The 138,955-nt window shown below is 40.2% G+C and overlaps 3 protein-coding genes across 4 annotated transcripts; 1 reads left to right on the top strand and 2 right to left on the bottom strand.

Annotated features, from left to right (window-relative positions):
• Nucleotides 1–14,775: 14,775 nt before the first annotated feature.
• FZD3 (frizzled class receptor 3) lies at nt 14,776–32,756 on the bottom strand. Of its 2 annotated transcripts, none has more exons than XM_070947137.1 (6): nt 32,568–32,756; nt 25,826–26,022; nt 22,956–23,973; nt 18,545–18,693; nt 17,315–17,548; nt 14,776–14,989 (listed from the first exon to the last, which is right to left on the bottom strand). In XM_070947137.1, exons 1-6 carry the CDS (start codon nt 32,754–32,756, stop codon nt 14,776–14,778), a joined length of 2,001 nt encoding a protein of 666 aa, XP_070803238.1. The 2 variants fall into 2 exon arrangements, with proteins under 2 accessions (XP_070803238.1, XP_070803247.1); XM_070947146.1 differs by having other exon boundaries at nt 22,956–23,206; nt 25,890–26,022.
• A 19,181-nt stretch (nt 32,757–51,937) lies between these two features.
• FBXO16 (F-box protein 16) lies at nt 51,938–71,661 on the top strand. Its single transcript, XM_070947126.1, has 9 exons — nt 51,938–52,033; nt 59,336–59,371; nt 60,666–60,872; nt 62,182–62,346; nt 63,100–63,332; nt 64,818–64,923; nt 67,175–67,219; nt 70,429–70,654; nt 71,293–71,661. Exons 1-9 carry the CDS (start codon nt 51,938–51,940, stop codon nt 71,400–71,402), a joined length of 1,224 nt encoding a protein of 407 aa, XP_070803227.1. The 3' UTR covers nt 71,403–71,661.
• Nucleotides 71,662–76,830: 5,169 nt separating this feature from the next.
• On the bottom strand, nt 76,831–116,010 carry LOC139319303 (L-gulonolactone oxidase-like). Its single transcript, XM_070947114.1, has 12 exons — nt 115,965–116,010; nt 114,641–114,742; nt 113,087–113,212; nt 112,379–112,473; nt 109,996–110,086; nt 96,571–96,756; nt 90,323–90,430; nt 89,293–89,369; nt 87,465–87,614; nt 83,771–83,935; nt 81,181–81,271; nt 76,831–77,063 (listed from the first exon to the last, which is right to left on the bottom strand). Exons 1-12 carry the CDS (start codon nt 115,965–115,967, stop codon nt 76,935–76,937), a joined length of 1,323 nt encoding a protein of 440 aa, XP_070803215.1. The 5' UTR covers nt 115,968–116,010; the 3' UTR covers nt 76,831–76,934.
• Between the last annotated feature and the right edge of the window lie 22,945 nt (nt 116,011–138,955).

The following is a 138,955-nucleotide window of genomic DNA, read 5'->3' as shown; positions in this document are numbered from 1 at the left end:
TGGGCCCCCAGATACATTAATTCTACTCAGAAAGATGATCTTTTGGAGTACTAATGGTATGCCATGACCAGATTAAGTCTGGTTCTCTAGTTGCTGATGTGACCGTGCAGGAAAAAAAATAATTCAAAACTACAAGATTGAATTACAGTGGGAACATGGAACAAAGAAGCATGAACAAAGGAAAGCTAAACAGGGTGAGACATGGAATGCATGAACTATACATTGACATTTTGGGCATTACCAAATTGACATAAACTGAAATTGGACACTTTCAGTCAGCCATACTGACTGTTTACTGCTCAGGATCCAAAACCAAAGAAGAAAAAATTGCTTTCTTTCAGTAATCAAAGCATATAGCAAGGGCATTACTTGGGTCCAATGAAGTCAATGGCTGAGTAACAACAATTAGCTTTGCAGACAATCTGTATCAGTGGTGAAATCTAAAATTTGTTACTAGCAGTTCTGTGGGCGTGGCTTGGGGAGGTAATGTGACTGGGTGGGCATAGCTAATTTTTTTTTTTTTTACTTTTAAAACCATTTTTTCTACAACCTCTTCGGCGAAGAGGTTGTAAAAAAATGTTTTCAAAAGGCTCTGATGATCCCAGCTGAGTTGCCTGATCAGCAGAGGCTTTTTAAAAAACTCAGCTTGGATCGTCAGAGGCATTTAAAAGAAAAAAAGGGTTTTTTTCTTTTAAAAGCCTTTGGCGATCCCAGCTGAGCCGCACAATCATCAGAGGCTTTTTTTTTTTACTTTTAAAAGCATTTTTTCGGCCGAAGAGGTTGTAGAAAAAATGCTTTTAAAAGTAAAAAAAAGCCTCTGATGATTGTGCGGCTCAGCTGGGCATGGGGGGGGGGCAGGGATTTTTTCTACCAGTTCTCTGAACCACCCGCCTCCATCGCTACCAGATCGGGCGATCCGGTCCGAACCGGGAGCATTTTACCCCTGATCTATATATATAAAAGTGAAAACCACTCACGCATTAATCACGAAATCTCCAGAACCGTAAAGCCTACAAACTTGAAATTTGCCACGTATGTTCCTCTTGGCTTCTAGGTGCTCACTAGAAAAGGATTTTTCGAACTGACCATCAGAGCATTAGTATTTCCTATATTATTATAACACGCTCTGATGCTAATTAGTTAGATGTTCTACTCCCCCTCCCAACTTGAAAATAACTCTGGAGAGAATGGGATAGCATAGAACAGGCTTCTGTGGGGCAAGCCTTATGGAGAGAAGGGGAGAGGAGAGGAGAGGATCTATGGGACCAGCCTGAAGGACAGAAGGGGAGAGGAGAGGATCTATGGGGCCAGTCTGAGGGAGAGAAGGGGGTAGGATAAGAGAGGCTTCTGTGGAGTCAGCCTGAGGGAGAGGAGAGGCTTTTGTGGGGCCAGCCTGAGGAAGAGAAGGGGAGAGGAGAGGCTTCTGTGGGGCTAGCCTGAGGGAGAGAAGGGGAGAGGAGAGGCCAATCATAACTACTCATTAATTTTCAAACTCTAAGTGTCAATTTATCAAGCCCGATCACATAGTTTTGTAGCGGAGCACGGGTATTTAGCTAGTCCTTTAATAAGACAATCTAAGTTTATGCTTCAACCACTGATGCAAAAGATAAGGTTGAACACACAAGCAAGATGTGATACTTATGGTTGGAGACTAATGCCAAAGTTGGAGTTAGACTGAATGGCCTATGAAACAGAAATGAAATGAATCAGGATATCATCCTATCAGTTTGTCAATCTGTTGATTTCTTCATTGCTAACCTAGTTTTCCAGCAATCAAAGCAACAGATATACATGCACATAATCTATATACATAGATGTCACAGACAAATCAAATCAACTATATTATTGGTACAGAGAGATAGAATAGCAAGGTTGTGGCTAACTGCTGATTATGGAATAGATCAGGAGTGTCAAACTCAATTTCATTGAGGATCACATCAGGGTTGTGTTTGACATCAGCGGCTGGGTGGGCATGGCCAGCTCGACGTTACTCGTGTCGGGTGGATGTGGTGACATCGAGCACTTTGCCAATGAAATGGAGTCCTGAGCTCCATTTTTGCTGTCAGAAGTTTGCAGGAGACCATTGCAGCCAAAAATGGTGGCCCTCCTGAGCTCCATTTTCGCTGGCAGAGTTACCGCGGGCAGGTCCTTCGCTGTTTCCAGGGCGGCCTCATGGGCCAAATCTAAGCACCCCACGGGCCGGATCCGGCCCACGGGCCTTGAGTTTGATACCCCTGGAATAGATCATGAACCACTGATGTGCAAGCTCCAAGTCCAGTTAATGCAGATTCAGTGTCTCTGATATGAATTTGGGCATATACCTTTAATTTTCAGAAAATGCTATTAAGTCACAAAGACGCAAAAAACAGCAGTTTTGTGTTTTTAACTGTTAATTGTATAAATATTATAAGTCACCCAGGGTCTTCTGCAGTGAGCAGACATAATAAATATACATACAGGCAGTCTGAAGAGATGGAAAGCAGGACTAGCTGGGAATTTCAATACTCAACTTACAACCACAGTTGGGAGACAGAATTTCCATTGCTAAACAAAGCAGTTGTTGAATAAGTGGCATCCAATTATATGACTTTTTTTGCCACTGTTGCTAAGTGAATTACTGCAGTTAAATGAATCAGTCACTAAGCGAATCTGACAGCCCTTACTGATTTGGTTGTTGAAAGCCAGTTTGGAAGGGTCGCAAATGGCAATCACATGATCCCAGGATGCTGCAACCATTATAAATACATGCCGGTTGCCAAATGCCTGAATACGATCTGGTTGTAGCCAGAGACAGATCAGGTGAAAAACTTCAGTTGCATGATCTACCGCTCAGTGACTGAGAATGCTGAATAGATGATTTGTTGGTCGAACCAGATTCTTCTTCTGTAAGTCTGCAAGATCTTCAAAATCCTGTTCATCATTTATTACAGGTGAATTTGACAAGATCACCAAAAAAGGCCTTTTTAATGGTTGCTCCAATTCTGGAAGTTGCTGTTTAAGATTGCCCATCTAAGCCTCTATGCCAGAGGTGTCAAACTCGCATTGTTATGTGACGTATTGCGACTTTGTTCCCCTTTGCTAAACCAGGCGTGGGTGTGGCCAGCATGTGGTGCATCTGGCCTGTGGGCCAGGAGTTTGACAGCCCTGTTCTATGCAATAACCTTCATATGGGGTATATACCCAGGGATTTTGCCTGTTAGCTGATTGCTTTTTCTGCCTGCTGGGGATAGTGGATGATTTGAAAGCCACCTGCTACTAATTTTAAATTGCTTTCTTTATTGGTGAACTTCATTGTGGACTTCTTATGGTAAGTATGGAATAAAAATGCAAATGAGCAAGTTTTATTCCCAATTAAGTGGGCAGAGAATTACAGCCATAGAACATAATCTTATCTGCTCTTCAGAATCTCTTTTCCTTTCTTCCACCCTTTGACTTTATCCCTGCTCCATCCCTTCCTGCCTTCTGTTTATTTTGTCATCTTGCCATAATTCATTCTTCCCTCTGCCTTTCTCCATCTTTTCCTCATTTTGTTTCTCCATCTTTCATTTCTGATCTCCCTCCTTCTCTTCCCATCTCTGATTATTTTAATCTTTAGTGCCCTTGCCTCTTCCTCTTATTTTTTCCTTTCCTTCCATCTTCATTTCTTCCCCTCTCCCTCCCCGCCTCTCTCCTCCCTTTCTCTGCCAGTCTTTTTCTCCTTCCTCTCCCTTTTCATTGTGTGCACAATATGGATCATTTATTTGTACGCTCTGCTGGAAAACTCCAGAATTTTCAGAATACTTCAGAGAGTATTGGATATTAAAATATATGAAAATTCTTGCAGCAATGAAGGAAACACTAAAATGAAAGGGAATGTGAGGCCAAGCACAAATTATAGTACTCTAAATTGCAAAATGAAAATGGAGATTCAGTATGACTACAAAATCAAGATAAATCTGTTATTCAGAAAATCAATAGTCCTTTATTTTGGATTTATAGAATAGCTATTACTAAATATCTCTGCACAATAAATCAGAGGAGATAGGGCAGAGAGAAAACATATTTCACTATCTCCTTAATTGTGTTCAATTTTAAATAGCTGTTTTAGTAGTTTATGGTAAAAAGCCATGTCATCATGCTTAAAACTTATTGCTGATTCTGTCTTAGTTTTGATAAAGTGGTACTGATCCTTGGCAGAAAAGTACCACCGCTCCCTCTAATTTTTACTTATTTATTAATACAATTTAGTAGGACTGAATATGCAATTGTTGAAAGAGGACAGCAAAACAGCACAATGGCTAAGCCACAATTAGCCTATCAATGTAATAAGGCTCCTAGGTTGGATAATTAGAAAGTTTAAACTGAGCTGAGTGATCCTGCAAGCAGAACTCAGATCCCAGAACAGGTTAAAAGTAAAATGAAAGGAGACATTTTTTCAAAGATGTCATGGTACTGTTTACTGTACCTGCTTTTCCCACAGACCAATGAAAAGCACTTCAGATATTACACGGTAAATATATTTTACATTTCTGAAGCCCTCTAAAGCTGCTTGTTGTAACTAGAAATAATGGTGGATAAAAATAGTATACTGCTCATATATTGCAGTAACACCTTCAGGTGTAAACTATTACCTGTCTTTTGCCCTCCTTTTCAATATATTATGAAATGATTCGCAAATGATATATTACAAAAAGATTATACATTTGTAGTATATACAAATGCATGCAGGTAGAGAAATATCTAGAGTCCAAAAGTGAAAATGATTCTATAGAAGCTGCATAATTATTTCTCTGCTCTGGATTGAGCTCCCATATTCTCCAACCAGTTGTCTAGGTCAAAATGGGACTACTTAGATTATGGGAATTAATCAGACACTTTGATATAACACATCAGGTGTGGGTAGACCTTTACAAGGTAAAACAGCAACAGAAAGTTACAGTAGGTGTCGTCTAAAGAACCACATATTTATTATAGCACAAGCTTTTATGAACCTTCCAGAAACTCTTGTAATGTCAGATTTTTTGCTTTGGATCCAATTTATGTTAAGCCTGCTTGATGTAGAGTTGAGCAATATTTGCATAAAAATGACTTATACAAAGGACTTTTCATTTTTCAGTTGGGATAATAGCTGTCCAAAGCTTGCTCCCATTCACTATTTTGGGCTAGGAATTAGCTGTGTCTGAACACTGATAGCTAGTAACACAACTGGATTTTTACCTGTTTTTAAAGAAAAGCAGTAGTATGATAACCATTCCCCTTTAGTTTTGCAATGTTTTGTCACATAAAGAATTCACCAGTTAAAGTACTCCAAAAGGATAGTTATCAATGGAATTCACGTATTGTTCAGACTTGTTAGTTTTGGCAGCTTTCAGGTGGAATTTGTAGCTGGATTATCCTGCAATTTCATGCTTCAAGGTATTTGGTAGAAACTCATGAGCAAAGCCAAAGGAGAGAAAGGCATGCCTACAAGAAGTCATACAAACGTAGCAGAGGAATAAATCAATTTATTCTGTATAATTTCAAACAGCTGACTAACCGGCCTACCTCGATGACGGGCTCTGGAGTCCCGAGAGGTGGCATGCCGCAAAGAGGGGGCTGCGGGGTTTTTTAAAATTGTCCTTGTTTAAACTTTTAAGGGGTTCTGGGAGGGGGGAGGGGGGGTGGGATTGAAATTAGGGTTGTGGGTTTGGGGGATAACCCACTAGGGGGAGAGTCGGGCTTGGCCAGGACGTTCGGCGGGGGGATCCGGAGGGGGTCGAGCTGGTCCAGACTGCGTTTCTACCATCGGTACTGTGTGTGGGAGAGGTAGATATGGCGGGAGCAGGGGGCCATATCATGTTAAGGGAGCACGCACCCGCTGTCTTCAAGCGGTAGAGTGCTCCGGCCCCCAAGGCTCCACCCGTTCTCCAGGTAGTACAGACCTTCAGGGCCCGGGCCTTCGCCTGATGTTGTGCAACGCCAGGTCTGTAGTAAATAAAGCCCCCCTCATCTGTGATCTTGTTTACGAGGGGGGAGCGGACCTGGCGGGTATTACGGAGACCTGGTTGGGCCCAGAGGGAGGGGTCCCTCTGGTAGAAATGTGCCCACCAGGTTTCCACGCATTCCATCAGCCAAGGTCGCAGGGGAGGGGCGGGGGAGTAGCGGTTATTATTAGAGAAGGCCTTAGGCCGAGGGAGACCACTGTACCTCAGACAGGTTGTGAGTCCCTCCTTGTGAAGTGGGGCCACGGGGTTCAGATGGGCTTGCTGATCACGTACCTGGCTCCCTGCCACGTGGCGGCAGCCCTGCCCGAGCTACTCAACGTTATTGCCGCGGTGGCGGTTGATACCCCCAGACTTATGGTCATGGGGGATTTCAACCTGCCATCCGTGGGTGAGGCGTCTGAGGTGGCTCGGGAGTTCATGGCTTCCATGACGGCCATGGACCTGACCCAACTAATTCATGGCCCTACGCACACTGGGGGAAACACACTGGACTTGGTTTTTGTCTCTGGACAGTGGTTGAGTGATCTCGAGATAGGGGATATAGTCATTGAGCCCTTGTCATGGTCAGATCACTCGCTCCTTCGCCTTGACCTTCGAACCGCAGCACCCCGCTGCAGGGAGGCGGAACCGGTAAGATGGTACTGCCCCAGGCGCCTGATGGAACCTGATAGGTTCCAGATGGAGCTTGGGCCAATCCCGGAGGTTCTGGCTCACGCCTCATCTGGGGACCTAGTGGCCGCCTGGGATAGGGCGGCTGCTGGAGCCCTGGATCGAGTCGTGCCTTTGCGGCCTCTGACCCGGCGCCGATCTCGCCTGGTTCCTTGGTTCACCGAGGAGCTGAGGGAGATGAAGCGCCGGAAAAGACGCCTAGAGAGCTGTTGGAGGGCTAGTCTTTCTGAATCTGACCGAACACTGGTAAGATCTCATATTAGGAATTACCTAGTGGCGATAAAAGCAGCAAAATGTTCTCATTTTACTGCTCTTATTGCGTCATCAGATAATCGCCCGGCCACCCTGTTTAGGGTGACCCGCTCCCTGCTCCACCAGGAAGCGCGGGAGGACCCCTTGGAGGGAAGAGCCGAGGATTTTGTTCAGTATCTGTATGACAAAATCACTCAGATTCGGGCAGGTCTGGACTCTGACAGGATAGATCCAGAGAGGGTGACGGGGACAGGTCTTGAGACTGTTATCTGGGATGAGTTTGATCCTGTGACCCCAGATGACATGGACAGGATTCTGGGTAGATTGAACGTGACCACATGTTTGTTGGACCCGTGTCCCTCCTGGTTAGTGCTGGCTTCCCGGGAGGTGACGCGAGGCTGGCTCCAGGAGATTATAAATGCTTCGTTGGGTGAGGGTGTCTTTCCCGCCGCCCTGAAAGAGGCGGTGGTAAGGCCTCTCCTCAAGAAGCCTTCCCTGGACCCGGCAGTATTGGCTAATTATCGTCCAGTCTCCAACCTTTGCTTCGTTGCGAAGGTTGTTGAGAGTGTGGTTGCGCGACAGCTACCCCAGTACCTGGATGAAGCGTCGTATCTAGATCCGTTCCAGTCGGGCTTCAGACCTGGGTACAGCACGGAAACGGCATTGGTCGCGTTGGTTGATGATCTCTGGAGGGCTCGGGACAGGGGTTGTTCCTCTGTCCTGGTCCTGTTAGACCTCTCAGCGGCTTTTGATACCATCGACCATGGTATCATGCTGCACCGGCTGGAAGGGTTGGGGGTGGGAGGCACCGTTTTACGGTGGTTCTCCTCCTTTCTCTCTGACCGGTCGCAGTCTGTGTTGACAGGGGGGCAGAGATCGACCCCGAGGCCCCTTATATGTGGGGTGCCGCAGGGATCGGTTCTCTCGCCCCTTCTGTTCAACATTTATGTAAAGCCGCTGGGCGAGATCATCCGTGGTTTCGGGGTGAAGTACCATCTGTACGCTGATGACACCCAGCTGTACATCTCCACCCCGGATCACCCCAACGATGCCCTTGAAGTGATGTCCCAGTGCCTGGAGGCCGTACGGATCTGGATGGGGAGAAACGGGCTCAGGCTCAACCCATCCAAGACCGAGTGGCTGTGGTTTCCGACGTCCCGATATAGTCAGCTGGCGCCATCGCTGGCTATTGGGGGCGAATCATTGGCCCCCACGGAAAGGGTTCGTAACTTGGGCGTCCTCCTGGACTCACGGCTGTCTTTAGAAGAGCACTTGACGGCCGTGACCGGGAGGATTTTTCATCAGGTTCGCCTGATTCGCCAGTTACGTCCCTTTCTAGATCAGGACTCGTTACGCACAGTCACTCATGCCCTCGTCACCTCTCGCCTGGACTATTGTAATGCTCTCTACATGGGGCTCCCCTTGAGGTGCACCCGGAGGCTCCAACTGGCGCAGAGTGTGGCCGCGCGGGTGGTTATGGGAGCAACATGGAGCTCCCATGTAACACCTCTCCTGCGCGAGCTGCACTGGCTCCCGGTGGTCTTCTGGGTGCGCTTCAAGGTTCTGGTTACCACCTTTAAAGCGCTCCATGGCTTAGGACCTGGTTATTTACAGGACCGCCTACTACCACCAACAGCCTCCCTCCGACCAGTACGCTCCCACAGAGAGGGGCTCCTCCAGGTGCCGTCGGCCAAACAATGTCGGCTGTCGGCCCCTAGGGGGAGAGCCTTCTCTGTGGGGGCACCGACGATCTGGAATGAGCTCCCCCCAGAGATACGGAGGATTCCGGATCTGCGCACCTTCCGCCGCGAGTTGAAGACGCTTTTATTTCATCAAGCGGGCCTCGCCTAAATCTTCTCCCTTTTAAGTGTAAATTTTAAATTTTTTAATGTATTTTAAAATTATGGGTATTTTAAACTATGGGTATTAATTCAGCCAAATTTATTTAATTCATTTTATTTGATTTTAAATTTTGTATATCTATGTGTTTTATTTTATGGCTGTACACCGCCCTGAGTCCTTCGGGAGTAGGGCGGTATAGAAATTCAATAAATAATAATAATAATAATAAAGTAATAACTCTCTTAGGTCTCTACTACACATTTTATGAAAATTGTAGCAAATTTCCAAAACATCCGTGTGTACTTTTAATGCCGTGAGTCAAATTGATTTTCCTAAGTGCAGACCACAATTTTGAGAACTAAAACTGCAATAGGGATCAATTTCTATTGAGGGAGCTTGTTATGGCTGTAGTAACCAAAAGCAATCGAAGCTTACCTGAAACCATTTACTTTAGTGCAGGGACTTGTAGATGTATAGACCACAAATATGATTATTAGTCCAATACCAAGACTATTCTAAGGAGATACAACTTGGTATGAACACTACTAGGCATTCCAGAGTCCACATGTTGCCCCAGATCATGTAAAGATGGAAGCACTGAAATTTGGCAGCAAACAACTTAATATTCACGGATATTTCTTTTTTTTGTTCCCAAAGATAAAAAGTGTGTGTTAAACTGAGGTGTAGCAGATCTATTTTTCCCCTTCTCTCAAAAGCGGAACATTTTCAATTGTCTCTCCAGACATACTCCCTGTGTCCTTCCGGAAATAAATTTTTGGAAAAAAGAAAATGATAATATCATCTGCAGTCTCAAAAAGATTGTCTGCTTCTGTGTCAAGTTTGCTTTGTAGATTTGAATAATGTTGATTATTCAAAAAAACCATGCCCGAATACACTAACTGCTTAGTATAGTGTGTGAATGTGAATAATCAGCTTGCAGTGAAAAACCTGGTATGGTGGTTTTTATTGCCAATATTCAGCAGATATTAAAACTCCTAGCAGATTTAAATAAACAACCAAAAAAATCCCCCCAGGTTTCATGGATAAGATTGATACTGCAATTCTTACTTGGAATAAAAAGGGATTTGGTTTCTGGTGCATTACTTTAAAGCTTTATTGGGTCATGGAATTATGTCAAGCAACTAATGATATTAGTGGGAAACCGATTTACAAGCCAAGGAAGCCTGTATTTTCAGTTTTAGAACTGAATCTGCCATGAAATAAAGCAAGTCTTGATGTGTCTCCTGGGATATGGCAGAATTCTGCACTCCCCCTAAAAGCCTGCAGTTTACAAAGTTTATTCTTCTCCTTAAATGTTTAAAGAAGCAACAAACACTTCAAAGCTTTCATTTTAGTCTTTTTATTAAAAATTCTAAATAGTCTTTAAAAAACAAAAACAAAATGCTTAATCAATGCTATGGTAACAGTTTGTACATGCACAGTTAAGGTGCTAAAAACAAAATAAAACTGAGTAGGACACTGGTTTATTGTACATGAGGAATCAAATCTACAAGGAGTTTAGTGCAAGTTAAATTGTTATCATTGGAGATCAGGTACCATGCTGGTGTATTCAAATCTATCTCTTATTCTCAAATCTCAATTTCAGATAAAGGTAATAAAACTGATTTTTAAAAAAGAAACATTAACAACCCCCCTCTACGCAATAACAGCATGGATTGGAAGTACTAGAATTTGCAAAGAATTTTCCTGACAGAAATTATATAAAAAAGCTAACCCTTCCCCTGTTTGAAAACAGAGGAAGTAAACAATCTTTTCTTTAATCTGCTACTTCATTTTGGTTTTCTGCACTGGCAAAAAGTAGCTTATACCCATCAAGTCATTTTATACAAATTACAACATTAAATACAGGTGTTTTGTGCTAAGGTTGAACTATTTTTTTTCTAGAACAAAGACTTATCTTCTCTGCCTAACTACGCGAGATCTGACAGAAACTGGCTTAATTACTAAATTGTTCAATATTCTATATTTGTTATAGTTGCAACATTACCTGCAACAGTGACATAATCAAATCAAAATTGGGGAATGGGCAAATGATGCTTCTCAGCAAGGGGAACAAATGGGAGCCCAGATGCCATTCTACTAAAACTAGTTCATGTGTCATTTTAAGTCAGTTTTCTTTATATATAAAGAGCCACAAGAGTGATCTGCATAACTTATATTCAAAATTGGACATAGATTTTACATAACACCATTCCAAGGATGCATGTCCCAGTCAGTTAAAAGAAAAACTCCAAGTAACAAGCTAATGTTAAATATAGCCTAATTTTTTTGCTTGGTGTCATTTTGCAAAAGAGAAAAACAAATTCTTTGTAAAAACCAAAGATTAAGTCTATTGCAATTACAAAAAATAAAATAAAATAAAAAGCCTCCTGCTGATAATAAACCCTCAAACTGTTTGGTTTATGGTGACAGCATTGCTAACAGAGGACATTATTTATTGTACATGAGAAAGTAAACTGAAGAATAGATTATATTATAAATAAATCTATTTCCACAGCTCCTGAATGGGGAGGAAAAAATAGATGCTTTGGGTCTAGCAGTTTCAGGTATGCAAGATGGAGCCCAAAGTGGCAGAAATGCCTTGGAGTTTCTAGAACCACTTGGATTGTGTTTTATTAATATTTTTTAAAAGTACTTGAGATTGCAAATTAATTTTTATTTGTTGATATAAACATACTGTATTAAGGCCAGAATTTTCTATTTTGGCCACATCAGTCCCAATGAAAAACATTCTAGTTTTGAGAAGTTGTACAGGTCGACTGCATGATCACAATATATGATTTTCTGCGCACTGTCCAAGTATAGCATTTTATAAAACCGCCGTGTAAATGTTTTATCCAGCACTACTTAAATATGGTTAACTGAAGAAAAATAGGGGGGTCAGGCAAGCTGCCTGAGGAGGTAGGCAGCATGATGCAAAGAGAATGATTTTGAAAAGTGCCTGCTTCATTGAGCAATGAAGGTGGAAAGATATTCGTTTACAGGCATTTGCCTCAATTTCAACAGTTGAGAAGTGGAGATACCCCAATAGAGTTTTTTTTTTAAGAAGCAGCACTGGTTGGCATATAAATCTCAGATTTAAAAGGTAGGTATCTTAACAGACGATTAGTGGAAAAAAAGAATGTGGCAGTTGTTTTGTCTGCTGCTTTCCTGCAAGCAGCTTTGACATATAGCTACGGGAAGTCTCTTGGCTCCATTCTGCCTTACATTAATAGAAAAAGGCAGTTGACATGTAAGCTTTGACTAGAATGTAGAAGCAAACTATGTTGCTATTTTCTAGGACAATTTTTTTTCTGAGTGAGTTAAATCTATGGGAATCCATGCTGACTCAAATTGTAAAGACATTAAGAAAAAATATTTTATTAGATCTTTTAAAATTTCTTAAAATTCTACAGATATTTTCCCCTACCAGAGATTTTTATTTTTGCCTATTTTGAATTACGTAGTTTGGGGACTGCTGTATGCCAAGAACAAAGAAAAAAAAAACGTTGCTGGATATTTAATAATTGTGTTGCCTTATAGTTAAATCAGATGTTTGTTGCACTGATTGAATTATGTATAGTGTATGTGTGTGTATGTATGTGTATATATATATGTGTGTGTATATATATATATATATATATATATATATATATAAATTATATTTTTTAAAAAGCAGGAATTGTGCAAAAACCCAAGCAGATTCTAGACTGGAGGTTTAACTTATCTTTCCCCAGTTCTGATCGAACAGTCCCACTTCTCTGAAGTTGGTACAGGTGACCTTTGTTATCTACAATCCATTAGTTATAGTTGGTAAATACAGATCACATTTTATTATTTGCAAAAGGATTGGATAGCTTTGATCTTTGATACATTATTCTATTTGGAAGATTTCTAGAGTATTTTTTAATGGAGGGAGGTATTTAAGCGTGCACAAAATAATGGCGGCCTTTGCTCATGAATAAAGTACACTTCTTCAAAGTCTTGTTCAGCACAATTTTGTTATCAATGGCTATTAGACTGGAATAGAACCACCACAAATAACAAGGGCTACCTGCATTATATTTACATTTTATGGAAAACTCCCTTGATATTAATATTTCTCTTGAAATGAAAATATTTCAAATTTTGCTAGAACAAGAACAGGAAAAAAAATCCTTGCTTACCATGGTTTGGATGCTGTTCAGGCTTCCTCATAATTATATTCTCATAATTAACATTATCTTGATCCCAATTGATTTAAAGCTCCTAATCAAGTTACAAAGTGGCTGATCTGGCACTTCACAATTTATAAATTAGAATTTAAAATAATACTAAGCCTAATTCTTGTAGCTCCAAAGTATTTCAGCACCGGTTACTTTTCTTGATGAACCAAGAATGAAATGGTTTGTCATTAAATTCAGATACCTAGCATATGTTCTCCACTGTATATATAAAAAGTTGATATAAGGGAGGGTGCATATTAAGAAAAAGAAGCAGAATAATAATTTTCCAGCAGTAGTATTAGAGCAATAGATGAGGTAGATTTAAACACACACAAGTGCTTCCTTAACTCATGCCAATAGCTGCCTTAGAAAAATCAAGTTCACTGTCCAAGACAAGCATGGGCAATGTTTTAATTAAGAACTGTAGGTTTGCATATTTAAATTGCTCATGTGCATATCATTCATAAGTGTGAATGAATACAAAACTATAGCTGGTTACACTGCAGTTAAGAACTCATTGCTTGTACTTTTAACTTGGAGGTAAAACCCATTCTATTTAATTGGTCTTACATTGTCTTGTACAATAAATTTTGAGTTGCATCTTCAAATGAGAAAAATCCCTATTCTGGAATTATAGTCTCACTGCTGTTAATCTTGAATTGGTCCCTAAATATCAAAGAACTTTGAAATAATAAGCTGAAAACTAGTGCTTCGCAATTGGGCAGTTGAATTCAAAAAGCTGCTTACAATAGTAGACTGAAGGGTTTGGCTGCATTTGTTCTTCTGGTTTCCATATGCATATCTTGAGTTTGGAACTGAAAATGATCGAATTCAACATTTTCTCCTCAATGACTATCTGCAGGGCTCAGCAAATATTCTTCATAAACAGGATAACAGATTATTCTAAGTACTTATTATTTTATGGATCCTCTTGCCCTTCATTTCTCAAAAAATTATCTCAGATTCTTTGAAAGAGGCAATTAACTCTTTCCTCCCAAAATGTCCTAGAATAGATATAGGAAGAACTGTTCAAGGCACTGATGCTGAAAGAATTGAAGCATGGGGGAATTTTTGTAATATTCCTAAAGGCTACAATAGTTGCTATATTAAAAAATCAATTTCTCTCCTATTCAATAAGAATTTTGAAGGTGTTGAATTCCGTTTGATAATTAAGAACCAACTCCACTTTGTTTTTCTTTGAAAACTAGTAGTAAATTGGAATATTTTCTATCAAAACACAAACAAGAAACTTTACACTAAATGTTGATAAACTTCCTCCCTCTCCATCAAGACCAGAATTTAACTTAAGAGCCAACAATATTAAGACTTTTGCTATTTTTTTTCTTTTGTTGTATTTCCAATGCATTCACTAATAATCTCTGATGTCCTCTATATAGTTTTTAATATGCAGCCTACATTCTGTGCCTCAGGAGAACAACTAACTAGTTTATTATTTTATTAAAATGGAAAAAAGCAAAACAGATATCTCCCTCTCCCTCCACAAAAAAGCAAACCCAGTCTTCTACTTTGGGAAACTTTTCACAGAGCCTTCGTAGTATGACACTTAGAGATGCATAGGGATTTTTAGAAACGATGGGGAAAACATCAACAAATAAATATAGTAGCCAATCTTAAATGCATCCACAATTAACTTGTAGAATTGATCAACAACAGACTTGCTTAGAGGCAGTCTTTCTAAGAAATATTGAGCTACAGGAAAAAGGTACTGACCGAACTGGGTGCCATTCTGGCTGAAAAGAGGAGTAAAAGCTGATATATTATTTTGATAAGAAATGGATGCCGTTCATTTAAAAATAAGTGTGAGATGGGAAAAGAAGTGCAGATCAAGCGCTGGTCCCATCTTCTTCAATAACGCGGTTCATGCTGGTGCCATGAGTTATGTGAGTTACTGGATTTCCACTGAGGTCTCTGGTGCTACTGTGACGTGACTGATCATTGAGCCGATGGGAACTGCTATGCCTGGAGTGGTCAGTCAATCGGGACATACTGCCATGAGGTAGTCGATCTTCAATTCCACGGTAACTGCAGGGGGTATATCTAATTCATAAAGACTTATCTGTTTTAGTAATACAGACACATATACATTGAAAATATTCCAATTATCTCCCAAATATATAAATTAGATAAACAAAACTTAGAGTTTAATCCAAACATTTTCATTTGTAGGACTATCATTTTTCAGTAAAAATACTTTTAACATATTTTATTACTTTTTTGTAATATTGGTTCCACTTTTAAGCATACTTATTTTATATTCACAGAGGGACAAGTTAACCATGGATAATCTCACAATAAGAAACTTGCTGGATGGGGCCAAATACTTATTTAGCTCACTGTTCTGCATTTTACAATCATCTATCAGATGTGTCATATAAGCCTATAATAAGAATATAAGGGCAGCAGTTTTTCCTCACTTCTGCTTTCTAACAAACAAATTTTAACCTTACTCTGAATATAGCATAGCCATGAGAACTGATGATCACTGATATTTTCCATGAATTCTTTTTCTTTTAAAACCATTCCAATTATTCTTTCCTGTTATTTTATTTATTCATTCATTCAAATACCTTAATATTGCCCAGCTCAATCATGACAGTTTACATAAGATAAAACGGCATGAGTAATACAAATACAAGCAAAAATGAAAATAACAATAGCTCCCATGTATATTGATTATTCAAATAAATCTGAATGCCTGCTCAAAGAACTCCTTTCTCTTCTAGAAAACTGGGAGAATGCATGTCAGGGAAACCTCGACAAAATGTTCCAAAGCATGAGTGTCATAACAGAAAATAAGGGTCTGGATTCTCATGGGAACATAACTGACATCTTTCCCCTGCATGCATGCATGAACAAGGAAAATGCTATTTGGAGGAGATAGTCCCTAAGGTGCTCTGGAGCCAAATCATATGGAGCTTTAACAGTCAAACCAGTACTTTGAATTAGATCAGAATCATATTGGCAGCTGTAACCCCAAGAAACTAGTATAAAACCAAGACAGTAGCACTTACCTGCTAGCAGCCTGGTCACTGTATTTTGTACCAATTAAAGCTTTGGAATCATTTTCAAAGATTGCCTCGTATAAAGCATGTTATAATAATCTAATTATATGGTGACTAGCACATGACTCTCTTGTCAGAACAGTTTGATCCAAATAAGGCAGAAATTGGTGCACCATTTTCAGCTGAGTGAATATCTTTCTGTTCATGCATTCCACCTATGATAGCCAGCTCCTTTAGAAGGGCTACCACCACCCATATTTGGAGATGGAACCATCATGAAAACATTTCTGGACAAGTATCAACTCTATCTTTGTTCCTATCTTTCCAAAGATAGGGTTAAAATTATTACTACGTCTCCAATTCATTCTGGGGTACAATGTAAAGTTGAGAATCATCCGGATATTGAGAAACTAACAGGTGACCTCTTCCAGCAACTTCTTATAGATGTTAAAAAGAAGAGTAGGGAGAGAAGGGCCATATAGTAACCTACGCTACAGCACATATCAGATCAACAGCTCATTCCCCAGCAATACTGACTGGAGCTACCTACTGTAATATAAATGAATCTTCAACCCTCAATCATTATAGACAGTCCAATAAGATACCATGACCAGTCTAACAGAACTAAGAGAGCCTCCTTTAAGGTTCCAACACAGGTTTTTCACCAGAGTAAGTAAGCAATGCTCTCTGTTATTTAGGTCTGGGTCTGAGCCTAACTGAAAAGGATCTAAATATCCATTTCCTCTAGGCCCTTTGCAGCAACCAAAGGAAGAAGTTAGAGACAGGATGATAGTTCACAATATGGTTAGATTGAGAAATGCCTTTTTCGAAATGCATTACTGACAGCCATTTAATTAACAGACCATTCCATCTTCTCTCTACCTGGCTGCCCTCTGGAATGGTTATAAAATGCTCTAGACCTGATTGCTTTCATTAATTAGTTATATATCACGGAATATATTACAGAATGGAATTGCTAAGAATTAGAGCATTTGACTTCCTAATTTGTACTGAATTTCTCTAATGTGGAGATCTTGTAACAGAAGCTCAACCAAAAACTGACTTCCCCAAATGATGTCCTCTAAATATGTTTCAAACATTCACAATGAACTTACATTACATTAGGAATATATCAAGTTAGGGAAAGATAGCTTAAGCCATAAAAAACAACTTGCTAAATTTTATTTCAAATTAGCATACAGTAGGTTAGAAAGAAGAATAACTGTATACAATGTTATCATGAGGAACCTTGACTCAATCATTTCCCTTGAATTCATATTGCCCGGGCTTTAATAAGAATTTTTTACACTTTTTTACACTCTGCTTATGTATTTACAGGATAATATTTTAATTTCCTCACCTGCCATCTCGTGACCTATGCAAGCTACCATGATAGCTACTGACTTTGCTATGCACACTGCCTGCTTTGCTTCGCTGGTCATCCATCATAGCCAATTGTGTAGAGGAGGCATGAGTGGAAGTTCCTTGGGTGGAAGTCCCTCTGGATTTGCGAATTATGGGTGTATTTGGATCTCTCAAGAGAGACTGAGCAAAGTCGGGTTCCTGAAGTACTTGCCGGCTCTCATTAACAACCCTGGTAAATATAAATCACCAAAAGACAAATGGAAGCAGCAGCATGTAGAAGAAGCTAGGCAACAAAAAGCTCTGGCTATACTGCATGAATTCAGAAGTGCATATTTCTGTTATATCTGTATCACTCAAAATTAAGACAATGCATGACAGACAGGTTGAAAGTGTTTAAAAATGACCACTACAATTACAGCAGTTGCATTGTATCATTCCCAGAATATTGCAACCACCAAACAAATATAAGCTATTATGTCTTTGGGCACAATTTGGTCATTCCACATGGCTGCTGTAGACTAGCTGCCATCTAACCAATATAACAAGTTTTGGGGAGGCATGGTATTATGGGGCCTTTAATTGTACCTGACAAATTGGTCCTGGGAATAATGGAGACACTTAATAACAACATTATTACAGAGCCAGCATACTGCCCCCAACAATTTGGGTCCTCATTTTACTAACATTGGAAGGATGGGAAGCTGAGTCAGCCTCAAGCACATTAGGATCGTGCTCCAGATCGTGGACAGAGTTAGCCTGCAATATTGCATTCAGTACTGCAATACTGCGCCACCATGGTTTTATTGTCCATGCTATTAACATTTATAGTTCATAAAATTGCCAAGGAAAGTCACCTTCAGTTTTGGAATGCAATGACATCAGTATATGGCAACCTAACCTTTTTCTTTTTTTACCCATAAATCCAAAACAGAAGATTTTGGAACTGAGGAGGAGAAACAAACTGAAAACTCAGGAACTAAAATCAATGGAAAATGTATTTCCTGGGCAGAAGAATTCAAGTAATGGGGTTGCATACCTCCTAAAATCAAGTTTATAGTTAGAAGGTGTTTCTGGATTCATTTTTAATTCTGAAAGCACAAGTATTGGAAGTAGGCAGGTATGACATTTATGGACTTTGGCTTAACATATCAACTAGAAAAGGCAGATTTGGCTTCTCATATATTTCAACCTTCCCCATCTTCCAAGTATATGGACTTCAACTCACTCTTTTTTCCTGCGCCCATGAAAAAAGCTGGCCCATTCAAAGCAAGTCTTTTTACTTCCAACCCAAAAGACTGATGGGATTCCCACTATGAGGGCCATCAGATATTTCATAAGGAAGAGGATCAAGTCGGGTCGGCTCATTTGGGTAACCTGTAAAAAAGAGGCAAGTGTAACAAGCAGACAAAGGGCTGCACAGATACAATCTCAGGTATTAAGTCATTTAAAAATAATTATTATAGACCCAAGTGTATCCCAACTTTTTCCTTTATTATCCAAAACTGCTTATCGGTTAAAGGTTTTTCCTTTTTATTCAAATGTAGATAAATCACCTTAAGTCAATTTAAATGTCCCTGTCGTGATTTGGTAATAGGTTCATGTGTCACTACCCAAAGAAAATCCTTGACAATAGCTCCATATACAACTTCATCCCTAAAACCCTTGCATGAGACATGTAAAAAAAAAGTTGTTTTCTTGAAATAGCATTCCCAAAACCTTCATTTTTAATTTGTACAATTAATTTAGCAATCATTGCTGGATTGAGAATGGTATTAAATTAGTGAGGAAAAGGCAGTTGTTCATATGGTTCTACAAAAAGGTCTACATGGATACCTTATTTTCAAGCTTCTCATTTATATTAATTATTTTTGTGCTTGAGCAATATTTGGTAAATATCATTCCTCTTCTTGAAATAAAGGGAGTTGGACTGCCTGCACGTAGAAATCTGGACGTTTTTTCAAACTTTCAGCTTTGTCAACGCTGCCTGAATCTCTTATGGTTCCAGGACAATGTGGTATTGAAGATATTAGAGAAGGGCATCAAGAAATAGTTAGTCAGTGAAGTGACTATTGAACCTTGTGAATAAAAACTCATCTAAAAATGCAGTGCTATAGTTTGACCTCTATTTCTGCAATTGGTATTGTACAGTGTGTAAGAGACAAACATTCTGTGTAGCCATTAAAAGCTAGAGGTGTTTGTTGGATTTTTGATTTCTCAAATTTCAAATTGCAGCTGCTTCCTTTACCCCCTTATCAATAATTTAAATGACATAATAGAACAGACCAGATGGTGAGAGAACGTGAACAACTATATTCTGAGATCCTTTAAATATTTATCCCTGAAGAATAACTTTACATATAAAAAAAGAATGTATTTGGAGTCAAATAGTCCCTAAATTAGATTATGATGCTCCATATCAAGAGAAAAATAATCTGCTAGACTAGGAAGCTTAATTCTCAATATAAAAAGTAAAGTGCAGGATAAAAATTTACATGAAGTCATCAGGGTAGATTTTATTTAAATCACGATTTAAATCACTAGTAAAAAGGCTTGATTTAAATCAACTCGATTTAAATAATAGTTTTTAAACAGCAACTGTCATCTCTGTCCCGCAACAGCTGCTCCTCTGACCCACTGTTGACTCACCGACAGTCCCAATATTGCAGAATATACAGCCTCATGCTACATAACTAAGCTCCATTTCATGCTGAATAAACTAAATTATTAATGTATCTTAAATAGAAAACTATCTTTAGATATATTTTTTACTCCAAAAGCATTTTATTAAAATAAATTTGATAAAAATAAAAAAAAATCTGATTTAAATTTAAAAATTCTGATTTTTTTTTTTAAAAAAATCATTTATTTTTATCCACCCTGGAAGCCATGGATGAGATCATCCACCACCATGGAGAGAGGTATCATCTGCATGTATACCTTTTTGCCCTGGTGACTTAAAAGGCACTGTTGATGTTCTATTCCAATGACTGGAGGCTGTGGGGATGAGGAACAACAGATTTCAGCTAAACTCTGGCAAGATTGAGTGGCCCTTTGTATTTGTACCCTCTAGCTCAGGGATTATTATGCCTCTTTGGACTTTATAGGATTGCACTTGTCAGGCTCATTCCAAGAATGACAGAACAATCCAGTCAAAGTTCAGTTCCTTATTTCTTTGTACTCAATAGATGGAATTTAGCCAGATTAAACCTTACCACAACGGACATACCCTGGCAGATTCTAGGGAGTGGCTATCCTAATTCTCTTCCTCTGTCTCCTATCAAGCTCAATGGTTGTATGGCCTCTTGTCTCATCCCTCTCCTTGGAATGTGCCACACCTCCTTCCTGAGAAATTGCTATTTCACTATAGTCCATCACAACACTATCCCCCCGTAGGCACCTTTCTTCTCAGCACTGTCCCAAACAGACCTGGTATGCAATTTGGGGCAAGAAGGGCTTCTGCAAGCTTCATGTTGTTTGCCAATTGTGTCTATTGCTGGACCAGTAGGCTCTGCTTACAGTCATTTATCAGCCCCCAAGTAGACTACTAGAATCTCCTCTACATGGAGCTGCCGGTAGATAGCATCCAGAAGATTCAGCTGATGCAGAATGCAGTGTCACAGGCAGTTATGTCTGTTCCTTAGAACAGCATGTTACATTCCTGCTCTTTGAGTGGCATTGATTGCCAGTTTACTTCTGGGTTCAATTCAAGGTGATGTTTTTGACCTTTAAAGACTTTCATGGCATGGGGCTGGGTTGAGGGATCACTTTCTCCCACTTATATCTGCCCATTTCATCAGGTCCGCAGAACAGATATGCTGTGGAAGCCATCTGTGAAAGAGTTTCATCTGGCAGGACCCAAGAGACATGCCTTTTTTTGCCATGGTATCCACCCAGCGGTGAAATCCCCCTGCTTCTATCTGGCTCAATGAACCGGTAGCGCTGGTGGTGGAAGGCTCCGCCCACCCACCGGGACGTCATTATGTCCCTTTTTTTACCATCTGAGCATGTGCAGAAGAGGCGCATGCACATAGCGTGCTTCCGTTCCCAAACCGGTAGTGAAGGCAAGTGGATTTCACCACTGTATCCATCCTGTAAAATATCATCCCCCATAAGGTGGGACTGGCTCCATTATCTTGTTTATTTTTTCATTTATTTATTAATTAAATTTATATACCACCCTACTCCCGAAGGACTCGGCGGTGAACAGCCAAAAGATAAAATACACAAAGTACAAACGTTAAAAAACCATTTAAAAATACATTAAATACTTTTGCCCAAAACAAATTTAAAACGCCCCAATTTATAAAACAAATTTAAAAGCAATTAAAAGGGAGGTTATTGTTAATAATGCTGTTGCCATCTTTTAATGGCAGTTTTTTTTAAATTTTTATTATTGTTTTTATTGAAAGCTGCCGATTGTCACTTCATTGTGAGATGGATTATTATATAAATGTCATAAATTTAAAAAATTCTCAGGATCGTCATTTACTTATGTGCTATTCCGCATAGTTAAAAGGAAGAACCACCCCAGATCTAGTGATGGGAAACATAAAATAGGCCAATACAATCTACATTTCAAACAAGACAGATACTGAGCACTAAGCACTATCTAAGCCATAGTGTGATTTGTTTGGTTTTGGCTGAGTTTTAGTCCCACCTTAGGCATGAAAGCTAGTTGGGTGGTTTTGGGCCAACCACTCTCTTTCAGCCCAACACACCTCACAGGGTTGTTGTTGTGGGGAAAATATGAGGAGAAAGAAGGAGCTGTCTTGAGTTATTTATAATAATAAAGGAGGAATATTAGATAGATGATAGATAGATAGATAGATAGATAGATAGATAGATAGATAGATAGATAGATCATTAAGTTGCCATTAAGTTGTTTCCAACTACTAGCAACCACATAGATTACTATTGCTTGAATATAATTTTTGGATAGTATCAAAAGTGTTTTTGACATATTTTTTTCTCCAATTTCAGCCACAAAAAATGCCCCCAAAAAGGGGCATTTAATAGCAAAGCAATTGCATTCATTCCTTCTGAATAAGCTCTATTCAAGATACTATAATAAAGATTGCTTCTGTTCAGTAAACCATCCTCCCCATTTCATGCTGGTGTGTATTTCCCCCAACTACCTAACAGTCATTTGGCATGTTCAGTGTATACTTCCAATCATTTTTCATGTTTGGCAAGTGCTCAGATGTCTATCTTTATACTGTAAACCTACAGAAAAGTACTGTGTGCAATTCTATATGGACATGCTTAGTGCCTAGTGTATTTAAATTGTTTTAATATCTCCATTTCTTAACTGAAAAACTTTTTATTTCAGGGCATTTAAAGTAATATATTTTTTTTTAAAAAAAAACCCAAATTATTCTATTTTCTCTGAAGATCATACCTTCTTATATATTCACATTCATGTTCACATTCTCAATTTCAGTTTTCAGTTTTTAAAACTGGATTTGTTCTGAGTCATATTTCTAGCCAGCTAATTATGCCAGGTAGTATGTTTTACTTGATAAATATATTGCAGGAGACTGGTACCAAAGTTGTAGAAAAAACAGCATGCTTTCTGCCTTGAGGGACACAAAAAGAATTAACCATAAGGAAACGATTTAAGAGATAGACTCACTTACCTGATAAGGGCAGGGTATGTGATATTCTTTGCACCTTTCTTGAATCCATGTTGTCTCCCACACACTTCGGTAAGCTTGTTCATAGAAATAGCAGCCAATGACAACCAAGAGTGGCACAAGATACAGTACACTGAAGACGCCAATCCGAATCATAAATTTCACCAACTTGTCCTGGTTTTCCTTCTCTAAGGGAATTTCAATACGAACCCGATTTAAAGAAATGATGCCAGCAAGTAGCAAAGAAACTCCAACCACCACATACAGGCAGAGAGGAGCAAGGACAAAGTATCTCAAGGCATCTACATCATAAAGGCCAACAAAACATACGCCACTGATGTTATCACCTTCTATTTTATTCATAGCTAGGAGAATGATGGTAAGGGTTCCAGGGATGCCCCATGCACTAGCATGGAAGAGGAGGGCTTTCTTCTCAATAGCTTCACTACCCCATTTTGGGACAGCTGCCAAAAACCAAGTGATGGTAAGAATCACCCACCAAACGCTCCCAGCCATGGTAAAGAAATACAGTACCATGAAAAGCATGGTGCATGCTTTATTGTGAGAGCCCTGTGTCACTGTGGAAGCCTTGTAAGTGGCAGGGCCGGAGGCATTGCAGGCAACCCGGTCCTCTAACAAAAAGCCAATGAAGAAAATGAGGGACACCATCATGTAACAAACAGCATAGAAGATTATGGGTCTTTCTGGATAGCGAAATCTTGTGACATCAATCAGGAAAGTCAAGAAAGTGAACAAGGTAGCGGAAAGGCAGACAATGGAGATCACACCAATGAAGTATCGTGCAAAAGAAAGTTCTTCTTGTCTAAAGTACATATTTGGACAAGGAGGGGAGCAGTCCCGTACCCGCAGGAATGTGTAGCCCAGATCGGGGTCTATTTTCAGTTCACGAGGGCACCAAAAACCATAGTCTCTTTGCACTTCCACTGTTGTTTTTTCTGTTGGTTCCCCAACTACATTGAGGTCAATGGGGCGAGGGTAAGGCTCATCACAGTCTGGGAACCTAGAACAGCAAGACCAAAGGACTTGTAATAATGTTTAAATATAAGCAAGCATTTCTGCACGTTCTAGTTCTTTAAAAAAGAATTGATTTAAAGGAATATTCTAAGAAGAAATAAAATAAAATTATAGGATTCTATGGATAGAGATCAAATTCTTATACAAATTTTAGATTAATAATTTCATATATCCAACTATCAGTACCAGCTTCTTTTCAGAGGCTTATAGCTGAAGATTTGCCTGATTTCATTTTAAATATGATATTTAGTCAACTGCCTTTATCCTGTAAATAATCTAAGAGATTTTTGTAGCTAACCAAGAAAAACAATCAATCAAATCAATCAATCAATCAACCAACCAACCATCTTAAAACATTTAAATGAATAATAGAAAAAGGCTACTGCTTTGTGTGTATATTTTTGTGGCCAGGTAAGGCTTTGGAATTTGCCATGTCCATTGCAGTTTTCACTGTCTCCAATCAATTTTAGAGTACAAATGCTTCAAAAGCAAATCTGGAATGCCTGTGATGCACAATCTGCATCACAGGGTTCTTTAGCCAAAAGAGGCATTGGTCTTACCTGATACGCTTCTTCTTGTTGAGTGGATTAAAAGTCAGCATAATGTATAAAATATCTGAAATACTAATATATCACTGCTTATCCAATTATATCTAACCAAGATATACTTTTCCTGATTAAGCATATAAATAACACAGACGTATTCCTATACTTCTGCTCCTGTATTTTTCATTAATTTATTGTGTTAGGGTGTGTGTAAAAAGTATTTGTTGCTTGTGCAACGAGCAGAGCAGAAACACACAGGGAAGGAGATAAATGTGCGGCTCGTGTGAGAAAAATACTTTATATACAAGATAATAAGCAATCTCGGTGTAGGTAAAACAGTCCAAGGTCATAAACAGTAATATCAGTCCAGTAAGTATCTTCTCTTACCAAAGCAAACAGACTTTAGTAACTCTCGGTATACAGTACCATATAACAATTCAGTCTAACACCAATCAGCGGAAAGACGCAGGAAGCAACAGGAACAGGATCAATCAAGAACAAAGAACGCTTCTCTGCGCTGCTTATTTATGCACTGTAGCCTAATTACAGGGTTCAGCAAACCCTGATTACGTGGCTCAGTTGTTTCTTAAAGAAACAGATATATTGCCTGACCAACAGGTTAGGAGTAAGCTACAAGCTGAACCTAACATATTGCATTCTTTTTTCAGTTTTGTCTTAGTACTTATAGAACATCTTTCAATTCTACTAAATATTCTACCCCATATTTTTCAGACTTTAATTCTGATCTAACAACTGGACTGCAATAGTCTGTGGGCATGATTTTCCTCAGTGATTTGTACTGTGGAAGTTACGTATTTCTTTTCATTGAAATAAAGGCCAATGTAATTGGTTTCAAGTTTATACTTGACTTCTATCTGTCACTTACAAAAGCCAGAAGAGGCTTCTATACAAGTGGTATCCCTATGTAGAAGCTGCTTTCAGTTTTGACAAAGGCAGGCTAGTAGTGTCTTCCAAAAGCATTCACCAGAGCTTGCAATAAGTTCTCTAAAGAAACTGTGCTTAGGATGGGCTGGAAAACATGGCAAAGCCATTTTTCTAACTCCATGATTGATTAAAAACTAATGTAAAACTTTTCAAGTATGAAAATATAGATTTGAATATATATGAGAGCAGGGAGCTCAGGACTGGTTTCATCCCCAAGAAAATATCACAGGCGTATGACATGTTGTCTGAAAATACATCTTGAAAAAACATTGCATAGTAGGTGATTTTAATGTAATAGTAATTTTAAGTAGTAATTTTAATAAACACAAATCCTGAGGATTCACTCACCTGTTGCATTCCATGTCTTCAGGCCAAGACACACCAAACATCTCCATGAGCTTTGAACATTCATTATATGCTCGTTGACAAATTCTGCGACATGGGAGGGTGACTCTACCATATTCCATGCAAACAGGAGCATAGAGAGCACATAGGAATGGTCGAAAGTCTCGGGAACAATCAAGGTTTACCATAGGATGAAATGGCTATAAAAAAGAAGTAAAAGTAAGAGGCTCTGGGCCAATATTTCAACAACCAAATTCTATATTGTGTACTGTGATTTCTCAGAATCCTTACCAGGTTTGAGAAAACAGATAAAATAATATATATGTCAGACAAAAAAGTTCTAAAAAAGAGTTCAATAACATTAACTATTTTTTACTGTGCCATTTCTGACTAATATAACCCTACGTAATTTGTGATATAAAGCTGAATGCTGCCCATCTGCCAAGAGCATGACACACCCTCTCCCAATCAGTTATACAATAAATTATAGTTGTACAATAAGATTTATAAATTAATCAATTCCATGATGTCTACTGTATATTACAGCATATTATATCTTCATCGTAATATGTCAGTAATATAATAGGCTTTTATGAAATATATTGATGAAGCACACCAGCCAGACAAGAAAATGCTATATACTTAGACGCAAACCTCCTTTTGTTGGTATATGTGTTTGTATGTGAACTTCTTACATTTTGGGCAGTACTGGATTTATACTCCCAACTATTCAATGCTGTATATTCAGTCCAAATTAACTCAAATGTTACATCTAAAATAATGGACAATTAAAATATCAGCTTACTCTAGATAGAAAATAACTTTAACATAAGTATGAAGGATTCTACCCTTCTTTGGCAATATAATATATGTATTAAACCAGAATTCACGTTCAGGTTAAGAATTCTTTAGAAAACAGATACAAATATTAAATGTTTAGATAGTGTATTCAGCCCAGTATCATTTTTTACATTGAGAACTTAGAGAAAAGAGATGGGAAAAAGTAAAAGAAAATCAAGGCAATAATACTCAGTTGAATATTGCTTGAAAAACAAATATGATACAACTGCAGACATAGATGAATAAAATATTGTACTGATAATGGGTTAGAATATTGACTGAAATGATTAACAAAAAAAAAACATTTGGTGGTGCTTGAACAAATAATTCCCTCTTAGTTTGGTCGTTTCAAATTTTTGAGGATGTAGTAACATGTATGGTATCTAGAATTATTTGGAGGAAAGGTACAAATCAGATGTAGGCAGTATCTCAATTTCATATCCCAATATTATTATACAATGTCTAGACATAAGAAACACTGGAAGACAAGCTGTCAGCACTCCCAATGACAGCCAATATTCCCAGTGAATGCATATTATTAGACTAATGCAAATTCTGAATAAGCAACTACCTATATGCAAAAAGTAATTTTATCAGTCTCTTACTCCTTCAATACTTTAAATGCAGGATTTAGGAAAAGGATTAACTCAATGACCAGATTTTAACTTGAAGCAAAAGCAAAATATTATGAACTAAATTTTCAGAAATTATTACAGTATAGAATCCTTACAAAAACAGCATGGGCAGACAAGTTTATTGGGGGAGAGGATCAACAATATGAAATACTAGAAGATAAGGGAGAGAAAGAGAAGGAATGTTTTAATAATAAATGTTTTAAAGCTTATATATATATATATATAATGCGAAGAATATATATAAGAGCAGTTAGCAGCAAACGGCTGCTTCTATAAGAGGGCAAAGGGAGCTTTATTCAAATAGTTTTTCTCTTTAAATTTTTAATTAGTATGCTCCATTATAATCAGTGTCAAGATAGAGTTTATGTATCTCTTCTGCTTTTTTAATAAAAATGAATTGCATTTTAATAGGATTCTTGCCTATGCTTATATTTATTTTAAACAGATTAGAGGGAATATTCATATTCTGAATCCAGTAGCATGATATTCTACTTCCTTTACCCTTCCTCTAAGAGAGAAAATGTCAAAATATAGTTCAAAAAATACAACCTCCCACATTTCTTTAACTCACAATTATATAATGTACAAAATATAAATTATTTCAATTTTTTTTGAATTTTTCAAATTTTCTTGAATGCATGGCAACTGCTCATGCCTAGGCAAGCAAAATTTATCTCCTCCCTCCTTTCAACTTGCATGTATTCTGAATTTCAGTTGGAAGCGTCTTTGCAAAATAAGAAACTAAGCAGAAACTCAGTTTAACACTTGTTTTACTGTTAATCACAGCCTTTGACATGAAAAAATTAATTTAATCCAAGCCAAGAAACAGAAAACATAAAGAAGTTTATAACCTGGAAAAAGTTCTTTTCTACCAATTACTGAACCTTAAAACCTTAAAGTCTTCCTCCTTTATTTACATTCAAATTAATAAGGTTTGCATGTTCTATTTACAATCTGCCCCCTCCTTTCAGTGTGCCATGCCTATTACCATGGGAACATTGCATTATAAGATTTCAAGCCTACCACAGGCCAAGCCTAGTCTGAAGTGTGAAAGGGGTAGAGTCAAAGGGTATAATTTGGCTCATGAGAATCAGAACACTAACCTTTGTCACGCCACAAAAGGCTGGTAACCATAGGAACAGTTATCAAAGAAAAAGGGTCTTGCTAATATACCCAGAGATACCGAATACAGGAGAGGCAAAAATACCATGAAATATGCAATCATGGCAATTTTTTTTAAAAAATTTGATTTATATGCCGCCCTTCTCCGGAGACTCAGGGCGGCTTACAATGCATTAAGCAATAAACAGATATACACATACAAATCATGTTTACTCTGATTTATCGGGGAGTTATGCTGGAATAATAATAATTTGAAAACCCTGCATCTTCACTGAACAGATCTGCATGCTATGAAATAGCAAAGCTGCCCCTGAAATCTATGAAAACACTTAACAGTTAAGTCCGGATATAACTACTTTTTTTTCTGCCATTCCAATAACTCATATGTTGGAGCTTTAAAGAGATTAATAACTAAGGAAAAATGTAGACAGGAATTTTATCATAATATTAAAGATTTTCATTGTAGTTCCAGATAATTTAAAAGTCCTTCGCTGAAACTCCCCCATTTTCACATTTCCATTGTAACAGGGAAAGTTTTGAGATTTAGGGACATTCTGGATGCATGTGTAAAGCTTAAAAGAAAAGCAGTAGGAAAAGTATATCTCCATTTCTTAATAGTTTGCTGTTGAAATTCAGCTGTTAGTTAACTACACAGCGAACTTGAATTGGAAAAATTTTGGGGGGATGTTTGTGGAGGAATCTACTGGGTTACTTAAAATTGCAGTGCACATTTCTCATGATTTTCAATAAAATAATTATATTCTTATTCAGTTCTCCTACATTTTGAATTGGGCATCTGGAAAGCTGGCAGCCCAGGTTCAAGATCCAAGCACCACGTGATGGGCTGAGCTTCCATCCTCGCTCCAGCTTCTGCCAACCTAGCAGTCTGAAAGCATGCAAATGTGAGTAGATAAATAGGTACCACTTCAGTGCTCCATGACATTATGCTGGCCACCTGACCATGAAAATGTCTTTGGACTGCACAGGCTCAATGGCCTTGACACACTGCCCCCTAGAGTCTGCAATGACTAGAGGAATACAATCCGAAGGGACTTTTTTTTTTTAAAAAAAAACACCATTTTGAATTAATTCTAATACTAAGAAATTTAATTCATTGATTTTAAAACAAAGCCAACATTTAAATATAAAATTGCTTCAAAATATAAGTATTATGGAAATAAAATCTTCATATTTTATTTACCATCTTCCATTCAGCTTGCTGAGGGAGATGGAAGGTGGAATAACAAGATAGCTCAAGGGCATTGAGTTCAGGAAACTGATAATAGCATAAAACAAGCAAAAACCATGAGAAATGATTGAGGAAGGAACCAACTGTTCCAGAAATAATAAAAATACCACAAAACCCAAGCAGCAACAGAAGCAAAGCAACTGTATAACTGATTAACACACATTCCTAATAAAGGCAATATGCTTAGATCAGACCTGGGCATTTTATGGCCCACGGGCCACATCCGGCCATCCTTGTCTGGTTCATGGCAGCGGCAGCAGGGGGTAGGGCAGTGGCAGGCAGAGGGGCAATGTAGTGGCAGTGGCTTTCCACACAGTTCCAGTTTTTTTATGTGGTCCCTTGAGAAAATTAATTGTACTTACGTGTATCTTTTTGGGGGGGGGATTTAAATTAACAGTTCACAGTACTAACTGCAGATGGACAGCTCCTAGCCTGCTTATACAAACTGGATAGCTGAAAAGGACTAATACAAATGCAGCTCTAATGTTTTATATAAAGAAGTCACAAAGTACCTTATCTTTCAAAAAGCAACGAGGTGCTTTTTACAGTCTCAATCATTAAAACTTAAGGGACACAAAGCTACCAAAATGGGCAAGATGGAAAATAGCCTGTAACCCTTTCAATAGATGTAAATGTTTATCAGTCAAAGCTTAAGGAGTTTGATTTAAAAAGTTATAAATCAATCTGAACCTTTGGGGGAAAAAAAATCTGTCTAAATTGCAAGATATAACAATCAAATTTCAATCTGTACTGGAATAATATATAATGTGGATTACTTTGGATTCAATATATACATTTAATTAATACTTTAATAAAAAATAAAAAAGCTGCTTCAGAATAAATAAGGGTATACATGCGATACCTATCAGTACCTCTTTAGCGGGGCTGCATCTTTTTTCTGAGCCTGCAGAAAATACAAGCTCAGGGGAAAAATACAGAAGAATTAAAGGGATCTGATATGGTGTAGACAAAGTGCTTTAGAGGGAGTGTGGATACTACAATTTTAACATCAATCAATACTAACTGGTTGATATGAAATGACAATATTATTGTGCCAAATCCTAGTATTTACCTCTTGTAAAATCTCAAATTTCATAATGGCATTGGATGTTTTACAAAGAAGAGACTAAGCATGGAAGGAAAATACATATTCTTCAGGCACATTTTTTCCACTAAGTTTCTATGCTGCAAAGTCAATTTTTTCCCCCATATCTTAGAAGAGTAGATGATAATATATTCTTTCAGAATGTTTATTTTTACTCCTTATATATTGTGAATTTTGGGGGCATTTTTATAGTGGCTAGCAGATGAGGACAACCCATTCCTGGATGCTGCCTCCACTACAAGGGAGAAATGCCATTTATAATTTTATATAATCTATATCTAAGCATCTCATTTTGATTGAATGTAATAATTCTCATGGTACCAAGTACCATGCATCAGATAATATGTAGGCCTGTATCCTTTAAAGATGAGGGCAAACAAGCTAAGTACAATCATCAGCCTTCTACAGGCAAAGTACCAAAAAGTCTTTAAACAGATTCCAGTATTTTTCCACCTGGAAACAATTTCAGGTTAATTGAACGTTCTTAAATTCTACTTCAGAGGATCTTTTGAACTTCCAGAATTGATTCTGAGAGTACACAGGAAAAAGAGCAAAAGAAAATAGCACTGGAGGGCAGACATCATTTTACTAAAGTTAAATTATATCAGGATTCATGCCTAGAGCCAGAAGTAAATCACAGATCTCCAGACTTGAAATTTTTAATTCAGCTCCTGTCTAGACTTGGCAGAAGATGCCCAAGCGGTACTTGGAAATACTGCTAACAGTAAAGCCTTGAACATTACATTGGCTATTGCAAGTCAAAGGAATGAGAGACTTTATGCATTTATGCTGCAGAATTTAAAATCTAGGCTTCTTCCAGCCATTTTTATAAATTAATATATATTTGGCAGATATTTGATAGCTTTGGGAAGTGGATGAGTTATGTTTACATAATCATTTTCTTTAGCTCAGAAACAGGTAGTTCTTGCCTTAACTCTTACAGATTACACCATTCATTTTGTGTAGAAAAAGTGCTTATGGAATTGGTCTACATTATAACAGCTATAGAAGGATATTAGAAAAAAATAATAGATTCCTTCATTTCTCCTTCCTTCTTGGAAAGAGTGGAGATCTGATTAATGAACTAGAAAAAGGGTATGAGGCACTAGATATATCTTCATTTTCCATTTGGTGTAGCTCAATACGTTTTATTTTGTCTCTCTCAACATGTATAATGCATCCCCTACATTTTTCCCCATCAGCAATTTCATCATCTAAGTTAACATGTCCAGAAGAATCTTTGCAGCCTCAATTACAACCCCACCATGAAAATTTCAAAAAGCTTCATTCTAGTTGCAAATATATTCTTGAGAAGAATATTTGTTTTGTAAAGATTACCAATAAATTATTAATTGCATGTGATCTACCAAGGCATAGAATATATTTATTTAACTCTATAATTAGAAATTAGGTATAGAAATCAAATCAAATAAATAAATAAATAAATAAAAAATTTCTCAAGATCAAAAACTGCTCATGAGCAGTTTACCGAAAGTAAATAAAGTTGATTCAAGATCCACTGTTACTGCACTAATCTATAACAGCCACTTTTATTCACGTTATATATTTTTATTTTAAAGAATTCTCATCACTCATAGGGTAATATAAAAAGCAAATTTATATATTAATAAAACCCTCTGGATCCAGAGAACACATAATCACATGTGGTGACCCTTCATGAAGATTTCATGCTTTGTAAATACCCCCAAATAGCAAAAAGTAGTACATTTAATTGTTTTTTGTTAATAATTCTGAACAACTGTAGTAATTTATATTTTGAATGTAAATACTTACTTCCATTGCTAGAGCTGCTGTTTGTTGATCATAATGATTCAAAAGGTTAGGCATAAATGTGGTATTGTACGGAAGATCTTGGCACATCCTCAGGATTATGGGTTCACAAGAGAATAGGCTGTGGCCACCACTGCATCTTGCTAGAACTGCCAAAAGCCAAAGATAATGGATCATCCAAATTACAGCCATTCTTCTGCAACAGTCATAAGGGTCTCCAAATTATTTATCAGACATTGCTGGATATTTCAACTTTTTATCTTAAAGTTCTTCAGAGACTGAATAACTGTTCACACTAATAGGTTTTAGCATAGTCCAGTAGAATACTTTTATTTCCAAAACACTAATAAGATACTTTGTCTTGTTTTTTTCTTCCATACTACCATGCAAGTTGTACTGTATCATCATAATTTATTGACTAACCGCATTCCCAAACAGACTTCATGTTGACGGCCTTTTTTCTTCTATCAATAATCTAAGGATAAGAACATAAATACTTTATTAAAGTTCAAACTAGTACTGGACATAGATTAAAAAGACATAGGCTCAAGTTCTGACCATGGAGCACGAAGAATGGCTTTGGAGCAATCATTCTTTTGTAGCTCAATCTACTCATAGGGTTGTCATAGGTATATAATTAATATAAAGGTGAAAGATTTATACAATCTGAGGAGAAACTTTATAATTGATATAAAAGAGCCAGTTGAGTGCCTGTTTAAGACACCAGGTTAGAAGTAAGTGACTGTGAGTTCAACTTCTGCCTTAGCCACGAAAGCCAGATGAATGACCTTGGGTCTGTCTCTATCTTTCAACCTAACCCAGCTCACAGGCTTGTTGTGGGGAAAATAGGATATGTTTGCCACATTGAGTTATTTGTAAAAAATAATAAAGTTGGGATACAAATAAATAAAGAGAGGTTCCTGTGTACACTGCCATCAATTTCTAAATAAATAGGAGATAGAAATGCAATAAATAAAATACTTAATTGCTTATTAGATGTATACCAAATATATGAAAGAAGCATTATTTGCAATCATGCAATAATATCTCTAACACTATCAAACATTTGTCTACTCCAAGTCTTTGGGAAGCATTCAATAAAAATACCAAATCCAGCCTAAACATTGGGTTGTCTATGTGACCAATCATAAATAAAAGTCCCCTCCAAAGGAATAGTATTTCATCATAGTGGAAGGGCTTGGGTTCTTTAGTGATGTCAAGGGCTATGCTGAACAGGTGCAACCATATCAATTGAAGAATCAGACTAAATCTGTTCCAAAAACCCCATTCAATGCCGTGAGAATACATAATCTGAATTTCATGCTGGATCAACTGTTGCCCAGATTAACAAAAGTCACATTGTATGCTATGGCTCCTAGGTATTCATTGACAAATGTGCTATAAGGCTCAATTCCCTCTGCTAGGCAATTAAGTGTGGGGTTGACAGGAAGGCAATCAAAAACAAAGAATTTGATCAAAGGAAGAAAATTAGTCAATTATGGAATGTTTCTACCAATCAGAACCATTGAAATACAGATTTCAAAAGTGAATGTACCAGCTTTGGAAAAAAAAAAACGTTTTCATTTAATAATTAATAATTTATGGACCAAAAGGGTGTAATTCTGAAACACAAATTTTTATCAATACTGAACTGGAAACAATTGAAAAATAAATTCAGATTTATTCAGAACTATGAATAATACCAATTTGCAGAGTGAGCGACATACAGTAGAAAGTAAAGAAACTATTGATTTCAATGATGAACAAGGAGAAAAAACTGCTAAAGAACTGCAAATACTATTAGCTAATCAAGACCTAGTTGGGAGTTCAAAGACTAAATGAAAGAAGCCAAAAGAATATGTTTGGCAAAATTGAATCAAATTAACAAGAAGACTGTGGCTATAACACTAAAAATATTAATGAAGCTGTTTAAACTGTGACCCAAATGATCCAGCTGATGTATGTTATATCTGATGTAATCATAGAAGAATTGGGGCTTAAAATAGGAAGCAATAAAGTCATTATGGAATGGCTAAATGGAAAATGCACTTGGATCTGGATAAAGAAAATGTGCATAGATTTGAGCAATTTGAAGAATTTGAGACAAGGAAGCTAGAAAACAGCTAGTCTTTGACTTACAATGGATCACTTACCCTAAGGGATATTTACGACCTGGATTCAAAGTTCTGATGGTCATTTCCGTCCACCCCCATGGTTACGTGACTGTAAATTAGGATGCTCAGCAATTGGACACAATTTTTTTTTATTTATTTTTTTTATTTTGATTTATATGCCGCCCTTCTCCAGAGACTCAGGGCGGCTTACACAGCGTTAAGCAATAGCCTTCATACTTTTGTATATTTTATACAAAGTCAGCTTATTGCCCCCACAAACCGGGTCCTCATTTTACCTACCTTAGAAAGGATGGAAGGCTGAGTCAACCTTGAGCCTGGTGAGAACTGAACTCGCAGTAATTGCAAGCACCTGGAAGCTAAATACTACCTTTAACAGTAGCATTAGTCTCTGCGCCACTCTTACATCCTTACATCCATCCCTGTAGCATCCTTTCAGCCCTTTGTAGCATCCCATGGTCATGTGACCAAGTTTTATTATGATTTTGCCCAAAACCAACATTTACTTCTGCATTTGGCAAACCACATCCACAACAAACCATTGGTTTGCTTAACTACTGTATCATTCACCTAACAACTACAACATTGCTTAACAAGTGCCTTGGTAGTACAGTGGTCTAAAGCACCCTGTTATTAAGACCAGCTGCCTGCAATTACTGCAGGTTTGAATCTCGCCAGGCTCAAGGTTGACTCAGCCTTCCATCCTTTCTAAGGTAGGTAAATTGAGGACCCAGTTGTGGGGGCAATAAGCTGACTTTGTATAAATATACAAAAGGATGAAGGCTATTGCTTAGCACATTGTAAGCCGCCCTGAGTCTCCGGAGAAGGGCGGCATATAAATCAAATTTAAAAAAAAAAAAAAAGTGCCACAGAAAAAGCTCATAAAATTGGATTGCTCATATGACTGACCTGCTTTATGGCCATCAAAAGTTATGACAGTGGTGGGCAAGCTCCATTATGGTTATAACTCAACTCTTTGTAATAAGAAAATCAAAACTACTCTGTGTGTGAAATACAACCTGGAGAGCAAAGGAATTGCAGAGGCTATAGAACAGGGGTATCAAACTCCCGTCGTCACATTGTCATCACATGACATATCGTGACTTTTTCCCTTTCACTAAAATGAGGTGGTGTGGCCAGCACGTGACACATCTGGCCACAGGCCACGAGTTTGACACGCTTGGTATAGAACAACTGAAATAGAGCCATGGCTATTGCAGAGGAGATCAAGCAATATGCCAATTGAATAATTCAATTCCAGAAGAATTTGTAGGTTAGAACAAATCAGCATGAGTTCTACAAAACATGACCGAGATAGGATAGCTTTATATAACCAAAAACCACATTCTCATCATTTATTTATGTTTGTTTCTCCAGTCTGTAGATTAATCTGTAGATTACCCACACATAATATTAATTTCCTCCTTTGAAAGCAAATCTAAAAGTGGAAGAAACACAATGAAAGTACTAAACATAGAATTTTGAAGATGGGGGAAACATGAAACATAATTAAATGATAAGAATATAGTATTTGTTTATATGAAACTATCTCTATCATATGACATTAAATTCCATAATTTAATATGTGATACAATGCTTACCTGACCTGAATCCCTCATAATTCAGCTTTATTATAGGAATCCTAATACAGGGAGAGAATAAAAATTCTATCTACTTTCTGCAAATTCTGAACTATTGGATATATAATATGAGATTTCAAATGAAAAACTGCTTAAGAAGCAAAGGATACTTTTCTTCCCAAGCCTCGCTGCATTTTCAAAAACTATCTAGTAAGTCACTACAGGAAACCAGATACCAGATTAAATGTTAGTTCTTATATTTGCATTTTTCTTACATAACTTTGGAGATAGAATCATGTTCTTCTGAAATTTAGTCCTCAATATTAAATAGTCCCTTCACTATAAATATTACATGTACTAGGGCAGTGATGGCTAACTTTTTCCAGACTGAGTGCCCAAAGCACCCAAATGCAATGCACGCACACACACCCGCATGTGCCCCGCCCCGCATGCTTGCGCCCCTGTGCACACACCCCATCTGCTTCCTGCTTTCCGTGTACGTGCCCCCCGTGGCAGAGACCCAAAGACCAGCTGGCCAGCAGGAGGCATGCGCACATGCATGGCGGAGCTGAACTGGGGCCACGGCTTGCGTGCCCATAGAGAGGGCGCTGTGTGCCACTTCTGGCACGTGTGCCACAGGTTCGCCATCACGATATTAGGGTAATTTTGTTTGTCATGCTTAATAGTGATTTTTTAAATAAAATGTTATGGCAAAAATATAATTATAGTTAATCCAGGAAAATTTGGATTTGAGTGTAAGGTGTGCAGTACCTCAATAAATAAATAAATAAATAAATAAATAAACAAACAAACAAACAAACAAACAAACAAACAAACAAAAAATAAATGTTTTCCACTAATAATTTACCATTAAAGCAAGAAGTTTATTTCAGATTTACTGAAATAAGAGAATCTTCTCTCTTTAATATATTTTGGTAGTAAACTAGGACATCTTTTTTTCAGAGAAATATATTGGCCCTTGCACATGATTAGAATTAGTGATCATTCAAAAGAATAAACTGTAACAATAAAAAAACCAACGACGATTTTCAGGTGAGGTTCATGTTCAAACATAATTAGTACTGTTTAAACAGAAAACTAGTATTTATATATACTAGTAAAGGTATATATGATGAAGGATTCTTGCACCAGTTTAGAATTTATTTTAGGAATCCTTATATCTAAGCTGACTTGTATTGGACTGCTCTTTAAACAGAGGCACTGTTACATAAAGGAATTATCTGTAAAGAACAACACATGCTTTTACTAATACAATTATAAAAATTTAAGAATGACAAATATCCTCTCATAATGGTTTTAGTATTTTTCAGACTGCAGATAAGGAATGGAATCTGATTAGAACCTCATTTCCTATAGTCAGCCTGATATGGTAATATAAGAATTCTCATATGATGCAAAAAGGGATTATCTAATCTACTATCCTATGATTCAGAGAATCCAAGAATGTTCTTACTTCTAACATTTCTTCACGGAAAGTGGTATTTAAGAGCAAAATCTGGAATAGCAGGTAATATTTACCATTATGGCTAGTAGCCTTTAATAACAAGCATAATATAAAGTTCTCTATATAGGTGAAAACCAGGGGTGAAATGCTCCCGGTTCAGACCGGCTCGGGCGAGTAGGTAGCGATGGCGGCGGGCAGTTCGGAGAACCGGTAGCAAAAATCCCTTCCCCCGCCACCCATGCCCAGCTGAGCCGCGCGATCATCAGAGCCTTTTTTTCCTTTTAAATGGCTGTGACGATCCAAGCTCTGACGATCCCAGCTGAGTTGCCTGCTAATCAGGCAACTCAGCTTGGATTGTCAGACCCATTTAAAAGAAAAAAAGTTTCTCCCCCCCCCCAGCCCCTTGCTTACCTTAGCTGCTGGTCACAATGCCTGCCTTGCTTCGCTTGCTGTAATACCTGCAATCCATTGCATCAACAAGCAACTGAATCTCCCTGCCTGCAATCAAGCTCATCGGTGAGCAGCTCTATCTGCAACTTTAAGACTTGTGGACTTCAACTCCCAACAAAGCTGGCTGAGGAATTCTGGGAGTTGAAGTCCACAAGTCTTAAAGTTGCCAAGGTTGGAGACCCCTGTTCTATTGGGTAAGTTTTTTTTCCCTTTGGGAGCTTTAAAAAAAATAGTTAATTGGGTTTTTTTTTAGTTGTTCTTTTTTTAGACCTAGCCATTTAAAGTTTAGGAAATTTTAAATTTAGCTGCTTTTATATAAAAATAAAAATAAATAAAAATAATATTTGTGCAGCTTTCTGAGATTTAGTATATTTCTGTAGTGTTTCACTCTAACTACACAAACACAAAATCTCACAAAGCTGTATGTGGAATTTTGTGTGTGTAAAGTGTGAAAGTTGGTTTTTTGGGCTTTTTGTGGCCATTTTGGGTCTAGCACAGCTGCTTTTACATTGTGGGTGAGCCAGTTGTGTTGTGTTTTGTAGGTTAAAAAAGGGCAAAGAAGTGACATTGACTTGGCCACGCCCACCCAGTCACCTTACCACCAAGCCCCACCCACTAATTAAGCCCCACCCACAGAACCAGTAGGAAAAAATTTTAGATTTCACCCCTGGTGAAAACCGATGTATTACTTATTGTGAATTTATTCAAGATAATGTACCAATCTGCCTTCTACTAATTACAGAAACATCCAAGAAATCATAGTTAACAAAAGAGGAAGGTAACTTTAGTCTTCACTTTCTAGTTGCATTTAATTTTACCATCCCTTTCAAAACTCAGTTTTACTTATGAAGGTTCTTTCCTCCAAAGGAAATAATTTCTGCCTAGAAAACAAATCTGGCTTAAAAAGATGGCAGTTGGCACATTCAAACAGATTGGCTGGCAAATCTATATCAACTGTATAACAGTATGCTGAGTCTCAATCTCAATAAATAAAAGGGGCAGATGCAAATTTTAATCTGCTATTAAAACTTCATTATTTTCTAAACATATTTAATACAACTTGAGGTTTTTAGGCCACAAATGTTAGAATAAAATTTCTGTAATTTACTATTATTTATATTCATGTTTCTGTAACAAAACTGCTTTTGTTATGTAGGGCCATTACATTTGGTTTTAAGATTATATCTTGCGAATCAATATACAGACTTCCATAAGGACAAGTAAGTGGGAACAAATGATGAAATGTGTCACATCATCATGATGCAATTCAATTGAAATACTTCTTTACTCAGGTCCTATACCATGACAAGTACACAGCATCAGGGTTTGTATCCTGAACATAGTTCATCACTCCAGATATCTATGACTACAGGATCACAGGATCAAGGATCTTGGATCAAGATAAAAATATAAGGTATTTTTTTCTATTAAAACAGAATTAATATAATTATTTCCAGACCATTTAATAATGTTCATTTTTGTAATATTAAACATTTTGGTGATATTTCCTACAGGGTCTCTGGCAATTAAATTAAGTTTTCAGGCTTTACTGAGAGATTCAGCATTTATGATCTTCAAAAATATACAACTAAGAAACTTTCATTTATGTATTTACATAACTTAGAGTGTTCTCATCTCCAAACAACTTTGTTTACACTTCAAAAGTAAATAAATAAATAAATAAATGAAATTAATAAATAGGTGATAATAGTAAAAAACCAGATGCCCAAATCTTATAGGTAACAACCACCCTGCCCAATACATTATATGAACTGATAGCTAAAATAAAACATTCCTACTTCAATTCCAACAGCACTATTAGTTTTTTAATTTCATCACAATTATTTAAACTGTGCTGCCACTCACATTTTACTCCATATACAACAATCATGCACATAAACAACTCAGACTATATATTACAGTACAGATCATGAAACTACTCAGGAAAAAACATCAATATTTCTATATATTACTGAGATCATTCATATAATCACTAGAGACAATATTGAAAATGTTATTTCTGGAACTTAGATGAAGACGCATTCTATCAGTTGTAAGTGGTACAAATTTTAATATTTCAACAGTAAACTGCCAGTTTTGAAAATTATTTCAGTTGCAATTTAAGTGTGAAAGAACAATCAGTGACATAAGTAGGAAAGAGAAATCAGGTTCCTTAATTGTCACACTAATCTATCCTAGGCTGCATGAACAAGAGGGATAGAATCAGGGACACATGAAATGTTAGTACTGCTTTAAAATGCTTTGGTAAGACCATACTTGGAATATTGTGTCCAGTTTTTATCACCATAGTACCAAAAAGATATTCACTCTAGAAACAGTGCAGAGAAGAACAACAAAAATGATTCAGGAACTGGAGATTAAAACATATGAAGAACAGTTGCAGGAACTGGGCATGTCTAGTAAGAGGTTGCCACAAAAAAGGATGTCAACCCATTCTCCAAAGCACCTGAAGGCAGGACAACAATGGATGGAAACCTATCAAGGAGAGATCCAACCTAGAACTAATGAGAAATTTCTCAAGGTTGAGAACAGTTAATCAGGGGAACAGTGTTCCTCCAGAAGTTGTGAGTGCTCTACCTTTGGAGGTTTTTAAGAAGACATTGGTAGCCATTTGTCTGATACAGTGTAGTATTTCTTGCTTGAGCAGAGGGTTGGACTAGAAGACCTCCAAGGTCCCTTCAATTCTGTTATTCAGGTTTGTTCTATTCTTGTAGCTACTGTCTTGTTTCTAAAAGAAAGCAGAAGTACAAAATAGAGCATAATCTCTTAAAGCATTAAAAAAAATAGTTCAATGATTCCCATATCGTGGTCTTGTCAAATAATCAGTGGTTTGCAGAAGTCTACCAGATTGTCAACTACAGCTTCCCACCATCCTCAGTGCTAGTGAGGAGCCTAAACCAAAGTCTGCTAACCATCTCAGTGCCAACCTCCTACGGTAGATTCTCTGCAAGTTCAGCTAGTTCATGAAAATGAATCAGTGGATAAAAAAAGGTTCACTGAAGCATACAGGTGATAAAAGTAGCAATACAAACCCCACAATTCATAAAACCAACAGTAGCAAATAGACTCACTACAAGACAATAAGTCTGTAAGTGGATGCTAACTGCAATTGTGATCTCATGTAAGTAATTCAAAAAGAAATATACAAATAGGAATACATATATGAGTATCTTAAACAAAGAGTGGAGATCAATTTAAGAAATAGAACAGAGATCAATTTGCCCATCATCTTAGTACTCAGATATTTCTACAGAAGATCATTCCATTATGTTTGTGCTAAAAATAATAATATTGCATTGGATATACAAAATAATCTAAGAGTGAAAAGGTATACTAAATTTGGGGATTTTTTGATTGAAAATTTAGCTTAAAATAGCTAATAGGAGGATAGGGAAGCATACACAAATGTAACTATAATCATGATCTTATTCATCGAAAAATTGGTCTTCATTTTGCAGATGAAAATAGAGAAAGAAGGAATTTGTTTAACTGGGTATCTATTATTTCCAAATATTTATTTAGGAGTCCACAACTGCCAAAAGTTTACAAAGTAGTGATTTGGGAATCTTTCATTGCATCATCAAATAAAAATAATAATTCACATTAAATAATCTTTGCTTAGAGTCTTCCCCTATAATATCTTCTAAAGAATTATCTCATAAACTAAAAAAGAAAACTCACTCTCCATGCTATCATCTACTGAAATGGAAATTCACTCTCTATGCTATCATCTGCTGAAATGGAAAACTTTCCCATACATGTTCCTTAGTACTCAATCAATGCCTTGTATGGCAGTCAATAAAATTTAACTAGTAATTTTCTCCTTCTGCATTAAAACACTAATCTATCTCATTTTCTTTGCATATTTAATATTTTAGTTTTCCTGTGAAGCACGCACTTCATTCCAGGGGAAAAATTAAAGCAGGACAAAAGTGGTTATGTAAAATATATTTGCTGCTAGAATTATGGTATGGACAATGAAGGAAGCATCTCTGCAGTATTAAGATATCATAAAAATAGGAAAATTGTTTTGTGTGATCAGAGGATTTGCTCTACAATTTCTTTTCCAGCACCAGTAAAACTGAAAGGCAATCCACAGAAAGGGTTTCCCCTGTCTTTCTTCTAGAGAAAGAGTAAGAAGCAAAGGGATTATTGCATTTGTCTTCACAACTCATTGTTTTTCTTTGTGCACTATTGATAATTTGGAATATCAATTTCTCAATGGAGATTGAGAATTTTCAGATTCTCCATCTGAAAAGGTTATTCTAAATCAACTCCGACCCAGGATTACTTCTAGCTCCTGCAAAACACATCCTTGGTGAAAATAATTCAGTAGACATTCCTCCTTATTTCAGTGCCTACATATGCGAGGCATGACAGTAAATCAAAAAGAAGATTGTGTTTTCTTTAATTGCTCCCCCCTCCCCCAGAATGAGGTTCTCTACAGGCAAGCTCAGTTACATTAAAATATTTGACCTTTAATTAAATATCACTTTAAAAATCTTTTTTTTTTTTTTTTGACAGCCACTTTGGAGGCCTAGGTTCAGACAAATATAAAAAGCTTCAGAAAAAATTATTGGTTACAATAATAAACAATAACTATTATTTCACGATGTAGGTAACTGCACCCTCATATCCTCTACTGGGGGCGTGGGGGACACACGAAAAATGACTGGGGAAAAACAAAGACGGAAAGCCTCCTCCATTAATCCACCCCCTTTCTTTCCCCATCTACAAAGATATAGCATAATCAGGTATGTAATGTACTCCATTTGTCTCGTCTTCCAAGTGCCAAGCCCACTTTGACCCGAAGATATGGGAGAATACGGGAGAGCCAGAGAAGGGGCCAAGAAAACGGGAGCGCGGCAGAGAAAGAAAGAGAGAGAGATACCTGCAGCCCTTTTAACTCCAACCTCCTCGGTCGCGCAAGGAGAGGCTGAGATCACGTTTTTTATTGTCCTAAAGGAGCGAGCAAGAGAAGGCAACCCGCCCTTGGTTGCCGAGACTGAGGATGTTAGGCACTGTAGTCCAACACAAACGGCCTGGCTGAGGGGGGGGGAGAAGAGGGGGGCGGACAGCTACTATGGGGCGAGAGAAACCGGTCTCCACACAAAAGAAAAAGAAAGCGGAGCGTTCACACTTCTTTTTGGGAGAAAATTAAGGACTCTTCCTTTTTTTAAGGTGGCTGAGGAACGAGGAGGAGGAGGAGGAGGATAAAAGACCCCCTCATCCTTTTTCTCCGCCGCCGTTTACTGTACCTGCCTCCGGCTCCTTTTCCTCCTCCTTCAGGTGCCTCCGACACTCCAGGTCCATCGAGTACAATATGCCGGCGAACAACTTCCTCAACGGCCGCCGCCGCCGCGCCTTTTTCTCCTCACACTCTGCCCCGCCCCCTCACGAGTCTTGAATGCGGTGGGGTGGGGGGGAGAGTGAGTGAGTGAGAGCGAGAGAGAGACGAAGAAAGAAGAGGAAAAAAAAAGTAGCCAATGAAATACCGATCCCCGCCGCCACTCTCTCTTGGTTACTAGGTAGAACAAAAGAAGGGGGGGGAGGAGGACACTGCGCTTCGGATGGGCCTCTGCAACTAGGCAACGGTTTCCATGGCGAGGAGAATCAACTCGCAGGCGGCGGCGGTGGAGGAAGGAGTGCTGTACAAGAGACTAGGCCGTTGTGTGGAGTGTGAATGGTGGGGGAGTTGTGGAAGAAGACAACCACGTCCTTAATGGCCCTCTCGCCTTCGCCATCGTTAATGGCGTTGCTGAAGCGTTAAAGATTCAAACAGAACAGGTGAGAGCTTGTGTGGTGGCAAGCCATCTATCCAAATTGTGGTGCTGTTAGAAGTGAATATTTCTAGCTCAGAGTTGAGCCTTGGGTCCTTATGGGATAAGTCATGTTGCCTACTTTGGTAATGAAATGTCTGCAAGAAAACAAACTTACCAGAGCACCAAGGATCCCACAGATACACAGTTCCCTCTACACACTTTGACATATATGATAACCATTTTTAATTCAATGCTGCTATGTTGTTGTTGTTGTTGTTTTTTGCTTTGCTTGAAATTATACCCTAGGTTTAAAAGGTGATTATTACAATGCCTGTTTTTATGTTGTGAAAATAAGTATAAGAAATTATTTATATTATTACTTTTTTTTTTCTTTGCAAGCTGCTTTGGATATGCTGCAAAGAAATATGAGATATCGAATACAAAGAAGTAATTAGATTAGGACCTTGGGTTCAAGAGTTGTGATCTTGGAAGGCCTCTGTCTTACATCTTTATTTGACAGTGTCAGTGGGCAGGTGGATTGAAATCTGCTGCTCTGAGTTCCTCAAAAAAAAAAAAAAAGACGGAATAGAAAATGGAGAGTGGGATAATTACTTCTGAAACACATTTATAATATTTATATAGATAGGTGTCAGGGTAGTCACTATTTAAAATAAATCTTCATTATTAGTATTAGCAATATCGGGTTATTTTAAATAGTAGACTTATCCATATATCACTAACATTGAGAAAAGAGTCTGTACACTACAGTATCTCCTCCATTTTTTAGTGTAAAACAAAATTGGGGAGGAATTTTATATATACAAACTCATATATGAGAACAATCTAACTCTTCCTCAAATTTAAATTCAGTACGATACGCATTAAGTAACAAAAGATTGTAAGCATAGAATTTTAATTATTTTCTTTTATTACATCTTCCAATTAGTAAAGAACACAAATAATATTTTAGAGCGTTTTCTTTATTTGGAAGTAATCTAAATGTATTAGATGTCATCTAGAAAATGTTTTCCACCTTTTATTTGAGGAATTATGTTTCTAATCTATAGTAGTGTAACTGCTTGTATAACAATGCTATTTTTACTATTGTTAATTATGCTAGCATATCATTGCTGACTTCGAGTGTATGATTGCAATGAGATGCAGACCTCATTTTTTTCTTTGTTGGAATCCCTACGGGGGGGGGGAAGGGGATAGTACAAATACAGATAACAACTTCAACAAATAATGACAATATATCCAAATTAATAGATCTTTTAAAACTTGTTTTTACTTGTTTTCAGAGGCCTGACATAGGAGGTCAGAAAACCCAGGGCCAGAACATCTCTGTTGTCAACTTTCAAGGTCACTTTTATTGTCAATAGAAAACTGACATCAGGTAGGCCTCATGTAGTACTGCATGAATTGGGCACGAGCCCAATCTTCAGTTTCAAAGCCAAAATCATAACCTCTCAAAAGAGAGAACTTTTGTCTAGATAAAGAGATGTTTAATACTTTGGATACTCCATAAGAGAGAGCATATTTGTCTGTGACATCTACCAGTGGAATGGATTTCTCTCAAACATGCTTCAGACTGCTTTGCTGGGTTGAGGAACCTGTTGGAGGAGATTTGAAGGGACAGGGAAGGGTTCTGCTTCATATATTCCAGGAGAATATTCCATCGTTGACTATAGGGGGTGAGGTGTTGCCCCCTGTAGAATGGGCACGCAATCTAGGCGTCCTCCTGGACTCACGGTTGACTCTGGACGACCATGTTACAACCGTGACCAGGGGGGCATTTGCTCAGATTCGTCTGGTGCGCCAGTTGCGCTCCTACCTGGACCGTGATGACCTGCGCACTGTCACTCATGCGCTTGTCACCTCCCAGATTGACTACTGCAATGCTCTCTACATGGGGTTGCCCTTGAAGACCACCCAGAGGCTTCAGTTGGTGCAGAATGCGGCCGCGCAGGTAGTGATGGGAGTGTCCCGACACTCTCATGTTACACCCCTCCTGTGGGACCTGCATTGGCTACCAGTTGCCCTCCGGGTGAGATTCAAGGTGCTGGTAATTACCTATAAAGCCCTACATGGCTTAGGCCTGCAGGTACCGCAGATGGTACCTGGCGGACGATGTGCGGCCAGCGACAGCTCCCCATCGCCTGGTGCGCTCCCACAGGGAGGGCCTCCTTGGGGTCCCGTCGGATAGACAGTGTCGGCTGGCGACTCCCAAGGAGCGGGCCTTCTCTGTGGGCCCGCCTGCTCTGTGGAATCAGCTCCCCCTGGAGCTCCGGATGGCCCCTGACCTTCGCTCTTTCCGCCATGACCTCAAAACATGGCTCTTTGGCCTGGCCGGATTGGACTGAAGGGGTTTTTAAAGGGGATTGTATTGGTTTTTATATTTGAATACTGAATTTTATGTGTTTTTTATCGTTGTGAGTTGCCCTGAGTCCTTTGGGGGAGAGGGCGGCATACATGTTTAATAAAATAAAATAAATAAATATATTCATGTTAATATTAGATTATTAGATATAGCCATCTTTAGCTTTCCCACATTAGGTTCTGAAAGCTTAGATAACATAATAGCAATAGCACTTACACTTAAATTCACAGTGCTTTACAGCCCTCTCTAAGTGTTTTACAGGCCAACTTATTGCCCCCAACAATCTGGGTCCCCATAACCTTATTGTTTCAAATAATCTCATTAAGAAAAATCAGCAGTACAAAAAAACCCTAATAGTTATATTAATGCAGGGGTATCAAGCTCGATTTCATTGAGGGCTGCATCAGGGTTGTGTTTGATCTTGAGGGGCTGGAGTAGGCGTGGCCAGGATAGACATGGCCAGCTTGGCGTCACTTGTGTCGGGACCGCACACAATCTTCCCAAGCTCTGTTTTTGCTGGCAGATGCACTGTGGGCTGGTCCTTTGCTGCTTCTAGGACGGCCCCGCAGGCCAGATGCAAGTACCCAGCGGGTTGGATCTGGCCCCCGGGCCTTGAGTTTGATACCCCTGTATTAATTGATGCTCAAAAAACAAATTGATCAGGTGTTTCAAGATTCTCTCTCAATATATATTTTCCATTAATGAAGGAATCAGTACCTTTCTTTCCATATATATTCTGCAATATATACGGGAAAATTAAGTGCTGCTTTAAAAAAAGGTCCTCATATTTGCTTAGATTTCCACAATGAAATAATTCTGAAGTTAAGCCCAGAAGTGAATTGAATTTAAGCTATTTCTTTCCAGAAAGAAAATTTTCTTTAACTTTCTATAAAGTTACTGATTTTTATAAAGAAGCAAAGTTCCACTCTTCCACTGGAAATGTGAAAGATTAAACCCCACATTTCCTTATACAGTAAATCATAACATTTTTTGTAATTAAATTCTTAATTTCTGGATCAGGAAAAAATCATTGAATAGTGTACAAGGTTTCATGAAATGACATGAAGATTGAAAGAGTAGAGTAATCCCTTAAAATATAGAATTAACAGTTGTATTTATTATGCGAGAGACTTTTGGTGTAGTGGTTAAGATACCAGGCTAGAAACTGGGAAACTGGGAGTTATAGTTCCTCCTTAAGCAAAAAGCCAGCACTGGGCCAGTGTCTGGCATTCAACCTTAGAAAGGAGGAAATGGCAAACAAATTCTGAAAAACCTTGTCAAGAAAACTGCAAGGAATTGTGCAGGTAGTCTCTGAGAATTGAACACGACTGAACATAAGGAAAAAATATATGGACCAAATTTAGAAGGAAAGTCTGTTTAAATCATGCTTTATGTACAGTATATACAAGGTGGGATAAATTTGAATTAACTATATTTGAAAATTCTTTAGGGACATATTCTAGATACTACCACCCCTTCCAAGCCTTTATTACTTTATTAATATTGTTAGAACTCAGTGGCATTCAATCTAAACTGTTTCTTGTATAAAAGCCCTAAATTTATATATTAAAGAACTTAGAGACTTAAATTTCAAAAGTATGAATAATACATAAAATAACATCTGGCTATAAAATCAGCCTTGTCTAAACTAATGTCTTGAACATATATAGATATTCCTAATAGCATAAGGGAGCCCTAAATAACATAATTTTAATAGGAATTGAGAATGACTTGTTTATTTATCATGTTAATATGTTTAGTTTGAGGCAGCTTAGAATGTTGCATGAGCTCAGTCTATGGGGTTTATTCAGAAAGTCACAGTAAAGAAAATAAGATCATTCACTATGAATGTTAAATAATAATTAAGGGACACATATACTTATCCAAGTTTCAAAACTTCAAAGTATTTCTGAAAATATTGAGTAATCCCAAGTATATCAAAACCCTTTCCTGTGTACAAAGAAATAATTGCAAGTAGATTGTACTCATTTAAAGATAAAACTGCTATATCAATTAGAAGTGAAATACAAACACTGAGGCTAAAATAACAGGGTATGAACTATAAATCAAATCACAAAATTGTTGTTTTGGGGAGAATGTTTGCTAGAAGATACTACAATAGGCTGATTTCTCTACTTTCCTAATTCAGAACTAGTTTACAAATCTTTGATGCGACATTTTTGTTTCTTCTGTTTTATATAAGTTTCAATATTTCTTGATTTCACCTGATGTATGCTCTCCAGTTAACATTAAAATATAGCTTACAATAAACTCCAGTTTCTCCCAGCTAGAAAGTTCATACTTAAGTACTGTTTTTCCTTTCTTAATAGATTTTTTGGAGAAAACAAAAGATTTAATTGTTTAAAGTTTATGGCTACCCGCTAATGGAAGGAATGAGGAAATTGAAAAAGGTTGCAATAGAAGACAATATCCTGTATATTACACATAAAATTATATTAACGGGTCGAAGTCATTGCTGAAGAAAACCTTCTCTTGAAGCCATTCTGCCCTCCCTCTTTTCTTAGTTCCAATATTTATATACCCCTGTTTCCCCAAAAATGAGACCTATCCTGAAAATAAGCCCTAGCATGTTTTTACACTTGCGCCTAATATAAGCCTTACCCCCAAAATAAGCCCTACTTAAGAGCCTTCACAGCTGGCTGCCCACCCATTCCGTCTAGTTGCTTGTGGTGCCATGGCCACAAAGGCAGTGGGGTAGTGGAGCTGTCCCACGCACCCACACCAGCTTACCTCAGGGCCCCCATAGTCAGGCCATCCATGCCCTGACACTTGCCTCATCGTGGCAGCAGCAGCTGCCATGTGCAGCAGGAACCCACATGGCTGTCGGCCCATTTCTTCTGCTTGCTCGCGGTAGCAATGGAGCAGGAGGTGGAGCAGTGTGTTGGTGCCACAGCCACAAGGCGAGGCAGGTGTTGGGGTGTGAGTGGCCTGGCTGCGGGGACCCTGAGGTAAGCTGGTCTGGGCCACGTGAAGCATCTCCACCCTCCTGCCTCGCAGTGGCGGCACTGGCGTGCCACATGGCCTCTGTGAGCAAGCAGAAGTGGGCCTCCCGTACCGGGGGGGGGGGAGAATAAAACACATCCAAAAATAATCTCTAGTGCTTATTTTGGGGCCCAAAAGAAAATAAAACCAAATCTTATTTTCGGGGAAACATGGGTAGGTAAAATTGCTTTACTCACATGCAAGGGCATTTCCCCTGTTTTAGTTTACATACTGTGATGGCAAACCTATGGCACGGGTGCCACAGGTGGCACACGGAGCCATATCTGAGGGCATACGAGTGTTGCCCTAGCTCAGCTCCAGCACACATGTGCCCGCCAGCCAGCTGATTTTTGGGCCTTCCGGGCCCACCGGAAGTCGGGAAATGGGCTGTTTCCGGCCTCCGGAGGGCCTCCAGGGGGGTTGAGGAAGGCTGTTTTTGCCCTCCCCAGGCTCCTAGAAAGCCTCTGGAGCCTGGGGAGAGTGAAAAATGGGCCCACTATGCCATCATGTGGCAAAAGCAGGGGGAGCTCAGGGGGAGCATGCGCACATGCGCGGGAGGGTGGGGCACCGGTGGGCATTGAATTATGGGTGTGGGCACGCACATGCATGAACCCCCCCGCTCTCCCCCCCGCTTTTGGCACGCGACAGCAAAAAGGTTGGCCATCAACATAATCCTATATTTTTTCTTATGATTTTTTTCTTCCCTCTATTTTGAAATCATAGTCTAATAAAAAACAATATGTATGAAAACAAAAATGGAATCAATCCCATGATTACATATTAACTGATGAATTTTACCGCCTTAAATTAAATACACCTGATTTATTCAACCATTTAAAATACAGACTCTTACTTGTAAAGCCTGTGTGTCTTGGAAGCCCCAGTTTAGCATTTCTGCTGAGTTAAACCGGGATTAGCACAATGCAAAAAAAAATTCAGTCTAATGACTTTAGTTAATATGATACAAGCATTATAGTAATTAATCTTTCTTAAATATAATTAAATTATGTCTGTGAACAGCTTACCTTGGCTTCTTGCCTTTCTGTGAGGTTTATTGGGACTTCAGATTCCAGTCTTTTGGTATTGTAAAGCGACATAGCTAAAAATACTGTAGATATCTTCTTGTTCCATTCCCTAATTGCTAATCCTTCAAAACAGATACGTCACAATAGATAGAAGTACAATTTTGAATTGTTAAAACAGCCTTACATAGAGGCATCTGCAAACTGCTTATGAAGCAGCCATACTAGCCAGGAGAAAAATGTGGCTGCTTTCATAATTTGAAAAAAAGTATGTGCTGCAATTTACCTCTTTCTAAGATTTTGCACAACCTTACTATTCATGAGTAGAACACAAGCATATATCAAGGCTATCTTACAAAAACTGTAGCATTCCAGGTCAATTATAACTAATTTTGATTGCAATTTGCAATCTGGATATTTTTATGTTTCTAGGAATTGCCATCCAATTCTGTTACGTTTTTGATGTTGTAATAAATATCATTGATTTCTTGCATTTCCGAAAAATGTGCTTTAGAGTAATGTAACAGAAATATTTGTAGGTGGGAATGACCTGAGGAGAACAAGCAGAATGATAAGGTCCTGTAAGAAAAAACTTAGGAGAAATAGTTGGGATATGTTTATCCAGGAGAAGACAAGCCCCCCCCCTCCCCAAATCTGCTGGGGTTCTAGCCGGCTTCTTTGTGCAATTGGTTGCTTTCTGTGAGAACAGACTGCTGGACTAGATGAGCCAAGGGTCTTATCCAGTAGCTTATGTTATGTGCCAAATATGAGCTTTGGTTTTCTTGGATAATTTGGGTCATTTAAACAAATATTTATGTCACACATAATGATTAGTATACTTAAAATATCCTTACTTTCACTAGTGGTTTATGGTCCATAGGCTGAAACCCATTGCAGTAAACCATCAGGAACTACAGAGTCTGTTATTTTGGATTGGATCCAGGCTAAATTATATACATATAACATACCAGTTACTTAAATTGCCAAAGAAAACAACTGGTAACCTGTGAAGGTTTTTCACCATGAGCCATTAACGTTAATAGCATGATGTATTTGAGACTAACGGAACATTACATCAGATTAGACCTACATTAAGTTCATTGCAACAGTAGAATTGTGATATAATTAAGATACAGATCACTGTTGCACATCTTTTGGCTCAACCTTGCCCAATTTATCATCTTTTAGATATGTTGCACTTGTGATTGCAACTTCCAGAATTCCCAACCAACATGCTAACTTAGAATTCTGCCAACTATAATGCCAACATCTAAGGAGTACCAGATTAAGGGATGTTCATTTATAATCATTGAGCTACAAAGTAACTTAGAGATCATCTAGTCTTATTCCTTATCCAGTGGGAATAAGGAATTCTATACTACAGCATCAGCCTGTGACTAAACACCTCCAACAAATAAGTGTCTATCATCTCCCACTTTGAACAGCTTTTATCATTATGAAATTTATGATGCCCAACTGAAATCTACATTCGCCAAATACTTCAAATATTGTTATTGCCATTTTTAATTATTTTGGCTCCTTTTCTATGTAAAAAGAGATGGCATTTGCACCTCCCAAAAACCTGAATGGGCCCAAGATGCAAACAAAGATGAGCACCTGGACACCACTAAATCATCAGCTCATGAATGTTAAGGTAAGTTTTAGGAACTTTATAAATTATGAATAATTTGTGTCCTTGCCCACTTTCTTAACAAGTATGCAGTCCTCCAGCATGTTATGCAGCAATAGTATCAAGATCATTCTTGTGTGATTCTAATAAGCCCATATTCTCCATCGCGCAGCTTGGAGAATCCAAAGCTTCGGGTTGTTCAGTAGTTGATAGCCTACACTGAGTGTGTTCCTTTAAGAGATTTCTCTTCAGACACGCCCACTTGCTCAACAGAGTCCCAGTTTAGTTCACTCAGTTGAGCCTGTGACACTGTCTGAAAATTTCTCTGGTTAACAACTAGGAACTATTCCTGAAGCTTTGGATTCTTCAACCTTGCCCTTTGTAATTGACTGGGGGGTGAGTCTTCCTGCGGATTCAGGCACGCTGCCAGTGACTTCTGCTCGAATTGAAGCCTGGCTTCCTTGCCTGCCCTTTGACAGCCGCGTGCGTGTGTGGTAGGCTTCCCACATTACGCTCTGACTAACTGGACTGCCTTTAAATTAGCGGCTCGAGATTGACGCCCTGCGCCCAGCGGCGTCTCTCTCTCTCTCCCTCTGCCTAAATTGGTGGTTCCTGGCGTCAGGATCACTTGTGAGTGATCGCACGCTGCCGCCCTAGCAGAGATCGTGATTCAGCCTCCCCCCACGGCCATTATCATCGCCGAAGCCTCTCCGGGCGCCGGAGCGCCTCTCGTCACGAAGCGCTCTCCTTAAATTCAGCAGCTGGGGAAGCGCTTCTGAGCCTTCGATTGCCCCCCCTGCATTCTAGCCTGCTCGGAGCTCAAGGCGGTGGCGCTTGGACGGCTTTGCAAAGTGCGCGCCCTTTTTAGCCGCCTCACAGCTGGGAGCTGCGCTCAGCGGCAGCTCGCGCTCCTCGCCCTTTCTGACGTGGTTCTGTTCTCCTGCCTGGCCGGATTCACTGCCTGCTCGTGGTCAGTGAGGAGAAAGGAGACAGCAGCCTGCCTGGCCTCCACTATCCGCCTGGGCCTGCTGCCCTGTTTTTCGGCGCCTTTTCTTTGCCCAGTGTAAAGTCTCCAACGGCTGTCAATCTCTGCCCAGCAACAGGCTCCACGCATGCGCAGTGGGTCCCTAGAGGCAATCCTCCTTTCTAATACATTGAGTTCATCGGCTGTCATTTTCTACCCGGCAACAGCCTCCACGCCTGCGCAGTTGCTTCCTGGAGGCAAAACCTCATATTCTGCTGCATTAAGTGCATAGTTTTTTTCGTTTAAAAGTTTCCTTTTTTTCCTTCTGTTTTCCAACACCTCTCCGCCTCCTCCTCTGCTCCGGGACTTACCTGCCACCCTCTCCTTCACTTGCCTTCCTGTAAAAAAAAAAAAAAAAAAAATATTAATAATAATAATAATATAAAAAAAAAAAAAAAAAAAACAACGAACGGGAAAGAGACAGAACAGGAAGCGGAGGTTCCGACATGGCAGAACGTGCTCTCTCCTCGGATCTGGAGGACAACAACAGCTCTCCCGAGCGCCTCCACGAACAGGCCAAGCAGCGTAAAGGGTCCCGGAAACGCGCTGCACATCCGTCTTCGTCGGCTGCTCCATGTTCTAAAAAGACAAAACACTCGTCAGCTGCTGACAAGGACGCCTCCAGGAGACACAAGGCCCTGGAGCGCCAGTTTGAGAAAGCGCGCAGCCAGTCAAGGCAGGCGGCATCCACTCACTTACCGGTTCCACTCTCGCCCGTAGTCGTGGCTGCTGCCCAGCCCGTCCATCAGGATCCTCAGCTTGCTCCGCGACCTTTGTCTCACACGCCAAGCATGGGGGCTGTCCCTGAGGCGTTATCGACACACTACACGGAACCGGTGGACCTCTCGCGCACTGCCTCTCTTCCTCGACGGCCGCAACCGGAGGCAACCTTTACTCCTACTGCTGCGGGTTTGCGCGACTTGGAGACAGCCCATCCACCCTTTCAGTACGATATTCAGCAGATCATCTCTGACACGGTTACCAGGACTCTGGCAGCAACTTCTCAGCATGCTGCTCCATATGGAGCTTGGCCTCAGCCACAATTTCCTCCTCCTCCTCTTCTGGCCCGGGTCTCTCAACAGAACCCTATCCAGTATCAGGCTACGACGCATGAGTCCGATCTGTATCCGGACCATGGTCACCGCGAGGAGTCGTCTTCGGAGGAGGGAGAATGCGACCCGTCGGACATGGACTTGTCTGATGATGCAGATATGCCACCCGAAAAGCCAGCTTTCTCTGGGCTCTTTAGACCCTCGTTATTCAAATCGCTCCTGCGCAAGGCCAAGTTGGCCACAAATATGGCTGACCCAGTCTCTCAAGTTGATCAGCCCGGTACCTCTCAACAACATGAGGCCTTGTTTACGGCGCCTAAGGCGCAAGAGGACTTTATTCCGTGTCCACAGCTTTTTTCCGAGGTGGTCCAACGATCCTGGTCCACACCTTCTTCCTTGCCCGCTCCTTCGGGGCTAGACAAAAAGCTCTATTGTTCGGCGCCTAGTCTCCAAGATCTCCTTCAGTTACCAACTGTAGACGCGCCAGTGGCCAATCTGACGGCTTCCTCTGTAATCTCCAACGACGTCGCCGACGGTTTACGCTCAGAGGACCGAAAAGCTGAGTTTAACTTCCGACGTACGCACAATGCGGCCGCATGGGCGGTTAAAGCAGCCACTTCTGCTTCCTTCTTCAGCCGTGCCTGCTTAATTTGGCTCCGTCAACTCCACGAGCGCCTTCCCTCTGCGGATTCACGCCTCCGCCAAGATGTCAACAAACTGGTGGCGGCTACCGAATATACGGCGGACGCCTCGCTCAACGCCGCGAAGTTTGCTTCGCGCGCTCTGGTGTCCTCCGTTACATCTCGCCGTTTATTATGGCTTAAAAATTGGAGAGCTGATGCCAAGTCTCGTTGGCGCCTCGCTTCAACTCCGTATAAGGGTTCCCGTCTTTTTGGAGAAGCCTTAGACCCCATCCTTGTCGAGGACAAGGATAAACGGAAGGTGATGCCATCCTCGTATAAGAGGGCAGATCGTAGACCATCGTCCTACTTCACCAGGCAGCCCTTTCGGAACGACTCCGGCCCTTCGGGGTCCTTCTCCTCAAGGCCCTATTCTCAAGGATTCGACCGTTCCCTCGATAGATCCTCCTTCAGAGACCGTGGTCGAAAGGCCTCAGCACCCAAACGGCCATTTCGAGGTACGGGATCCCGTACTTTTCGAAGAGGGAAGTGACTACACCCATCTTCCCATTGGCGGCCGTCTGACTCATTTTCTTCCCCAGTGGGAGATCTCGTCGTCGGACGCCTGGGTGCTCCAAACAATCCGTCTTGGCCTTACCCTGGAGTTCCGCTCCAAACCTCCCTCACACTTTGTCCAATGCCCTATTTCTCCCAACCTGGACAAGCGCCAGCTAATGGAGGCAGAAATCCACCACCTGCTTCAAATCCGAGCCATCGAACCGGTTCCCCACCATCATCGCGGGACCGGCTTCTATTCAATTTTCTTCCTGGTCCCCAAATCATCCGGGGGTCACAGGGGCATCCTAGACCTCAAGAGGCTGAACGAATTTATAGTATATCATCAGTTCAAAATGGAGTCCCTCCGATCAATTCTGGCTTCCATTCGACCATCGGACTGGATGACCTCTATCGATTTGAAAGAAGCGTACCTCCACGTACCCATACGGCTGTCCCATCGTCGTTTCCTACGCTTTGCCTACAACAACAGGCATTACCAATACAGAGCAATGCCCTTCGGCCTCTCCTCCGCCCCAAGGACCTTTACAAAGCTCCTGGCAGCAGTGGCGGCCCATCTACGTCAACATCCGGTCCGCCTCCACTGCTACTTGGACGATATCCTAGTGCTCTCCCCTTCTCCGGCCCGAGCATCCCGAGACCTAGCAGTGGTGTGTCGCTGCCTTCATCATCATGGCTTCTCCCTCAACATCCCGAAGAGCCAATTGCAGCCCACTACTTGCATTCTCCATCTTGGGACATTAATAGATTCTGTAAGGGGCCAGGTGTTCCTGTCAACGGACCGGTGTTCCAGTCTCCAGTCATTAACATCCCAGGTCCTCTCCTCTCGGAAGGTGTCCTTGCTGCTCCTGTCCCGCCTGCTCGGCAAAATGATTTCCTGCCTGTCTGTCGTCCCTTGGGCGAGATTCCATTCACGCCAGCTCCAGTGGTTCCTCCTCCCCTTTCAGAGAACCAGGAGAAGCAACTCTCCCACGCAAGTTTCCCTCCCGCCAGAGGTCTCAAGGTCTCTCCTCTGGTGGTCCTCCCAGAGCCTACATCAGGGCAGCTACTTCCAGAATCTACAGCGCCTGGTAGTGACAACGGACGCCAGCCTGACGGGATGGGGAGGTCATCTTTTATCCCACGTTGCCCAGGGAACGTGGTCAGCAGAGGAGAGCCTCAACGGGATCAATTGGTTGGAACTCCGTGCGATCCGCCTCTCCCTCCAACGGTTCCAGCGGATTGTGTCGGGGCACCATGTCCTGATACGCACGGACAATGTAACCGCAAAGGCACACGTGAACCGCCAGGGGGGGACTCGCTCGGGTCCATTGATGGAAGAAACGACCCTACTGCTGATCTGGGCGGAAAAGCACGTCCTATCCCTTGTGGCGGAGCACATTGCCGGGGCCACGAACATCACAGCGGACTGGCTCAGCAGACAACACTTGGACCACGCCGAGTGGCGACTTCACCCAGATCTGTTCGCCGAGATCATCTGCAGATTCGGCACGCCTCTAATCGATCTATTTGCCAGCCGCGACAACACTCACCTACCCAGGTTCTTCACCCGGTACCAGTGCCCTCAGGCGGAGGGAGTCGACGCCCTCGCCTCTCCCTGGCCCAGGGGTCTCCTCTACGCCTTTCCCCCTCTACCGCTCCTTCCTCGTCTGATCCGCAGGATAATAGCAGAGAGGGCAGACGTCGTTCTGGTCGCACCCCACTGGCCTCGGAGGTCCTGGTTTGCGGATCTGGTGGACCTGTCGGTGGCACGGCCGTGGAGGAATCCAGGGGACAGGATCGTTCTCAGCCAGGGGGTCATTCTGCACCCAGACCCGCAGTGGTTGCAGTTGACCGCCTGGCGCTTGAACGGATCTTGCTAAGGCGAGCCAACGTGCCTAGCAATGCGATCCCCACGATTCAGGCATCAAGGCGGCCGTCAACATGCCGCATTTACAACGCAACCTGGAACTCCTTCTGCTCCTGGTGTACTAAATTCCACCTGGATCCAACGTCTGCTTCTGTCCCCGAAGTGCTGGGATTCCTTCAGCGGGGCATGGACGAGCACCTTGCGCCTAACACTCTTCGTCGCCAGGTTGCTGCACTTAGTACGGTCCTTTCGACTTCTGCAAAGCTTCCTCTCTCCCAGGACCCGACGATTCGCGACTTTCTGCGAGGGGCATCCAACCTGCGCCCTCCTGTTATACATCGATACCCGACCTGGGATTTGACTCTGGTCCTTCAGGCCCTCATGCACCCTCCATTTGAGCCTCTCGCCTCAATCAGCCTCCGCTTTCTGACTCTTAAGGTGGCATTTCTGGTTGCGATTACTTCGGCTCGCCGTGTATCCGAACTAGCTGCACTGTCTGTGAGAAGCGACCTTTGTGTCTTCCACGCAAATCGCGTGGTATTAAGACTAGACCCCTCATTCCTGCCTAAAGTAAATTCCACATTCCATCGAGCCCAGGAATTGATCCTTCCGGACTTCTGCCCCGATCCTCGACATCCTCGGGAAGCAGACTGGCACCTCTTAGACGTCCGACGGGCCCTGCGCCGGTATATTAAGCGGACTGAGCATTTCCGGAAATCTGAATCGCTCTTTATTTCTTTTCTGCCCGCCTCCATGGGCCGGAAGGTTTCTTCCACGACAATTGGGAGATGGATTAAATCCTGCATCTCTAGGGCTTATTCGGCTCGGAACAAACCGGTTCCGCAGAGAATTCTTCCACACTCCACCAGGAGCGCCGCCACTACGGCCGCCTGGGCCACTAATGCCTCCATTCCCGACATATGCAGGGCGGCTACCTGGTCATCCTTGAACCCCTTCATCAGGCACTACAAGGTGGATTCCTTTGCCTCGGCGGAGGCATCCTTCGGCCGCCGGGTGCTCCAAGCTGTATGCAACTCTTCAGACGACGTACAGCAGCCGGGTTCCCTCCCTGTCTGAACTTGCTTGGGTAAATCCCGAAGCTTTGGATTCTCCAAGCTGCGCGATGGAGAACGGACGTTGCTTACCTGAACGTCCCTTCTCGACGCGCAGCTGGAGAATCCAACCCACCCAGCTGGCTGCTGGACATTCCTTCCTGACGCTCTACTGCTCCTTACTTCGTGAACAAAACTGGGACTCTGTTGAGCAAGTGGGCGTGTCTGAAGAGAAATCTCTTAAAGGAACACACTCAGTGTAGGCTATCAACTACTGAACAACCCGAAGCTTTGGATTCTCCAGCTGCGCGTCGAGAAGGGACGTTCAGGTAAGCAACGTCCGTTCTGCTTGGAAAATTGTCCTAGATAGAACCCAGGTAATTGGCATTATAGCAATACTTCAGTCTTTCTAAACTTGATATCCTTCGCATACATTGAGACTATAAATTGTCATTGCCCGGCAACCTCACAAGAGAGCCGTAATCACATGATCACATTTTCAAACTTCACTGTGGGCTTCTCACAAGCAAACTCAGTGAGGAAACCAGCAGGAAAAGTTGCAAGACACTCCCTCATTTTTCCCCAAAGGTGCTTTTTCAAGAGGCAACTGGACTTCCTTGTTTTTGTTTGAAGACATTTCACTTCTCATCCAAGAAGCCCAGTTGCTTTTTGAAAAAGTACCTTTGAGACCTGGATGACTGAGAATCTCCATAGACATCCCTCCTTTTTTCCCACCACAGCAACCTCCCACCCACACATAGCCTATGTCAGCCCTCCCTCAATTCACTTTCGGCCAAGACTGGTTCTCCCCAAGCTCTACAGCCCTCTGTGGCATGCCTGCACTCCTTACCTGGGACTTCTGTGTCTTCCTGTGTGTTTTGGGGTTACAAAAGCAACCAGGAGGTCCCAGGATTCCCATCAGTAAATAATGTGGTCATGTGATGTTTTTCGATCATTGTATTGAACTGAAAATTGTATTGCCCAAGGTCTTCTGATGCAGATAGGATTCTGAACATTTCTTAAATTAGAATTGCCTCTTTTATCATGTTCCCCTGACAGCTTCATTTACTTAATTGTTTCTAATAATGTAATGAATCATTTCTTATTGAATCTTAGAAAAAGTAATTTTAAAATTAGTTTTGTTTCTTTACAGGTATTTGAAGAAAGAAGAAACTTGTTGGGGAAATGGGTAATCATCTTTTATTTCAATTGCTCTGTCAATCTCACAGGCTTCAATATTTATTGTACAATAACTAGACGTTGCTGGGAAATGTAAGCGTACTCCAAAACCCTTACAATCAGCATTTTTTACCATAGAATATAGTGTATGAATTGTTTTAAAAAGAGCATAACATTTATATAAGAGTATTTCCGAAATGGTACATTCACAGTGTAAAAGATTTTTACTTCCATAGTTCTATAATCAGCCTTCCCAAATGAATGTCCTTCAGACAATTCCTATAATCGAGGAATTACAGGAATTGTTTGAAGGACATTCATTTGGGAAGGCTGATTTAGAGGTTATTTATTCCTTATACTATACATAAACAATGTATTCTAGGTCTTCAAAAATATATGTTTCCCAGTGTGTATTCAGTATATAACAGTGTATATTATGCCACTTTTATGAAATTCTCAGTTGCACCTGACTTTTTTCTCTTAGGAACAAAGTTTGAACTAGGTGGCCAGTGATCCAGTAGAAAACTTTAGTATCTCTCAGTATCCTTCCTTCCTTCCTTCCTTCCTTCCTTCCTTCCTTCCTTCCTTCCTTCCTTCCTTCCTTCCTTCCTTCCTTTTATATAGCTTCCATACATTACTTTAGCAGCTTACAATAACATACCATACATAAAATGTATTACAATCAAAGCAATTGAGGAAAGTTATCATAGTCATAGCAGTACCTGAAGGAGTGTCTTATACAAGATAGCATGTTCTCCATCAAAAGACAGAATGCAGAATAATGCTCTTGTTATAGGAAGGCATATTCTGATTGAATGTTAAGAATATTTTAATAGTAAGATCTGTTTGAAAGTGGAACCAATTATGGAAGGAAATGGTGGGCTTTCTTGAGTTGGATGTGTTCTAGCAGAGTCTGGACAATTATTTGTGGGAAATACTTTAGGAGCTTGACAGTTCCTTTCAACTCTTAAGATTCTGTGTTGCTGATTTTAATAAAAAGTACAGTGAATGGTGTCCCATATTGAAGACAAAGCAAAATGCGTCCTTTTTAAAATTATGCTTATGAACTGTCCACAAATACCTAGATTATCCTTCTAGAGGCAGAATGTGGCCTGAATGAATTCTTGGCAGACATTCGTGTCCTTTGCAACAAGGAAAGGTGCAGAGATCTTTCACTTTTGGAATGAGCTTAAGTTCATAATTGGCTTTGCAATTTATTGCTTGTAAACTATAATGAGGGAAAGTCACTTGTAAATGGCTCCTCCAGAGGTCATGAAAATCACAACTCTGTTTTTTCCCCACAGTTTGACAAGTGGACAGACAATCAAAGGCGAAGAGTCCTGACAGACTTCTTGGAGCACTGCTCCCTTTCACAGCTGAAATTCTGTTTCAAACTGCTCCAGGATCGAGTGCCAATTGAAGCACTGGATTTCACCACCCAGCTTCCCCGAGTGTTAACTTTGTACATCTTTTCTTTCCTGGATCCTCAAAGTCTCTACCGATGTGCCCAGGTAAAACTCAGCATGTTGGAAAGGATGCAGCGGAGAGATACAAAGCTGAACTCACTGGGTAGGTTTAGCCTAGAGAAGGGAAAGCTAAGGGGATTATGTTAACAGATTTCACATTTTCAAAGGAATTGAGGCAAAACAATAGTTAACTATGCTGCTTCATAAAAGGCACAAAGAAATGTCCTACTTAATAGGTATTGATTATAGTTTAGGAAATATTTCCTACTGGAAAAGCTCCTTGATAACAGAATGAGCTGAGTAAGGAAGTGCTAATGAATTTCATTTGCATAGCTTTTCACAGTAAGACTGGTCAACTCCTATATGCCTTGATGGGGACATGGGAAGTAGATTAATTATCTGAGTCTTTTCCAGCTAGCAATTTTACAACACTTGAACATAATTGCAAGATCAGTTTAGAGTCACAGTGGCATCGATGAATTTCCAACTCATTGTTCAGGCTCATCAGCATACCTAATTTAGATTCTAAACTTTGTGGTTCTAGTTTCTGGCAAGTCCAGTTAAAAGATTCTCAAAATATAAGTTTCAGTTGTGACCTTGGAGACCCATTTTATGTCAGAATAAATAATAATGGGCTAGAATTATAGTCTTCCCTATCCTAAAGTCCTTTGAATGGATACAATTCTAGTAATGGCTAGCCAGAATGACTGCTAATTGTACTAGCTTGGGATCATGCCAATTTTAGTTTAATATATGTAAAGCGAATCAGATTGGGTTGTAAAGTAGCCTTTATTGGTGACTAGGAGGACTCTTAACTCCTTTATAAAACACCTGTTTTATGTACAGAAGATTTCAAGCTCTCTTTTAAAAGAGATTGAGTGATCAAGGCTGGGAAAAACTCTGGAAATCATTGCTTGTGAAAACATGCAGTATTTGTTCAGCCAGACCAATGATTTACTGCAGTGCTAGACAGCTTTGTATGTAAATCAAAGCAACTTAATAACATAATAATCCTTTTTACTTATTGATGCAGATATTCTATAAGATTCTTCTTAAAGCAGCATTGGCCAAAATAATTGCAGAAAATACATCTAACCACATACTGCAAATTAGAAGATACACAATTATGAAATGCAGCACTGACATATACTTCAAAAGTCTAGAGTCTAGGTTGTATCAAAGAGTATATGTTCAAATGAATACTTCCTTGGAATTATCAATTTGAGTTAAAACAGCTTTGTGTTTTAAAATTATCAAAATGTGTTTTGTATTTGGAGGATATGCCCCATATCTCATGGGTTTTTGCTATGCCATAGTCCTTTGAAGCACAGTAAAGGTGTTTTGGCACTTTCAGGTAAATTGGCACTGGAACTATTTAACCCAGCTTGATCAACTCTGGATGCCAAAATGTCTGCGTTTTGGATGGTACATCAATTTCTCTCCAACTCCATTTGAGCAAGGAATCTGGAAGAAACACTACATTAAGAAGATAGAAGAATTTCGAGAGTCCAGATCTAAGGTATTTGTGGAGCCTTTGGAAGATGAGTATTTTGGGTAATAAATCTGAATGTTTATATTATATATTGGATGTTTGAAATTTCCATATGCAAGTTTGTTTTAGTAAACATAGGAAACATTCAGGCTTATAATTCCATATTGAAACAGAACAGTTTTATAAGATTGTACTAGATGCTATTCTGAAAGTCTCAGACAATGTTGAAAAAGCTGGAGCAGATTTAATACAACTCAGTTATATTTCTAGTGCATAATTTGAAATTATCCAATTAAATACAATAGCCAGAGATTCTGGGCATACTCAATTTGTAAAGAATGGATGAAATTTATTCCTGCAAAGTATAATGATGGTCATTGACTTGTTTGGCTTTACAGCCTAAAGACAATTTCACATGAATATATTTGTCATGGCTGGGCATGATCTCTAAAGAAAAATTACGTAATCAGAAATATTGGTACCTGACAAGAAAATATACGGGAAAAGGCTTTGTTTTCATCTCTAGTTAAGGAGGGATAATCTTGGATTGTTCATTGATTAATAAACAGCCATTTTGCTCAGTTCTTTTGTGCCTTCAGTATCTGTAACAGATTCAGAGAGACTGTGAGTTATGGTGAACCAGTGCATTACTACCAGTGCACTACTCTTTTCAAGCAATAAATAGAGATACTATGGGGGACATTAGAGGAGAGACTCAGTATAGTATAGAATATCTATAACAGCTTTAGGGTTACTTTGCTTATGTTTTGCTTTCTTTAGACCCCACCAAAAAATGATTTTGTGGTGGTTGATGTTCAGCCAATAACAAAAGATGTCCCAGAAATAAAGCAGTCTTTGTTGTCAGTCCTCGAATCTGCATCTCTGTTAAGAAGAAAGATAAACAAAGGAAAGAGAGATCTCCCACCTTGGCGTTCATCAGATAAGCATCCAACAGATATCATTCGTTACAACTATTTGGATAACTTTGATCCCATTGAGCAGGCAAGGCAGGCGTAAGACACCTTTCTCCTTCAGTAATTTTCATCTATGTCCGTCTTTCTCTGGCAACAAAACCAGTGTTATGTTTCATGTTACATTGCCATCTGCATCAGCAGGAGCTGGTCAAAGGATTCTCCTATTTATCCTCAAAAGCCAAACCTTTTAGTCACTATTTCCTCATGTATCTCCTTTCAAGATTATTGTCACATCCTACCTAGTTGGACTCTAATTTCAGCCAGTAAAATATGAGCAGGGGTTCTTGTGATGGTCAGATGTTTTGGCTAAACCTGGGCTCCACCAGAATACTGAGAAAGTCATAGAAGACTTGTGTTGTCATCTTTAGATATGCATAGAGCAGCTCCAAGCACTGAGTATAATTTCGTTATGCTAGATCTGTCTTCATGTCTCTGACACTGAGCATTGCTAAGAATCTATGATGCAGCAAGGCCTTGAATACCCCAAAAGTCTCATCAAGATTTTCTGATATTTTAATTGTTTGATATTTTCAGATCAAAATGAGCAAAATGGGGCTACATGGGGCTCCCCCTGAAGAGCACCCGGAGGCTCCAACTGGTCCAGAATGCGGCCGCGCGGGTGGTTATGGGAGCGTCATGGCGCTCCCATGTAACACCTCTCCTGCGCGAGCTGCACTGGCTTCCGGTGGTCCTTCAGGTGCGATTCAAGGTATTGGTTACCATCTTTAGAGCGCTCCATGGCTTAGGACCCGGGTATTTACCAGACCGCCTGCTGCTACCAATAGCCTCCCACCGGCCAACTCGCTCCCACAGAGAGGGGCTCCTCTGGGTGCCGTTGGCCAAGCAATGTCGGCTGGCGACCCCCAGGGGGAGAGCCTTCTCTGTGGGGGCTCCTGCGGTCTGGAACGAATTGCCCCCCGAGATGCGGAGGATTCCCGACTTGCGCACCTTCCGCCGGGCCCTCAAGACGCTCTTATTCCAACAAGCCGGGCTGGCCTAATTTTTTAAATTTTATTCTTCTTAAATTATTTAAATTGGGTTGTTATTTTAATTACGGGCCAAACTATTTAATATTTTTAGACTGTTTTTTAAATTTTATATTTCTGGGTTTTATGCTGGCTGTATACCGCCCTGAGTCCCTTTGGGAGGAGGGCGGTATATAAATTAAATTAAGAAGAAGAAGATTAAGAAAATAAGAAATCATTTTGCAGCCAACAGGTAGTAACACTTTGAAAACAAGCCAACTCCAAGTTATGGATTACAAATTGATTTTTTAAATTCTAGAAACTACAGAATCCTGAACCATCTGCGTATCTGCTCTTAAGCCCTCATGCAATTCAGCTGTGTCCATGCTTTCTCAATTTCACTGAGATCAGGCTTATTTCAGAGCTAGTGCTTTTGTCCTAACTAGTCTCATTGCAGGTCAGGATATAATTTGATCCACAAATACAACTCCCCCATCTTGTCTGTCTTAAGAAGCCATTGTAGCTTTGTTTAATATATCCATTTTCTCCACTCTTGCAGTAGAAGAAAAGGAGGAGGTCTCACCCCAGACCTCAGTCAGTCAGCCTTTCAGAAAAAGAGGAAACCAGGCAGTGGAACGTACAAACTCAGAAAAGCAAAGTCTCTGGCAAGTATTGTGATTGGTTGACTGTGTAAGCCAAGCAACAGACTCAGTGAGGAGTCCAACCCTCGGCTATTGGCAGCTTTCCCAATGCCCCTTTATTTGTGCCCCACTGCATTTCATTGCTGTTTGAGTATAGCAGCCTACAATTTAACCATCAGACCTCAAAGCTTCTATTTAATCTTTGCATATAAATTGTTATCACTGCTGGCAAGTCAGGCCCTTTTCGGACAGAATATTTTTTGCAGAGTAGGGCTCACAGGAGGTATCCTCGGGATCAGCTTTTAAAGACATAGGCAGTAAGGAGAATATCACTGTGCAGAGTAAAGCCATGAATATAGTTACATGTTCTACCGGACAGTGTAATTAAGTTGTGATTTCCCCCCCTTCATTAATGATATTTTGCCAGTATGGGAACAGCAGTGCACTGACAAAAGAAAACTGATCTCCTAATAGATAGATTATCATATTTCATTTTATTTGGAAAGTATTCAAGAGAATCTGATTCCAACCTATGTTCAAATTCCTTGAACTAAATCACAAGTGTCAAACTCGATCGCATCACGTGATGTAGAGTGACGTAGCACGATGTTTTTTGCCTTTACGGAGCCAGGGTGGGTGTGGCCTGCACGTGATGCATCCGGCCTTTTCGGCCGCCAGTTTGACACCCCTGTACTAAATCCCTAAGAGATTGATATCTATGGAGATTTTCAATAATCCAGGTCATTGTCTCAAAGCTGCTTTTCAAAAGACAATGGGACTTTCTTGGTTTTTTTTCCTTGAAAACGTTTTGCTTCTCATCCAAGAAGCTTCTTTAGTTCTGGCTGACTGGTGGGGAATGGAAGGATGACTCAGAGCTGGATTCTGACTGGACAATCCTTTTGAGATGACAGAAGCAAGGTCTGGTGTGTTTAATTGAGACAGGTTTGAACTTATAGATTCTGAGGAGGTAGACAGTGTCCTCAGATGCTAACGTGGCTACCTCTTTTTTTTTTTTTTTTAAGTCTCTGCCCCTCTTTGTTGGTGTACATTGTCTGGCAAGTGATAGATGATTGGGTCCATGCTGTAGTCATGGATTCATTGAGGAGATCCTGTCACTGCAGTCTTGAAGAGGGCAGTGATGCACCACTTCCTCAAAAGGGCTTCACAGAATTTTTATTCAGTCTCTAACTTTTCCGTTTTAGAGAAGTTTGTTGAGAAAGTGATGGATTGTAACTACAGAGGGTCCTGGAGTGAACTGATTATCTGGACACCTTTCAGTCAGATTTCAGACCCAGGTGTAGTAGAAGGATAACAATAGTTGTGTTTGTTAATAACGTCTAGAGGAACTGGGACCAAGATTCTTACTGATCTCTTTCAGTGCCATCAGCCATAGTGTTGTTCTGGTCTGCCTGCAGTGGGAGAATAGTGCTGAGATAGTGTCCTGCTTTTTCTATGTTTGGGTCCAGTCAGTGTTGACAAGAGAGGAGAGCTTGAGTCCAAGCCTCTTGGTCTGTGGGGTACCTCTGGGCATTACACTCTTACCCTTTCTGTTAGGTACTGCACCTATTTAATCATTCAGTTTTTGACTTGTTCAGTGTCAGAATCACATTCCAGTAATACCTTCTAAATAAGTCCAATAGGGCTTCTGAATTTTGTGTTGTTAATTTTTGATCAGGTTTCTGAATGTTCCATCTTGATTTAGTAATTGTTTTGAATTATGTAATATATTTGAAGACACTGGAACGAATGAGATATTTCTAATTGTTCTAAGGTGAGACAAAAAGTTCATCTTTGTTCTATTAAAGATTTAATCTTGAATTTCTTGGAAAAGTATTTCCAAAATAGGTCTTCACCTTTCCTGGCTTTTCATCATTACTTCTACTACTATTGTTATCATTATTAGCTTCTTATAACTTAAAGCTGAAAACACAGACACCTACATGGTTCCAAGTTGTCAACTATGGAATAATTCCAGTGTAGATATATTTAAATTTTTGGTTCCTGTTTTTGTTGAGCCATATCTATCATAACAATTTTGTCATTTGTACATATTTGAAGAGCGAGTTCTGTAGTTAATTATTTATTAAGTAATTCAGTAATGATTTTTGGTTTAATGCTGGAATGAAATCCCCAATATGTGCTAGCTGAAGCCCAAGATTAACTTTATAAAACAATACAAAACACCTTCAAGTGTCTTATTATTTACTTTGCTCTGAGGAGCCTTACCAAGGCTTTGTGAATTAACGTATTCTACTTCTACTTCCTCCTCCTTTAGCAACCTAACAGTGAATTATCAAGAACACCAGATTGTGGGAATCAGGTACATGAAGCCCATTCGAGCATTTGCTTTCCATTGCTCATTCTGTCCTTCCTCTGTTTCTGGGGGCAGAAAGGCAGGAGCAGATTCCCATTCTGCCAACCATCCTATCCTGTCATGCAGCATTAGTATCTTTGACATTTTAAGCTCTAGCATGCCCATCTGCTGCTCTTTCCATTGCTACCTGCCAATCATATTGCAAATTAATCTCTGTCATTCACAAATTGTCTCTAACTCTAGCTTTTTCAACCAAATGCTACGGAAATGGAAAATGCTGCTATTAGCCTTTCCAGGCTTAAACACTGTTGCCAGGCAAGCTTTATCTGTCACAATATCTTTATAATAAGTGCTAGAGAAGATATTAGATAAATAAATTAAGGCTGCAATCCTAAAGTATGTCTCCTTCTGATTGGAAATCGTAAGTCTTGTTGATTAATGTGCTTCTTTGTTTTGCATTACTAAGCACTAGCTATCATTGGGGTTAATAAATAGTATCCGCAAAGTATCACTTCAAATTTCAGGTCTGAAATCACAGGCCATGACAGAATGTCCTGTCATATAAAGATGAATGGCTTCCTGCGGATGTCTCAAAGTAGGATTCTCGCAAAGAATCAGTGACTGTCACGTTTTCATTGTGATGGGTGACATGCAGGCTGCATAGATAAATGCAGCATTTTATAACCTACAAATATCCAAAGTTTGGACTTAATGGCATTTTCAGTCTAATCTCCCTGCTTGTTGGAGCCAGTAGCACTGCAGGAGCCCAAACCAACCATATGTGAAACAATTCTGTCATAGCATGAATGGGACAGATGAGTGAACATTTGGATCACATGCTTTTCTGGCCAAGAGGGACAGATGAACAGAACATGGACATTTATTTCATGATCTTTTTATGACATCTGAATTAAGGCCCTAGTGCTATGAGCCACAGCTTGAGTTTTGTTTCTTAATATGGGGAGGAAACAAGCCAAGGATCCCAATTCAGACAGCACAATAAATTAAGACAGAGTTTCAGTGATCTGTTTGTCTGCTCCTGGTAGGAAGAGTGAAGTGCAAGGATTTGAAAAGAATCCAAAGGTACACCAGGACATTTAGGTTAAATTAGAGACTTCCAAAACTTTAATTTGCTTTAACATGCAAAAGTTAACGTTGTAAAGTCAGAAGTGTGCTTTAATAGCTTAAAGATTATTTTTGTTCCAAATTGTTTTTTGGTTCAAAGAAAGGAGATAGCTGAATTTCTGAAGATGTTATTATTTGTAACACTTGTTTATCATCATTACTGTTACAGAAGTAAGAGATAAAAAATAAATGAACAATTAGGGGAAATCTGAACCCAAAGCCAAAATACAGTCATAGCCAGAGACCTGTGGACATAAAGAATTATGGCTGCCTATTCTGAAAATGCAAAACCTATTAATTTCCAATTAAATTGGAAATGTAAAGTTGAAAATTAAATTGGTTTACTACTATTTTCCAGGATTGTTTTTTAAAATTTCCTCTAATAATTTTTAGACCTAGTGTTCTTCGATGGTCTGCCTTTCAAGTGATAACCAGTTCCAAGTCCACTTAGCTTTCTAGCCTATACCAATATATCTGGTATAGGTGCTATAACCTATTGAAATTCTGATCTTGAACTGATTAGAATAAACTGGATTTATATCAGTAAAGCCAAAAGTAAAAAAATTTAGTCTCTCTTACACGAATTTAGAGTTTATCCAAAGTTCTATAAAATACCATTCCAAGATTCTTCATTCTACCTATCATGTTGTGATCATACTGCTTTTATCTTACAGGGGGAAATCCCCGCCCATTTTTTTCCCAAATATTTGTAATTTATTTGTAAGACTATTTAGTAAAAGATTCTTTATTGCTTCATTAGACCTCACAATAAGAGCCTCATTTATTCCATTCCATTCCATTCATTCCATTTCTATAACCACCCAACTCAACCACATGATTCTGGGCAGCTTACAATTCTAAAATTACAAAACAATAAAGAGTAAAAACATTCAAAAATACAGGTATATATAAACATCTAGAAATACATATAAAGGCAACGGAGATAACTGTTTCCTCTCATTGTTTCTTTCTCTTGTCTTTTTGTCTATCCTCCCTTCTTCCTATTAACTGTGGGGCAAACCCATGGCCTAATTGATTATAGCGTATTAGGAGGGGAAGGTGGGTACTGTAAGGGCTTGAGGAATTGTGGAGATCCAGCAGGTTGGACATAGGAAGATTCTGGGTAATGCAGCTGAAACTATACCTTTCTACTGCTAGCTTTACTTCCTAATTTTTAACTCCTTTTAAACTTAACACACCTTTAAGAGTCTTCCAGTTCACCAAGGGTATCTGTAGGGTCAAGGGGAAGCAAATGATGAAATGAACATCACAACACAAATTCTGTGTCAGGTTTCGATGCTATCTCAAAATAAATGAATTTCCAAACTGCCGATCTTTGAGGAAATTTTCTCTTTATTGCGCATAGTGATCTGTCCCTGGCTCTTTCACGGTCAGCACTGACCTTTTGCCCCCCAATCCCTCCCTTTCCGATCCCCAATTCTCTGCATCTCATTGGCTCTCTTCCAAGCCACTCTCCTCATCCCATCTCCGTCAGATCACAGGAATGTCCCCCCCTCCTCCCATCTCCGAGGAAACAGAATCTTCAAAGGAATTAAGTAGGCAAAAGTTCAAGCTTCTCCTCTCCTTTTCATATGTCAGCGCTGGAACGCTGACATCCTGCACATTGTATGTAACTTACAAGAACAAAAAGATAGAGCTTGCATTGTGACATTACAACATGCATTTCATGGTTTTGCTATCACTGTGTTTAGGAATGGATGACTATGTCCTCACGTACAATGAGGCCCAGGATTACATAAAAACTGAAATTTTCAGGATTCCATATTAAATTTTTGGAGAACATTTTGGTATAATTATGGCTCTTCATGCTCCAGAGTTTACTACCCCCAAGAGCATTTTAGCAGTTAGCATTATTTACTATGGCGTACACTCATCCACATCCCTTAGCAGAAAATACTTGACAATTAACAGCCAAATCTAGGCTCAATACAAGGTACCTCTTGGAGTTCATCTATCTTTTTCAATTTTATCACTAAAACCATGGAAGTAAAAGCTTCATTTTCATGTTTACCAAAAATGTCATCACTTGCTCTGTTCCAAATTTCACGTTTATATGCTTTGTTTCTTAGATGTCCCTCTCAGCAGAACTTGACTCAGAGGCAGAAGTGACAGTTCGCCCAAGCTGGGCTCAGCATCAGCCAAACAGCTACCCTCTGACTAAATCAACAGCTAAAATGTTTGCTCAGAGTGCTCAGTGGAATGCTGAAATACGTCCTGCGCCTGCTCGAGGGCCCATCCCAAAACTGAGTGAGAAAGGAAAGAAAGCCTTTACCCGAACTAACAGAAGCTCACCAAGTCAGTAAACTGTTGTTCATTTAAAATAAATATGGGGTGGGTGGTTGAAAATGAGAGAGGGATGAAGAAAAAATAAGAGGTGCTGTCTCCTCTAATGTTTGTGCCTTGATTTGAACTTTACGGAGAGCCCATTTGGATCTCTCCTAAATCTGAATGCTGTAGACCAGAGGTCCCCAACCCTCATGCTGCAGCCCTATCCTGGGCCGTGGCCCATTCAGAAGCGGGCTGTGGAAGTGATGGGCGAGGGTGTGTGCACACACAGTTCCACTTATAGACTCAGTGGGCAGGTGAACAGGCACACACAGCTCCATTTGTGCGAGCAGCTTTTGCATGTGTGTGCTTGTGCAAATGGAGCTGCGTGTGCCCGCCTGCTGCTTGCACAGAGCCCTCCTTTCTCCCCCCCAACGGTCCACAAAGCCAGAAAGGTTGGAGACCGCTGCTGTAGTGACAGAAGAGAATTTGCTTAGGTTTGCATTCCACTTGATGGCATCCTAAATTGATTGATTCTTGCAGGAAACAGCATGCTTGACTAGATAGGTCTCTGATCTAATAGTATGTTCTTAAATGCAATGTATAGGATAAAGGTAGGAATTTTCTTAATGCTAAGCTTAATTATTTAATCTCCCACCCCCTTCCAGCATCACCACTGTTTGAAAGTCAACCCTGGGAAGTTCCATCATCCAGCTATGTATCTGATGCAGAGCAAGAAGCTGAAGAAAAGAGAACCTCAGCATCATTACTGACTTAATCTCCCAAAAGAAAAAGTGCTTATTCAATTATTGTTAAGTGAAATGCCTCTTTCTCAAAGTTGGTGTTTGGACAAGGTTTAAGAATCAAGTAGATGACAGATTTATCATCAATTAGTGGATATCTTGGTTTTAAAAATTTGTAGAGCCAGGAACTTGCTATGTGGCCTTGGATGGTTTCCCAGCCTCAGTTACTAAGCTGTGGATTGGAAATTGTCTTAATGTACCAGTTTTTCATAGGAATGTTGTGAGGATGAATGTTATAGGGATTAAAACAGCTCAATTCTGCATAGGTTTATTTATGTACTCGGTGAAATTTACAGATAACTGAGTAAATAATTGCAGCTGAAGGTATTTAGAAACGAGAACAATGCATCTCAATGCAGAATTAAAAAAACAAGTTGAAAAATGGGGGAATATTTAAAATTGGTGTATATCATAATAAATAATAATAGCTAAATAACTATCATGATCTGTGCCAAATGTAGTTTTCACATCTATTTTTCTATCTTCTTTTCTTTCTGTCTTATCATGAATAAAATGAGTAAGTATTTAATATATATGAGCAAAAAGGCAGGCTGTATATTAAATAAATAATTGTCACCTCTTCAAGACTGCCATTATTAGCACGGAGTTTGAAAACTCTTTGGAAGGAGTGCTGGTGCTGTTTGAAAAAAAAACATTCTGTAATGTGACAATGTTCACAGTCCACTGGAACATGCAAATTAACTTGGATATAAAATGAGAAAGGTCAAATATAAGACCAGGAATATAATGTACCAATTCATCAATGATGGTTATGATGCTGACATTTTAATGTAACCCAGTGTGCAATAGCTACCAGCACCTGTTCAATAACCAAGCTATAGAAACATGATTTGATTTTTTAAAAAACAAAAACAAAAACCCTGCAATATAGAATGAGAAAAAGGCATTAGCTTGTCACGTTTTGTTTCGTTTTTAAATTATACCCAAATAGACTGATCCAGACTCAAAAGAGCCACAAAAGCCCTGGACGAGTAATTTTTTTATAGTTCCCTAGAAGGGTTGGGAGATTTTTCAAAATAAAACAAGATATAAAAGTGAAATGTGAAATTTACACATCTATAATGCGAGTGTCGGATCTGCCACCACACCACCTCAGCCCTGCTTCGCTTTGATGGCAGCCTGCATGTGGCAGGAACCAGAAGTGCCAACCAGAGACAGTGGTTGAATGATCCAAGGACACCAACATGGTAATGGAAAGCAAACACCCACCAAAGAGGTGCCAAACGTAGAATTGTTACCACAACAACTAATTTGAAGTTCATTAGACAATAGCAAGATGACCAAGGGGGAAGGCCCAGGAGAAGGAAAAAATAGTGGCTTTGCATGAGAATTTTCAGATCTGGCTTTTCCTATACTGTAATCACTTGGCTGTAGTAAAAGTATACCTTTCGCAACAAATGGAAGCAAGGGTCTTTCTTTCCTAAATGTCCAAATTGAGAAAGGCCTAACACCGAGCGCTTGCTTTTTGACTCAATCCTATATTATATTGCTATTGTTGTTATATTATTAAGTTAAATACTATTATTACAACCACCACTATATTCTATTATATTGCTATTCAATTACCATTATTATATTACTACTAGCAATGCTTTTTTCTTGCATTACTTTCTGTCTTAATTCCTCTCTGGGATTTCTTCTGCTTTTTCTTTCCCTGTTAATGGCTAACACTTTTCCACATTGTGCTTTGTGGTGCCTCTATACTACTTTTTCCTCTGGACCATCCACTCCTTTTGAAAGCAAAACACCTTTTATTTGGCACTGTTCTCTGTTTTCTGTGGTTGCAGAACTTCCAAAACACATATCTCCTCCATTTTCTTCTCCCATCTGTTTCAAAGTTGTAGCTTTATTGGCAACTCTTCTATTCTGATGCTGGGGGGGGGGAGGGGGGGACTCATATGGGAGTGGGGGAGGCCACATAGGTGGCTGCAATTTTTATAAGCAGCCTGCTCTTCCATAGAAGAGGAAGAGGGATCATGGAAAGGGGAACTAATGTAGCAATCAGAAGAACACCAATAGAGCCAGTTTAGTCTAGTGGTTAAGGCATCAGGCTAGAGAGCAGGAGATCATGAGTTCAAGTCTTGCCTTAGCCATGAAAGCTGGTTGGGTAACTTTGGGCCAGTCACTCTTCCTCAGCCCAATCCACCTCACAGGGTTGTTGTGAGGAAAATAGGAAGAGACAGGTGTGTTAGATATGTTCATCACCTTAAAGACTAGATATATGTAAATAAAAACCCTTATTTTGAGAAACAGATAGCAGGAGAAATTTAGTTTAAAGGGTGCTTTCTCCTAAATATTACTGTGACAAAATCCAGCCTTTGAGGTTCTATAGGAAGGCCTTTACTATTAGATATACATTTTGGAACTGTTGGGGAATTACTGTTTATATTTAGTTTGGAAAATGTTTGTCCCCATGCGACTAAACACCTTCAAAAATGATCTGTTAAGAGTCCAGTTTACATTCCTTGGGGAAGAGTAAATAAAGTAGTGCACATTTTGAGGATTAAGAAGTTTGCTCATTCAAATGAATCAAATATTGACAAAGTGATAACAGAATAGAAAGCAAATGTTGATAAAACATTTCTTATGAACAACCTTTTACTAGATTATACGCAGTTCAAGAAAAGTTTTCAGGCATCTGAGTTGGCTCAAAAGAAATCCAAAAGTGACAATTCAGTTTAGTGCAAGACAAAATCAAACATTGCATTTTGCATTATATTGACCTTTATAGTTTGGAAAGATGATACTGTCTTACTTTGTTTCTGTAGCCTCTGATTGAACTTTGAGAACTTTAGATTTAAAAAAAGTTTTCTCTTAGTAAACAGTATGGAAACTTTGCAGGCAATGTGCATAATGTGGATATCTTTGGGAGGGCCAATGTAGATGTTCAATGAATGTTGTCACCTCCTCCCAATTCTTCTGCAAATTCCATTATTATACACTTGCCTCAGATGTGCCAGTAAGTTCTACTAGTATTGATGAGGAGGTTTGAAAAGCATGCATAATGGGTTGCCTGATTTCACACATCATAAAAACCATGATATCCATAGCCTGACAGCTATTTGGTGGGCTGGAGAGAGTACTGTTTATATCAGGGGTATCAAACTTGTGGCATCATGTCATTACCTGACATATCATGACTTTTTCCCCCTTCGCTAAAATGGGGATGGACATGGCCAGTGTGTGACGCATCCGGCCCATGGGCTGCGAGTTTGACACCCCTGGTTTAAATGGAGACAACAGAAGGTGAGAAAGTGAATTATTTATTTATTTATTTATTTTTAATATATGGTAGAATTATGGTAGAAATGACAGAAAATATCTGTGGCTTGGGTGGTAGATGGTGGTGGTTTGTTCTCCGAGCTTGCTGTTTAGCTTCTGAACGTTTTGTCACCAGTCTAAGGTGACATCTTCAGCAGGACTTCAGTTGAAAGTTAAAACACCAGATTCCTTGTAAATAAGTCACGGATCCCAATTGTAAGTGCCTGCAAGCTCAGGGCTGGCTAAGCTCACAGGCTGCTCTGCCAAAAGGGCAGATGTGAGGGTTGGAAAAGAAGATTAAGAACTATGGCAGATATCAGAGCACATGACAAAGAGAATACTGCAGAGGAATTCCCTTATTGAGGATTGTAAAAATGAATTTTTCACCTGTCTATGCTGCCTTGTTGGGACCTGCTGATTTGTCAGGCATTAAGTAGAGCTTGTTCCTCTATTGGAATTCCTTATGGGAAGAAAAGAAGGTGCCAGAATCTTCACGAGTAGGGAATTGTCAGTTGCCTGTTTGCTGAGGCCGGGAGGCCCAGTGAGTCTGCTGGTGTGAAGGAGGATCTCAAGCCTCTAACTACTGCTCCCTATCTCGTTTTTCTCTCTTAATTTAAATATTTTATGTTTGAGGATTTTTCTCTTACATGCTTTGTTTGGACTGCTAAAAGAGGCTTTTTTGTTTTCAGCCCTTGACCTTGAATGCTTAAGAGTCTGCAGTAAGTTTTTTATTTTGCTGTTACTCATGAGTCAGCTCCCCACCTCTTTCTACAGGGGAGTTTGCCCTATGGATTAACTCTCTTCTTTCCATGATGTAGGTGCTGAGGGCTAAGGTATCCCTGGGTAGAAATGATTATGCCAATAGCCATCTGCTATCTAGAGCCCAGCTGGAGAAAAGCAAAGCAAGGTGCTCTTTAAACCATGAAAAAGACAGGGAAAGCAAATACTGGATTTAAACCAGGGTGCGTATAAAAAAGGAATTGCATTTTTTGTGTGGAAAGTGCAATCGACTTTTTGCAGTGACCTCCAGGTTCACACTGGGGAGAGTGACTGCGGGTGAAGGTTTGTGCATACAGAGTGGTGATAATGGGTACATGGTTCGTGGTCGATTGGAAGAAGAGAGAGTACAAATCCTGAGCTTCTCTACCAATTCTAGTCATATTCACTGGCATACAGTTCTCAGTCTACTCCACCATCTACTTACATTCAAAAATTGTCCATCTTTTATCTAGCACTCCACCACCAACCCTATTCCATTTACAGTGCACATTTGAATAACCATTAAGGAAATTTACATCGCTCCTGAAAATCCTTTTCCACATTTTTATCAAAATACTCTTCAGGGAGAGACTGGAGGGAAGGAGTCAGAGCTCCAAAACTGACAAATGTTAAGAACAAAGAAGAAAAGAGATAGTCTTGAGGTGTAACCTTAGAAAGATAGAAAGGGGAGTAATTAAATAATCTAATGCCATCTAAGAAACAGCTGGGTCACTTGATTTTAATTGTGGATCCATCTGGATTTTATTTTAGAATAGAAATCTAATATATACAGACAGACAGAAGATCAATGTTCTAATAAATCATGCATGTGCATAAAGGGCGATACTTCCTTCACCTATGAAATAATAGCAACACTCCTTTATAAGATCAGCTAAACCCAAAATACCAATATGGAATACTTTCTAAACCCAAAATAATTGGTTTTTGTCTCAGTTGTTACCTCATTTTCATTGCAGCTATACAATTGGCTAGTGTGATAGGGATGACATGGTTGGCATCTGAAAAGAGAAGGCTGACCATAATAGCATACCAAAATTGGCTAGTTTGAAGACAACTGCAAATCATGTAATTCTTTATTTCTAAAAAATGGGGAATGGATGGAAGCAGCAGAACGGAATTGCCCAGAGGGTCACAACATAATTTTGAATAAAGAATTGGGGAAAGGCAATCATTGTCCAACTATTTATTGTATCTCCCTTAAGAAAATGAGGAACAGTCGACTGAATTCTAATGGATCCAAAAATGCCCTTCTGTTACTTTTCCCCCTATTTACCCAACACATTTAAATGGACTTATGGGCAATATAAAAGCAATGTGCTCTTAGCAGCTTGGTTTGGCATCAGATCCCAGCAAATAAGTGTTTATCCATCCAACAAGAATAACCAATGGAGAACTCCTTAGTAAGGGTCTTGTCCATGTCATGACCACCTCCTCTACTTTATCCTTCAATAGAAGACTCTCTCCAGGTAAGTATTCAGAAACATTCCTCTGGGGTCTAGTTTTTCCCGAATGCAACAGAACTTCTGAAAGTCTGGGTACATCTTCTCAAAATCCTTCCGGGTGCATGTATGGGCCTGGTGACAGAAAATATGTTTTATGATATTGGTCTTGAAAATGGTGTCAACAAGCATAGGATCACAACATCTACACAGAAATAATTCACCTGTTACCCTCTCGATGTGATTATATTGGCTATGGGAGTTGCAAGTTGTAACCCAAAACTTTTGGTAAGCATCCGTCAATAATTCCTGATAGTAATTACAGATGGATGATACTGTAAAATATATCACTCTGTCTATGTAAAGGGACATGGTGGCTCAGTGGCTAAGATGCTGAGCTTGTCGATCGAAAGGTCAGCAGTTCAGCGGTTCGAATCCCTAGTGCTGCGTAATGGGGTGAGCTCCCGTTACCTGTCCCAGCTTCTGCCAACCTAACAGTTCAAAAGCACATAAAAAATGTAAGTAGAAAAATAGGGACCACCTTTGATGGGAAGGTAACAGCATTCTGTGCATCTTTGGTGTTTAGTCATGCCGGCCACATGTATTCGGACAGCATTGGCTCTTCGGCTTTGAAACAGAGATGAGCACCATCCCGTAGAGCAGGGAATGACTAGCAGGGAATATGTGCGAGGGAAACTTTTACCTTTACCTATGTATACATCTATCAATCAGTCACTCTTCCTGCAGTCTGCTTAAAACACTTAGCCTGAATGGGTTATAATCTCTGAGTTGCTAAATTAGCTCCTAGGGACACTTAGAGGATTTACCAATACCTCACTGCCATCTGCCCCACCTGATTTTGTTTTGTAAAATCTTGTAAAGCATAAGAAGCTCTCATGATCTGAACCATAATTTATATTTCCAACATACTGTTGGAAATAAATCCCAGAGGCATTCTTAGGAAATAAAAAGATCTGCAGCTCAGTGCTTGCTTTCAAAGTTTATATCTTTGAGTATTTTAAGGCAAGATACTGGATAACAATTGTGAGCTTGTATAGTTTTCAATTGGACACACTGAATACATGCCTGTGAGAAATAATAATAGAAAAATATAATTTAAGGAATGGAAGATAATCTACTCCACAGTGCAGGATCCTTCAAATAGGTGGGAGAGTCCACCACCTCCTTAGGCAGTATGTTCTAATGCTGAACTTCTGTTATTAGTAGAAATTTTTTCTTGATGTGAAGCCTAAATCTATACCCTTCTACAATAAGCCAAGAGGCAGAAGTTCTCAGTGGAATGGTACTTTTAGTCTCCTATCCTTGGACACGCCTCCTTCTCCCCCAGCGTTACACCTCAGGCAATTCTCCTCTGCTGTTTCTCCTCAGCTGACATACCCCTAGTTGTTCGCCCTGGCCAATGGGCCATGGCCCCTCCATCCCACACACTTTGGCACGGCCGATTCACAGAAGGAGGGTATCAGCCGAGGAGAAACGTCGGAGGAGAATCGCTCGAGAGTAACGCTGGGCGAGAAGGAGGCACAGCCAAGAATAGGAGACTAAAAGTCCTAGACCCATTCTCAGTGATATCAGATATGTTCATATGAGAGAAAGTGAAAAAGTCAAGGTGATTGTCAAGCCTGAAGCTGACCTGGCTGTGGCCCATTTTCTTTTCTGTGTGTGGGGGGGGAGGGGGATATCTTTTCTATCAAGGTTTTCAGATCAACTTCAGGCTTGACAGTGATAGCATGCAGTACAACATGGAAAACATGGGTGGGACTTTGATCAGCATTTTTATTTATTTCAAGTCTCACTTTAGACTGTCTGTGTCACTTACAGTATTAGTACATGCAGAGCAAGGGCTGGAAAATCCTAGAGATATTGTAGTCTTCCTGTCCACATTTTTATTTTATTTTAAAAATAAAATAAAAATGTTTGGGCAAGAGAATAAGTCTCTTGAAATTGTATGACCTTGAAATTTCAAAGCAGTTTGCTCTTTTTATAGATCAACCAATTTATGTATTCATTTTACTTTTAATTATAGTTGAAATCTCCAAATCTATAAGAACGAAAGCAATTGTGATAGGAACTAAAATGCTATAGACAGGCAAAATTGTTACACAGCCCTGAGCAGGTGTATAGCAGCCTTCCTATTTCAAGGCTGAGAAAAAATTGTCAGAACTCTATTGACTTAAAAAGGTAGAAGAAAATGTTTGGGATTTAAACCCTAGAGCTGCTGAATTCTGTGTCTTCTTCATGTATATGACTTCTTCTGCAATAAAGCAATTATTCTAAGTTGGGGCCAGATTTTAAAAATCTGTAGAATGGTGAGTATGTTGCTATGATCAAAGCCCCACTTGTTTTTCATGTATATACAAAAGAGATAGGGTTTCAATCGCAACTTACCTGCCATTTTGCAGATCTCCATCCGTGGAGACCCTTAGAGTTGAGCATATGAAAGTTCTATTGTGAAATTACTACCGAATGTATGGATGAATTCCTGCACAGTAGAGATTTATTGCTGTATCTGGTGGGAAGTCTGACAAAGCCCTGTGATACTGCTGGATTCAAGCCCAACTCTTATGATGAACAATGATGGAGCAAGCAGTCAATCTTAGTATGGTACCCAGCTATGGGACAGCACCAGTGGTGAAATGTAAAATTTGTACTACTGGTTCTGTGGGCATGGCTTGGTGGGGTGGTGGTAATGTGACTGGATGGGCATGGCCAACTTTTTTTTTTTTACTTTTAAAACCATTTTTCTACAACCTCTTCAGCAGAAGAGGTTGTAAAAAAATGCTTTTAAAAGCCTCTGACGATCCCAGCTGAATTTCCTGATCGGCAGAGGCTTTTTTTCTTTTAAAAATATTTTTTCTACAACCTCTCGGCTGAAGAGGTTTTAAATGCTTTTAAAAGCCTCTGACGATCCCAGCTGAGCCGTGCAATCATCAGAGGCTTTTTTTTTTTTACTTTTAAAAGCATTTTTTTGGCCGAAGAAGTTGTAGAAAAAATGCTTTTTTTTAAAAAAAAAAAAAACCTCTGATGATTGCGCGGCTCAGCTGGGCATTGGGGGGGGGCAGGGATTTTTGCTACCAGTTCTCCGAACCACCCATCTCCATCGCTACCAGATCAGGCAGTCCGGTCCAAACTGGGAGCATTTCACCCCTGGACAGCACATAGGAAATAGTCGTATCAGGTCAGGTTGTCTCCCTGATGTTAGCTTTGGAAGCCATATTAGGCTGGAAGCTTCCATGCTGCCACCTTCTCATATGTGGGAAAGTAGGAGGGGGGATTTAGTAGAGGGATTATCTTTAGACATAATAGCATTCTTCTTGTCGGTCAAGGTCAGGCCAATCCTGCATCTGGAGAAGGAGTGGTCGGAATGCTGTCTCGAGATGGGATGGATCAATGGTGGGTTCCTCCCAGTTCGGCCCGATTCTCCCGAGCCGGTATCTGTGATGATATGACATCACCGAACCGGTTCTGCCCCCGTGCCCCCTCCCGCATTATTCTTACCTTTTATTTGGCCCCCACCCCCAATCTATTGCTGCCTCCTGAGTCCCAGCTGATGGTTAGAGGGAAAAAAAACTGTTTAAACTCTTGCCGCAGGACTTCAAAGGGCCGCCCTACAGCTGATCAGTGTTAAAAGAAAACAAATGAGTAGACCAGTGCCTGCAAAAATAAATGGGCAGACCAGTGCCTGCAAAAATAAATGGGTAGACCAGTGCCTGTAAAAATACAATAGTAGATCAGTGCCTGCAAAAATACATGAGTAGGTCAGTGCCTGCAAAAAATAAATGGGTAGATTGGTACAGCTCTGCAAGCAATTAAAAGCCTGGTAGACCAGTACCTCTGCTAAATCCTAAAGAATTGTCACATGACCATCAAGCCACGCCCACAAAATAAGCCATGCCCACAGAACCGGTAGTAAAAAAATTTAGAAGCCATCCCTGGGATGGATGGTGATTGAAGCATGTGATCGACTGAGGAATGAGGTTTGGGGGTTTTGATTTACTGAGGGAAAACCCGGACCTCTCAGATTCAGGTTTTCCCAGATGTGCCTATTCTAGTAAATAGAACTTTGAAAAACGCTTGCTTCAGAGTTTTTACTTGGAGTGGGGGGTTTCTGGAACGCTGACACCTGATTGATAAAAGACTGCATTATTTTCATTTTGTGTTTTTTTATGTGCAAAAATGATCTGACTTTGCAAGGTGTCGGTGTTTACTAGAAGAAAAGGATTTAACCTACTACCTTTGCCCAGTGTGGTCTCCCTCCAAACTTCTTCATGACTCCTTCATAGGCAAGCCAGTAGTTAAGGCGTGGAACATCTTTCCCGTAGGGCCTCGAGAAAGAAGCAGCAGCAGAAAGTGAGAACAAGGATTAAATGATTCTCCCTGTTAGGATATGGTTTGAGCCTAACAAGTTGTCCAGGCAATATATGTGTTCTGTGACTTTAATATGAATATGTATTGTGTGACTTTAAAGTTTTACTGCTGATTCATTGTAATGCTGAGTCATGCTGTAATTACATGCTGAACGTATTTAAGAAAGGTACTGTAACGTATTCAGTTGATGATAAGCTACCATAGTGTGTGGAGTTGCTATCAAAGTGCTATCGTTGGATGGATCTGCTACCATCGTGGTTTCTGAACCAGAGTGAGTTTGTTATTCTAACCAACTACTGTTTGTGTGGTAAGAAGATTTTTGTATCACTGGACTGATTTAACTGGCAAAGACTTGGATTGATTTAAAGATTATGAGATTGTTTTTTCACTGTAAAGTAAATTTTTGATAAACCAGTTTGCACATCTCTTATTCACTGCTCTCAGCAACGTTTCTCTGTGCTCTACACTCTGCTAGTTGGTAACACAACAACAATATCCTTAACACTCCCTTAAAGAACATATGTGTGTGGCTCATTACAGAAGGAATCTTCTGCTTTGCCACATCGTGACTACCCCCATCACCCCTATTTGGAAGTCATCCTGAAGGCATCTTAAATGTGGGTTCTTCATGCTGCCCTCGTCATGGGGATTTCAGTAACATTTAGACTGGTGTTTAGCTCACAAGGAGCAACTTCAGCTCATTTGTTTGATTTACAGTACCCAATAGCTTGGTGCTATTTCAGCACTAAGGGAGGGAATGGCTTTTGTTTTAACCTGGCTCCTTTCCAACAAGTCAAGATTCTGCAAGCCTGCATGGTTAAACAATCTCTTTTTTCTTCTTCTTTTAACTCACAAAGCCGAGCATGAGGGGGAGGGTTGTTAGCTCAGGCAAGTAGGCAATAAGAAAGTCCACATGCCACAAACACTGGGCGACTTTGCTTTCAGCTATCTGTGAAACAGGGAAGGGGGGAAAATACTGGTTCAAACGTAGTGATGAGGAGAGAGGTCATGCACATTTTGTAATGTGGTCATGGTGCTGGATTGCTGTCAGCATGATTGCAAATGCAGAAGATATCTTTAGTTCTAGTAGAGGCATGATAAGATCATTGTGAGGGTAGGACTTCTTGAAGAGCTTCCAATCTTCATAGTCACAAGATGGTTCTGGTTATTCAGTCTAACTTTCTGAATTGACGTATGTCCAGTAACCTGGTAGAATGATCTTTAGCCTGGGCCCCTCCAGATATGTTTCAATTTTAGGTCTACGAAATCCCCGGTTGGCTGGAAATTCTTGTAGTTGCATTTTCAGTAAAACTGAAGGGCACTATTGGCTCTTCTAAAATGACTCTTTGATGAAAGTGGGGTGTTGAGGGATAGAAATCTGTTCCTCTCTCTCTCCAGGATCATTCCAGCACTTCTAAAGGAGTGCTGCATCAATTGATCAGTAATTATTAATCTCACCAACAAACACCACTACTCCAGAAGGCCACCTGAAAAGCTTCTTTCCAGACAACTGATAGGTGGCTGGCACCGAAAGTGACCATATTGAATGTCACTCTTCTGAACATAACAGGACAAAGCATTGGGTCAGAATGTACCACAACTTCTTTGCAGCTGAGACTCAGCTTCAAAAAAAATAATAATAATAGGGAGGATACCAGAGTTTATATATTATATTGATTTATGCTGGTAAAGGGTATAAATGCTGGTAAAGGCTCATATGCTGGTATGAGCCGAAGTGGCGCAGTGGTTAGAGTGCAGTACTGCAGCTACTTCAGCTGACTGCTAGTTCAGCAGATCAGCAGATCAAATCTCACCGGCTCAAAGTTGACTCAGCTTTCCATCCTTCCGAGGTGGGTAAAATGAGGACCCAGATTGTTGGGGGCAATATGCTAATGCAATATGCTAATATGCAACATGCTATAAGCTAACTTTGTAAACCGCTTAGAGAGGCTGTAAAGCACTATGAAGTGGTATAGAAGTCTAAGTTTAAAAATAAAAGGGTGAACTCACTGCAGGATTGCTGGTTCTTAAGGGTGCTTTTCTAGTAGTTGCCATTCCCCCCCCCGCCCCCGGGACACCTTATGGAGCACCATGAGCATCCTAGGGAGGAAACTTCTGGAAATAAAACAATGGCTATTGATAGCTACCCTACTTCTGTTTCCTCAGAAGCCCTCTCTGTGCCAGACTAAACATCATAGATGGGAGATTGTGGGAAAGAAAACAGAGGTGTTCTGCTAGAGACTGCCGTTAAAGTTGAATGGAAGATGTAAACATTATGAGGAGCCAAAACAGGACTCATTCATCCCTTTTGAACCACAAATCTTTCATGTTTTAAACTCTGCTTTTTGGGCCTAGGGTTAATTAAGCTTCACATTAGTTTTCATTGGTACTGAAAGAAACACATGCCTCCAATTACCCAGCTTGCCTTCTCCAGTTATGCCTCCCCACCTTCTCACCTGTACATAATAATGTTGATGTAACAGCTATTCCTCTGGAAACAGGGGCTCAGGAGGAAGTCATCCCCTTGGGTGAAGCGCACTTCTACCGGGTAATGGGCTACCATTTTGGGATTAGTCTCCAATATCCCTTTTAACTCCAGAAGAGCATCCTTTGTTTTCTCACTAAAAAAAAAGAAAAGAAAGACCCACTAGTCAAATCAGACAGTATTTTATAATGGATAATATTATTATTCATGCCTTTCTCATAGGGAACCTTGAAGAAGGAATCCAGAAGTTGTTAGGCCAACAGGTACTGCTGAAGGACGCATTAATCACAGAAGGTGTGTGTGGGGGGGAGAGTATGAGGAAGAGACTCAAACTCCTCATATATAAATAGGAGGGAAAGGAAAACAGAGGCATACTTGCAAAATTCTGTTGCTATATTCAATCTCAATAAAACAGAGTTTGAGTTGTCTTGTAGAGTCAGCTACTTATCTGGTCACCTTTATAGGGCTGATATAAGTCCATTAGGAGCAACCATTTGCTATTGTTGTTTAATAAAAGAAGGGAATCCTTTCACCCACAATAGCCTCCAGTGACATTTGTGGCTCTATTGTCAAAGACCATAGAGAGTTATGATTTCCAGATTGTCCAAAGTGATAGCTACACCGAGGGCTTTTAAAAACCATTGTGGACCAGTGGTGGGTTGCCCCCGGTTCGGACTGGTTTGCAAGAACCGGTAGTAAAACTGGCGGGAGGCCCCACCCACTGCCCCGGATGTCGTCATTGGCGTTCTGCGCATGCTCAGAAGCAAGGCGTGTGCACAAGCGAAGCAAGTGCACACGCGCGATCCCGTTGCAAACCAATAATAAAGGTAAGTAGAACCCACCCCTTCTGTGGACCAACCTCGTAGCTGGAAGTGTGCAGTAAATAAATGAAAGCTAAATAAAGGAAGGCATTCTCAAAATCCCTCATTTTGAAATTTTTTTTTTTAAAGTTGGGAAATTGAAAATAATAGAATTAACTTTAAAAAAGACAAATGCTATTCTCTTTAGGAAGAAGAAAGAACCAAATACAGCTACATGATTACTTGTCCTGTTAATAACATCTGTGAAAAGAATAGTATTTGATAGTAGTTGATTGCAGACTGAATATGAGTCAACCATGGCCAGAAAGAGAAATATAGTTTTAGGTCATAGAAGCGTAGGTCATAAAACTAAAGTTTTCAGATCAAAAAAGAGTTCCATTTTATTCTGTCCACATCTTGGGAACTATGTCCCGTTTTGGGCAACAATATTTTATGATCAAAACCAATTAGATTCAAGGAAGAACAAATGTGATCCAGGGACCTGAAACAAAATCATATGAAGAGAGATTGAAAGAAATGGGGACTTTTAATTTTCAGAGAATAAGGCCATGGAGGAGATGATAGCACTCTTCAAGCATTTTTTCTTCAGGCACAAACAATTATTTTTTAATTACATCAAAGGCAAAATAGATCATTGAAGAGCATATCTATTCATCTGTAACTCTGTGACCTTAAATTCGTAATTCACTTTAGCTAAGCTATCAGTGTTACTAAATGTAAAGGGAACAAGGAATCACTATGTATTTCAGCCTAAATCCTTGAAGGAAAGACAAAGTACAATTATAAAAACTGCCTTGAGATGGGCTTTAAATTCAGCGCCTGCCTTTAAGTGACGATCTTCTGTGTTTGAAAATGATACCAGAATGGAATCAATTAGCAATTACAAGACTATACATCCAGCGGGCAAAGGTGTAGTAATAAATACACTCTGAATTCAAAGGGAATCCAGAGAGTGATCATCATGCCAGACAAGCTTCACAGCACGGTCTTGTTTCAGCAAACAGACTGAATTCTGATGTTACACATGGAACAGATTGAGCGTCTGGGTCCATCTGAATGACAAGGGTCAGAAACAGTGGCTTCTGATCATTGGTGAAATTGGTGAATTTTTTTTACTACCGGTTCTGTGGGCGTGGTGTGGTGGGCGTGGTGTGTCTTGCTGGGCGTGGCTTCCTGGGCGTGGCAGGGGAAGGATACTGCAAAATCTCCATTCCCACCCCATTCCAGGGGAAGGATACTGCAGAATCCCCATTCCCTTCTCACTCCTGGGGGAAAGTTATTGCAAAATCTCCATTCCCACCCCACTCTGGGGCCAGCCAGAGGTGGTATTTGATGATTTTCCGAACTGCTCAAAATTTCTCTACCGGTTCTTCAGAACCTGTCAGAATCTGCTGGATTTCATCCCTGCTCCTGATGTCATCTCATCACAGGTGCTAGGGATGGGCCTTTTTTTCAGCTGAGGATAAGTCTTCAGCCAGGGGCATGACAAATCTTATTTTACTTGTTTTCTGTTTTGTATTCCTCAAATGCTTTGGACATCATCTGGCCTATTTTGGTCTGGTTTCAGTTCTTCACCCTGCTGTACTGGAACTTCATTTATTTGAAGATAATGATTTACGGTATATGGTGGCTTTTTCCTTGTAAGGTACTATAGGCAATATTTACGATGTGTCTCTCTGATCTCAGAGACCTGTTTCCTTTTCTTTTTCAACCTTTAAGTTCATTGTACAGGTAGTCCTCGACTTATAAGTGTTCATTTAGTGACTGTTCAAAGTTACAATGGCACTGGAAAAAGTGACTTACGACAATTTTTCACACTTACGACCTTTGTAGCATCCCCATGACCATGTGATCAAAATTTAGATGCTTGGCAAACTGGTTCATACTTATGACCATTGCAGTGTCCCAAGGTCATGTGATCACATTTTGCGACCTTTGACAAGCAAAGTCAATGGGGAAGCCATATTCACTTAACAACCGGGTACTAACTTACTAACTGCAGTGATTCACTTAACAACGGTGGCAAGAAAAGTTGTAAAATGGGGCAAAACTCACTTAACAAATGTCTCACTTATCAACAGAAATTTTTGACTCAATTGTGGTTGTAAGTCAAGGACTACCTATACTGTGGAGTTATTATTACATAAATTATTCTAGATGTGTATTCAAATTTCTGTGTGTGTGTGTGTGTGTGTATGTGTTATTCCTATATTATCCTATATGTATATTCAACAATATATATATATCCTGCATTATCAATTCAAAGCAGCAAATATACACAATACTCCTATTTTCCGCATAACATCCACCCTATGTACTGGGTTAGACTGCGAGAGACGGACTGGCTCAAAGTCACCCAGCTGGCTTTCCTGCCTAATAAAAGCCTAGAACTCACAGTCTCCTTTCTAGGTCAGCATCTTAACCACTGCACCAATTTGACTCTCAATCTCAAACGATTCAGTGAGAGTAGGATCATGAACACACAGTGAAATAGATTTAACTTTTAATGGTAGAGGTCTGCCTCAGTGGTGAAATTCAATTTTTTTTACTACTGGTTCTGTGGGCATGGCTTGGTGGGCGTGGTGTGGCTTAGTGGGCATGGCTTAGTGGGCATGGCAGAGGAAGGATACTGCAAAATCTCCATTCCCACCCCACTCTGGGACCAGCCAGAGGTGGTATTTGCTGGTTCTCCGAACTACTCAAAATTTCCGCTACCGGTTCTCCAGAACCTGTCGGAACCTGCTAGATTTCACCCCTGGTCTGCATGTTAAATTTCAAATATCCTTCAGATTTTGTGGAATCTATTGTTTCTACTGAAAAAAGAGAGAGTCCCATTTGACTTACATGGGAATGGCCCAATCTTGCACATGCTGCTTGAATCGGCATTCATAGTTGAATATTTTGTAGCTCAAGTTCACATTTTCCACTTTGCCAGTGAAGAGGAGCCAAAAGAAGAAGCGGTTGATCCATGATACCAAGAAGGGCAGGAATGTGCTGCAAGTGAAGGAGAAACAAGAAGCTGAGAAGGATTAGCTCGGTGCTGGAACACCTCGTCTGCATGCCAGAGCCCTCAGTTGGTATTGCTACAGAAGTGATTCTCAAACTTGGCAAGATGTGTGGACTTCAACTCCCAGAATTCCCCTGACAGCATGGGGGAATTGGGATTCCTCTCCTGGCAGTCAGGACAGCAAATCTTTCCCAGTTTGGCACCTTCCAAATCTTTGATTACAACTCTGTGACTACCCTTCTCCAATCTGCTATCATCCAGATGTGATGGGATTGCTTTGCCCATCATTCCCTGCTGCCAGGGCCAAGTTGAGTGCTCCTAGTCAAACATTCCTGGGCTGGATTGAAAAAAAATATCCTGAGCTGCTGAAATTCTGCTTCTCTCATTTCTACTTCGCAGAAGCAGCCAGGAAGATGGTGGTGGTGGTGGAGAGTCAATGCTGGAAGTCATCAAAGGGAGCTTTGTAGTGCAAGACTTTCCCTGGATGGGCAATAAAAGCCTTTCCTATTGTTGCGTCTAAGCAAGCTGTTCATGTCACAGAAGTTATTCACTAACCCAGCACGGAGTCTTACAAAAAGGATGAAAAGGAAGGCATGTGGGAGTGGCAACATATGTCTAGAGCTGTTAGCATTTCTTCCATGGCCTCCTTCTTATTTAAGTACAAGGCTAGTAGCATCAGAAACTAAACAGCATTCTACAAATAAAGTACTGGGCTCACAATCAACTTTGACTTGGGCTCGCAATCAACATTGCTATTCATTATTTCCCAGGGTGCATTCTAGCAGGCAAAGAAACCTTGCTATCACTCTTCATAGTTATATGGCCATTGATTTCAATAGAATAGCACAATTACAGAGTAAATCTCTAGCCAATCTTGGCTGATTTTGAAAACCTATGCAAAGCCAGATTTGATTTGATTTGATGAAAAACCACCAGGAAACACCTGGGCTGCGGTCTAAATTGAAAATTAAAAAAGCAATGGCAAATCACTTCAGTACAGTTGCCAAGAATACTATCTCAACTTGTGAACACCATGCAAATGAGAATTTACTTTTCAACAATTTATGGATGGATGGATGGATGGATGGATGGATGGATGGATGGATGATGGAGTATCAAGTTGTTTTCAACTCCTAGCAACCAGATAGATGTTTCTCCATTGCAACCCATCCCTAATCTGTTCTTTCAAGTCTCCCAATGGTGCATTTTGAGTCCATCCATTATGGGTGGAGCAGTTTCTTTTCTCCACCAATTCAGCAACCTCATAAAGGTGCTTTCATCTTCTGCCCACCAGAGGACAGCCTAAGTTCAGCTATCACACTACTAGAATAAAGAGTGAGATTTACAACAGTAGTAGGAGATTCTGCATGCGTCTGCTTATGAGTAATCTTGCTTGATTCATAGTGTGGGATGAAATCCCTTGACTTCCAGGAATAAAAATCAATCAGAACATCAAATATACTGTCCCAGGTTGATATATTTTAACTCAAGTTTGAAGGCTTAGAGAAGGGGCGGATAAATTCACGAGTGACAACTACAAGAACCCACCCCAAGATAACCTGTATAGAAAACATCATTGAAGCAGAAAGCGATGAGATATGAACAAGACAAATGCAGTCCTTCCATCCACCAGGGAATTTTTTTAAAAGAGATGTAGAAACTAACCTGATCCAAAGAAGGAACTCCAACAGATAATATCCAAAGGCATAATCCCAAAACCAGTTTGCTGAGGAAGAGGGAGGCTGCAAAAACATGAGTATTGGATTTTGATGAACTTGTCAGAAAGCTGGGGATTTAGCTTTTAATCCCATGGTATTGTGAGAACCACTTAATGCTAAATTCATCATAAACCCGAGCATGTGTCAACACGGAATTGATTGATTGCACTGATATTCCATCTTTTATTTTTCAGAGCTCATACAGGGTCTTATATGAGGGCCTGCTCTCAATTTATGCCAACCACCACCACCTTGTGAGGTCCTTTGGTCTGAGAGACCGAGTGACTGATCCAAACTCACACAGTAAATACCATGGTTGGATCTCTCTGGTCCAATTTCCTTTAATCATTTAATTTTAGTAGGACAGATTAGATGTAACTGTCAGGGTTTCAAGGAACACCCTCAACGAAATAAAGCTCTGAGGCCTGAGGTTCCTCAAAGTTCCAATTTATTAGAGATGTCATGTTGGCACATCTGGGAAAACCCGAATCTGAAAGTTTCCAGGTTTTCCACACCCAGCTGACAGTTCACAGCCCTGCCCCACACCCACATCACATTGTCCAATCAACTCTTCACACTCAACTGGATACAAACTTCAGGCAGTCTCCATCAGATGCAGGCAAAAGTCCTTGAATACGGAATGTTGTTATGATTAATTTTCTACAGCTCCAGTAACAACCCTCTCCCAACTTCCCCAGCTAAAATATGTGACAGTTAAGAAGCAAAAAAGAAAATTGTCTTCCAAAACTGACAGTAACTTCTTGATCTGTAAAGTGATGACAGTTATGCTTTATCTAACAGGGAGGTTGCATGGGGAAAAACGATAATGGGTAACCCTCTGTTGCAAATCCTGTTGAAATGAACAAGACTCAGGTCACCCCATAGCAACTGAAATGTTCTTAATTACTGCCTTCCTAGTTTTCTTTCTCAAATAAACTTAATGGCAAATAACTTTCATCCTGGTAGCACGTACTCACCTTGTTGGTATGATCTTGGTAGATGATGCTCACATTTTCACTGTGAGGGAACCAAAGGAAGCGGAAATACTCAGATTTCTTCAGGTGATTTTCTAGGTTGTCAAGAACCTACAAGGTGTTCAAATTGAGAGCTGAATGGACACATCCTTAAATTTGGGTGATATTGCTCAAGTTTCTAGTTTGGTGGGCCACCTATGTGACGTGCTAAATAATTAATGTTCAAGAGTGAAATTATGAATTTATTATTTCTCACCTTTCCTCTAGAACCTCAATGAGGAATGCATAATACCATCTCCTCCATTCTTACAACAGCTGTGTGAAATAGTTAGTTTGGGTTGGGCAATAATGACCATCCCCCTCATCCCTAAGAACTTCCTTGGTAGGGTTAACCTGGGTTTCCCTACTTTATTCAATACTTTAACTATCACACAACCACTGCTTCTCCTCTGCGAGAGCATGATTTTTTCAGCCCATTAATTTGCTGCAAGAAAAGGACACAAACAGATAGTCTACACCTGTGATGGCGAACCTATAGCACGCGTGCCACAGTTGGCACACGAAGCCATATTGGTGGGCACGCAAGCTCAGCTGATTTTCGGGCCTTCTGGCCCACTGGAAGTTGGCAAACAGGCCACTTCTGGCCTCCGGAGGGCCTCGGGGGGGGGGGAAGGCCGTTTTCACCCTCCCCAGGCTCCTAGAAAGGCTCTGGAGCCTGGGGAGGGCGAAAAAATGGGCCCACCGGGCCATCACGTGCCAAAAATGGGGGGGTCGCACACACATGCGCAGGGGCGGGGCACATAGAATTATGGGTGTGGGCACACATGTGCGTAACCCCCCCGCGCTCCCCCCACTTTTGGCACACAATGGCAAAAAGGTTAGCCATCACTGGTCTACACTCTTCCTAACAGCAAGAACAGTTCAACAGTGGAAACAGCTGTCATCCTTTTCATTGACTGGACAGTTATCTTTTGGGGATGTTTAACTGGGATTCCTGGCCTGAATAGAGCCATTTCTCAACCTTGGCAGCCTGAAGATTCACTTGCTGGCTGGGGAATTGTGGAAGCTGCCAAGGTTGAAACACTGGAGTAGCAGGTTAGATGTGCTGGCCTAAATGTTCTGTCCTGCTCTAGGATGCTCTAGGGAATTCTCATCAATACGAAGATCTCAAAAATAATGCAGATAAGACCTGGGAGTTTTATATTGGGTATATAAAATGCAGTTTTTACAGCTTAAAACTGAAACACTAAAATATTTTGGGACCCTATTCCTGCCTTCTAAATGTTTTGCTACCAAAATCTGATCAGTGAAACTTCATGCCACCATTGTACAAGATCAGTAATTGTTGTTCGAATTAACTACTGCTTCCTGCGATGAACCAGCTTAAGTTGGTTTAAAAAGTGCTTAAATGGCTTAAAAATAGAAAATGAGAGATTGGAGAATCACAACAATCCCAATTCTTCCTATGTGAAAGGTTACAAATTTGCTCTGTGGATGGGAGCCAAGATTGCAGAATTAATAAATCAGAGAGCAAATTTGGTGTAGTGGTTAAGGCAGGGGTGGGTTCTACTTACTTTTACTACCAGTTCACATCGTGCCCGCACTCTCTCTTCCTCGAGCGTGTGCTCTTCTGCGCATGCGCAGATCACCTCTGATGATGTCCAGGTCAGTGGGTGGAGCCTCCCACCGGTTTTACTACTGGTTCTTGCGAACCAGTCCGAACCAGGGGCAACCCACCACTGGGTTAAGGTGTTGGCTTAATTCTAGTCCTATCATAGACATGAAAGCTGACTTTGGGTCAGTCATTCTCTCTCAGCCCAACCCAGATTACAGGGTTATTGTTATGCGGAAAATAGAAGGAGGAAGGAGTATTATGTATGTTACTTATAAAGTAATAAAGTCAGGATAAAAATATAATTAATTAATAAATAAATAATTTAGCAGAAAATCTGAGACAACTGAGGACCTCATTAAATCAGCCTTTCTCAATCTTGGAAGAGCCCTTGAAATAATTTTCAGGATCAGGAAACCCTGCCATCTTCTCTAACTACAAATCATTGCTAAAGAATAGGTTGAGTTTTCTCAGTTCCTTTCTGCAGCCAAGGAATTTATGTTTTCTCCAGCTTTTAGTCATCTTAAAATGGAAAGGTTGCCTTCTATTTGGAAATGGATGGTAGCTCACTATAGATTCCTGTTGAAACCCAGGAAAGAAAATGCTCAAAATTAAAAAATAAAGTAACCATTGCAAAACTAGTGATTTTGCAATCCCTCTCACTTAAACCTATGCCTATGAGGCCAAGGGAACTAAGAAGCACAAATTAACATGCAGGAACTGAAGGAGGAGTAAAATATATTGGACAAGAATGGTCCATGGAGACAAACAAAGGTGAGCAGCCACAGAAGCTCAACAATTCATGTTAAAAAAAGCATCTGTTTGTACAACCTAATCTGGAAGCTCCTGTGCAAAATCAGAAAAATGAGGTATATATGTGCCAAAGAAAATCATGGCACAAAGAAAAGGGAAAAATTTGGGAGGGGGATTCATTCTCTTAATTTTACTCTCTCCAGCTGCTTTAGGGAACAGAAAAAGCTTTGAGGATAAACAATGTAATATTGAAGCATATTTATGGAACTGCTGAAAACCAGTCAAAGAAGAGAAAAGAAAGAGGCCGCTCTGATTCAGGTATTACATGAAGATGTGAAACCACTGTCTTCTGCATCAAAGATCAGTATTTCTCAGTGACGTAATGCCTGATCCAAGTCATTCATAAAATTATGGGCTCAGATTTAGGTCTTCTAAATCTGAATGTCTGCATCCCTCTTTTAAAATAAGAAGTGCTGCTTTTTATCCAACTTGTCTTTGGTAAATTAGAAAGTCATCTTCCAATGTCCAGCCTAGTGCCTCTGGAAGCCTATAATCCAGATAGGAAACTAACAAGTCCCCCTTATTAATGGCCCTGCCTTTGCCAGTATCAGGTATTGAAAGAATCAGTTATTCTGAAGGTTTAGTTGTAGTTAATTGCAACTGGATTAATCCATCATACATTCATTTATTGAAGTACTAACATGGACCACCTTTCAAATGTTTGGTGCTTGCCAGATTTATTAGACAATACTGTGGTTCCTAAACATCTAACATTGTTGATTGCTGGGCTGGTTGTGAGTTATGGGAATTATAGTTCTTCTAAGAATGAGATGGGACATAGATAGGTAGGTAGGTAGGAAGGTAGGTATGTAGGTAGGTACCGGTAGCTGTAGCTAGATAGGGCTGGGGCTGGGGATAGAGATAGAGAGATCTTAAGATAGATATAGATGTTTGTAAGGCATTAAGTCTCTCAAAGCTACAGCAACAACAAAAAAGCCAATGAGGAGAAGAGGGAAAAATTCAGTTGCTTGAAAAATTGGCCCATTCACCCCTATTTCTTGTATGCTACCAGTTTCAGTAAAACTGCCCACTCATGGTCTCTGTATTTCCAAAAAAAAGGATATGAGAAAATCAATGCTTGATGGTCGCACCAAAGACCTATTAAGTCATCCTTAAGTGGATAGGAATGTAGTAGACTTTTCTTGCAGTTGGTCATCTGTGCTTGGTATTCAGAGGGCTCATCCTAGCTTTTTTTTTCTTTTTATGATCCTGTAATCCCCTTTATCAGGATGGAGTTGGGGCGACTGAATGGAGCTGAGAGTTTACTGGCCAGATGCCCTTCCTTATGCCTAAGCGGAGTTCACAGCAGGTATTTTCTCTTTGCGCCCTGATAGAGAAACATCTGTCACTGCCTAGGATTGAACTGTCAACCTTCCAAGTGTCTTCACCTCTAGGCCACCTTTTGGCTCTTCCTAGCTATTTCTATATATTTTCATTATCTTTATTGCCATCATTTATCAATTGTCCCCAAACACAAGTTGTCTGGATCAAATATGGATTAAAACATGATAATCACACTGACAATAAAATTTAAGTAATGAAAACTGCATGAACACTAGGCAGTTTGCGATAGTAACAGCATCATCCTTGGAATAAACTTATTGCATATACTTGACTAAATGTCCTTGAAAGCCAGTTTAGGAAATTCCTGTGTGTTGCATCTAAGACAACTTTCCACTAGTCAGATGAATTGGACAATCTCACTTTAAAAAGATTAAAATATCTTTCTATTTATTTTCTCTACTCCCTGAATAATTCTGCATACCGCACCTCACCTTTTAAACTAAAGATGTTTAAAAGTTGTCATTTCTCCTCCGAGGAAAATTGTGGCATGCATTGAGCAAAGTTATGAGGCAAATTGTTCTCATCTGAATGTTTCCCTGCTGTCCCCCTCCAGATGGGTTGGGACAGCATAGTCCCTTTTGACAATGTGGGCTGGGAATTTGGAAAGCAGCCCATCTGCCTACAAAAGGCTGCTGTAAGTTATTTGTAGGTCACAGAGACAGAGAGACCAAAATAGGATAATTTGAGCCTGGTCATTTAACAGATTAACAGAGTTGGAAGAGATCTTGTAGGTCTTCTAGTCCAACCCCCCACCCAAGCAGGAGACCCTATACTATGTCTGACAGATGGCAGTCCAGTCTCTTCTTGAAAGCTTCCAGTGATGAAGCTCCCACAACTTCTGAAGGCAAACTGTTCCATTGGTTGATTGCTCTCACTGTCAGAAAATTTCTCCTTGTTTCCAGGTTGAATCTCTTCTTGATCAGTTTCCATCCATTATTCCTTGCCTGGCCTTTGGGTACTTTGGAAAATAACTTGACCCCCTCCTCTCTGTGGCAGTCTCTCAAATATTGGAACACTGCTATCATGTCTCCCCTGGTCCTTCTCTTCACTAGACTAGCCAAGCAGACTACTTGTAACCGTTCATTCTATGTTTTAACTTCCAGGCCCCTAATCACCTTGGTTGCTCTTTCTGCACTTTTTTGTAGAATCTCAACATCTTTTTTATAGTGTTGAGAACTCTGGGTTGATTTGTTTGATGATCCATTTGTTGGTTTTCTTGGCTGTCCACAATATTCTCAGGAGCCTCCTCCAATACCATAACTCAAAAACATCAATATTCTTCCTATCTTGCTTCTTCAAATTCCAATGTTTGCTTCCAGAGACTGTCACAGGAATATCATGCCTAACATGATTTTGATCTTTGTAGTTATAGATACATCATGACATTTAAATATCTTTATCAAGGCTTTCATGGCTGCTCTGCCAAGCCATAATCTATGGTTTATTTCTTGACTGCTTGCTTACTATTAATGCCTGAAAGGCAGAAGCTATCCAACACTCTGATATCTCCATTGTCAATTCTAAGTAACAAATTGCAGGCTGACTCTGCCCACTGTCAGGTGTTTGATCTTCACCGGCTCAAGGTTGATTCAGCCTTCCATCCTTCTGAGGTTGGTAAAACGGGGACCCAGATTGTTGGGGCAATATTCTGACTCTGTCAACTGCTTAGAGAGGGTTGTAAAGCACTATGAAGTGGTATATAAGTGCAAAGTGTTATTAATAAGTTGTTCTACCTGTTGTCATTAGTTTGGTTTTTATATTTAATTTTAGTCCCATTTTTCACTTTGTTTCTTAACTTTTATTACTAGAGTTTGCATTTTGGGCTACATGTTTAGTGTCATCAGTGTATTGCAAGTTATTGATGTTTCTTCCTCCAATATTAAATCCATGCTCATGTTCTTCCAATCCATCTTTCTTTAATATATATTCAGCATATAGGTTGAATAAATAAATGGAGAGTGAACAGCTCCCATTTATCTTAGAAGCAAACAAGACAAGAATCTTGATATAAAATAAAGCATTGTTAGAAGGGTACATTTGTACTGTAACCAAAGTCTGTCAGAAATTTGTTTTATGGAAGATAACTTGGGAGTGTGGAATTTTCCAAGTATAAATATGTTGAATATATATTGTTCATTCCTATCAGTGGGAAAAGAAGAGATAAAATCTTTGACATACCTGGGGAATGTGCGCACACATTTTCGATACTAAGAAATAATTTCCAGATACTCTCTGAAAAGAAACTTAATCTTCCTACTTAGCTTAGAAGATTTCCTAACAAATTAGATTAACTGAGACTGCTGTGCATAGAAAAAGAATATTTTGTTAACTAATTACCACTGCATGCTGGTAGAATTTTTCTAGCAGCTTTGATTCTTCTGAGACATTAAAATATCAAATGGCAACTTGGTCACGTAGACACATCATGTGCCTCTCAAAATGGTCTTAAATTGTACTTCCCAAATGCAGCATCTGGGCTTACCTCCTTGAGTGTAGAAGGGAAGGTGGTTTCTTGCAGGTAGAATTCAGCGACACATTGGAAAGTGATTGTGAGAATGATGCCCAAACAACCCAGATGTACACAGGCCGCTCGGAAGAGTTCAGGATTCACAGTTTCAGAGCACTCCAGGATTTCCCCTGAAGCTGTCAACAGTGTCATGGCTACCACCTGCCAGGGGGAAAGCAAGGGATCTGGTTGAATCTGGGAATCAACCCATTTATCACAGTACATTTGAAGAGTTCTTTTTTACTGTAAGTTGCTTGCATGCATCCACCACAAAAGAAGCAATATCTGTCAACCTGCCCAACTGGTAGAACCTGAGTTAGGTAGACCCTGGGCCAGGGGTGAAATGCTCCCAGTTCGGACCGGATCGTTCGATCTGGTAGTGATGGAGGCGGGTGGTTCGGAGAACCGCTAGCAAAAATCCCTGCCTCCCCCCCACTATTGCCCAGCTGAGCCCTGCAATCATCAAAGGCTTTTTAAATTATTTTTAAAAGCATTTTTTCTACAACCTCTTTGGCCAAAAAAAATGCTTTTAAAAGTAAAAAAAAAAAAGCCTCTGATGATCGCATGGCTCAGCTGGGATCATCAGAGGCTTTTAAAAACATTTTTTCTACAACCTATTCGTCTGAAGAGGTTATAGAAAAAATGTTTTTAAAAGGAAAAAAAAGCCTCTGCCGATCAGACAAGTCAGCTGTGATCATCCGAGGCTTTAAAAAATAAAACAGAAAGCCTCTGCCGATCAGGCAAGTCAGCTGGGATCGTCAGAGGCTTTAAAAAGCATTTTTTTACAACTTCTTCAGCCAAAGAGGTTGTAGAAAAAATGGTTTAAAAAAAAAAAGGTTGGCCACGCCCACTTAGTCATATTACCACCACCACCACCAAGCCACGCCCACAGAACAGGTAGTAACAAATTTTACATTTCACCACTGCCCTGGACCATGAGTTAAAATTGTAATGCATAGTCTGTGTTCAATTTAACCAAGCTACATTCAATACAGGGAGTTACAACAGTTCATTTAGTGACTGTTCAAAGTTACAACGAAAAAATGTGACTTATGACTGTTTTTCAAAGTTACAACCTTTGCAGCATCCCCATAATCATGTGATCAAAATTCAGATGCTTGGCAACTGGTTCATATTTTTGACCTTTGCTGTGTTCCAAGGTCATGTGATCATCTTTTGTGAACTTCTGCCAAGCAAATTAAATGGGGAAGCCATATTCACTTAACAACTGGGTTACTACCGGTAACTTATCAGCTGCAGTGATTCACTTAATATTTGTGGCAGGAAAGGTTGTAAAATGGAGCAAAATTCATTTAACAAATGTCTCACTTAACAACAGAAATGTTGGGCTCAATTGTGGTCATAAGTCGAGGACTACCGTAATTATATATATACAACATACTAAGGTAGCCTTTTTAAAAGAATCCAAATCAACTTTTTTCTTCCTTAATATGTTGCATGAACTCATATTTCAGGTAATTCTTGTTTAGTGATCACAATTGGTACTGGCATCTCAGTCATTAAATGAAGCAGTCATTAAATAAAACTCTCACTATGCTTATTAACTTACTTCACCTTTACTTTGCTTTACAATCTGCAAAAGTTGAAAATGTGAGGACTAATCACAGAATTATTTTTTCATCATTATTGTAATTGCCAATGGTTGCTAAATGAGGCAGACACTTTATGAGGATTACCTGTAATCTGGGTTATGGTTTACTGAGTTCTATCAGCCACCAATATTTCATTTGGGGAAGCTGCAGAGGGCCTGATATCTAGGGGCTTGATTTACATATAATTATCTGGTTTTATATTTTTAATGTTTGAAGCTTTTTATGTTGTGCTGTTATGGGTGTTGATGTTATTTATGATTTTATTTGGCATATTTTCAAGATTTATTTCATTCTGAGATTATTGGATTTTATTGATAATATCATTGTTTTAAGTTCTTAACTGCCACCAGGTGGTTTGCTTGGAGTGTGCAGTATCAACAGGATAAAAGTCTGTAGAGATTCTCAGTCATCCATGGTTGTTTTTTCTTTTGAAGAAGTTTCACTTCTCATCCAAGAAGCTTCTTCAGCTCTGACAGGATGGTGGGGAATGGAAGGATTTATATTCCTTGCAGACAGCTGGTAATCTGCATCCTTTTAGAGGGTCATTGAAGCACTTGGAGGTTTATCTGTGTCCTCAGGGTCACCTGAGTGGTGCTCCTGGTTCCTGTAGTCTGCAATTTTTCCTCTGGAAATCCATTCCTACTCCCACGCCATTCAAAGGGTATCCATCCCAAATTGTATAGCTAAACGTCTGTAGAGATTCTCAGTCATCCAGGTCATGGTTGTCCCAAAGATGCTTTTTTCAGGAGGAAACTGGACTATTTTTCTTTTTAAGATGTTTTGAAGAAGCGAAACATCTTCAAAAAACAAACAAACAAGAAAGTCCAGTTGCCTCCTGAAAAAGCACCTTTGGGACTATCAGCAGAATAAATCATTCAACAAGATAGATCAACATGAGAAATCCTTTGGTCAAGTGAAACCCTCATGTGGTTTCGGTACAGCATGTGATGCAAGCATAGATGCTGTGTTTTCTTAGCCTGATTTAAGATTTGGTGCACTAAATGAACCTAGCCACTTAGTTGCTAATGCCACCCGTACATGCTCATTAACCCTGCTGATGCCATTGCACTTATCCAAGGCTAACTGAAGACAAACAACTGAATATACGCTCATCCCACTGGAACACATTGCCTTGAGTTAATCTGAAGCACCACAACTTCTACTGCTGTTGTGGCCCGCCAGTGGCCTGCGCAGATCGTGGCTGATCCCGACGAGGAGGAGGCTGGTGTAGTGTCGCGCCAGCAGCCTGCGCAGCCGGTGCTCGCGTCGGACAGCAAGGAGGCTGAAGAGAATGTGATGCCAGAGGCAGAGACTTAGCCAGGGCCTTCAGAACCTCCAGAGGCTCCTTCAAGTGGAGAGAGCGAAGTGGAGGAGCCTCTCCTCAATGCCGGGCACGCAGGGCTGCCAAAAGGCAGGAGTGGCTACTCAGGAGGAGGAGGTCTACTCGAGAGTAGGGCTTGAGGATAATTGGCCACTCCCTTAGCCTATTTAAATCACACGCAGCTAGTGCTTTCTTGCTAGAAACAACGTCTCATTACTACAGAGCATCTTGGAGAGCGAGCGACTTCTCATATCTGATTTTCTGGGCTGATTGCCAACCTTTGTTGGACTTTGTTCTTAATAACTTTGATAAGGACCCTTTGCATTCTTGAAAGGGGTTTGTTTGGAATTAAACAGTGTTTGCGAAGCTTGGTGTATGTCACATTCTCTGGGAATCCGAAGCTGGGGCAGGACAACTGCAGCTTTCTTCAGTTTGGTGACTTTCAGATTTGTTGGACATCAATTTCCATAAATCTTTGGGAATCCAAGAGATCTTGAGGGAAGGCTATTTTACTGTCCTTGAATCTTATCTTGGTGTTGCTATCATCATATTGCATGATGGATTTGCTCATAAAATAGTTATCTTCAGCCCCAGTACTAGCTACTTTTTTTGTTTGGGTTATGAATTGAGGGTTTTTTAACACTTATACTGGGTTTTTCTTAACATTTGTTGGATACTCAGAGTCACTTTGGGAAGAGGGGTGTTCATATAAATACAGGACAGGACAGGACAGGACAGCCTTTTTAGAGCATTTAGGATACAGGAGCAATAAAAGGAACAAACAAAGCAGGCTATAGATTCATAAACCCGACCTGATTCAGTGCGCAGATTTCAGAACAGGCATTCATCTGTGAGTTTTTGATGTGATTATTTCTCACAGATAAATGAGGGAAACTTTAAATTGCTGGAATTCATATGCATCATTACTTGATATTGAACTATTAGATTCAGTTAAAAAAAACTTTGCTTATTTGTACGTCACCAGCCTCCAGACTGATTATCATGAGGGCACTTTGGAGATATTTTAAACAGGATGCCACATTAGAGTCATTACAGTTCAACTTCAGGCTAATTTTACCATAACATTATTTTATTACAGCAAAGTCCAAACTGCTCATATTTTCAACAATGGCTGTGCTTGCTTGCTATGCTTACCCACAGTTATCTGAACAATTTTAATTGAACAAACCCATTTACTGGAGTCTCATGATACACTGCACCATAAATTAACCCCATAAGAAGGGAGCCAAAAGTTAGCCAAAGTTGTTGTCAGCTAGTTTGTGATTTCTTGTGTTATAAAATAGAATTACTTTGTAAGTCTGTTTATAAAAAATATCTACTTTCTTATCTTCATTTAACCTTGGTTCAGCAAAATTTGATTGGCTATAAAAGAATAACATCAACTTCATTTAACATAAGATCCCTGACTTGGTCAGATCACTATATGATTGAGTTAAGAAATAAAAAGAAGCAAAAAAAAAAGAAAGAAAGAAAGAAAAGAAAAGAAAAAAGAATGGTTCTCAACAAAATTTGAAACACAAACAATGCTGAAGGTTCATAGAGTTGTGTCTTTGAGAAAAGAGAAAGGAAAATTCAATCACTCATAACTGACTAATTTTCACTCCAAATTAGAAGTATCTAACAAGCACCAGGAAGATTTACTTTGAACTGATAATTCAGTTTTAATATTCATTTGATGTTTTATTTCCAATGGGATTTTTCAACTATTGATTCAGACAGAGTCATCCTCAGGAGGCAGTAAACAAAAATAAATCAAGGTGGTGGGCTTTGACTGTAGGATTGAAGTCCTACCAATTTTTATGCATATTATATGTGCAAAATATGTAAAAGAGACCAGAGCTTCAATTGCATAGTCATAGCCATGCGCTTGGCTTATTTTGGCCCAGGCATGGATGCTCCTAGTTTCAGGTTTTGTTCAGGTTCAGGAACATCCGCTTCAGCAATATGAACACCTGCAGATCTGAGACATGACCTTTGATCTACTGCCAAGCTTCTGTAAGAATGTGGGGAATGTCCTTGGCCTATTGCATTGTTCCATCATTGGCTTTACAGTTTCATTGAGTTTACAGTTGTTAGAAAGGCAAGGTCCCAACCCAAGATAAACTCATCATGAGTTTGCAGTTGCCAGAAAGGCAAGATCCTAAGGTACCATCCCCTAAGATGATTCATATCTAGCATTCTTCCAGAGCTGGATGAGTCCCAGGTGCAAGATGCTAGGTGACAATATAAGTAACTGATGGGCAATGTTTTTGAGATCCCAATTCTTCACACAATACATGATAGAAAAAAGCCATCGACTTCTGGTGGCTCCACGAAACGCCGACGGAGCTCCTTTTAGGAGCTCCAGCCCCATGACTCCGTATAGCCGCTAGAACAGCGAAAATCAGCTGTCTAGCGACTTAAAAACTCTCCCCCAGGGAAAAGGGGGAGGGAAGAGCAGAAGGGTCTGGGTAGAGCTCCCCTAAACCCCCAGGCTTTTTTTTTTTAAGCCTGGGGTTTGCAGGGTGAGAGCTCCCTGTAAGCCCTTTAGAGCTTCGCTGGCTGGAAAAGAGGAAGAAATTAATCAGGATAATGTGCCTTTGGTGGATAAAAGAGACATTGTTGGGGCTAAAATGGAGGTTATTATACCGAACACAGAGGTTCTGGAAGAGGCTTCCATTCAATTAATTGAGAAACAGCAAGAAGACTCTTTACTGCAGGTTGATAAATATTTTGACAAGTTTTGGCTCTACAGACAGAATCAATATATAAGGAACGAACTGATGGACTACAAATGCAGGAAGAGTCGAAATGGGGGCTTCAAATTAAAGGAAACAACCCCAAGGAGAGAACAAATTCCAAAGACACACCATCTACAATTTCAAACCCAAAAATTTTTGAAAATAAAAGCAGGGGGAGGAGCAATGCTGAAGAAGAAAGTATTATTGAAGAAGGACTGGAAAAAATATAGAAAGAAAGAAAGGTCATATTTTGGAGATTGTCTCATGATGTTAAAAGATTTAATTAAAGTTGGATAACTTTCTGAATTTTATTGTAGTTTTAAAGTATTGAAGTTTAAAGGTGGATAACTTAAAATCTAATGGATAACTTTTTGAAAGTTTTGAAACTTATATTTTGGAGAATGTTCTGTTAATGTATTAAGAGATTTTAAAATGTTTAAGATTATGGGGTTTTTTTTCTTTTTTTTTATAAATGTGAAATGTGATAAGAGAATTTATAAAAGGAAGGTTGAAGTATAATTTTTAAAAGGGGAGTTAACAAGTGTGAGAGAGTTTTGAATTCTGTAATAGTTAGCATATTTTAGCTTATGTTTGTTAAATGCTATATCCTGTTTTTGCTCTAGGAAGTCGGGGAGGGGAATGGGGGAGGGGGGGTTGGGTGGGGATAAAATGAAGTATGCTAATTGATTGTGTAGTGTTTGGTTGTTTGAATATAAAAAATAAAAAACTTTTGTTTAAAAAAAAAGAAAAGAAACAAAAAAAAGAAAAAAGCCATCCATTTTTCCCAACCTAGCCCAGTTTTTTCTCTCTCAAGTAACTTTCTCCAGCAGAGGACACCAGTGGGTTGAAATTCAGGCTGCCCTCTGGGTCTCCAGTGGCTCTACAAAGTAAATTTCATCAATCCTCTGGTTTGCCTTCCCTACAATCTCACTTGCTGAAGATGACTTCCCAGGGGAAAGAAAAAACAAGGGACAAGAAGTAGACAAAATTAAGAGTTTGAGGCCTTTTGCATGGTGCTGCTTTGCTGGGTCTCCCCCCCCCTTCCTTCCAATCTCTAGGCAATCTTCTGAGGTCAAAGTGGTTCAGAGGAGAAAACAAGCTCTAGGGAAATCACACTAAAGTCAATTGAAACAAACCTGCCTATCATTCTGAAAACTTTGCAGCTGAGACTCTGCTGCTATCCTAGGTAGCCATTTACGGCTTTGGCTATATATATAATAACAAAGATGGACTTCCATTCTAGGAAGCAAGAGAGGCCACGATATGGGCCAATATCATTGCTTTAAAAATCTGCTCTCTGCACAGTTCTACATCACTCAATAATTTACTGGCTTTGGGCTACATCCTACTGTGAACTTTAGGACTGCTTCACATTTCCTGTCTTTCTCTCCTGAACTCATGTATAGAAGCGCACACAGGCAGAATAGAGTCAACATCATCAGGGGTGGGTTCTAAAATGTTTTACTACCGGTTCTGTGGGCGTGGCTTGATGGTCATGTGACAATTCTTTAGGATTTAGCAGAGGTACTGGTCTATCAGGCTTTTAACTGCTTGCAGAGCCATACCGGTCTACCCATTTGTTTTTGGAGTGCACCAATCTACCCATTTGTTTTTGGAGCACACCGGTCTACCACCACACTGCCTTTTACCGCTGATCAGTTGTAGGGCGGCCCTTTGAAGCGCCACGGCAAGAGTTTAAACAGTTTTTTTCCTTCTAGCCGATCAGCTGGGACTCGGGAGGCAGCAAATAGATTGGGGGCGGGGCCAGGCAGAGGTGGTATTTACCAGTTCTCCGAACTACTCAACATTTCCACTACTGGTTCGTAAGAGCCGAAGAGAACTGGTAGCAACCCACCACTGAACATCATGCAAAATTACTGCTTAATTTTGAACTAGTTTGCCATTTGAACCCTGCCACTCTTGTTGTAAGTTAGCATTTAGACTTAGCGTGCCATATTGTAAGCCACCCAGAGTCCTCGGAGAGTTGGGCGGCATAGAAAGATGAATAATAAATAAATAAATAAATATGAACTAGGCAAACATAGCTAGTTTAAATAACTGTGCTTAAACAAGCAAGGACTGAGCACAAACTATGACCAATGCTATATTCTCTGGCAGTGAATGCTACAATCTAATTTATAATGTGATGAATTTCCAGTTTTCTACCCTGCATCTCCTACAATTAATCTTCCAATATCATGTTGTGATAATGAGCTGTGGTGGTGCAGTGGTTAGAATGCAGTATTGCAGGGTAACTTTGCCCACAGCCAGGAGTTCGATCCTGACCAGCGCAAGGTTAACTCAGCCTTCCAGCCTTCTGAGGTGGGTAAAATGAGGACCCAGATTGTTGGGGTCAATATGCTGACTCTGTAAACTGCTTAGAGTGGGCTGTAAAGCACTGTGAGATGTTATATAAATCTAAGTGCTATTGCTATTGCTATGTTCTTCCTCCAAACCATGCCTTATATGCTTCTGTCATGCCATGCTTACCAAGCTCAAGGTTCATCCATGGGTATTTTAAAGTGAGGTTACTTTGAGTTGATATGCATTATATTACTTGTGCTAACATTGCTTTCTCCCAACTGAAATTTGCATTCTCCATTCTGTATTTTAAGACTCTATTTTGGAGTTACCTTTGTTTTTTTCATTGCAGCTGCCGAAATTTCTGATTCTGTGCCTGGACCACTGTTAAAGTTGTAAGACCCCGTGCTCTTTTGCACTTGGTTACCTAAATATTCCCATTTACACATTTACTTTTGTTCACACTTTTGTATGTCACACTCCCAGTTGGTTCTGAGAAGTCTTCTGTATGTTGACATGCACTTATTTATAAGCACTTGCATTTGAAGAAAAACTTTGCCACTGTAAAACTTCCTCCAGAAGTTTTCAGACAGGAAAATGATGCTCAGAGGCAGAGAGACATGGAGCCAAGATTTATCAAATATATCTTCCTTCCTCAACCCCTTATAGCACAGACTGTCTTTTAGGCACATAATGTATTGGTCTTTGTTCCACTTTCTCCCCACTTCCTAAGATTTTCCCCCTTTGTTTTTTCCTCAGAACTGTTTCTGTCAGCTGCTCATACATTTTATGTCTTCTTGGTTCACAAAAGGCCGTTTTTTCATGTCTTTTGTCTCCCAATTGATCAACCACCCTCTCTTATTAGCCTTCCCTCTCTTTCTTTTCCACATCCTTCCCTTGTCGGGTCTTACAATTCACAGATTTTTGTAGGAGAAAAATTATTAGCCACATTCAAAGGCAGGTAATCTAGCTAGCCACCATGTCTGAACCAGGGAGAGCAATTTGTTTTACAAGTAGCCACAAATTGCTATTAATGGACTATGGATAATTGGAGAAAGGAATCAAAGCTCTGGGTTTCAACTTAGCCCCACCTCACCCCATTTCACAGCTACAAATCCTCACACTTACACAGTATGTAAGATGGGCAGCAAAGAGTGTCCTATTTGGCAATGTTATGACAATATTCATGAATTAGTGCAAATGAACCTTTATATGGATACTCTATGTTTGTATGCACATTTGCAAGTATAAGTAGTCCTTGGCTTGTGACCACAAATAGGACCAGAATTTCCACTGCTAAACAGGATGTTAAGTGAGTCACAGCTGATTTTATGACCTTCTTCTTTACGACCACAGTTGTTAAGCGAATCACTAAAGGTTTTTAGTGACTCGTGTAGTTGTTAAGTGAATTCAGCTTCCTCTGTTGTCGTTGCTTGAGGGAAACCAGTTGGGAAAGTCGTACGTAGCTCTCACATGTCCCTGGGATGCTACAGCTGTCCCAAATGCACTACAGTTGCCATGGTACAGATTTTGATTATGTGACCATGGAATTCTATGACTGTTGTAAGTGTGGACTGGTCATGTCACTTTTTTCAGTGCCATTATAACTTTGAGTGGTTGCTAAATAAATGATTTTTTAGTTGACGACTACCTGTACTTTAAATGTATATATCCTACCATAGCAACTATGCTTAATTAATAGAGGTTCCTACACTTTTGCGTTGGTGGGCATATTTGGAATTTTGACAGCTTGTTACAGCCATTTTTACAAAATGGCTACCATGATAGGAATGAACAAACACAAAACACCCCTTAAATCAAATTATAACTAAAGTTACTCCCACCACACCCTTGTATGGCCCACTCCAGAATGACCTCAGTGATCAGTCTCCTCATTTAACCTTTGTACTTTTTTGGGGGGGGAGACAGATGAGCACAAACCTAAACAAACCTAAACAAAACACACTGCCATTACCCACTTTACTTTAGAAGAATAGTTCTGGGCTCAAAGACTCTCCTCTTGGTACTGGAAAAACAAGATCCATTTTGCTTTGCAGCCTGCTACCTTCCCAGTTTTTTAAATGAAAAGAATCAATAATAATAAGAACCATAATAAAATCTGCTTAGGCAAGAAGCCAGGCAGATACAAAAGAATAATAGGGGACATACATTTGCTTGGCAGGCACTGCACAAGGGACCAAATGAAGGACATTTCCTGAGACCCGAGACTCTATTAAGGCTCTTCCTTAATACAGCCATGGTGGTGCAGTGGTTAGAGTGCAGTACTATGGGCTACTTCTGCTGCCTGCTGACAGGCAGTATAAGATGCACCTTCCCCCCCCAAAAGGGGGTGAAAATTTAGGTGTGTCTTATACACTGAGTGTAGCCCACCCAGTGGCCCCCACCCTCAAAATTTATGTTACTACATTCTACTTGCAAAAAAGATCTTTGCAGAACATAGAACATCAGAGTTTGGAAGTCTTATAGTCCAACCCCCTGTTCAAGCAGGAGACCCTACACCATTTCAGACAAATGTCTGTCAAGTCTCTTCTTAAAAGCCTCCAGTGATGGAGCGCTCATAACTTTCGAAGGCAAGTTATTCGCTTGGTTTATTGTTCTCACTGTCAGGAAATTTCTCCTTAGTTCTAAGTTCTCATCCAACTCATTCTTGTTTCCTGAGTCTGCTCACCTCAAAGGGCATAACACTGGGAATAGGGCAAAGCTTGGCCTCTCACAGTGCCATTCTCAAAAGACTTATAGGAAATGAAAGTATCAGTCAACCCCTAGAACAGCACTTTTGTCTTTGCTAATAAACCCTCTTTTTTCTCATTTAGGATTCTTTTATATTCCCACTGTCTCAGAGGTGGGTTTCACATAATTTTATTACTGGTTCGCCGCACACCGAAAATGTGAGCACATGCACACGGCCTTCCATGCATGCGCTTTGCTCGTGCACGCATCTTGCACGCATGCATGCAGCGTAGAAAACGTGGCTACATAGGACAGCATAGCACTGCGGCAGGTCAGCAGCGTTAAGTCCGGACACGAACAGAGAGGCAGGACAATCGTAGTGAAGTAAAACAACCATTTATTTCAGGCAACAGGAACACCAGCAAAAATAACTACGAACTGAGAGCTGCCCGACGCTGCAGCTGCTTTTACCGGGAGCTGTCCAGCCTGTCAGCCACTGACAGTTGTTCATTTTCCTGCTGGGAAAAATGAACCAATGAGTGAAGGCTATGTAAGACTCACTCCTACTTGCATGTTCAACAGCCACTATTACCGGTTCGCCCGAACCGGTTCAAACCAGCTGAATACCACCACTGCACTGTTTCAATCTCTGCCTCCAATCCCTCCAAAGCAGGCCAAAACTGATCAGTAAGAGAGTGCAGCAACAACAACAACAACAACAACAACAACAACAAACAAACAACAACAACAACAACAACAACAACCAGCATTTTGATCATACCACTTCCCCTGATCCACTAGAGATCCTGGAGTTACAAAAATTGCCTACATTCCACACAAAAAGGCATTAAGCAATGAGATAGTCCATGCAGCTTCTCCATATACGTATGTGATAAGCATTTGCCTCCTATAAAATCAGAACAATGGCTAAAGGAATTGCTTTGAAGCCCCTAAGTTCTCTTTCCTCCGCTGCATTTTATGGTCTCCGTGAACTGTGTTGGTGATTATGCTGGCACTCTCGCAACACCAGCCACTTTTCTCAGTAACCATAAGCACCGTTTGTAGGATGCTACTGTGACTGAAGTCGAGAAGAGGGGCAGAGAAGCTCAGGAACAGATTGCTGAAATGTAGGGTCGCGAGGTCTACTTGAGTATAGGGGATGGGATGAGCCACGGAGAAAAAAGGCATTTAGGGCAACACCTCTGAGGAAAATTGCACTTCTGCTCCAGCTGCAAATGAATGGCAGCTGAACCAAGAAAAAAAGTAACTAAGCTGAACTCTCAAACCTCACAGACAAATTGACTGCTGGAGTTCAGGAGGCAGCCCTTTTGCTCCTCACTCACTTTTATTGTTTTTCAACGGAAACAATTCTGATATGTCCTTGGCTGAGCCTGCCTTCTTCTGTATATTACTGGTTCATTTTGATTAATTTGGGGGCAGATCTGCAAAGTGCCATACAATATGTCAGTTCTGTGCCAATTTAGATATGCAAACATTCACTGCAAGCCTTTAGAAGCAAGACAAATGGCTTTCAAAAAGCCTTATTGTTTTAAATGCATTTTCTGTCACCTCAATCGAGGAAAAGCTTTTAAAAAATCTTACTTTCTGTCAAACTACCATCTGGTTTATTTCCTTTCCTCTTGTCATATTACCGACTTTATAGGGAGTTTCCCCCTTCTCTATTATTTTAAGAAAGAAATAATGTAAAAACAACGTCTCTTGTGACAAATCTGTTGGCTATGTTGGCCATAATAAATAAATAAATTCTATTTTTAGAAGCATGAAGACGGAGAAGTTCATTAAAAGAACTCTACTCTACCATCACAACTTTTGGATCAGATCTCCGTGTCAGTTGCTCTTTATGAGTTGCCAGCTTGCGAAGATTCTTGTACTTCTTCTGAACTGGAAGTCAAAGATGGTCTAGATCAGTGGTGAAATTCAATTTTTTTTACTACCGGTTCTGTGGGCGTGGCTTGATGGGTGTGGCAGGGGAAGGATACTGCAAATTCCCCATTCCTGGGGGAAGGATATTGCAAAATCTCCATTCCCACCCCACTCTGGGACCAGCCAGAGGTGGTATTTGCCGGTTCTCCGAACTACTCAAAATTTCCGCTAGCGGTTCTCCAGAACCTGTCAGAACCTGCTGGATTTCACCCCTGGTCTAGATCCAGTTCAGAGACCAAGTATGTTAGCAAAATCTAAGGAAAGTCTGTCACAGCTTTGGAACATGAAGGAAAAGTTCTGGGCACAAATAATTCCTTCCAAGATTATCTAGAGTAAGAGGTGAGGTGGGAGGAGGCAGCAAGTACACTGTATGAAGAAGCACATTACTATTTGCCAGATACCTAATGGTCAAGGAAAATTCTCTTCCAACTCAAATCAGTAACCTCTTGGATGTATGTCTGTAGCGTTTGGGGCACTAATATAGAAGTACTTTGCTAATATATTTCCCAGGATGTTTTTCTCCTTCCCAATGTATAGCCCCGGGATATCCCATCCACGGACCCACTGGGCTTCTGAACTCTAGGCAAGCATTGCCTTTTGAATTGAATTGAACTCTGCTGTGGTGCCTTGCATACAAAGGGACTTTGAGGTAATTCTTCATTATTCTCATTTATTTTCATTCCACTGGGGAATAAAAGCTGACATAATTAGCATTCTAATAACTTGCTCATAAGACATAATGGCTAGGAAATTTTTACACCCTGTTAGTTACAACCCACTAGGGACATACCTGAGTGGCCAAGATGCCATGGCTGAAGCCAGTGTTGTGAGTGCCAGTTCCAATGACTCCAGCAGCTGCCACATCTGACACAGCTCCTAAACTGGGCCCCGAAACACAGAAAAGGGAGAGATTTAGCTGGGATCCATTCCAAAGGTAACTGTTGAGATGAAATATATTAACAAATGTGACACTGATACAAAAAAAGCTAATTAACTGCACCTGCTCTGACTTCAAAACATGCCCCAATGAGTGTTGAGCAAATGTCACATCCTATCAAACCATAGAAATAGAACACTGACTATGAAGGGATGTTGCATACAGAGTTGTATTTCGGATCCTGGAGTGATTCCTGGGATTTGGTATATCCTCAGGGGTGGGCTGCTGGGGGTTTGCAGGGGTTTGGGAGAACCTCTAGCTAAGATTCTGTGCAGTTTGAATAACCCCCATATCCCAACCCTGGCTGGCCCCACCCACCTCTCCCCTCCCCTCCCAGAAGTCCCCACACGGTCAGTTTTGGATGCAGGTAAGTGCAGGGCACGCACGGAGGCTCGGGGAGGGTAAAAAATGGGACTACCGGAAGTTTGGGAAGGCCAGAATGCCTTCAGAGGGCCTCCAGAGCCTGAGAAGGTCGTTTTCGCCCTCCCGGAGGCTCAAGGAAAGCTCCAGAGTCCAGGGAGGCAAAAATGCCTCCCCCCCGCCGTGGTGTAGGAGGCTGACAAGGCCACACCCACCATGCCCATGCCCATCCAGCAACTGGGCAGAGAACCCCTTGCTAAAATTTTTGAAGCCCATCCCTTTATATCCTGGCAAGGATATATGTAATGGATTTCTGATCCTTGTGAAACTGAAATTTTGTTCCTGCGTGCGCTCAGTTGGCAGGGGAACCACCTCCATCCCAGAAATCCTTCCATGCTTCCTCTAGAATCCAGGAATGTTCCTCTCTCAGTTTTGTCTACATCCCATTGGGATGGGGGTGGGGGGAACCAGTTCTGGATGCCCATGCATTGATAATTACTCTTGGATAACCTTGGCTGTGAAAAAAAGAGTCAGTCTTATTAGATCCTTCTGTGATTATACTTCTTTCCATCTTGGTGTCATCACACATGACTGCATTTGCATATGCTCCCATAAGCCCATTTCATTTTCATTTTCCAGTTTGCTTTAAAAGAATTCATTTCCCGTGCTGAAAAAGGGCAATGGGGTGAAGGATTCCCTCTGTATGCAATTATAAGGTCTTTGGAGTTAACTATACCTGAGCTCCTGTGCTAAAATCATTCTGAGCTGCCCTAGGAGGAAATGTGTGCCTTGAATCTTAAGTTGATAATGTATTTGACTCATTTAGGTGAGTTGAAACCTGGTCCTAGAGCAGGGGTCTCCAACCTTGGCAACTTTAAGCCTGGTGGACTTCAACTGGGGAATTCTGGGAGTTGAAGCCCACCAGGCTTAAAGTTGCCAAGGTTGGAGACCCCTGCCCTAGAGACCTATACTAGATGGAACATTCTAAAAAAGGTCCTCTCCCCTTCCCAAAATGGTTTGATTCAATTTGCCACTCAGAATTCCATCACACATCTGGCCCAGTAGTGGGATTCAAATGTTTTTACTACCGGTTTTGTGGGTGTGGCTTGGTCGGCGTGGCTTGGTGGGCATGGCAGGGGAAGGATACTGTAAAATTTCCATTCCCTCTCCAATCCAGGGGAAGGTTACTGCAAAATCCCCATTTCCTCCCCACTCCAGGGGAAGGATACTGCAAAATCCCCATTTCCTCCCGATCAGCTGGGACTCAGAAGGCAGAGAATAGATGGGGGCGGGGCCAGTCAGAGGTGGTATTTACCGGTTCTCCAAACTACTCAAAATTTCCGCTACCAGTTCTCCAGAACTGGTCAGAACCTGCTGAAACCCACCTCTGATCTGGCCACATTTACAGACTAGTGATAATATTTGTCTTTACATGTATCACAACTATCTGAGCATTTTTATAGGGCGGGTCAAATTTTTCAACTTTCGATTTCCAAGCATTAGGGGTGCTCAAAATTTGTGACATGCCTTGAGGACTGTAAAGATATTTTGGTTACTTTAATATAATGTAGATATGCATGGTAAGTAACTACATAAATATCACAACTTTTTAAAATTGTGTTTGTTTCAGCGAGCAATATGCCTACCATCTCAGTGAAGGTTTACTTAGAACAGAGGTCTTCAAACTTGGCCGCTTTAAGACTTGTGGACTTCAACTCCCAGAATTCGCTATGCTGGCTGGAGAATTCTGGGAGTTGTCCACAAGTCTTAAAGCAGCCAAGTTTGAAGACCTCAGACTTAGAATAACATTATAACAGAGTTGGAAGGGACCTTGGAGGTCTTCTAGTCCAACCCCCTGCTTACATAGCATACTTACATAGGTAAAGCTAAGCCATGTTTGCTCAGCTCCACGTTCAGATGAGACAGCAAAATCCCTGCCTCTACTGTCACTTGCTTCTTCTCTTTGTCCACCTATGAGAGATAATACAGTATATTGTTGTGTTAATCAAAGAAGCAGTCCGGGAGGAAATATTCAGTCAGGATTTATTATGTCTGTGCATGGGCCAAGCATCATTTGGAAGAAATGCATCAGACGTCTCACAAGTATTGCACTAAATATTTGATTCTAAAGCAGCAGCATCTTTTTCAAGCCTGCAGAGAAGTTTTTTTTTTAAAAAAAAAACATTCATGCTGTAATAAGTTGTAAAAGGGTGCTGTGCTTGTTTCTTTGGAAATATTTTCAAATACAGAGCCAAAGTCGAAGCACAAATACTCATTGAGTAATCATACAGAATTGGCATTGTGTTCTTCAAACATGATTTACAGATTAACATATGAGAATTTTAGTTTACTGGATCTGTGATGAACAACCTTAATTAAAGCAAACTATGGTTTGGCATGATATGTGAACCTAGCCAGAACTACTCTCCACTCCTTTACCAACATCTAAGAGCTCTTTACACATTCCTAGCAGTCTTTAGTAGTGTTGGTTTGGCTGTCTTTTTTAGAAAAGAAAAGAAGCCTTTAGAATTCTGAAGCCAAGTGAAATGAACCAGGAATCTGACCCAGTGCCATAGCCTTTTACCTCAAGGATCTTATTCATCCTTCCCATCTGGATCATGAAATCCTCTGTGCAGGCAATGTCTGATGGGGAGTGTCCACCGCCAACCACTTTCACTTTCTTGCTTTTCTGCCTGGCCAGAGCCAAGATCTGCAAAGATATTAATCACAAATTTGCACATTTAGAGTAGCAATAGCACTAGCACTTAGACTTATATACCACTTCGTAGTGTTTTACAGCCCTCTCTAAGCATTTTGCAGAGTCAGCACATTGCCCGTAACAATCTGGCTCCTCATTTTACTGATTTCGAATGGCTGGAAGGCTGAGTCAAACTTGAGACGGTCAGAATTGAACTCCTGGCAGTGGAATGCAGAGTTGGCCTGCAATACTGCATTCTAATCACTGTGCTACCATGGCTCTTATAAGCAAACCAGTACTTTCTCTAGACCATATAAGAATTCCTATAAGATGCAGCTGGCATAATAGAGATAGAGAACAATAGGACATACTGTTATATGGGATATAGAGAAATTTTTATTTTTATTTATTTTTTATTTATTTTTGTCAAGTATGAATTAGATAATATATATAAGTATAAGCATGAATTGAATACATAAAATTAATACAAATAGGAAACATTAGGACAGGGACGGTAGGCACGCTAGTGCTCTTATGCACGCCCCTTACAGACGTCTTAGGAATGGGGTAAGGTCAACAGTAGACAGTCTTAGGTTAAAGTTTTGGAGGTTTTAGGATGAAATCACAGAGTCAGGTAGTGCATTCCAGGCATTGACCACTCTGTTACTCATATTTTCTGCAATTGAGTTTGGAGTGGTTCACTTTAAGTTTGTATCTACTATGTGCTCTACTATGTTTGTATGTACTATGTATCTACTATGTATTGTTGTGGTTGAAACTGAAGTAGTCATTGACAGGTAGGTCATTGTAGCAGATAATTTTATGAGCCACGCTTAGGTCATACCAAAGGTGGCGTAGTTCTAAGTTTTCTAAGCCTAGAATTTCAAGTCTGGTGACATAAGGTATTTTGTTGCGAGCAGAGGAGTGGAGGACTCTTCTTGTGAAATATTTCTGGACACGCTCAATTGTATAAATGTCCGATATGCAGTGTTGGTTCCAGACAGATGAGCTGTATTCAAGAATTGGTCTAGCAAATGTTTTGTATGCTGTGGTTAGTAGTGTAATATTACCGGAGAAGAAGCTACGCAAGATTAGGTTTACAACTCTTAATGCCTTTTTGGCGATGTTGTTACAGTGGCACTTAGAGGATCATCTACAAGGTCGTGTCCACTCAGCTTGTATTTTGTGTTCTGATTCTTTTTGCCAATGTGTAAGACAGAGCATTTGTTGGTTGATATTTGGAGTTGCCAATTGTTTGACCATTCCGACACGAAGTCAAGGTCTTTTTGAAGGGTAGCAGCATTGTCGGTGGTGTTAAATAGTTTTACATCATCGGTGAATAGTAGAGAACAAATAAAGAAGATAGAGAACAGGTAGAGAAGAATTAGTCATAGAGAATATCAAAACAACAGAACACCTGGCTGGATGTTGCTTGCTTACCTCTCTGATCTCATCAACTGTTGTTGGCTGGAAATACATTTCTGGAGAGGACCCATAAGTTCTAGCCCAGTTCTGGAATCTGACTCCACTTTCACCATGTACCTAGTGCCCAAAAACACATAGTGGAAGCCCATCCATTTGAAAAGTCATTGTAGAAGTTTTCATGAAAACTGCCAGTTTTATTTGTTCCCTTCTGGGAAGATTTTTTTTAAAAAAACATGGATGATAGTTTTGCTTATAGATTATCTTACTGGATCAACTCCAGTGATGGGTTGCTTCCAGTTCGCCCCGAATTGGGCGAACCAGTAGTGGTGGCGGTGGGAGGCTCCGCCCACCAGCCTGGAAGTCTACTGTGCATGCGCATTAGTGTCATGCATGCACAAGAGCGCCCACGTGCCCACGAGCAAACCGGTAGCGATGGGTTTTGAAGCCCGCCCCTGATCAATTCCACTTAAAATGGTAAACTACATGCACAAAATGAGGTACAGTAAAATAATTCCAAGATTCTAAAATATAATTCTTCCAACTAATACATCAAGTATTGTGACAGTCTACTTAAAAAAAGAAAATACAAGACTTTTGAAACAGTTGAATATAGCCCCTTGCATTATGAAAGAATGCTAGCTGGGGAATTCTGAGAGTTAAAGTCCACACATCTTAAGACTTAAAGCTGATGAGGTTGAGAAACGTTGATCTAACTGACCTTAAAGATAGACCAAATTAGCTTCTGATGCTAGTCTTAAAGCTTGGGCAAATTTATATGCTTGCACCATCTCCTGTTCCCAGACTATTTTGGCAAGGGGTCCAATATCCTCAGCAGATTGGAATGTCTTACTGCGTACTGACTTTTTACAAAAGTGAATGCCAATTAATATTCTTAATAGGTTAAAAGAGGAAAAAAAATCTTTTTAAATTGAGAGGAAGAACCATATTCATTTATTGAATTAATTATTTTTTTAATTTAGCATTTAAATTCAATTAAATCAAATGTAATTGCTGTCTTGATCCTGCCTACTCTGGTTTTATTTTATTTTTGGAGGGTCTCATTCACTTTCTGGAGGATGGGCTCTTGATCACTACTTAAATGTCATTTTCAGCTTTAAAAAATGACTTGAAAAACCAGAGCCAGAACTTCAGGGCGAAAAATCCTCTTAACAATCAGTTTAGGTGATTTTTCAAATACTATAAAATCATCACTTCTCTGCTGTCAGTTCAGTGCCATCAAGATAATTTCAGATGAGGTTAGCTTTCCTTGGGCTCATCAACCCAACTCATTCATCATTCCAAGTATAGTTTCTTCCACCGTTAAAACAAATATTCTTACCATTATACTTGACTTCTGTTGAACCTCAGAAGAAAGATTTGCAGAACGGAAAGTCCCCTCTTAAAGAGCTCTAAAAAAAGAAAGGGGTGTGGGGAATTTTAAAAGCTGAACTTTTTAGATGTACACTGAATGGCAGAACTAGAAAGACAGGAGGCTCAGAAATTCAATCAAGACTGCTGGGTTGGGAGAAGCCAAATGATGGAATACTTCTCTGTGTCATAAGGACTTTTCTCCAGGAAAAAAAGGGGTTAATGAGTAACAACTGCAATGTTGGTTTGGGGGTTAAGAAATTTAGATTTGGGATGAACGCTAAGCAGCTATCCTATTTAATTAACAGGTAGCCCTGAGAGATTCTTTAAAAAGAATTGGGTTGAGTAATAAAGAAAGTGCTGGAGAAGACTCCTGCGAGTCCTTTGGACTGCCAGGCGATCAAACTGGTCAGTCCTAGAAGAGATCAACCCTGACTGCTCTTTAGAAGGCCAGATCCTGAAGATGAAACTCAAATACTTTGGCTACCTGATGAGAAGGAAGGGCTCACTGCAGAAGAACCTAATGCTGGGAATGTCTGAGGGCAAAAGAAGAAGGGAACGACAGAGAATGAAGTGGATGGATGGAGTCACTGAAGAAGTTGGCGTGAGCTTAAATGGACTCATGTATATTTTATATGAATAATATTTTTTAAACGGTTAAATGAAAATGCTTGATTTCAAAAATACTATATAAAACATCTCAATAAATCAGAGATTGCCCGAATCAAATGAAAAAGCTTTTTTTTATCCTGGATTATTCTTGAACGAAGTCTGTACCAAAGCATAAAACAACCTTTTCTCTGCCCTCCCCACCCTGTTATTACTAGTTTGCCTCTATCTCAAATCATTGTGTGCAAAGGCAAAAACATTTACCAACAATGATTCAAGACATGCTTTGTTGATCAGTTCCAACCAAAGTCCATCAACTGAACAAGCTGTTTCCAAAAATGGTCATTACTTATTTATTTATTTTCACATGAACAGCTGCCCCGTCCCTTCCTCAGTTTATGTTTATCTTGTTGGTTTCGTTCTAGTATTTTCCCCAGGCAAGACCTTCTGGAATCTTGACTCTGTCTTCTTTTATAGTTTAGTTAGTGTGTGCATAAACTATTCCATACAACTGCCATTAAAGTACCATATTTTTCAGAGTATAAGACACACCGGAGTATAAGACGCACCTACCTTTTTTGGTGAGGAAAAGAAGAAAAAGAACTCTCCCTCTGCCTCTGAGCAATTTTGCCTCTTGCAGCAAACAGCAAACACCTGCTATACTTTGATTTTCATTTTCGCTTTACTTTTCATTTTGTAACTGCTGCGAGGCAGAGGCCAAAGGGTGGGGGCCAGTGGGTGGGTGGGGATACATTCGGTATATAAAACACACCTAAATTTTCACCCCCTTTTAGGAGGGAAAAAGGTGCGTCTTATACTCCGAAAAATACGATAAGTGAATAAACACCAACTTGCTTTTCTCTTTGTATGGAATTCAATAAGAGCATAGAACAGGGGTGTCAAACTCGATTTCATTGAGGGCCACATCAGGGTTGTGTTTGACCTTGGGAGGGGGGGCAGGTTGGGGGTGCCTGTGGCGGCCTGAGTGCTCTATCAGTGAAAACAGTCTCCCGAGCTCCATTTTCACCTGCAACAGCCTCTTGCAACCCTCTGCCAGTGAAAACAGAGCTCAGGAGAGCCGTCCAGAGCCCTCGCGAGCTCCGTTTTTGCTGGCAGAGGCACTGCGGGCCTGTCCTTTGTTGTTTCCAGAGCGACCCGGTGGGCCAGATCTAAGCACCTCACGGGCCAGATCCAGTCCATGAGTTTGACACTCCTGTCTTAGAACATTTGTGTCCTTTTTAGAGGCCTTTCTGCTGATCATTGTATACCATCTTGCTCTCCGCATGTGAAAACAGCTATGAATTTCCTAACCAAATCTTGTCTTCCAACTATGGTGGACAACAACCAGCAAAGAAAGAATCATCAAGGAACAGTTTCTAGACACAATTATTTGTTGTCAGGATAAATTTTAGATATGGAAAGAGAACGATAATCTGTTGATTCCCGGTTAGAAAAGCAGAAAGATTTGAAGACCTGTTCTTTACTCTCTTTCAGCATCCTGTTCAATTTGGTCCTAAACTGCATAGTTTAACAAGCATAATATAAATGTTGAACTCTTAAGCAGAAAAAGCCACAATTAAGCTGGCTGGTGGAGAAAGTTCAGGGAGTATTTCATTTGGATGTATTGAATGCATTGTACTGTATTGAATTATTATTATTATAATGGTCAGCCAGCTGTTTCAACTGGAGTTTGCATTTTAAAGTAAAGGTAAAGTTTCCCCTCACATATATGTGCTAGACGTTCCCGACTCTAGGGGGTGGTGCTCATCTCCGTTTCAAAACTGAAGAGCCAGCGCTATCTGAAGACGTCTCTGTGGTCATGTGGCCAGCATGACTAAATGTGAAAGGCACATGAAATGCTGTTATCTTCCCACCAAAGGTGGTCCCTATTTTTCTACTTGCATTTTTTACGTTCTTTCGAACTGCTAGGTTGGCAGCATCTGGGACAAGTAACGGGAGGTCACCCTGTTACGCAGCACTAGGAATTCGAACCGCTGAACTGCCCTTTCGATTGACAAGCTCATCGTCTTAGCCACTGAGCCACCGCATCCCTTTGCATTTTAGGTTATCACTAATATAGATTCATCGTTCCTGCAGTAGGCTCAGACTCTTTCTGAACCAAAAACTCCCTCACAATTATTATCTTTTCTTACTACATGCTTAACCATATCAATATCTTTTCAGACATCCTTAAAGTTTTGTTGCTCAACACCATGCTAGTTTCTCCACAAAAATCTCTCTTTTGAGTCAAGTGTCAAAATGTTCACATTCCCCTTGGTTGATTTCTTGCTGGTAATGTGAGCAAATTAAGTGACTCACTTAGGGCAAGGTGCAATGAAAAGAAAAGTTTACTCTATTTTTCATGGTAACTGGATCATTGGTTAGCTCATGCAGCCCTGGAATTAGAATTTACCTTGAGAAATTAAGGACAGAAAAATAGCATTGATAGATCAGGCAAAAATTCTGCCTTGCTTAACCTCCCATTTCCCTGTTTGGTCAGGTGATTTGGTCAGGAGGAACAGTCTCAAGCTCAACCCTTCCAAGACAGAGTGGCTGTGGCTCCCGGCATCCCGATATAGTCAGTTGACTCCATCACTGACTATTGGGGGCGAGTTTTTGGCCCCCATTGAAAGGGCTCGCAATCTGGGAGTCCTCCTGGATATGCAGCTGTCCTTGGAGGAACATCTGACGGCTGTAACCAGGGGGACCTTTTGTCAGGTTCACCTGATTCGCCAGTTGTGGCCCTTTCTTGATCAGGATTCCCTGTGCACAGTCATTCACGCCCTCGTCACCTCTCGCCTTGACTACTGCAACACTCTCTACATGGGGCTCCCCTTGAAGAGCACCCAGAGGCTCCAGCTGGTCCAGAATGCAGCAGCGCGGGTAGTGATGGGAGCAACATGGCGCTCCCATGTAACACCACTCCTGCGTGAGCTGCACTGGCTCCCGGTGGTCTTCTGGGTGCGCTTCAAGGTGTTGGTCATCATCTTTAAAGTGCTCCATGGTATAGGGCCTAGCTATCTGCGAGACCGCCTGCTGCTACCGACGACCTCCCATCGACCCGTGCGCTCCCACAGAGAAGACCTCCTCAGGGTGCCATCAGCCAAACAATGTAGGCTGGTGACCCCCAGGGGGAGGGCCTTCTCTGTGGGGGCACCTACCCTCTGGAATCAGTTGCCCCCAGAGGTAAGGAGAATCCATGACCTCAATGCCTTCCGTCGTGCCTTTAAAACCTATTTTTTCCAGCAAGTCGGGCTGGCTTGAGAAGAAATTTTTTAAATTCTTTTAATCGGTTTGTGATTTCTTAACTTCTGGGCCAAATTTATATATATTTTTAACTGTTTTTTAATATTTGTATTTTATGTTCTTATTTTGGCTGTACACCGCCCTGAGTCCTCAGGGAGAAGGGCGGTATATAAATTGGAAATAAAATAAAAAATAAAATAAATGGGAGTGATGCTCTTACATAGCCCCCTTTAAATATGAAAGAAGCTTGAACTGGACAAGTTAAATTAGACCTGTCCTTTGGGTCATTCTGGAGTTTCCACATTGCAAAACCAGATCTAATCATGCATAGTACTAAGACCCAATCCTACAGCAATACTGTTTGCTTTTGATCACCTCTCTTAAAATAGGACAAATTCCAGACTGGAAATGATATTTTACCTTCCCTAGGCTTCTAACAAGCTCTCTGTCCTATGTATAATTTCAATATGCAAAAGTTGTTCCTATATTCTTACATTGTGGCTGGCCAGTATTCCTCAGAGTACCATATTGCCTACAGTAACCCCAAGTGTGAGATCTTGCCTTTTCCTTTAGCATCACACTTTAACGTATTTCTTAGGTCATCAGATTTCATACATCCATACACCTTTTTAAAATTGATTTGTAAGGATGTTCCGTGTATAGAGGGAGCTTGTTCAAAAATGTGCTTTAAAAAACTATCTTCCTGTCTTCATATTTTCCTTCCTCTTCCTTCTTGCACTATAGCAGCGGTCTGCAACCTTAAACACTCTAAGAGCCATTTGGACCCGTTTCCCACAGAAAACACTGGAAGCCATAAAACCTGGGTGGGCGTGGCCAACTCAATGTCATTCCCACCCAGTCACATGACCCCCCCCTGCCCCGCCATGCCTACCCAGGTTTTGTGGCTCCCGGTGTTTTCTCTGTGAAATCTCTCTCTCTCTCTCTCTCTCTCTCTCTCTCTCTCTCTCTCTCTCTCTCTCTCTCTCTCTCTCTCCCCCATTTCTGTTTTTCTCTCTTTTTCCTCTCTCTCTCTCTCTCTCTCTCTCTCTCTCTCTCTCTCTCATTTCTCTCTGTTATTTCGCTGCCCAGAGGACACTTTTCAATAAACGACACCGGTGGCACCGCTCAGCTGGAGGAATAAAGAAGCTCAGGGCAGTGGGAAAAGGGGGCTGGCTCCACCAAACCTCACCCACCCACCCCAGGGATCAGGCTCGAAGAAAGTTGGAGCACCCTCTCCAAAGATGCTCACCCGTCAGCCAGTCAAGCCGCCTGCTCTGTGTGCCTTTGCTGCGCTTTGGCCGAGCCCGGCTGCTCACTGGGGGAGATATCCCCGCTCCTATGTGCCCTCCTGGCCCCGCAACAGCCAGCCAGGGGGGTCGCGTGAGGAGAAGGAGGAGGAGGGTGATCTTTGGGGAAGCCATTGCTATGGCTCGTGCTCACACCTCAGCTGTGGGCCTGTCCCCCTTTCCACTGTACCCTCCTCCTGGATCCCATTTCCACCCTGCCAGCCCTCGTGTTAGCAAGGTTGGCATCGGCCATGGCCAGGTTGGGTCAGTGTCTCAGGCCGGAGAGCAGGTCGTGCGACTGGGTGAGCAGGGAGCCAGCCACAGGAGAGGGGTCAAAGAGCCACATGCGTCTCTGGAGCTGTGGGTTGCCGACACCCATACTATAGCCATTAGCAAGATGAGAGGAATTGCTTTGAAATATTACATGCAATCCTTATGCTGATACAACAGGGAAACAAGATACAAACGAGAAATGATTTTTCTTTTTTTTTGCAACAACTGATTCTGCTTTCCATGGTGGTTCTTTTGACATCCAGATACTGAATAATAGATTTTTTTTTAAGAAAACACACCTCTTGTCCCATCCCTCTTTTTCAATTCCAGACAAAAGGCTAAAGTTCGACTGGAATAATGACCCTGTTAACTACAGAATGGTTAATAAGAACAGTGTATCAGCAAGTTAGCTATTACCTGGTTCAGAGTCCCATTAACTCTAGAGACCCTTGGGCCCAGCTGAACACATGGAATTCCCTTGGTGGGATGGGGTGTCTGCTACTCATCAACAAAATTGAGGACGCTTCAGAAAACTGAAGGCTGATGAAATTACAGTCAGCGCTGGCTGGGGTTTCTGGGAGCTGAAGTCCACCCATCTTCAAGTTCCAAGGTTGAGAAACACTGGCATAAAACATTTGGACATGGCATCCTCTACCTTTGTAGAGCTCACTATGTGTGGTGCCTTACAGAGCTTCTTCTCTCTTTTTTTGATTTTTTTTAATTTTTAAACAAAACTTAAAACAATTATCATCCATTACAATTACAGAAAGTGTATTGATCGGTTACAAATCTTTTGTGCTTAATCCTCTATCCAACATTTTCTTATTTAATAGTTTATTACATTATTATTCTCATTTACCAATTATTTAACAGTGGTTTATCCTCCATAAGGGAAAAAAAACCCTTCTCTATATGTTTTATTATCTTATCCATTTCATATTTCATATTTCATTTCCATTCTTTCTTGTCTAACCATTGATAAAATAAATCCCATATCAAATAATATTGTTTATCTTCTTGTTCCCTAATTTCAAATGTCAATTTACTCATTTCAGCATACTCTAGAATTTTCTTAATAATGTCGTCATCCGTAGGTATCTTCTCTCCTTTCCAGTTTTTAGCAAATACAATTCTAGCTACCGTTAAAACATTCACAATTAAATATCTCACTTCTCTATTGTATATTTCTGGTAAAATCCCTAATAAAAATATCTTTGGTTTAAAGTCAATGTGTTTCTTTATCATTTTTTCCAACCATGTGTGGATTTTAGTCCAATATCTTTTAGCTTCTGCGCATGTCCACCACATATGGTAATATGAACCCGGAATCTGATGACACTTCCAACATTTCTCCGATTTATTCTTGTACATTCTGGCTATTCTCGCCGGGGGTAGATGCCACCTGTAAAACATCTTATACAAATTCTCCTTATATGCTGCTGATGTTGTCATTTTATAATTCTGCGACCATAGTTTTTCCCATTTCTCTAAATCAATCCCATGACCAACATTTTCCCCCCATGCAATCATTGTTTCTTTAACTTGTTCTTCTGTCAATTTTACTTCTAATAAGTGTACAATTTTTTAATTACATGGTCATCAGAACCTGCTTTTATCTAAATTTGTCAAGTTACTATAAAAACCCTCCATTTTAGAATCTTCCTCATATCTAGACTGTATTTGCATATATGAAAACCACTCCATTTCAAACTCTTGTTCTTCTAATTCTTGCTTCGACTTAAGTTCCCCCCATTTTATTTAATAATTCACCATATCTAACAATTTGTTCCTTTCTGAATGTTATTGCGTGTGAGACTGCTTCAATAGGTGATAACCAGACTGGAATTTTTAAATAATGACATTGTTTAATCTTCACCCAATTTAATAACAAAGATTCTCATATCATATGCCTTCTGAAATAACCCTGTACTTTTGCACTTTTATACCACATAAAAGCATGCCAACCCAACAATAAATCATGTCCTTCTAAAGTCAACAATCTAATATTCCTTAACGTTATCCATTCTTTAATCCATATCAGATTGCAAGCTTGGTAATATAATTCCCAATCCAGCAAACCAAAACCTCCTCTTGATCTAACATCTTGCATCAATTTTAGTTTTATCCTTGCCTTTTTGCCTTGCCATATATATTTTAACACAATTTTATTTAAATCTTCAAAATACTTTTTCCCCAACTTAATTGGAATTGTCTGAAATAAATATAAAAGTCTGGGCAATATATTCATTTTAATAGTTGATATTCTCCCTATTATTGATAATTGCAAATTCTCCCATTTTGCCAAATCTGTCACTGTCTGTTGTTTAAGCTTATCATAATTGTTCTCCTTAAGAGTACCACATCTTGCTGTCAAATGTATCCCCAAATATTTAACCTTATTCGTGACCTGCATCTTTGATACTTCCACCAATTCTTCTTTCTGACAGAGCTTCTTCTCAAGAGGCATAAAATCTGCAATAGGCAATCAGAAAACAATATGGTTAATGAGAGTCAATTCAATTCCTCCCATCGACCCGTGCGCTCCCACAGAGTGGGCCTCCTCAGGGTGCCATCAGCCAAACAATGTAGGCTGGTGACCCCCAGGGGGAGAGCCTTCTCGGTGGGGGCTCCTACCCTCTGGAATCAGTTGCCCCCTGAGATAAGGAGAATCCATGACCTCAATGCCTTCCGTCGTTCCCTTAAAACCCATCTTTTCCAGCAAGCCGGGTTGGCTTAAGAAGAAATTTTTAAATTCTTTTAATCAGTTTGTGATTTCTTAACTTTCGGGCCAAAATTTATATATATTTTTAAATGTTTTTTAATATTTGTATTCTATGTTTTTTATCTTGGCTGTACACCGCCCTGAGTCCTCAGGGAGAAGGGCGGTATATAAATTGGAAATTAAATTAAATTAAATTAATTCAATTCAATTCAATTCAGTTTATTACAGTCATAGACCAGAGAACAGAACAAATAAAAATACTCAGTAAATGTACAATTAAAAATTCCAGTATAAAATAATAAATAACAACTAAAATCTATGATAAAATCCAGGCTGTCAATTATACATGGTCTATCTATACTAAAATTACAATCCATAAACTATGTGGCCCATTGTCAGTTTAATACTAAAAGGGAAAGGAATAAGCAGTGCAAAGGGCTTGCCACATTTGTTATATAACATAACTATGGTGGACTAGACACTGTTTCCGATGAATCCCCAGTGCTGCTGCTCAGAATCTAGCCACCTGCGCTGTAGTTGTGGACTGTTCATCTTTAATTAGAGTCATTTTTGAACAGAAAAGTATGCATTTACTTAGCATTTTCAAAAAAAGGTTTAAAGATTTCCCTTGTCTAGTCATGAGTTACTCAAAGGGGCTCATCTCCGATTCTCAGCAGAGGGAACCTGCGTTGTTTGAGAGACATTTGTGTCATCATGTAATGAAAATATGAAACGCAGTAAGCTTCCCATCGGAATGGTACTTATTTATCTACTGGGATTTGCACGCTTTTGAACTTCTAGATTGCCAACCTAACATGTTTTACTGAGGAGAATTAATATTCCCAAAAATCATTGGGTTGGAAGGGATAATTAGGCCAGTGTTTCTTTAATTTTTCAAGAATGAGCAACCTGTGGCTATTCTTTTTTCAGTAGAAGAAAGCTGCAAAGCTATTAGGTTACGGCAGAAGAATCTGATGCCAACTTTCTGTTTTCTATCTGCATCTCTACTTCCATCTGCTGGCCAAAGGGAATGCCAACTCTCTTAACCCACTGGAACCACAACATGGTCTCAACCCCACACTTTGCAAAGCCTTGAGCAGACGTAGAAGTCATATCCAGTGCAGGAAAATGGCTGGATACAATACTGAGCCTTTTCCCCACTTCAGTCTAAAGGGTTATAGCAATATCACTTAGACTTATATACTGCTTCACAGCAGTGGTGGGTTTCAATTTTTTTTACTACCGGTTCTGTGGGTGTGGCTTGGTGGACGTGGCATGGCTTGGTGGACATGGCTTGCTGGGCATGGCAGGGGAAGGTTACTGTAAAATCTTCATTCCCTCCCCAATCCAGGGGGAGGTTACTGCAAAATCCCCATTTCCTCCCAATCAGCTGGGACTTGGGAGGCAGAGAATAGATGGGGGCGGGGCCAGTCAGAATTTTTACTACTGGTTCTCCAAACTACTCAAAATTTCTGCTACCAGTTCTCCAGAACTGGTCAGAACCTGCTGAAACCCACCTCTGCTTCACAGTGCTTTACAGCCCTCTTTATATGGTTTATAGAGTCAGCATGTTGCCCCCCAACAATCTGGGTCCTCATTTTAATGAGCTCGGAAGGATGAAAGACTAAGTCAACCTCGAGCTGGTCAAGATCGAATTGCTGGCAGTGGGCACAGTTAGCCTGCAATAGTGCTTTCAAACCACTGTGCCAGCATGGCGTATGGTGGAGAAATCTTCTTCCCACACAGGCAACATAGCAAGAGTCAGGACAATGGGTTGAATTGCTTTGCAGGAGATTTCCACAGCTGTCTGTGTGTAATAGTGACTAAGCTTCCAAGGTGAAGGTATTTACAAACACTTAGGACACACAGGATCTGCATGCTTTTTATATAGTACTAGTTTTGCAGCATCTAAGAGATACTGATTCGGGCCATTTATCCCAACCTTCTGTTCAGTGTAGAATCCAAATCAAAGCATCCTTGACAAATATCTATCCATGTTCTGCTTGAAGTCATCCAAAGAGATCTAATTAGAGAATTTGATGTTGGTTTTATAATAGTTCTGGAAGAGCTTTCTATGGCACTATACTTATGTCAATATTGAGTGTTTTGCTTCTCAAAGTCAACCTTGGGGAACATCAGCAGAAGATTAAGATTGCCCAGATAGCTGTTCAGTGTGTTCACTGTGAGATTACAGAATGACCTAACTTCCCAGATCAAGGGTGAGCAAGCAACTCACATTTTCTAGGGACATGCATCGTCATCAACCCTATTTGCAGCCCTCAGAGTTTATCCTGAATGGACTGGATATAATTGACATCTTTCCCCCAGCTGATCTATTGTTCCCACTGTTGATAGCTTTTAAGGGACAAAAGAGACACCCCAAACCTTAAATCCATCCCCAAATTTCTTCCCACAAAAGGAAGATTTTAGAATTTTAGAAGATATTTTATTATACTGCGAACTCAGGGACATGGGAAGAAAACATTACACATGCAGAAAAACCTTTAACAGCAAAATATATTAAGAAACTGTAATAATTGTAATAATAAGCCACCCTGAGTCTCCGGAGAAAGGCGGCATATAAATTGAACTAATAAATAATTAGAGTTAAGAAACCAGGCAGAGCATCAAAGGGAAAAAAAATACATGAGCTCTCCAAAACCCACTAAAAGGTTTTTTTTTTCTTTTTTCCCCTCTGCATTTGGAAGTGAGTTTTTGAAAGGTTGTCTTTTTTTTTTACAATATTATCCCTACTTTAGGTCTTAAACTTTAGGTTTCATATATTCCTATCTGAAAATAATGGGAAAATGCTGTGAATTTTCAACAGTCATCATCTAATTGAACTATTTGGAGAGATGGAGGAGAGAGAAAAAAGAGAGAAAAATATTCTTCTTAGCGTCTGTTCCACATGGTTGCAGGCTCTACTTGTTTTTGCACTCTGCTCTCCTGGTTGTTACAGAAAAGCTTATCAGTTCATGGTATGGCGTATATGTGCGTGTGTTATTTATTACCTGGCTTGTCACGGAGCCTGAAGCTGAGTTATACCTATATTTCCCTCCTGCCCTTGGGCAAACAAGTTACCTACAGCCTCTGCTAAACCATAAATCAAGGTTTGTAAATTCACATAGCATATTAGACTTAAACCAAATGGATCTCATTTTGAGTTATGGCTTCATGCAAATAAGATCAGTTTGTGTCATTTGCATGTACTGTACATCAATATTTGCTTTGTGTACAAGAGGATAGAGAACAGTACAGACTCACCGATACTTCTAAGGAAAAAGTGAATCACTTAAACCTGAGAGATGTTAAAACTGCAATTAATGCCACTCTTTCTTTATAGCCCTGCAAGCTAATTTTCTGCTAACTCCAACTGGCCCCTCCCCCACTCTTTTCACTTTGCTAATTGCAAAGATGTTTTTGCTGTCTCTCTCTCTCTCTCTCTCCAACCTAATCTCTGAGTTGGAGCGGTATCATCTGAGCTAGAGGTCCCATTGAAAAGAACCCGAGAGACAGCTTCAGTTTTCAGGATCCCGTTTTCATTCATTCCCATTGAGGAAACATCAGTCTTCATGTTTTAGCCACCTGCAATCAACCTAACTCTGAACAGTTAACAGCTTCCATGATGATATGGTATCCATCTAAGAAGGACAGCAGGGAAAACACTATTACTGGATAAGACAGGAATGGCCAAATGGCATACAATATATAATGCACATAATACATACAAATGCAAATCTGCACAATAAAGTATGGACATTTGTGACTGTGGGGCTATAATTATAAATGATGAAGGGTGAGTGTACAGGAACATCTGGTGAGGGGAATGCAGCTATGGCTCGGAATATATATGCTAATTAAAGGCATGACAGTGAATCAATGCAAAATGGACCAATTTGCATACACAGGAAGAGCTTGCTGCTACTAAATATTCACAGATCATTTAATGCCTAGATTTCAGATCTAACTCTTGCTGAAGTACAATAAGCATAAACTAGAGGGGCATCAGGGAAAAAAAAGAATCTTTCTCTAACCCAAACAAACATGAGGACGTTTATGGTCCATCAACCAAATCTTTATTACAGTCAAAAACTAGCATAAGGAGGGTTGGGTTTCTAGAGATCAGAGAGTAGTGTTTGCCTTTGTTGGCCCTACAGGAAGCAAAGAGATTTCCATGGATGGCCTTGGATGGATGGAGATTTCCTTGGATCTTGTTGGATGCTCAACAAATTTCCCCTTTGGTTGAGCAGCTCACACTACTGAACTCCTACAACCCAACTTCTAAGGCAGAGGTCTTCAAACTTGGCAGCTTTAAGATTTGTGGACTTCAACTCCCAGAATTCTCCAGCCACAAGTCCACAAGTCTTAAAGCTGCCAAGTTTGAAGACCTCTGTTCTAAGGCCTCTGTTCAAAGCTGTAGTTTAGATCCACTGTTGTTAGCCTTGGGAGATTTATGAACCTTTTATTATTCCTTTTCATTATGGAGCTGAATTGATCACTAAGAAGTAGACAGATTTTTCTCTCCATCCCTCCAAAATATATATTTGATTATCTGGTTTCTTGTGAGAATCCATTCTGCTGGGAAGGAAACCTCAATAATATACATCCATAGACAAATTGTATGGATCTATGCCTGATACTTCTACTTTTAATCTTTCCTTGTCTTTTGTTTCTAGTTCTCAGGACTGTCAGCAAATATTTGAGAAGGCATGCAGGGCACTGCATACTCTCTGAAAATAAATGCATATATTTTACTATTCTTATCTATTCCTGATCAGTCCTCCAAGTTGAATATCCAATCAATGTTCTCCATTCTTGGATCCCCTAAATCAGGGTTGTCAAACTGGTGGCCCATGGGCCAGATGCGTCATGTGCAGGCCACGCCGACCCCAGCTCTGCAAAGGGGAAAAACATTGTGAAATGTCACGCGATGGGAACATGACGTGGCAGGTTTGACACCCATGCCCTAAATTTACTTGAATCCTTTTGGCATGTAACCTTAGTTTAGTGCCAGAATACATTCTTTGCATTGCAGACTGAAATTTCTTGTTTTGGTTCTGGTCTGGCAAACCCAGACCTTGGTTAACGTGAGTTTAATAAGTCCACATGAATCCAGAAAAGCAGCAGCAGGAGGAGTCCTACAAAGCTCATGATGATTCAGTTTTGGAAGGATCATCACAAAACCATTTAAAACCTGGGCTGGAGTGAGAAACGTTTTTGTACAATCGAAGGAGAATGTTGGGGTCACCAGGGAATTTGACTGCTGATACAAATTGTAAATAAGGAAAAAGCTTTTGTAAAGACCTCACAACTTTTTCCAAGTGAAAAAGCATTCTGCTAAACGCAGAGCATCTGTGCACTTTTCTGGGTCATCCATGGCAGGGGTGAAATCCATCAGGTTCTGACAGGTTCTGGAGAACCGGTAGTGAAAATGTGAGTAGTACAGAGAACCGGCAAATACCACCTCTGGCTGGTCCCAGAGTGGGGTGGGAATGGAGATTTTGCAATATCCTTCCCCCAGGAGTGGGGAGGGAATGGGGATTTTGCAGAACCAGTAGTAAAAAAAAATGAATTTCACCACTGATCCATGGCCATTTTTGAGGGAGAGATATGAAATCTAAAAAGTCACGTGTTCCATATTGCATCAGGTAGAAAATTGGATTATGGCTTAGTTTCATGTAATTTGGATTTTTTTTTAACATAGGCAGCCCTTTTTTTATTAAATCCATTCATTTGGATCCTATTACTGAAAACTAAGGGGACAAAAGTCACTGCAAAAACAGGAATCTTTATTTTTCTGCAGTAATGGGAGTATTTGGACTACTAGCAAAGGCATTGGCAACTTTCCAAGCTAATTAAGGACTGTTGCAACTGGTCAGAAAAGAGACAGTGCAAAAGGGCATCATCGCCCAGAAAGTTCATGGCCTTGAATTTATGAGCTGGTCAAAACAGCAAAATCCATGGTTTCAAGGTATTTCCATTGGAACAATGTTACAGCATCAAGGCTGTGTTCCCTGCTCAGAAATCACCTCTGACTTGCAACTTGTCTCTGACAACTGCAATACTTCTTTTATTTCTCTTGCATCCTGTATCTCCATGGGCAGACAAATAAAGAACTAAGATAAGTAATCTTGAAGATAAAAACAGTCAAGCTGCTACAGAACAAGGTCAGGAAGTCCTACAAGTCATACATTGTAGAGTTTCTCCTTTCCTTCTGATTCAAATCAAGGCAACAGCCTTCATACCAAGGAAAGGCACCCCATCTGAAGTTAAGACTAATTGAATGTACTCAATTCAATTGTCTGCAGTTTATTTGTTTTTCCTATTATTTTTAACAACGTGAGCAGATACACATCTACTGAGTAGCCACAGGTTAAGCTATTTGATTCATAGTATTTTAAAATCTATTTTTGGCATTTAGATCACATTTTTTTTCCCTGAAACCTTAGTGTCATGGGTTCTTGGGCTCCCCCCTCATTTTATCACAACAAAAACTGCCGTGTGATGTTAATTGGACTGAAAAAGAAAATAATCAAAAACCAAAATAATCCAGTTAGCCGTAATGATATATAGGGACTTAGGTTTTCCTGATCCAAGTTCAATCATTTAAACACTTCACTGGCTTTTCTTTGCTGAATTTATGAAGAGTCTAAAAAGGTCATTTCAATAATTAAATGTCCAGACTGGAGTTTTTTTTAGGGGCTAAAATTTTGACTCCAGTGATTAATCCAAGTAAATTGAAATTCAGTAGCAATTCCACTGAGAATCAGTTTAAATGATTGCCACTGGGATTATAGTCTTACAGTTCATGGAAAAAATGTCTACTTTAAAATACTTCCAGGAAAAAAATACTCACTTTTCTCATTCTATTACTTGTGACCCTTTAGTTGGTAACATCTGGAACTAATCTTGACTTCCTAAATAGTGTAGAATATATTTAGATCACTTTCAAGATCTATATTCTTCTAAAGCAATCTATAAAACAACATGAATAACACATTACCCAAATAATAAAAACTACTTCAGTGCCATCAATACTCAAATCTGAAAGTTTATAGAACACTGAGCCTTTAAGCAAGATTAGCAAAATAGTGCCTGTAGGGATTTTTTTGGGTAGGATTTATATCCTATCCTTCTTCACAAAGCTCAGGATTGCATTTATACAGTAGGTCTCCCTCTTTCCATTCTCTCTCCAAAGCAACTCTGTAAAGTAGGATGGGTTGAGAAATAATAGTAGGCCAATAGGCAGATTTCATGAGTAAGGTTCATTTTGAATTTGGCTCTCCAAGTCTTAATCCAACTTCTATAATCTATAAATCATATATTAAAAAACTTGCTAAATCTTCTCCAATCTCACTGAAATCATGCAACATTTAATTACTGGGAGAAAACTTTATTCCATTCTTTTCTTCGTAAAAGTTAGATTGGTGAACCTATTCGCTGCTATTCTTCTCCAAGCTGTTATTTTGGGGGGTTTTAGAACAGTGCACAGAATTTGGCCCATTTTATATTCCACTGATATTAAAGCACTGGAGAAGACCAACTATAGAGTATACAGTACATTTCTACTCAAAAGGAAGACCCATAAATATTAGGCACTTCTAAATAAGGAATTTATCCTGCTTGCATTGGGAAGAGTATGATGAATTCCCTTGAAATCCATCATGTTGTAAACATATTAATAAATCCTAGAGGGCCTTGTTTCACTGAAGTTGGAAATGTTTGCAACATGCACCTACCTAGCCCTACCTAGTCCAGCATAATAAACACCATGCACTGCACCATTAGCTTCTTTTATTTACTGAGGGATTGACAAACCCAAAATAATGTAAATGAGCTTTACCTATGGTGAAATAGTAAGATGCAAAAATTTAAAAATGTATATTCAATTTAGAAATGAAATCTGCAGATATTCAATGAAGGGTACCTGATTGGCTAACAATAACTAGGAAAAAGATCTTGGGATTATACACGGTGGATGTACAACATGAAAAAAGAAAGGCAAACATAATTTTAGATTGCATTATTTTTAGTTTTAGTTTTTATTATATATTTTTAATTTTTTTAAAAAAATAATCTTTATTTACATTTGTCATTAAAAAAGAAAACACACCAGATAAATGACAAACAAAACAACAAAACAAATAACATACATGTCTATGTATGTACCTTAATAACTTAATAGTTTTTATTATATTTGTATACCGCCCTTCTCTCGAAGGACTCAGGGCGATGAACAGCCATGATAAAACAATATACAAGACAAAATTTAAAAAACATATTAAAACAATTCAATCTTTGGCCAAAATTAAAACTTCCAATTAAAACCATATTAAACCACTTTAAAACCCAATTTAAAATCATTTATCCCGTGAGACTGGCTTGCTGAAATAATAGGGTCTTCAGAGCACGACGGAAGGCGCGGAGGTTGGGGATCCTTCATATGTCTGGGGGCAATTCATTCCATAGGGCAGGACCCCCCACAGAGAAGGCTCTCCCCCTGGGGTTTGTCAGTCGACATTGTTTGGCCAACGGCACCCTGAGGAGGCCCTCTCTGTGGGAGCGTGTTGGTCGGTGGGAGGAAAACGGTGGCAAAATGCGGTCCTGTAAGTAACCAGGTCCTAAGCCATGGAGCGCTTTAAAGGTGATAACTAACACCTTGAAGCGCACCCGGAAGACCACTGGGAGCCAGTGCAGCTTGCACAAGAGGGGTGTTACATGGGAGTGACGAGTCGCCCCCATTATCACTTGCGCGGCCGCATTCTGGACCAGTTGGAGCCTCCGGGTGCTCCTCAAGGGGAACCCCATGTAGAAAGCATTACAATAATCCAGACGGGAGATGACGAGGGCATGAGTTTTCCCTTTTAAATATGTAAATTTTAATCTGTTTTTAAATTATTGGGGTGTTTTAATCTGTCTGGGCCAAAATAATTTAATTTGATTTTATCTGGTTTTTAAATTTTTTATGTCTATGTTATTTTATTGTTTGGCTGTTCACCGCCCTGAGTCCTTCGGGAGTAGGGCGGTATACAAATCGAATAAATAAATAAATAAATAAATAAATAAATAAATAAATAAATGAGTGACTGTGCGCAAGGCGTCCCAATCCAGAAAGGGACGCAACTGGGAAATCAGGCAAACCTGATAAAAAGCCCCCCTGGCCACAGCCATCATATGATCATCTAAAGACAGCCGTGAATCCAGGAGGACACCCAAGTTGCGAGCCCTCTCTGAGGGGGGTAAGATCTCATCCCCAATAGCCAACGATGGCGTTAGCTGGCTATATCGGGACGTCGGAAACCACAGCCACTCAGTCTTGGAGGGGTTGAGTCTGAGCCTGTTCCTCCCCATCCAGATCCACATGGCCTTCAGGCAACGGGACTATGCCACTCTTCCAGTCTCAGGAAATAATAGTCCCATTGTTTCTGTACTGACAGTCTCCATCTCAAGTGGAGTGTTAGTTCTGAGCATCCTGTATTTAAGAAAATTGAGGAAGCTGAAATATATCCAGAGAATAGCAATAAGGATGATTAGGAACCAGTTACAATGTTTTGAGAAGAGTGATTATGATTATTGAGACAACTGTGCAGAAAGAACGATATCATCTTACTCTTCAAATATCTGAAAAGATATGGCTCAGAAGGAGACCAAGTCCTGCCCTCCATTTGTCAGAAAGCCAGACACAGAATAATGAATTTAAGTTACAGGAAGGTAGAATCTGACTGAATGTTGGGAACAAAGTCCTAATAGTAAGAACAGTTCAATAAAAGATCCATTTATTCAGATGGGTGACAGGCTCATTGGATGTGTACAAGCAGAAGCTGGACTGCCGTTCATCATTCCTATATAGCAGTGTTTTTCAACCTTGGCAACTTTAAAGATATGTGGACTTCAACTACCACAATTCCCCAACCAGCAGGGATAAAGGGATAGGCCTTTAGTAGACATCTAGAAAAATGTCATAGCGGAAATTTCAGAAAATTCTATGAGTTCTATCTGTGATCAGTGTTATGTATTTAATAAATTTATATGGTCACCCATTTCTTATACATGATTCAAGGAGGCGAACAGTCTTCTTCTTCTTCTTCTTCTTCTTCTTCTTCTTCTTCTTCTTCTTCTTCTTCTTCTTCTTCTTCTTCTTCTTCTTCTCCTCCTCCTCCTCCTCCTCCTCCTCCTCCTCCTCCTCCTCCTCCTCCTGTCATCATAATCCACTGAAATCTGAACCTACTTGGGAGTATGATTAAAATCACAATTCTAAACAAGAATAGGGGATGTCCCATTATTTGCAATGTTATGCCCGACTGTTCTGTTAGTTTACTTATTAACACAACAGATGTTAATAATTGGGTGTTAGAGCAAATGAAAATGACAGGCACTGTGTTATAGCACTGGGGTGTTTGGGAATTGAGAGAAGTTTTATGCATGCCTCTTGCTGGTTAGCAAAGTTCATAGCAAGCAAACATTCCTGCGTTGGTTTATAGCTTTGGATGCTTTGTTCTCCTTTAAACAATAAACTAAATGGGAGAATGACTAAATGGGCAAATGAAACTGTTTATTTCTGCATGTAAGGTTCAGCGCCACTATCAATCTTTCATTATGTTATAAGCTGTCACTTGATTTCCACCTCCATCCTGGCAGAATTAACTGCCGGCTGAATGTTGCCAGCTGTTTCTAGCAATCACAGCATATTTAATCAGGCAGTTTGGTGGGAAGCAAAGAGATCAAGGATCCTGAATTGAGTCTTGCTGACCTTCAAGATAATGTAGGAAACTAGATAACTCAAAGGGCATAAAACGATGCCTAATACCAAGAAATGGCACATAAAGGCAGCTGTCTTTTTTATGTTCATTTGGCAAGAATGAGCCATGCAGTTCCCAGGAATCAGGAATACTTGCAAAAGGACAATGTTTCTCTCATTTTCCCTTGTTGAAACCAAATGTATAGTTTTGAGTAACAAAGAGGAAAAGGATACTAATCAATTAACGGTGCCAGGATTGTTTATAATGCTTTAAGATCAGAACCCACACAGCTAAAAAGAATTTCTTCCCTTTTGTAACTGGAGAACAGCCTCATTTAGAAAATTGAAAAGTTATTTTGTGTTCATTCCTGTTATCTCTAGCCTTTACTTGGAGCTTCTTCACCTCCATTCTGGGTGAAACCCATAATTTTGTTCTTGGAGAAGAGAAAAAGATTCATCCCTGAATGGTACAGAGCCTATGTTGCATGCAGAAGAGCCCACAAGAGCCCAGGATTAGGGTCTCAGCACCTTTACTCACTCTGGCATTGAGAGAGTCTCTAGTCTCATCTTAGAAGGATTATGTAAAAGTAAAAAAAAATGAGGCTTGATGTTACTATCTTATTTTACTGCAGTAAAGGTAGCTGGAAGTCAATGCCTTTTTTTCTCTTTTTTTCCTGCACTTTCCCCTTCCCTTCCCTTCCCTTCCCATCCCTTTTCTATTCCTATTTTTGTATTTTATACTACAAACTATTAAAAAAGAAAAACAGAAAAGCTTATGGAACTTATGGGGATTTCAATTAATAGTTAAGTGTTAAGTGTTGTACCTTATGATTCTTGATGTATGTATGCACCAAAACAAATTCCTTGTGTGTCCAATCACACTTGGCCAATAAAGAATTCTACTCTATTCTATTTGTGATTTCAACGCCAAAGTTCAAAGACGGTTGTTGGAATTAATGAATTTTTCTTTTAAAAAAAACAAACCCAACCAAACACATGCACTGACTATGGTTTCAGCTTTTCACTGGATGCTTCCTTTCTTTCCAGAAACTCCAGAGGGAATCTAATATCTTCCCGTGCTGTGCCAAACCTGACAGCAGTTATTCTTTTCTTGCAATCCTCTTTGCTGAATGTTCTTTTCTTGTAAAACAGATGGAACATACACAAGGGCAGGGGCATTAGCTTCAAATGTGATTGAAAAGCAAAATCAAGGCTGTTTCCAAGTTTCCAATATGCTGCCTTGGTGCTAAGGTTAGCTTTTATGGGATCCTGGCTGCCAGCCAGTCAAAACAGGTGCTTCCACATTCTCATTTGAAAGCTCCAATGATTCGCTGCAGGTTGAGGGTACATTCCATGCTCGTCTTTCTTTGCTGTCTTGTTGTACATGGACATGATCACGTTAAAGCTGCTGCTTGAACACTTGGTGGGCCAGCAGCATCCAAGATGAACAGAAATGCAACAGAAGCAGAGGTGGAAGTGGTACAGCAGCTTCCCTAACGATGTAAAATGGGACTGCAATTGTATGAATTGACCTTGTAAGTATGAAAATAACATACAAGTGACTTACTGTGCCACTTAAGAAAATGGTATGGGGAAGACAGCACATATTTCACTATTTCAGCTTCAACCACAACAATACACAAGCACACAATAGATACAAACTTAAAGTGAACTGCTCCAAACTCGATTGCAGAAAATATGACTTCAGCAACAGAGTGGTCAATGCCTGGAATGCATTACCTGACTCTGTGGTTTTCATCCCAAAACCCCCAAAATTTTAACCTTAGACTGGCTACTATTGACCTCATCCCATTCCTAAGAGCTCTGTAAGGGGCTTGCATAAGAGCACCAGCGTGCCTACCGTCCCTGTCCTAATGTTCCCTTTAATTGTATTCATTTTATGTATTCAATTCATGCTTATACTTATATATACTATCTAATACGTACTTGATAAAATAAATAAATAAATAAATAAATAAATAAATATTTAAATTGTTACAGTGTAAGTGTCTATGCCTTGCACATACGGTTACCCTTTCTGCAAAGATAATTTTCCACTCTTACGCAGCTTTGACACTGGGAACATACAAGCACGAATGTTCCTTATAAGATCTCAGAGTTGAAAAGTGTAAGCAAAGTAACACAGCTTTGGGTACCTAAATCAAAACAGGGGAAAACTATCAATTGTCTGCTAGCAGGAACATCCTTGCAGAGAAGTTTTGATCTGTCCCCGTCCACACACACACACAAACACAGCCAGCTGAGGGTTAAGGAAACACTTTGGAACGCACCCAGTTTCTTTATCTCCCACTTGGCAGCGATAGACACACCGTCTGCCAAGTGCCTTTATTTTCACAGAAAAACAGAAAGACAAATACTCAGCTTCCAAATGTCCGACAACAATAAATCTTTCTCTCTGCAGTTCCGAACGAGGCTCTAGTGACTATCCAAGGTTAGTTTTGTTCGTCACAAGGATCACTGACCACTACCCTCTATTATATAGTCTCTGGGGTGTGGTCCAGTGACTCAGTTCTAATCCCTAGCACGCCTCCTAAGCTGCTGCAATCGTTTATCACGCCTTCGGAGGCGTGCGTCCAGGAATGATGTTTCTCCGTCACTCTGATCCGAGCCACCTGTCTCCCTGCTAATCTCCTCTCCCTCGGCCGGCACCTGAGACAATGCCAGAGGGGAGGGGTCTGGAGAGGGAGGCCTGGCTGACTCCTCTTCCTCATGCTCGGAGCTTTCTTCCTCCGATGGGACAGGCTCAGAGGGCGGGGCCACAACAAGTTTAAAAAATGAAGTGTCCTTGGTTTTAGGCCCAGTGCTCTTCAACATCTTCATCAATGACTTGGACAAGGGGATAGATGAGGAACTCATCAAATTTGCAGATGACACCAAGCTGGCAGGAATAGTCAACACTCCAGAAGATAGGCTTAAGATACAGAAGGATCTTGACAGACTTGAACATTGGGCACTATCTAACAAAATGAAATTCAACAGTGAAAAAAGCAAGGTTCTACATTTAGGGAAGAAAAACAAAATGCACAGGTACCATATATGTGGTACCTTGCTCAATAGTAGTAACTGTGAGAGGGATCTTGGAGTCCCAGTGGACAACCATTTAGATATGAGCCAGCAGTGTGCAGCAGCTGCCAAAAAAGCCAATACAGTACTGGGCTGCATAAACAGAGAGATAGAAACAAGATCACGTGAAATGTTAATACTACTTTATAATGCCTTGATAAAGCCACACTTAGAATATTGCATTCAGTTTTGGTCGCCAAGATGTAAAAAAGATGTTGAGACTCTAGAAAGAGGGCAGAGAAGAGCAACAAAGATGATTAGGGGACTGGAGGCTAAAACATATGAAGAACGTGCAGGAACTGGGTATGTCTAGTTTAATGAAGAGAAGGACTAGGGGAGACATGATAGCAGTGTTCCAATATCTCAGGGGTTGACACAAAGAAGAGGGAGTCAAACTATTTTCCAAAGCACCTGAGGGTAGAACAAGAAGCAATGGGTGGAAACTAATCAAGGAGAGAAGCAACTTAGAACTGAGAAATTTCCTGACAGTTAGAACAATTAATAAGTGGAACAACTTGCCTGCAGAAGTTGTGAATGCTCCAACACTGGAAATTTTAAAGATGTTGGATAACCATTTGTCTGAAGTGGTGTAGGGTTTCCTGCCTGGGCAGGGGTTGGACTAGAAGACCTCCAAGGTCCCTTCCAACACTGTTATTCTATTTTATTTTATTCTATTCTATTGGTGCTCTATGAGCTTGTTTTCTTGTAGATGTTTCATTGCAGAACAATGAAATAAACAATACCTCAGTCAAGGAACTGCCAAAGAGCTATCAGTAAACAGCCCAACCAAAGAATCTCTAAGACTGCCCCACACCCACACAGACAGACAAGCCACCAGAATATAAACTGACAGCAAACAGCACTCCTTACTAGCACTGATGATGTTTCCTAGTTAGGGTAAAATGAAACATCTGCAAGAAAAAAAGCAAGCTCAGAGAGAACCAAGGACCCCTCATTTCAACCCATAGCTACAAATATTCTCTTTTATTGAAGTTAAATAAGTC

This window comes from Pituophis catenifer, unplaced genomic scaffold (genome assembly GCF_029215685.1).
Source record: "Pituophis catenifer annectens isolate HBS135680 unplaced genomic scaffold, rPitCat1.0.hap2 SCAF_1, whole genome shotgun sequence".
Taxonomy (NCBI): domain Eukaryota; kingdom Metazoa; phylum Chordata; class Lepidosauria; order Squamata; family Colubridae; genus Pituophis; species Pituophis catenifer.
This window is presented reverse-complemented; position numbering and strand designations above follow the sequence as displayed.

What these genes read in the sequence shown, in the direction of transcription:
- FZD3 (XM_070947137.1), bottom strand. Translation starts at nt 32,756, where the DNA reads ATGGCTGTAATTTGGATGATCCATTATCTTTGGCTTTTGGCAGTTCTA. An exon ending in GAAGACATGGAATGCAACAG is followed by an intron (nt 23,974 to 25,825) that starts GTGAGTGAATCC and finishes TTGCTGTTCTAG; the next exon opens with GTTCCCAGACTGTGATGAGC. An exon ending in CATAGGTCACGAGATGGCAG is followed by an intron (nt 14,990 to 17,314) that starts GTGAGGAAATTA and finishes TTTATGAATTAG; the next exon opens with ATATACCCCCTGCAGTTACC.
- FBXO16 (XM_070947126.1), top strand. Translation starts at nt 51,938, where the DNA reads ATGGCATTTGCACCTCCCAAAAACCTGAATGGGCCCAAGATGCAAACA. An exon ending in GTCTCTACCGATGTGCCCAG is followed by an intron (nt 60,873 to 62,181) that starts GTAAAACTCAGC and finishes TGGCACTTTCAG; the next exon opens with GTAAATTGGCACTGGAACTA. An exon ending in ATTGAGCAGGCAAGGCAGGC is followed by an intron (nt 63,333 to 64,817) that starts GTAAGACACCTT and finishes CCACTCTTGCAG; the next exon opens with TAGAAGAAAAGGAGGAGGTC.
- LOC139319303 (XM_070947114.1), bottom strand. An exon ending in ATGGCATCTTGGCCACTCAG is followed by an intron (nt 96,757 to 109,995) that starts GTATGTCCCTAG and finishes TCCCCCTGGCAG; the next exon opens with GTGGTAGCCATGACACTGTT. An exon ending in ATCAACATTATTATGTACAG is followed by an intron (nt 81,272 to 83,770) that starts GTGAGAAGGTGG and finishes TTCTTTCTCGAG; the next exon opens with GCCCTACGGGAAAGATGTTC.